Source organism: Gorilla gorilla, chromosome 7 (genome assembly GCF_029281585.2).
Source record: "Gorilla gorilla gorilla isolate KB3781 chromosome 7, NHGRI_mGorGor1-v2.1_pri, whole genome shotgun sequence".
NCBI lineage: Eukaryota > Metazoa > Chordata > Mammalia > Primates > Hominidae > Gorilla > Gorilla gorilla.
In genome coordinates, this window is record NC_073231.2 from 117,821,614 (window position 1) to 117,965,792 (window position 144,179).

The following is a 144,179-nucleotide window of genomic DNA, read 5'->3' on the forward strand; positions in this document are numbered from 1 at the left end:
TGAAGGTTCTCACTCCTCCCCCTCCCCCACCAAAAAAAAAAGATAAGTGGTTAGGCACAGTGTCTCACACCTGTAATCCCAGCACCTTGGGAGGCTGATGCAAGAGGTTATCAGTTGGGCAAGGGAGTTCAAGACCAGCCTGAGAAAGACAGCAAGACCCCATCTGTAGTAGTCTGTTTTCACATTGCTATAAAGAACTACCTGAGACAGGTTGATTTATCAGGAAAAAAGATTTAATTGGCTCACAGTTCCACAAGCTACACAGGAAGCATGACTGGGAGGCCTCAGGAAACTTACAATAATGGTGAAGGGTGAAGGGGAAGCAAGCACATGTCACATGGCCAAAGTAGGAGGAAGAGAGAGAAGGAGGAGTTGCTACACACTTTTAAACAACCAGATCTCATCTCATGAGAACTTACTATCACAGGAACAGCAAGGGAGAAGTCCACCCCGATGATCCAATTACCTCCCACCAGGTCCCCTCCTCCAACACTGGGGATTACAATTCGACATGAGGTTTGGGTGGGGTCACAGAGCCTACCATTACACCATCTCTACAAAAAAAAAAATTGAACTCAAAATGTGTTATGTGTTTACTTATTTAACTCAAAATGTGTACTATTTTCAATTAGCTAGGCATGGGATATGTGCCTGTAGTCCCAGTTACTTGGGAGGCTGAGGGGAGAAGAACCCTTGAGCCCAGAAGTTTGGGGCTGCAGTGAGCTATGATTGCAACACTGCACTCCAGCCTGGGTGACAAAGTAAGACTTCATCTCTAAAAAAAGTAAAAAATAAACTAAAAATAAATAAAAATATATACTTTTAAAATGATAATTATGTGAGGTAATACATATGGTAATTAGGTTGACTTAGTCATTCTACAACATTTACATATATCAAAACACGTTTACACCATAAATATACACAACTTTTATATGTCAATTAAAAATAATTAATCATAGACCACCCCAGCATCTGAGAAAAAAATTAAAATAAAGTTTTATATGATGACATGCTTCTTTCTCTAAGTTTAAATACATTTTTTTTAAAGTAATTAAAATAGGCCAGGCACAGTGGCTCACACCTGTAATCCCAGCACTTTGGGAGGCTGAGATGGGTGGATCACTTGAAGTCAGGAGTTTGAGACTAGCCTGGCCAAAACGGTGAAACCCCGTCTCTACTAAAAATACAATAATTAGCCACGCGTAGTGGCGGGCACCTGTCATCTCAGCTACTCAGGAGGCTGAGGCAGGAGAATTGTTGAAACCTGGGAGGCAGAGGTTGCAGTGAGCTGAGTCTGCGCCATTACACTCCAGCCTGGGTGACAACAGTGGGATTCCGTCTCAAAAAAAAAAAAAAAAAAGTAATTAAAATAGAATTTTTTGTCTCAATTCTAAAATAAAATGCCTTAGTCTTACTCTGTTACAATTTCACTTGTTTTTTTTTTCTTATTTTACCACAATGGTATTAATGCCATTTTGTCAACAGGTTGAGGTTACTTTCATAACTGTTCAAAATCAGCATATGAGATATACTGTTTAACTAATCAGCAAACTCCATTTCCATTTTAGGACCCAGTTTGTGTTTTTCACAATAAAGCATAGATCAGAACATGTTTTAGAAATACTAGCTTCCATATTAAGACTTCTTTTAACTGATATTTTATTATTATATTTGATATTTTTAAACATTTGAATATTAGAGCTTCCATACAAAAAAAGAATCTTACATTAGGTCTTCTTTATCATAACCAATTGACAAATGCTGGTCTGATTTTAAAAGCTCAAGAACTGACTGGTGCCTTTGTACTTCTTTATATGTAATTTGTTTTACTTTATTTCATTGAATGTGCTTTTTGTTTAGCTTAGTCTCTTTTCATACTATTTAGTCTCCTTGCATAACCTATGATTTTTCTCTCTACTCATATAAGCCAGAGAACATCCACTCAGTACCTTTTAGAATAAGCCTTTGAGATACTTTAAATTGTAAACTGTCAGGAAGAAAATGATACAAAGTATGAAGAATTTCGTTTTTCATCAGAACTATGGTGGATGGATTAGCAATCTGGGAACTCTTTGAAAGGTAAAAGAAAAAATAACTTACAATAAAGTATTATAAAATAAATATATATGCAATGAAAACAAGGTGATGGACAAAAATAAATTCTCTTGGTTGGGACTGCTGTCCTTTATTGATATATTGGAAGATAGAAATTTTCACAATATCTCATTCTGAGCTAGTCTACCATCAGCAATATAGAATTTAACATTATCATTTTCAGTGTGTCCTATATTCCACGCTCTGAGCCAGTCTACTGAACAAATGCTGCAGACTTGGTGCTGTTTACATAATCAATTGTGAACAAGTAAAACTTTTTATTTGTATTTAACTCAAAATGTGTACTTCTGAGCACCCATTCTTCTGGACAAGAGGGATCATTTTTTAAATTCATAACAAATAGTTTATACTAAGTACTTTCTGAACAATCCTATCCACTCCCTCGTAGAGTTGTACCCAATTTTAAGCAATACCTGCAAATGGAGGAGTGGGGATGGTGAAGCACTAATACAATCCCTAACCAATCTTTCACTTGAAAAATTTCCTTGAGGCTTTCATTATCCCTATACACACCACCCCTTCAAGTCTTCTGAATGACAGCTAGCTTCTTGCCACTTAGTTGACACGGAGACCTTTTGAGATGCTCTATATGGGCCTGTATAAACTCCTTTTCAAATGTCTCATATATACATCTATTAGTCCTGTCCCTCTAGAGAACCCTGACTAATACACTCTGCATCTGACAAGGCTTTAATACCCAGAATATATAAAAAACACAAACAACTCAATGGTGGAAAAAATAACAATTAAAAATGGACAATAGATCTGAATAGAATTTTCTCAGAAGAAAACATACAAATGAGCAACAGATATACGAAAAAATGTTTAATATTACTAATCATCAGGGGAGTACAAGTCAAAATCACAATGAGATATCACCTCACCCCAGTTAGAATGGTCAGTATCAAAAAGACAAAAAATAACAAATGCTGGTGAAGATGTGGGAAAGAGGAACTCATACATTGTTGATGGGGATGTACATGAGTATGAGCATTGTGGAAAATAGAATGGAGGTTCTTTAAAAACTAAAAATAGCACTACAAATGATCCAATAACCCCGCTATCACACATCTATCCAAAACAAAAATGAAATCAGCATGTTAAAGAGGTATCTGCACTCCTACGTTTACTGCAGCACTATTCACAATAGCCAAGACATGGAATCAACCTAAGATTTTGATTGATAAATAAAATGTGGTATACGTACACAATACAATATTCTTCAGCCATAAAAAGAACAAAGTCCTGTCATTTGCAACAACATGAGTGGACCCAGAGAACATTATGTTAAGTGAAATAAGCCAAACACAGCAGGACAAATACCGCATGATCTCACTTATACCTGGAACCTAAAAAAAATGAGCCTATAGAAAGAGAGGGAAATGTGGGTTACAAGAGGCTGGGGAAAGTAAGGGTAGGGTATGAAGAGAGATTGGTCAAGGACTACAAAGTTAAAGTTAGAAAGGAGGAATAAGTTCTGATGTTCTGTTTGCACAGTAGGGTAACTATAGAGTCAACAATAATTGTCTTCTTCAAAATTTCTACAAAAGTGGATTTTGAATGTTCTCATCACAAAGAAATGATAAGAGGTTGAGGTGAGGAATATGCTAATTACCCCGACTTGATCATAACACACTGTATGTATATATTGAAACATCACACTGTACTCCATAAATATGTACAATTATTATGAGCTAATTACAAATAAAATAAAACAAAAAATAAATCAAGATCTGGTCCAGCAAAGAGTAGCATCATTAATTTGGGATTATTCTAAAGTGGGTTATGAGAATTTCTAATTTGCCAATTTCAAATGTCCTCAAGTGTTTTTGTGTGACAAAACAGCACTCACTATTAAGTGTATTCCCTAAAGACTGTGCTGTATGACATGTTAACAAAATCCAGATGTCTTCCTTTTCTTTTAACATAGGTGAATAGGAAGTTTAAATCTATGCACATTCTTGGAGACATTACATGAGCCAAATGAAAGAACAGTCCTTTTTCAAAAGAGTTTGTAATCATGTAAATTTCAGTGATAGATTTGTACTAGATTAGGACTCAAATATTAACTGCAACTGCTGTTCAAAGACTTTCTCTATTTTTATGCTTATATGTGTAGGTTTCTTGATATCTGGAGGATATACTTGCAAATTCATATAGCCATAAACAAAAACTTTAAAAATGTATTGTAAATAATGTCATTAATTTTTATACTTCTTTAAACTATAGAAGTACTTTTATGAAAATTATTTATAATTCATATTCACAATGACCCTGTGTTCACAATGACTCTGTGAGATAATTAGAGGAAGTATTTTTTCTCCACTTTGAGATGTTAAATAGAGATTCAAGGGTAAGTTTTTATCTGTGGTCACATAATCAATAATGGAACCACTGGCCTCTCAACACAATTTCTGACTCCAAATGTTGTTTACAATAGAGCACTTGCTCTCAAATATTGATGTGCACTAGAATCACCCAGGGAACTTGTTAAAATGGAGATTACCTTGGTCACTCAGAGGTTCTAATTTATAGTCTGGATGGGGGACATAAATATTAATTTTCAGTAAGAATTGGACCGCAGTTTGAGAAGCATATTACACCATGTGACTAACAATAAGCATCCCATGTCATTGATACTTTTGTTACGTGAGAATGCAAATTTCATGAAAACACCGGCTAAAAAAAAATCTTTCTCACTATTTTATCCTAGGCATCTAAGCACCCAACAAACAGTATCACCTTTATAATTTACAGAGTAAATAAACACATCTAGAGTTATTGTGCAGCATAACTTTAAGTGTACATGGTAGATTTTGTTTCATATGAACTAATTCTATTTTTTTCTCTATACCAAGTATATTTAACATAAATTGCTTTCAAACAGTTCAATAGCTTCAAAATTTACAGTCTGTGCTTTCATGCCTATATGCATGCTTCAGCCTTAAGAACTTTCACTTCTGTTCTCTTTATCTAGATGGTTTTGTTTTTTGTGTACAAATAGCCACATGGCATCACTCTCCATTTATTGTCTTTTTTTCTTTACATTATATTCTGAAAATTTTCAAACATACGGAATGATAAATAGTAAATTGAAAATCCATATACACAGTATCTAGAATCTAAATTAATATTTCATTTGTCTTGTTTTAACATATATCTGTCAATATTCTCATTTATCAATCCATTCATCAATTTATCTTATTTTTGATGCATTTAAAATTAAGTTGCAGATATCAATGCACTCCTTTCTGGACATTTTAGCAAGTGTACAGTTAGCTAGAGATTAATATTATTTTAGGTTTTTTTTCTTTTAAGATAAGCTTTTCATACAATGAAACACTCAAATGATAAGTGGATCATGTCAGGAATTTGACAATCACTTATAACCCTTATGTAAAGAAAAAAATTTATTAAAGTACAGAACATTGCCATCACTCCAGAAAGTTCACACAAAAAGCTACCCAGTCAATAATGCCTATGCAACCTTCTTAGAAACAAACAGAACACTGATTTTTTTTAGCCATAGAATTGTTGTGCCTCTTTAGAGCTTTATATAATTTGAATCATAGTATATTTGTGTATTATTTTTCTCTCAGAATATTTTTAAGAATATCTATGTAGTTGCCTATATTAGTAGTTTTTATCTTTTTTATTCTTGAATAGTATTCCATTATATGACTATACCACAATTTTTCTATTTTTCTATTAATGAACACCTGGAATATTTCTAATTTTAGCTACTGTAAATAAAGTGGCTACATTTGTTTTTTGAACAAATATGTTGTGAATATTAATTCTCATCAGTTGAACCATTTTGATTGTACAACTTTACATGCAGATCAGTGACTATGAGCTTCAATTGCTTCATATTCTCAAATATTTGATGATGTCTGTCTTGTTAATTTTAGCCATTTTGTGGGTATAAAATGATCCTCATTGAGATAATGATATCTACTTCCTTAAAGGCTAATGATGTTAGTCTCATTTTCATGCCCTTGTCAGTCACTTGTATATTTTCATTTGTGAAGTGGCTGCCCAAATCTGATAGTACGACAAATACCTGTATTTGTATGTTAAAACTTTTCTTACTGTTGCACAGGTACCTGAGGCTCTTAATTCTTAAAAATCTCTTCCTTAGTTTCTTTCAAATTAGATAATTCTCATTGGTCTGTTCTCATATTCACTCTTTCTTTTACCTTTTGTCACCATTCTGCTCTTAATAAGAACATCTAGGAATTTTGTACGTCAATTACTATGATTTGCAATCTTAGACTTTTAGGTGGTTCATTTTAGTTTTAATTTCTTAGCGGAAAGTTTTCTATTTGCTTATTTATTACAAGTATATTTTTATTTATATATTTGCACATTGTTTTGATTACTATTTTAAAATTCAGGCCTGTTAATCCCAACAACTGGATTATTCATCTCAATTTCTGAATTTTATTTTCTCTTACAAATTTTCCTGTTTCTTTATGTAATGAGTAATTTTACATGGTGTCTTGAACATTGTAAGTGATATGTCTTAGAGACTTTCAGTTTTGTTATTGCTTTTGAGAAGTGCAGATTTTTGTTGATTTTGCTGTTCATTTAGCAGAAATTTAACAAACTAAAACTACATCTTTGTATCTGTTTCAGCTCAATTTCTATTCACTTATTTTAGTTTCAGCTGTTATCCTTGAACTTTTCTCTATGCTTGCATGGTTCAGGGGTCTGTTAGAGATTTAGGTAGAGTATATTCACAGCAATTTTGACTCCTCTTTCTGGCTTTCATTTTTCCAGGATTCCCCATCCCCAAAACCAACTTGTCAGAGGCTGTGGTTGCCCAAAACTCAGTTCTATGGTTCTTAGGCTGAAAAAGCTGCAGATACTCTATTACGGTTTTATCTATCCCGTGGTCCTACCTGGAAAAGTCCTCAAACTAAAAGATATAAAAACAAAAAAACTCATGCAGCACCATTCCCTTGTTCCTAGTATACACTGCCCTCCCATATCTGCATACCTTTTTTTTTTTCTGGCTTTCCAATGTTCTCATGTCATTGTTTCATAAATTATTTACAGTTTTTAGAAAGTTAATCCAACAGAAGCTTCTGGCAATGTCTGAATCAGAAATCAAGATATTTTTAAAATATCAATTATCATTGTAAACCTTTCTTAACCACGATATATAAAATAGCACACCCTAACTTGCCTCATGTATCATCAAGGATTAATATAAAGCTAACTTTATTAAAGCATTATTTCTATCTTAAGTGAGGGTATACTGACCTATGGAATAGAGAACACATAAGTAGCCAGGCATGTGTGGAAATGATTTGTTACAGAGATGGAAATAATTTTCTTCCTAGTGCCATTATCCTAGCACAACAAATTTTGTAAATGAGAGAATTACATGCAAAAATCAAATTCAAGTAGGTATGTACCAACTTGTTCATCTTACGCTATTGTTAATGTTTGTATCATCAATACAAAAATGGAAATTTGTGTAGCTATTTAAATGAATGTGTATGATTTTTTCCAGAAAAATTGTTTGAAAATAGTTTTTAAATGGTACAATTTTATAAACCGATTTGTTTACAAATAAATATTTGAAATTTTTTTCTTATCATCCTGTTTCACACATAAACATGTCCCAGTGTCGATGATAAATTGTAAAAACACTATGCTTTTTCACATATAAAGATGATATTCACCCTGATTTCTAAGCACTTAAATGAAAAACATACCCATTATGAAGTGGTATTTTACAACCAACAGTTTAGTAAACATTTAAAAAGTAAATAATACCAAAATTCTTTAGAAAAGCAAACCAATTAGAGATGTTCCTCTCTATGAGAGGAAGGATAAATTTGTACAACGCCTTTGGAAAACAGCTTAGCATTGTTTAAAGATACTGACATTGTGCATAATGTATAACATTGCACAAATATGTATATTTACATTATCTGTATATTCTTTATATTTTTGAATACAAATAAGTCAAAGGAAATTAACACATAATATTAACACATCTTGTTCACAATGAGGGAAAACACTGAAAACAGTATCAGTTTAATTAGTAAATTATAGAATAATCATGTAATAAAAGACTATACATTGATGAAAGTGAAAGTACCACTGCTACATATATTAACATAACTGAATCTCAAATATGATATTGAACAAAAAAACAGGTTTACAGCCAAACAAATGCAATATTGTTTATTCCAGTTACAAAAATTTTTTAAAAAACAAAGTTTTTCCTCTTTAGGGGAATTTAAAACCATGATTTTCTTTTTAGGAGAAAGAAGAAAATGCATTTAGGAAGAAACACTTTGGGGGCTTCTGGGATACTGTGAATGTTTAATTTTTCATGTGGGTAATGGATATATATATATATGTACATATATGAGCTTATTTTACAATTGTTCTTTAAACTATACATATACATTTTCAAATATGGTGTTAGATGCATGTTATGATTAAAAATGAAGAAAAAAATAGAGGAATTAAAAATAAACTTGCCCAGCTATCCCAGTTATTAGATCTTTTTATATTCCCTTATCACTTCTGGTACTTACAAAAATTTGAGAAAAATGTGCACATCTGAGCCAAGTTTATATAAATTAAACAAATTTTTGTGGGATTTATTTTTGGGGGTTACATTTTTAAAATATCGAACTTCATGAGGGAATATTAATTCAATTTAAAATGTTATTATCTGCAAAAACAAAAGGCTCAATTAAAAATATAAAAGATAGAATTTTTAAAAAGCTTATTGATATATATTCTGTGCACAGTGGCAGGTTACGATCTGACCTGTGTAGGGTCAGAAAGTTTGTTAAGCACTTCCTCTGGATATCTGCTTGATGTATTTCATCACATATGTAGTTAATAAATATTTATGTTAGAGAACCACGAACATAAATAAGAGCACTTGTTACAGCTCCTCAGTGAATCTGTTCTTATTTTGAAAATGGATATTGTTCAGCTACCTGTCATATCAATTTCCTGCCTTCTTTACTGATGAAAATAACACTAAAACATTTCAAATATTGCTACATCATTGTTGTGATATCTGAGGAAATTTTGAGGAACATAATGGGAAAGTTCTATTTGTGGATATAGTTTGTGTGAAAGTTAAGAATAGCATTTCAGGTATTTTCCTCTTCATATAAGTAAAAATTTATATTCTTAAAATAACTATTAGAGATATAATTATTTCTAGTTCATCAATGTAAATGAAAAAATATAATTTTATGTACAAAAAACATTTATTAGGTTCTTGGATGACAGGAACACTTCAAAGATAATGAAGTCATTGTAATCAACTATAGCTTATTTGCCAATGACAATGGCATGCACTTAACTTATAGAATCTCAAAACAAAAATATTAAAATTGCTTCTATATATACTTTTAAATTAATGCTGAAGTTATGTTACAAGCGGTTATTATCAGCCTTTACTCTGCTATGGCATTATTGGTTGCACACCCAACAAACATCTCCCTGTAGTCTTTCTAAGAGAATCCCAATTTTGAGTGCATGGTAAAGTTTCCATATGTTACTGAAACAGCAAGAGTTCAGTCTTGTACCTACTGCTTGCTGCACAGAAAGCCAATGACTGAGACGAAGAGTACTGCCAAGAAAGAAGGCTTTAATCAGATGCTGCAGGTAAGGAGATGGGAGATCAGTCTCAAATCCATATCCCTGACTGACTAAAATTAGGGGTTTATATAGTATGGAAAAAAATGTAAAAATGTGTTGGAAAACAAGAACTAAGAAGGGGTAAGAGAAAAAGGAGTGGTCTGGCATCTGATTGTCTGGATGCCTGATGTGGTGAATTAGTTCTTTGATACTTTTTGAGAGGCCTGGAGGTCCTTTCCTGAGGAGGAAACTCAGATAAAACAGATGCAAGTTTCTAGCCTTAAGACCAGAAGAGTCAATTTCCACGTTTATTCAAAAGAACTATCTATGGAACTATTGGATCAGTTTTACATATAGCAACTCAATCAAGACTAAGTTAATCATTGTAAGGAAGTTCCCCTCCCCATCAAGATAATTGTCCTAATGTAAAGAAAAGCTTGCTTGGGGCTTCTGAGAAAAAACAAATTCCAGTTGTAAACAGAGTGGCCTTTGGTTCCCACCTCTTCCTTTTTGCTTGGGACATTTCTAAGGAAGGAATTAGTGCTTGAATCCCTAGTAACTGTCTTTAGAGATGGTATTGACAACACTGCAGATATTGGAGCAGAAAGAAAGCAAAAAACCTACTGAGCTACTCCCCTTATATCAGCACTTGTTATGCAAAATATATCAATATATTTATTGGTAAAGCTACATTTATGGATAATCCTTATAATTCAACTCAATGAATTATTGCTGATTCATTTTTAAGGCAACTGATGTTTATTTTAGATTCTATGCATATCTTCATAGATAACTTATGATTATTGGTTTCACAATCAATATTAAGAGCCTAATACTTTTGTATTCTAGTATTTATTCTATTCCATTCTGTTCTGTTCTATTCTATTCTTCGATTCTTCAAATAAATAATTCTTGAATTCTTTACCATTCTCTGCCCAAGAGCCTGCCTTGTGCCATATGACTTGCAATTTCTTCCAGCTATAAAGGCAGTTGAATACAGGCTCAGCCGTTTCATTTGCTTTGGTCAGTAGAATGAGATGGAAGTGACAGAGTAACACTTCAGAGCCTAGGCCTAGGTATCTTTCATGCTTTTACTTGCTTGTTTGTCCTCTGCCATTGCAATGAGAGGGATTTGTCTAAATCAGTCCACTGATACCAGGGAGAAGAGGAAAAACAGCAGAAATAGTAAACAGACAAATGAGTTAGCCCAGCCAGTATCAACAAAACACTGTCTATATCAGTTGAATCCTGCAGATGAAACGGGACAAGCTCCCTTGTCCCCCTCGCAGGGTGTGGGACAGAGGAGTGTCTCACTCCTTCAGTGTCCTGCTGCTCAAGCCTCTAGAGGAGCACACAGATGGGCAGGTTGTGGGGCTCTAAGCCCACAGCAGCATCTGGGGGTGGATTTTTACAGCTCCTGAAGCCCCAGTGGGTGGGTGCTACCATGTGCTCTTTTAGTTTTACTGTCTATAGCCAGCTTGTGTTAACCAGCTCAGTCAGACCCTCTACCTTGTCGCTAGGACAGAGGGCTTTCTGTATTCCAGGTTCTTGGTGTACCAGAAGAATCAGATCACACACGGGCTTGGAGAATGAGTGCAAGGTTTTATTGAGTGAAAGTAGCTCTACAGCAGATGGGGAGCCAGAAGGGACATGGTTTCCCCTGGAGTTGGGCTCTCCTCTGACTGCTGTCCTGGCCAAACTCTGCCAGATTCTGCTGGTGAATGGCCTGCCGGCGTGCTGGTGCCTATCGTGTGTTCTTCCACACATGCTCCCTTCAGTGTCCTCTCGATGTCCAGCCACTTGTATCTTCTTACCTCGATCCCTCCTCTCGATGTCCAACCACCTGTATGTTCCTCCACCGATGTGCTCCTCTGGACGTCTGTCCAGATGCCTGTGTGACTGCCTGCTAGGATCTTGGGGTTTTTATAGGCACAGGATTGGGGCGTGGCGGGCCAGGGTGGTCTTGGAAAATGCAACATTTGTGCGTGAAGGCAAGAGTGCCTGTCCTCACGGGCCCTAGGTTGGAGCCCTGGCCAGAGACCTGCCTTCCTCTACCCGGCACTTCCCTGACCCCTCCCATATTACAGACACATGAGAAACGTATGCTTTTATGATATGCCATTGACTTCTGGTAAGGAAACAGTAAAACCTAAATGACAGAATGTTTATTATTTAAATATTTCAGTGTACCAGTAGAAACTCAGTAATTCTCTCTCCCAATGAATGAAGCATACTATAAAGCAGTTGAGTACAATTGATACAATTATAGATACATGTTCACAAATTTCCCTTATTGATTAAAATTAAGTCATTTTTACATTTTTATACTTAATAATTATTAATGGTGGATTGTGACATACCTCAAAACTTTATCACTATTTTAATCTCAATAATTGTAAAACTGTCTCTTTTACACTCATGATTTGAATTTTTTTTCTCTTGGAAATATTTGCCCAACTTTCAAAGATGTTACCCAGTTTGGGTTTTGCTTTTCATTTTATTGTCCTGAGAGTCTATATTTAGGTTTATCTTTTTAGGGATATCTTCCAATTCAATTTTCTTCAGCTCTACATCTTCTATACAGTTTCATGTAAATAATATGCAAAACATAGCATGTTGGAAAGAGTGTATCCTGTTATTTATGAAAAGCTACCTTAATTGCATAAAAGTGACTAATATTGTAATACTATTAACAGGAATTAAAACTAATTATGGATATTCTAATCATCTCTTACTCGTGTCAATCTCCCTTACACTGAAATACTATAAAAAGGTTTGTATGACTTTTTTATTTCTCACCTAAGTGGCAAAAGTCATGTCCCATTTCAGAATTTAATATGGCACTTGGAACCTCTAAGATCTCCATATCTAACCACCTAAGCTCATTACACACTATTGCTTAGTTGAAATGGGATTTCAGATTTTACAAAGTAATTCTTTAACAACTACTTTTGTAACCAATACAGAAGAAGTACATGCATTCCTTTGGATTGCAAGACCCTAAATAATAAGATCAGTGATAAATGGAGCAGTCTGCATTTATTGAGGTATTGGGAACTGAAGTGTTGAATTGATGCACTGCTAGGAGGTGTTTTTCTCTATTAATGATATTTCAATTTCCTCTGATATAAGAAACTCTCAATTCAAGCTACTGAGTAGGATATGTGTTATCTCTGGAGACTTCTTTTAAATTTAAGATTTTGTCACTCTCAATATGTGAGATATAGAGGCTAGTTTTAAAATTACTGACTCATTACTTTTCGACCTGTCCTACCATGCCACTATTCCACATGAAAATATATGTATTTATTTTCTTCTGAAAGGAGTTAATAGAAAATTTGTAAGAACATTATGTGTCATATTATAGAACATGTAGAGATTTTACATAACTGATAATTCAGGTTAGCTCTCCTATAATGGATACAATTGAACTCATATTAAGAATACCGAGACCGGGCGCAGTGTTTCACGCCTGTAGTCCCAGCACTTTGGGAGGTTGAGGTGGGCAGATAACATGAGGTCAAGAGTCGAGACCAGCCTGGCCAACATGGTGAAACCTAGTCTCTACTAAAAATACAAAAAGAAAAAAAAATTAGCTGGGCATGGTGGCACACACCTGTAGTCCCTGCTACTTGGGGAGGATGAGCCAGGAGAATCACTTGAACCCAGGAGGCAGAAGTTGCAGTGAGCCAAGATTGCGCCAATGCACTCCAGCCTGGGTGACAAAGGGAGACTCCATCTCAAAAAAAAAAAAAAAAAACCCCGAGAATTTTAAAGTTATTAATGGTTTTAAATACTTCACTATTTAATATATGAAAGCCTGCAGTAAGTATATATTTTATTTTTATTTTGGGCATACATTTAATTTTGTATTTTAGAAACAAACCTTCTCTTTCAATGACAACATAGAGACAACATAGAGGCTCTAAGATTAACTTTCAGTTCTTATATCAATTTATATGGTAAATTCTACTATCTCTCCTATGATTGGAAGTGGTCAAGTATGTGACAAATGAAGGCAAGATGGTAGGATGGTGGCAGGGGAAACAGACAGTGAAGCGGGAAGCTCTACATACTTTCAAACAACCATGTATCATGAGAACTCACTATCACAAGAAGAGCAGAGGGGAAATTCGCCCCCATGATCCAATCACCTCCCATCAGGTTCCTCCCCAGTACTGGGGATTACATTCAACATGAGATTTGGGTGAGGAGACAGAGCCTAACCACATCACTGCCCTTCATCCTATTCTTTTTTTTTTTTTCACTGAAACTTATTCTGTCACTGATTCTCCATTGTTCTTTAACTTTTCCTTTCCTGTTTATATTATCTTCTGCTCAGCTTATTAATGTGATCAAACATTCCCCTCAAAGATAGAAACCTAAAGAGAGAGAAAGAATACGTCCTATTGATAGAATATTGCCCTTTCACTATCATGCTTTTACTTTACTTTTTAGTCTAAGCACACACATACTCTTTTTCCACTTCTTCTTTGTCCCCAGCTATCAAGTAAAACTTCTCTGGCAATGAGCTCCATGATACTAAATTATTATCTTTCTTGTTCTTTTTAAACATTTGAAACAGCACATTAATTTCTGCTACATATGAGATTTATACGAATCTAACTATTGTGTTTAAATACTAGTCACTTCTTCCTGAAATTCTTCATGTCTTTGGATCTCATAGGCAAGATGGCCAAATAGGAACAGCTCTGGTCTGCAGCCACCAGCGAGATAAACGCAGAAGGCGGGTGATTTCTGCATTCCCAACTAAGGTACCCAGCGCCTCACTGGGACTGATTAGACAATGGGTGCAGCCCACGGAGGGCAAGTCAAAGAATTACGGGGCTTCATCTCACCTAGGAAGCACAAGGGCTTGGGGAACCCCCTCCCCTAGCCAAGGGAAGCCATGAGGGACCATGCTGTGAGGAACAGTGCACTCCAGTCCAGATATCATGTTTCTCCCACAGTCTTCACAACCCACAGACCAGGAGATTCCCTCTGGTGTCTACGCCACCAGGGCCCTTGGTTGGAAGCACAAAACTGGGTGGCCGTTTGAACCAGCTGCAGGAGATTTTTTTCATATCCCGGTGGCTTCTGGAATGTCAGCGAGACAGAACTGTTCATTTCCCTGGAAAGGGGCTGAAGCCAGGGAGCCAGGTGGTCTAGTGAATCCCACCCCCACGGAGCCCAGCAAGCTAAGATCCACTGGCTTAAAATTCTCGCTGCCAGCACAGCAGTCTGAAGTTGACCTGGGATGCTTGTGCTTGGTAGGCGGAGGGGCATCTGCCATTACTGAGGCTTGATTAGGTGGTTTTCCCCTCACAGTATAATCAAAGCCTCCAGGAATTTTGAACTGTGCAGAGCCTGCTGCAGCACCGCAAAGCCGCTGTAGCCAGGCTACCTCTCTGGATTCCTCCTCTCTGGGCAGGGCATCTCTGAAAGAGGCAGCAGCCACATTGAGGGGCTTATAGATAAAACTCCCATCTTCAAGGGATAGAGCACCTGGGGGAAGGGGCGGCTGTGGGTGTAGCTTCAGCAGACTTGAATGTTCCTGCCTGCCTGCTCTGAAGAGACCAGCAGATCTCCCAGTACAGTGCTCGAGCTCTGCTAAAGGACAGACTGTCTCCTCAAGTGGGTCCCTGACCCCTGTGCCTCCTGAATGGGAGACACCTCCCAGCAGGGGTTGACAGACATCACATACAAGAGAGCTCCGACTTGCTTCTGTCGGGTGTCCCTCTGGGATGAAGCTTCCAGAGGAAGAAATAGGCAGCAAATTTTGCTGTCCTGCAGCCTCTGCTGGTGACACCCAGGCAAACAGGGTCTGGAGTGGACCTCCAGCAAAGTCCAGCAGACCTACAGCAGAGGGCCCTGACTATTAGAAGGAAAACTAACAAACAGAAAGGAATACTCTCAACATCAACAAAAAGGATGTCCACAAAGAAACCCCATCCGAAGGTCACCAATGTCAAAGGCCAAAGGCTGATAAATCTACGAAGATGAAGAAAAACGAGTGCAAAAACGCTGAAAATTGCAAAAACTGGAAGACCTCTTCTTCAAAGGATTTCAACTCCTCACAACCAAGGAAACAAAACTGGATGGAGAATGAGTTTGACGAACTGATAGAGGTAGGCTTCAGAAGGTGGGTAATAACAAACTCCTCTGAGCTAAAGGAGCATGTTCTAACCCAATGCAAGGAAGCTAAGAACCTTGAAGAAAGGTTAAATGAATTGCTAACTAGAATAATCAGTTTAGAGAAGAACATAAATGACCTGATGGAGCTGAAAAACACAGCACAAGAACTTTGTGAAGCACACACAAATATCAATAGTCAAATCGATCAAGCAGAAGAAAGAATATCAGAGATTGAATGTCAACTTAATTAAATAAAGCATGAAGACAAGATTAGAGAAAAATAATGAAAAAGAATGAACGAAAACTCCAAGTAATATGGGAACTATGTGAAAAGACAAAACCTACATTTGATTGGTGTACCTGAAAGTGACAGGGAGAATGGAACCAAGTTGGAAAAAACTCTTCAGGATATTATCCAGGAGAACTTCTCCAACCTAGCAAGACAAGCCAACATTCAAATTCAGGAAATACAGGGAACACCACAAAGATACTCCTCAAGAAGGGCAACCCCAAAACACATAATCATCAGATTCACCAAGGTTGAAATGAAGGAAAAAATGTTAAGGGCAGCCAGAAAGAAAGGTCGGGTTACCCACAAAGGGAAACCCATCAAACTAATAGCAGATCTCTCTGCAGAAACCCTACAAGCTGGAAGAGAGTGGGGGCCAATATTCAATATTCTTAAAGAAAAGAATTTTCAACCCAGAATTCCATATCCAGCTAAGCTTCACAAGCGAAGGAGAAATAAAAATCCTTTACAGACAAGCAAACGCTGAGACATTTTTGTCACCACCAGTCCTGTCTTACAAGAGCTCCTGAAGGAAGCACTAAATGTAGAAAGGAAAAACCAGTACCAGCCACAGCAAAAACATATCAAATTGTAAAGACCATCGACACTAAGAAGAAACTGCATCAACTAATGGGCAAAATAACCAGCTAGCATCATAATGACAGGAACAAATTCACACATAACAATACTAATCTTAAATGTAAAGAGGCTCAATGCCTCAATTAAAAGAAACAGGCTGGCAAATTGGATAAAGAGTTAAGACCCCTCAGTGTACTGTATTCAGGAGACCCACCTCACATGCAAAGACATGCATAGGCTGAAAATAAAGGGATGGAGGAATATTTACCAAGCAAATGCAAAGCAAAAAAAGCAGGGGTTGCAATCCTAGTCTCTGATAATACAGAGTTTAAACCAACAACAATGAAAAAAGACAAGGAAGGACATTACATAATGGTAAAGGGATCAATGCAACGAGAAGAGCTAACCATCCTAAATGTATATGCACCCAATACAGGAGCACCAAGATTCACAGAGCAAAACCTAGAAAGAGATGTCGACTCCCAAACAATAATAGTGGGAAACTTTAACACCCCACTATCAATATTAGACCAATCAAAGACACAAGAAATTAACAAGGATATTCAGGACTTGAACTCAGCTCTGGACCAAGTGGACATAATAGATATCTACAGAACTCTCCACCACAAATCAACAGAATATACATTTTTCTCAGCACCACATCTCACTTATTCTAAAATTGACCACGTAATTGGAAGTAAAACACTCCTCAGCAAATGCAAAAGAATGGAAATCATAACAAACAGTCTCTCATATCACAGTGCAATCAAATTAGAACTCAGGATTAAGAAACTCACTCAAAACCACACAACTCCATGGAAACTGAACAACCTGCTCCAGAATGACTACTGGGTAAATAATAAAATTAACGCAAAAATAAATAAGTTATTTGAAACCAATGAAAACAAAGACACAATGTACCAGAATAACTGGGACATAGCTAAAGCAGTGTTTAGAAGGAAATTTATATAACTAAATGCCTACAGGAGGAAGTTTGAAAGATGTAAAATTGACACCCTAACATCACAATTAAAAGAATTAGAGGAGCAAGAGGAAACTGATTCAAAGAAGCAGAAGACGAGAAATAACTAAGATCAGAGCAGAACTGAAGTAGATAGAGACACAAAAAACCCTTCAAAAAAATCAATGAATCCAGGAGCTGGTGTTTTGAAAAGATTAACAAAATAGACTGCTAGCCACATTAATAAAGAAGAAAAGAGAGAAGAATCAAATAGACACAATAAAAATGATAAAGGGAATATCACCACTGATCCCACAGAAATACAAACTATCATCAGAGAATACTATAAGCACTCTACACCAATAAACTAGAAAATCTAGAAGAAATGGATAAATTCCTGGCCACATACACCCTCCCAACACTAAACCAGGAAGAAGTCCAATCCCTGAATAAACCAGTAACAAGTTCTGAAATTGAGGCAGTGATTAATAACATATCAACCAAAAAAAAAAAAACAAAAACAAAAAACCCAGGACCAGATAGAGTCACAGCCAAATTCTACCAGAGGTACAGAGAGGAGCTGGTACCATTCCTTCTGAAACTATCCCAAATAATAAAAAAGAAAGACTTTTCTCCAACTTATTTTATGAGGCCAGCATCATCCTGATACCAAAATCTGGCAGAGATACACACAAAAAGAAATTTCAGGCCAATATCCCTGATGAACATCGATATGAAAATCCTCAATAAAACACTGGCAAAACAAATCCAGCAGCACATCAAAAAGCTTATCCACCATGATCAAGGAGGCTACATCCTTAGCTTGCAAGGCTGGTTTAATATACACACATCAATAAACATAATCCATCACATAAACAGAACTGATGACAAAAAACACGTTTATCTCAATTGATGCAGAAAAGGCCTTTGACAAAATTCTACAACCCTTCATGCTAAATGCTCTCAGTAAGTTTTGATGGAACATATCTCAAAATAATAAGAGCTATTTATGACAAACCCACAGCCAGTATCATACTGAATGGGCAAAAGCTGGAAGCAATTCCTTTGAAAACTGGCACAAGACAAGGATGCCCTCTCTCACCACTCCTATTCAATATAGTATTGGAAGTTCTGGCCAGGGCAATCAGGCAAGAGAAAGAAATAAAGGGTATTCAAATAGGAAGAGAGGAAGTCAAATTGTCTCTGTTTGCAGATGACATGATTGTATATTTAGAAAACCCCACTGTCTCAGCCCAAAATCTCCTTAAGCTGATAAGCAACTTCAGCAAAGTCTCAGGATACAAAATCAGTGTGCAAAAATCACAAGCATTTCTATAAACCAATAATAGACAAACAGAGAGCCAAATCATGAGTGAACACCCATTCACAATTGCTACAAAGAGAATAAAATACCTAGAAATCCATCTTACAAGGGATGTGAAGGACTTCTTCAAGGAGAACTACAAACCACTGCTCAAGTGGTTTGTAGACAAAAAGAGAGGACACAAACAAATGGAAAAACACTCCATACTCATGGATGGGAAGAATCAATATTGTGAAAATGGCCATACTGCCCAAAGTAATTTATAGATTCAATGCTATCTCCATCAAGCTACCATTGATTTTCTTCACCAAATTAGAAAAAACTGCTTTAAATTTCATATGAAACCAAAAAAGAGCCCATAGAGCCAAGACACTCCTAAGCAAAAAGAACAAAGCTGGAGGCATTATGCTACGTGACTTCAAACTATTCTACAAGACTACAGTAACCAAAATAGCATGGTACTGGTAGCAAAACAGATATATAGACCATGGAACAGAACAAAGGCCTCAGAAATAATGCCACACATCTACAACCATATGATCTTTGACAAACATGACAAAAACAAGCAATAGGAAAAGATTCCTTATTTAATAAATTGTGTTGGGAAAACTGGCTAGCCATATGCAGAACACTGAAACTGAACCCCTTCCCTACAACTTATACAAATATTAACTCAAGAGGATTAAAGACTTAAATATAAGACCTAAAACCATAAAAACCCTAGAAGAAAACCTAGGCAATACCATTCAGGATATAGACATGGGCAAAGTCTTCATGACTAAAACACCAAAAGGAATGGCAACAAAAGCCAAAATTGACAAATGGGATCTAATTAAACTAAAGAGCTCTGCACAACAAAAGAAACTATCATCAGAGCAAACAGGCAACATACATAATGGGAGAAAATGTTTGCAATCTATCCATCTGACAATGGGCTAATATCCAGAATCTACAAGTAACTTAAACAAATTTACAAGAAAAAAACAACCCCATCAAAAAGTGGGGGAAGGATATGAACAGACACTTCTCAAAAGAAGACATTTATACGGCCAACAAACATGAAAAATGCTCATCACTGGTCATTAGAGAAATGCAAATCAAAACCACAATGAGATACCATCTCATGCCAGCTACAATGGAAATCATTAAAAAGTCAGGAAACAATAGATGCTGGAGAGGATGTGGAGAAATAGGAACGCTTTTACACTGTTGAGGGGAGTGTAAATTAGTTCAACCATTGTGGAAGACAGTGTGGCAATTCCTCAAGGAGCTAGAACCAGAAATACCATTTGACCCAGCAATCTCATTACTGGGTATCTACCCAAAGGATTATAAATCATTCTACTATAAAGACACATGCACACGTATGTGTATTGCAGCACTATTCACAATAGCAAAGACTTGGAACCAACCCAAATGCCCATCAATGATAGACTGGATAAAGAAAATTTGGCACATATACACCATGGAATACTATGCAGCCACAAAAAAGGATGAGTTCATGTCCTTTGCAGGCATATGGATGGAGCTGGAAACCATCATTCTCAACAAACCAACAGAGGAACAGAAAACCAAACACCACATGTTCTCACTCGTAAGTGGGATTTGAACAATGAGAACACATGGACACAGGGAGGGGAATATCACACACCAGGACCTGTCCATGGGTACGTGGCTAGGGGAGGGATATCATTGGAAAAAAAAAAGTTTTCTTTGACAGGCACAGTGGCTCACACCTGTAATCTCAAAACTTTGGGAGGCTGAGGAAGGAGACTCACTTGAGGCCAGGAGCTCAAGACTAGTCTGGGCAATACCACAAGACCCAATCTCTACAAAATAAATAAATAAATAAATAAATAAATAAATAAATAAATAAATAAATAAATAAATAAATAATCCAGGCATGGTGGTGCACGCCTGTAGTCCTAGCTACTTGGGAGGATGAAGTGGAAGGATCATTTGAGCCCAGTAGTTTGAGGCTGCACTTCAGCCTGTGTAACAAATTAAGACCTTGCTTCAAAAAAATAAAATTACAAACTTTCTTAAGTTGCCTATCATCTCTCTGAACATCCTCAAACCTTTAATGGAAATTTCTTTCTTCTGTCATCTTTTTAAATTAGCATTTCTCATGCCTCTGTAAAACGTCACTGCTCTTCTGGACATTACAGGCTTTACAATAATTTCATCTACTTTCATAATTTCATTTCTTTATGATGATGTCTCCTTAATCTATCTCTCAAATGAATTCACTTCAAATGTGATTACTGCAAAAACTTAGTGAATGCCTTTATTTCAATAAATAGAAAGATCAGAGGTTGAGTAAAAAATATAGGGAAGAAGAATAGCTGAACTTTATTAATATGTATAACTTTAATATTTAGTCTAACACATAGATCATATTTGAATACCACAAAATCCTTGATTCAGGAAACATTATTATATTAAATGTCATGTATGAGAAAACTAAGGCTTAGAGAAGTTAAATAATATTCTCAAAGTTCTGTAGCCAACAACGAACAGAGAAAAGAATTAGAACATATATGCTATAAAATCTAAGCCCATGTTGTAGCCCCTATGCAACAGTTGGGTCCATAAGTGTGTCAAACTCAACATGTTCAAACCGTTTCTACCTTCTATTCCTGTATTATCTCTTCCTGTATGTGTTAATCTTAAGACATTTGCATCTACTAAACCATAAAATTTGGCATTATTCCAGAACCACAATGACCAGGCTCTGTCAATCTCTCCCATTTTAGCTCTAACTGTTCCCTAACATGTGTTTCAAGCAGCAAAAATATGGAACAGCTTGTATTTCTTCAGTGTTGCCATGGTATTTTATTTCTCTGTGACCTTGCTCATTGTGTGCCCTCTGCTACAATGTACTCCCTCTTTTTTATCTAACTAATTCCTACCTATCCATTATGACTCAGTTCAAGCATTCTACACTCCATCTATGGTTTCCTAAGACTTTAGCTACCATAACTCCAAAAGCTACTATATACTTGTAGTTAGAGTTAGATTTGTTTAGTTATTACAACAAACATAACAGATGGTCATAAAATATAATTAAGAAAGATGACTTTTTTTCCCAATTTGCACAGAGTCTTGCAAACTGCCCTGCCTAAACTTTAGCATTAGAGTAAAGGTCCCTCTTGTACTCCCTCGGATTCCTCTAACTTACATAAATAATTAGTTGCCTACCCAGCTGCAATATCTAGCCTCTTTCTTCTTTTTGGTTACAAAGACCCCACATCAGTTTTTATGTGCTCAAATTCCAAACATGTACATGTGCAGCTTTTTCTGCTGCAGTGAGGTACTGGGCATGTGACCCAGTCTTAGCTATCAGGACCTGAGAGAAAGTCTGCTAAGAGTGAGAAAGATTACACTCAGTTTAAAAAGAGAGAAACATAAGGAAACCCCACTCTCTCTGAATGTTTCCTGCATTCGTTTGCTGGGGCTGCTATAACAACACAGCACAGATGGGGTGCCCTTAAACAACAGAAATTTATTTTCTAACATTTCTGGAGGCTGAGAGTCCAAGATCAAGTTCCCAGCAGGCTTGGTTTCCTATGACACCTTTCTCTTTGGCTTGCAGATGTCTTCCTTCTTGGGGTCTCTTCACATGGTTGTCCTTCCACACAGGTGCCCCAATGTCTCTGTGTGCCTAACACTTATCTCCTAAAGGTACACCAGGCAGATTCATTAGGGCCCATCCTAATGACTTGGTTTTAATTTCCACTTTTTAAAAAAGACCTTATCTCCAAATTCTGAGGTGCTGGGGAGTTACGGCTTCAATATTTCACATTTGATGTGGCGGGGGTGGGGGGCGGGCGGTGGCAGTGAAATTCATCTCATAACATTCCCCAAGCCATTTATTGCCTTGGACATTGCTGTGTAATATGATATTGGATAGCGTAACATGCTCCAGAAGGAGAAGACAAATGAATCCCAGAGAAGTTAACCCAGAGTCCTAATATCACTGACTTGCTATGTTATCCAGCCCTGGAACTCCTGGGCTTCAACATTTTGAGATTTATAAGTGTGCTTACATTTTAAAATAATTTTAGTTTGATACATTGCAACTTTTACCCTAAAGCATATAATTGATACACTAATATAGTATTTATGTGTTATAATAGTCAATGAATTGATTCCAACTCGAGTGATATTGCATTTATCATTATCCCTCTGCTACACATCACAGGGCTTAACACTCAGTATACATTTACGGAACAAACTCTATGCTTCTACTCCCACAGCTATCAAAGAACACACACACTCACAATCTCACATCAGATTCCTTCCCCTGAACCATGGATCACTCTGGGAAGGTCTTTGATGACTCCTTTTCCTTGTAACCACCAGAAAATCCCTCTTTTATATTCTTTTTCAACTACCTGTATCTCTAAGTCTTTCTGCATTTTGATGCTTTTTTGTTCCCTAAGTGTTTGCACCTCCAAGCAGTTATGAGTAAATAATGATTTTATATTTTAGGAAATAACATATATTAGTTGTGTCTTCATTATTCAAAATATATGATCCAGCTGATAGTTGGTATAATTTTTTTGACATTTTGGTCACTGCATGGTTTGAAGTTTAAAATATAATGTCCTAGAATCAGTAAGCACCTCTAATGCATTCATCTCTGTTCTGACACAGGCTCAGTTCTTCTTCATTCAACTAAATTTTACTTGTTCAATAATATTTTATCAAATGAAATGCTAGATTCACTTTAATATTACATTTTATGGCTTTCAAATCATGGAGCTGCATTGACTCTTGAAATATGTAATGCACCATAACTTATGACAATAGTCTCTAATTTGAGCCTTCAATGTTTAAAGATTCTCATTTTTAAAATAAGACACACAGAAACATAAGTAGCTTCATGAAATGAATACTAATACGGCTTATACACTCCTTTATTTAGTTTTATAGGAAAAAGAAACTTTGAGTTTAACATATACTTCATGGTTCCTCTGATACATTACTTTAGGACCTCAAATTCCCTAAGTATCCATAGATGCTCTGAATTGATGCATATTTCTGGTGAAATTATGTTCTTCGCTATTTCCTCTTGACAGGTGTGGTAATGTTTCTTCTCAGTTCTCCATAGCTGAAGAGAAACAGAACTACAGCCATTGCCAGACAATTTAGATAAACAAAACTGCAAGTAATCCCTACTATTCAAAAACTCCAACTTGCCCATTTTATTGAAAAACAATAGAGAGAAAACAAGAGAGATATTAAGACTGTATGAATAATCAAACAAGGAGCAAGGGGAGTTTTGGAAAGAAATGAACATCATTATTTTTCTAATTAGTCATTATATTAACCAGGAAATGTGAAAAATCAATGTGTTAAAATAATACATTGAGAACACAATAATTTTTTAAAGAGAGTTCTTCAAATGCTCTTCTGATAATAGGTAATTTTACTCTAAGGTAATGACAGCTATTTCCAAAAAACTTGTATTCTTTAAGAGTCTCTATAGCAGTATTAGTTTAGATTTTGTATTACAACTTTGTACAAATGGACCTGTTATGTATCATATATATTTATGTTCATATTGCATATTACATATGATTAAGCAGTAAGATCATTGTTTTAATAGCCAAAACAATACAATATTATATTTAAGGTAGAATTCTTCCAACTTAATTCACTGAACTGAGCTCACAGACATAATATGCAGCATGTACTTCATGAAAAAAAATTATATACTTTTAGTTAGGTTCTAAAGGCTATACTTTGTTGGCAGATGTACTAAGCAGATGTAAATATACTCATCTGAAAGGTAACAACTTTCACACAATGAACCTTTACACAACTTTACCCAGACCCCCAGAAAAATAAAAGGGGGTTTTGGCTCTAAACATCAGTAAGTGAGCAAAACTCCCAACACATACACAAGGAGCTGGGATTACTGCCAGTGGGAGCCAGAGGATGATGTGTGGTATTGCCGAAAATGAATGCCTCTATAAAGGAGTTTATGTGGAGTGACACGGTAATTTTATAAAGTCACCAAGCAGTTGTGAGTATCTCACGTCAACCTTAAGATGGTTAAAAAAAGTGAACAATTTGAAGTAAAAATACATTAAAAAACATGTTTTTTAAAAAAATATTTCTCACTCGTGAAAACGCGGGTCAATGTTTGCCCCTGGAAGCCATTCATTTTTCAGTTCCTGGAGCCAAGAGGATTGTAAAGATACCTATTGACCCCACTTATTTGCTTTGACAAAGTATTCCACAGTATAAAGACAAACAGCAGCCTCATAGTATTTTATAAAAGTACAATAAATAAATAATACATAGACTTAATTAAAAGAAGAGAGATGATTCAGGACTGGAAAGATGACTGGCACAATAACACAGTAGTTACATTCTTCATACTGATTGAGCATTTGTAAAGTGGGGGCAAAAATGAAAGGGAGAAAGGAGAAGAAGAAAGTGATTTCTGAACTTCTGTCATTTATTATAGGTTGTAATGAATACATGCAGACAAACAAGCAGATATATAACCATAAAGTCAAAATAAATAGGTCTTTTTTGGAAGGTTTGCTGAATTTTAACCATCTATTTTTGCAACATGCATTATTTCCCCTAAATGGTATGTGTACCCAGCCCCCTGCACCCCCAAAAAATGTTTAGTGAAAGCAACCCAAATATCATGAAATTTGAAAATAGCTGAGATTGGTCTGTGTTGTTTTTCTGTTTTGATTTTGTTGCTTGTTTTTAAGAGAAGCAGAAAATCTGCCCAGTTTTATTCTTAAGAGCCTTTAGGAAATGGTAGAATAATGCTTAAATGTCTGCCAGTTAAGCTATGTTTTTAAATAAAAACTTAGGGTGCAGTTTTTGATCAGACATGTATCTAAAAATCAAATCTGTACACACTGTCACCATTTCCTGTCCTCTCCTCTCTTACTTTCTCTTCTTTCATATCCAATGTCTTTTTTTCTCTAGAATTCAACTCAGGCTGCTCCTATTAAAATCAATAGTTATCTACACTGACTAAAGCTGGATATCAGCTTTCACTCCTCATCTTGTTTGAACTCTCAGCAATATTTCATAATATTACTTACTCCTGCTTCACTGAAATTGTGTTTCCCCCCTGGCTTCCAAGATGCCATATACTTCTCATTCTCTTAACTCTTTGGCTACTCTGTCTCAGTCTCTTTTGCTGGTCATTTCTCATATTTCCAACAAATAAACGTTGGGATTCCCCAGAGCCCAGTCCCTTGCCCTAGTCTGCTCTTTCTTGACACTCATCTCTTGATGTTCTCATCCAGTTTCCTGACTTCAAATAACATCTTTTTATTGACTACTTCCTAATTTTTATTAGCATTCTAGTGTTTAGTCTTTTTTTTTTTTTTTTGAGATGAAGTCTTACTCTGTTGCCCCAAGCTAGAGTGCAGTGGCGCGATCTCGGTTCACTGCAACCTCCACCTCCTGGGTTCAAGTGATTCTCCTACTTCAGCCTCCCAAGTAGCTGGGACTATAGGCACATGCCAACATGCCTGGCTAATTTTTGTATTTTTAGTAGAGACGACGTTTCACTATGTTGGCCAGGCTGTTCTTGAACTCCTGACCTCATGATCCGCCCACCTCAGCCTCCCAAAGTGCTGGGATTACAGGCATGAGCCACTGCACCTGGCCAGCCTTCTAGGCTTCTTATCCCAACTCCAGTCTCATGTATCTAAATGCTCATCCAATATCTCAGTGTCAATAACAAATGCATTTCAAATGTAATACATCAAAAACCAAACACTTAATCTCCTTCCAAAATACGTTTGTTTTTTCTCAAGTTTTCAATTTAGTCAATGGCAACAATATCCTCCCACATGCTCAAACCTCACTCAGTCACTTCTAACATTTTTCTTCCTCATACTCTTTGTCAAATCCATCAGAAAGACTTCATGTGTATACTTATAAAATACATCTGGTATCTCATCATTACTTACCATCTCCAATGCTACCATACTGTACTAAACTACTACCAAACTACTTGCATTACTGCAATAATGCATCTTCTTCTATCTTTGCATCCCAAAATATTTTTCTCATCACAGGAGCCAAAGTGATCCTTTTATACTCTTCAGTTTGATATTCTCCAGTGGCTATCTCTCTCATTCATCGAATGTCCAATGTGTACAATTACATGGAAAGCTACAAAATCTGGACCTGTATCCTCTCTAACTTCTCTTAATAACTCTTTCCATCACTCGCTACATTCTTGTATCACTGGCCTCCTTACATTTTTCTAAATACATAAGTCATGCTTGAGTCCTTTGCACAGCTGTTCTTTCTACATGCAATGCTTTTCCATCAATGGGCCCTTTTGCCCTCAATTATTTGTTTCCACCACTAGAATGTAAGCTCGATCAGCATAGTGACTTGAAACTTTTTTGTTCACTGTGGTATATTCAGCTCCTGGAAAAATATCTGACACACAGTAGGTAGCCAATACAAATGAATGAATGATGTTGCTGAACTTGAAGTATTTTATTTGGATAAAATATTTTTTAATAAAGGTGAAGTTAAGAAAGGAAAAGAGAGGCATATGTAAGAATTAACTTTGAGAAGTCGAATGGGAAGTTTTCATTTTATGTCATTGCATTCCAATTCCAAGGTTGACAGTTATTGTCAGAGTTCTTTTTTACCTGTATAGTGCTATGTTCAAATTCTTAGAACATTTTATCTCACACAGTGGTAATGTCATACTCTGATTTATTGCATTATTATATTAATAATATTTAGTGGTTAATTAATAAAAATGTTTATATTTATATTTATAGCCCTTAACATACTTATCAAGTGTCAAGAATTGCACTGGACATTTCTTATGTACCACTTCAAAATCCTTTCATTCTACACTCATACTCTATCCACAGCTGTAGCAACCTGTTCCAGGCAGGTTTTGCATGCAGTGTCCTCAGGAATCTGTGCAGTCATACATGTTCACCCTTACGATGTGAGGGTGAGAACACTAGAGGATCAGCCCATTATCAGTAGAAAATTAGAACTTATGGATATGGGCTTTATTGCTTTGTCCCCTGGGGAGTCATTTCTTAGATGCATTTAATAAGGAAATTTATAATGGACAGGTGTAATCAAACATCAGTGACAAATGGCAGCGATGAACTCAGAAATGCACTTACATTGGCTGTCTTCCTTGTTTCACATCCACTGACTTGTTTTTCTGCCTTTTGCATACAAGAGTCTCTGTCAGTCTCTGTCTCAGAGAGAGCACAAACACATAACTGTATTTAGACACCTTAAAATATTAGTTTATTCCTTCAAAAACTCTATTAGGTATTATTACAATCTCTTTTAAAAAAAAGAAAATAAGTCTCATCTTACAAAGTACAAAATAACATATCTTACAAAGACAAAAGAGTCAGAACTAAAGTCATTTTTTTCTGATTCAAAATCCGTATTTGTTCTGCAGGGTAGAAAGATCTAAACTAGTGAGCTAATAGGATTTTTGAACTCATTTTGAGCTAATAGGATTTTTGAACTCATTTTATGTTTTCATTTAAAAAGTAAAATGTACAGGATACAGAGTTGATAATGCACAATAATTAAGATTACAAGTCAATTCATCAGAAATAACTTCAAAAGAAAATATATAATGGGGCCATAAATAATTATAATGTGCCACCACAAGAATGTGAGGTCTTTCCCGTGTTATTTTGTTAATATGTGACACATACTTTGTTCATTTTATCTTTGTCTGCCTTGCAAAGTGCCTCTGTGAGGTTTATCTTTATGGATTTGATAAGCAAGCTCCCTTGCCCTCTGGTTACAGTTAGTTTCAGCTGGTGGGAGGCTTTGGCAGTAGAACGTAGGGTGGGCTAGAGTGTGGACAGGGTATCTATTGCCAAGGTTCCTTCACTGCCTCCAGGAAACATCACAATCTCAATACACAGTTCTCTTTGACTTGCAGAAACCCTTCTAACCCATGCTCATTCAAGTTCACTAGCCCTAGGGTACTGTTCCTCTCTGATAGTTCCCTTAACCTCACCCACAACTTTATAATTAGATGCTTTATTAAACTCCTCCAATGACCCCATTTCTGAGTGGGCCATCTATTTCCTCCTGGGATTCTGGCTCATACAGGAGACAACAAAAATCATAAAAATATATATTCTTGAGAAAGAAATGGTTGAAAGTAATTGGAGACACATTGTCCAACAGGGAGAGTGGGGGTAGGAATATAGTAATTATTAATGGGAATCAGTAGTCATATATTATAGAAGGGGGAAGGAAATAAATGTATTATTTATGGACCAGAGGGGGTCTCTACAGTATGATTTGAGAAATGTGAAGGTATATAAACTAATTAACTAACAAACCAACTAAAATTCTTTGCTATGTATATTTTGTAAAATAAATGTATAGTACAATTTTCAATGGTGTTGGTCATCAATTGACAGAATGTTCACTATAGTGAGTATCATATTTAACAAAATGTCAACCGTGACCTGTAGATTATATTGATTATATCCTTGATATAAACTGGCATTGGCATTGACCATAAAGATATTTACTGTGAATTGTGTGGTTTGAAATTTGAAATCATTTTTATATGAAAAGCATTTCTCTTACTACATATAGGTTTACATTAAACAGGTTTTATTATACATAGATTGTCCCATAAAATTGGAATTTAAAGTTAAATTTTATGGATACGAAACCATGAAATCTAATCTTAATAAAAAAAATCAAAAACTCTTTCAGGACTAGAGATTTATATAGCTGTAGAACAGAAGATTAATGGAGTAGAAAGTATGAAGCACAGCTTACTGCATTTTCTTCTCCTTTTAGACATGGTGCTTGGCTTCCTATTACCTGGCAATTTTGTAATATCCTTCTTCACATTTCTTTTCTTATATAACTTTCACTTTGAAAATCATGTTTCAGGTTTATTATTTTTAGCAATAAATAACTCTCCAGATAGCTTTCACAACTGGTGCAAGTTTTATGAGCCTTCCCTGATTGTGTTCTCTCCGATTCCTTTTAAATAGAGTCCTTACTCACAGGAAGATAGGACACTTTCAACTTGCATTTTACATAAGCATTTTTTCCTATTAGGTTACTTTAACATGGGCCCAACATGTGTACACAATCAGACCAGTTTTATAGATCGAACAGCACATCTACAATTCACATTATCTGAACCTTTTAAAGTTTGTCATTGCCTTGAAGAATTATTCCTTGCTGCTCCTTTTGCCCTATGATTGTTTTTTAATTTTATACTTTGGAAAAATAATTTACATGTAAAATTTCCTCTACATATTACAGCTTTGAGTGTTTCTTTATTAAAAATTATAACACACTTAAGGGAAAATATACAGAATAATTTATCGCAAAATGAATACCGATTTTATTTCCACCATGGACAAGAAATAAAACATTGCCAGTAACCCCCACCTCTCTCACTCCAAATAACCCTAATTTCTTCTTTCACTTGCTGTTCCTTCTCTCCCTTCCTAAAATGTTACAGTCATTCTAATTTTTACGCTAATCACTCTTTCCTTTTCTTTTAAACTGTACTCTCTAAACCCTTTTTGGTAATCATTGTGGTTAAGTTTAATCTGTTTTTATTCTCAGTGTGTAACTTTTTTGCTCAATATTATTTTTGTTACAGTCATGCATGGTATTGAACATATTTATTTCCACAGCTGTATGACATTTCAAGTTTGAATATATTCTGTTTATTAGTACATAATGCCAACTTTTTTTCTTCCAAATGGTGGCATAAACATTCACTCTTATTAGCAGTGTAGGAAAGTTCCCTCTTTGTAATATGGCTCTGGGATTGACTTTGCAAATGAGATAAACTTGTGTATGATTTACCAGAAGGAAGTAAGGCAGAAACCACTATTTCTGGAAAATTACAGCAGTTCTTCAGATCACCACGTTATACCCTTTTAGCTGTGCAATATCCCAGCCCATCCCCTACTTAGGTAAGCCATAATTAATAGCCATATTAGCTTCCTAAATAATTTTATAAAGCCTAATTAACATTGATGCCAAAACCAGAATAATGAACTAATATGTTTCATATACTGGCAGGGATGGTAGATGTGAAAAAGAAAAGATAACTTACGAGAGATTGAACAAAGAGAAAACACAGGAGCTGTGGCTGACTAGACATAATGAACTAAAGAAAAAGATTATTACTAATGATTCGGGGCCAAAGGGTCTTAAGTAGCTGAGAATATGGTGATATTATAATCATATACAAAAGTCAGGAGGGAGTATCTGTTGTGAAGTACAACATGTTTAGATTGAACATTTTGAATAATGTTAAGGAATCACAGGAGATCATAAGGAAACAAATAATAAAGACTGAAAATATAGAAGTTGATAGAGATCAGAGATGAAAAAATGGATTTGTGGATCACTTTGAAGGCAGTAATGCTTTTCACAGCAATCAGTATCTTACGGTTTAAAGAAATAGTGAAAACTAATCCTTTATATTCAGAATATCTACACACATTTATAAATGCAATATCTTATAGCTGTTATTATTTTTTGCAATCCTCCTAATCAGACAATTTCATAAGTGGTTTGTAGTACTCATGACACTAATATGTATCACATATTTGTGCTATCTCAAATAGCACAGATTCATAGATTGCCACTTTCTTGAAAAGGGAAGATGATGCCATATATATCGCTGGATTCCTAATGACATATGTAGTTAAAATTTATCAAATATCTATTTAGTTAAAGGGCACAATAAATAAATAGATAAGACATAAACAAATAAATGCAGTGGTACCATTATTCTGTGTGTAACTGCAAGGGCGAGTTCAACTTATATTAGGAATCTATACATATTTTTTCAGTTTTACTTACACCTTATTATATTAATTAGACTGTTACTGTGATTATTCAATAATCCAAATTTCAGTGACTTCAATATGTATCTATTGTAAATCGCTAGCATAAATTATTAACGTACTTTCTTTTTCCATTAACAATTTTTATCTCTTTGAAATCATTAGTGTTTCCCTCTCTGGTGAAGCGCATCTCCTGCCCTAGGGAAAAGCACTAAACCTCTTCCAGAAAAAATAGGAAGAATCCGAGATAAATATTCTAATGAAAATAGCAGTACTTCTGAATGCAATTATGATCAAATTTTCTAAGGACCATGGTTTCCAGTGGAATTAAATTTTAAGTATAAATCTCCCCAATTTATATAGTAATAAAAGCGAATGAAGAGTCCTGGAAGACTGCCTTGCCCTTTAGAGCTTACAGTCAAATAAAAAGTTTCATTTAGGGAATCCGGTCAAGTGAAATGTCCTGAGAATCTAGAGATGAAAGTCTTCAGAGGCTCCTGGTGTGAGACAGAGCAAATATCCTTACACAAAATCAGACTAAGTGTGACATTACTTTTTTTTTCCTTTGAGAAAAGAAAAGCTCTATATTGCCAGTCAACTCACAAGGAAACAGGAGTAAAGGTCAAATCTATCTCTCCATGCTGATTTTAAGGCAATATTTTTATCAGTGATTGGTGGAAGGAAAGGGGAAGTCAGGAAAGTCTTTGGACAAGGGCAATTATGTCTTCATGCTACCTCATGGGGTGTATGTGTGAATTTAGCAGGATCTGATATGAAACATGCAGTAGAATTTCAGTCTGTGATGTCAGCATGCTCATTCTGCACAGACTCCAGGCAGCCATATTGGTTCCAGGTGAATGTGAACCAGTTCTTTCACCTCATAAACTGAGGGAGTTTCAGCATTTCAGCAGGTGGTTTCTTTTTCACTTTTAATTTTGTGGTTACATAGCAGGTGTATATATTTATGGGGTACATGAGATGTTTTGATACAGGCATGCAATGTGAAATAATCACATCATGGAGCATGAGTTATCTATCCCCTCAAGCATTTTTCTTTAGTTACAAAAAAATCCAATTACATTCTTTAGTTATTTTTAAATGTATGATTAAGTTATTATTGACTATAGTCACCCTGCTGTGCTATCAAATAGTAAGTCTTATTCTTGCTTTCTAACTATTTTTCATATCCATTAACCATCCTTATCTCCCCTCAACCTCACCACCCTTCCCGGACTCTGGTAATCATCATTCTACTCTCCATGTTCATGCATTCAATTGTATTAAGTTTTAGACCCCACAAATAAGTGAGAACATGCACAGTTTGTCTGTGCCAGGTTTATTTCACTTAAAATAATGACCACCAGTTCCATTAATGTTGTTGCAAATGTCATGATCTCATTATTTTTTATGGCTAAATAGTACTCCATTATGTATATGTACGTTATTTTCTTTATCCACTCTATTGATGGACACTTAAGTTGCTTCCAAATCTTAGCTTTTGTAAACATTGCTGCAATAACCATAGGAGTATAGATAACTCTTCAATACACTGATTCCCTTTATTTTTGTTATATATTCAGCAGTGGGATTGCTGGATTATATGATATCTGTATTTTTAGATTTTGAGAAACCTTCAAACTGTCCTCCATAGTGGTTATACTAATTTACATTCCCACCAACAGTGTACGAGGGTTCCCTTTTCTCCATATACTCATTAGCATTCATTATTTCCTGTCTTTTTGGTATAAGCCATTTTAACTGGGGTGAGATGAATATCTCATTGTAGTTTTTATTTGCATTTTGCTGAGAATCAATTATGTTGAGCACTTCTTCATATGCCTGTTTGCCATTTGTGTGTCTTCTTTTGAAAAATGTCCTTTCAAATATTTTGCTCATTTTTAAATTGGATTATTAGTTTTTTTTCCCATTAAGAGTTGTTTGAGCTCCTTATACATTCTGGTTATTAATCCCTTGTCAGATGAGCAGTTTGCAAATATTTTCCCCCATTCTGTGGGTTGTGTCTTCATTTTGTTAACTGTATCCTTTGCTGGGCAGAAGCTTTTTAACTTGATGTGACACCATTTGTCCATTTTTGCTTTGGTTGCCTGTGCCTAAGGGGTATTGCTCAATACTTTTGCCCAGATCAATGTCTTGGAGATTTTCCCCAATATTTTATTATAGTACTTTCATAGTTGAGGTCATAGGTTTAAGTCTTTAATCCATTTTGACTTGATTTTTGCAAATGGTGAAACATAGGAGCCTCGTTTCATTCTTCTGCATATACGTTGTTGTTGTTTTTAATCTGCTATCCTGAAAATTTAAGAATTTATGTTACTCATTGATGCCTTTAATTGTTTGGAGCATCATTTCAGTTCTTCCTGTCCTACATACATTCCTCAATTATGAATATTAAGAGCAATGACAACTCTAGCTACTTCTTGCTGACTAGTGTTTCATTTGTGGGTCTAAGAAATGATATTTTAAAATATTTAATTGTAAACATTCATGTTTCCCAGGTTGTGGTCAGAGAGGTGGGTCAGAGAACTCTTTTGTATATTGGGTAATCATTTGATGTACAGAAAATGTTGATTTAAAGAAAAACTGTGAAACAAACAGCAGGTATATAGGACTTGATGAAAAGGAAGAGAAATCCCAACACATACAAAATTTTAATTCCTAGCTTAAGTAATATTTCAAAAATACATCATTTTTCCTGATGGGATCCATGAAAACAAGGGTTTTAATATATTATTTCCAGATTTTTAAGAACAGACATGCAGGAACCAGAAAATGATTTAGGATTTAGTCCAGATTATAGGCAAATAATACAATCTCTAAAACAATAGTCAGAGTTGGAATCTAATAACAGATGTGTTTAAGTTTTCTTTTGAAATATACTTTTTTTCTCCCTCCAATTTCTCATTTTTACCACAGCAAATCACAATAGAAACAATTTGTGTATAAAATAAGTTTTAGTCTTATTATACCTGGCCTAATTATTTACATAAAGTGCAGCAAGAACAGTGCACTATAGGATCTTTGAAAGAAATTGCTTTGCTGGAAATTTTTAATAAGTGATCTTGGACTTTAAATGCTTTCAGGCTAGCTATACCAAAGATTTGTCATGAGACTGTGCCTGTAATACCTGTATGAGTGAGTGCATTCCTCTCTTTTTGAAGTCCTAAATTATCTTGAGGCTCTCAAGACTGTAAGAAAGTGCCATTTTTTAAATTTTTATTTTAAGTTCAGGGATACATGTGTAGGTTTGTTATGCAGGTAATTAGCATAGTACCTGATAGGCAGTTTTTCAATCCTCACTTTCCCCCAACTCTCCAAACTCAAGTAGACCCCAGTGTCTATTGTTGTCTTCTTTGTGTCCATGTGTAATCAATGTTTAGTTCCCACTTGAAAGTGAGAACATGCAGTATGTTTTTTTCTATTCCTGCATTTGTTTGCTAAAGATAACGGCCTCCAGCTCCATCCATGTTCCCATAAAGGATATGATCTCATTCTTTCTTACAGCTGTGTAGTATTCCATGGTGTATTTACACCACATTTTCTTTATCCAGTCTACCATTGATGGGTATTTAGGTTGATTTCATGTCTTTGTTATTGTGAATAGTGCTGCAATGAACATATGAGTGCATGTGTCTTTATGGTAAAACATTTTATATTCCTTTGGGTATATACCCAGTAATGGGATTGCTGGGTCAAATGGTAGTTCTGTTTTTAGCTCTCTGAGGAATTGCCAGACTGCTTTCCACAACAGTTGAACTAATTTACACTCCCACCAACAGTGTTAAAGTGTCCTTGTATCTGCAAATTTGCCAGCATCTGTTATTTTTGGACAAATAATAGCCATTCTGACTAATGTGAGATGGTATATCGTTGTTGTCTTAATTTATGTTTCTCTAATGATTACTGATGTTAAGCATTTCTTTCAGGTACTTGTTGGCTGCGTGCATGTCTTTTGAAAAGTGTCTGTTCATGTACTTTGCTCACTTTTTAATGTGGTTGTTTGTTTTTTTGCTTATTGATTTAAGTTCTTAATGAGGTTATATATTATATTTTTGTTGGCTGCACTGTTTGCAAGTATTTTCTCACATTGTGTAGGTTGTCTGTACTCTGTTGACAGTTTATTTTTCTGTGCAGAAGCTCTTTGGTTTAATTAGCTTCTATTCGTCAATTTTAGTTTTTGTTGTAATTGTTTATTTTTTTTGATAGGGAGTCTCGCTCTGTCACCCAGGCTGGAGTGCAGTGGCGCGATCTCGGCTCACTGCAACCTCTGCCTCCCACGTTCAAGTGATTCTCTTGCCTCAGCCTCCTGAGTAGCTGGGATTACAGGCATTCACCACCATGCCCGGATAATTTTTGTATTTTTAGTAGAGACAGGGTTTCACCATGTTGGTCACGCTGGTTTGAAACTCCTGACCTCGTGATCCACCTGCCTTGGCCTCCCCAAGTGCTAGGATAACAGGAATGAGCCACCACACCCAGCCTGTAATTGGTTTTGATGACTCTGTCATGAAATCTTTGCTGGGGACTATATCCAGAATGTTATTTCCTGGGTTATCTTCCAGGATTTTCATAGTTTTAGGTTTTACATTTAAGTCCATCTTTAGTCCATCTTGAGTTGACTTTTGTATATATAGGTATAATGAAGGGGTCCAGTTTCAATCTTCTGCATATGTCTAGCCAGTTATCTCAGAACCATTCATTAAAAAGGGAGTCCCATTGCATTCTTTTCTTACTCAAGGACAGAAACTTTGTACAGAAACTGTGTAGAGAAGGTAGCAGGTCAATCATTTTAAAGGGCTTTTTATCAGCTCTATAAAGTCAACCAATTCCAGAAAGAGATCTAGTCATATCTGAAAATATGCCATTCCAAAGTCTTGGTAAAACCATCAATGTCTCCACTTGAGTCATGTTAAAAAGAAAATAGATTCTTATTGAATGTATACAAATAATGACATTGTCATAAATTAAGAATATTCATAAATAGCCTCCAAATTCTGGAGCAACCAAGAAGTGAGTAGGATAAATATTTCAAATTTTTGTTCACAAAATTATATTTTATCTAATTTGTTTCAAGTTAGAAATGGCTCAAAAGAAAAGAGGGTTTTTTTGACTCTGGAAAACAAAATGTAAGGAGAATCAGCAATATTTCAAATAAAAACTTCATTAAAAAAATCTTTTTAGTCCTGTATCAGTTCAGAACCATGTAATCAACTCGTGTTCTACTCATTGTCACATAAGTAATCTTCACGCAGCTTTTTAATTAGAGTCCTGGAAGTTCTTTCCTAGTCCAATGGTATGATCTCCAAAGCCATCAGAAACCTGTACTTGTATTTGTCAGAATCCTTTCCATAAAAAGTAATTTGGATTATACTTTATTGGAAGTGATTTTAGAGAAGGATTTAAAACAATAACTGGGGATGACAAATCTTTATTAACTGGAATTCCGGAATACTGCTGAGTCGAGAACTGTATTCCTTCTGTTATTTATTTATTTATTGCTATCTCCTCCATCAGTCTGGATTCCATCAAATAGTGCTTAGCACTATTTTTTTCATAATTTATAATCAGTCTTGCTGTAAACCATTTGAATTCTCAAAGCACTGTCACATTCTGGGGTCAACTCACATTACCATCAAAACAGTTAAAACTCTCCTTTTTATAGTGCATTATAATTCACAAATTCTTAACAGTGAAGGCCGAATCTGGTGGCTCATGCCTATAATCCCAGCACTTTGGGAGGCCTAGGTGGCAGATCATTTGAGCCCAGAAGTTTGACATCAGGCCTGGGCAACATGGCAAAACTCCATCTCCACAAAAAATACAAAAATTAGATGGGTGTGGTGGTGCACACCTGTGGTCCCAGCTACTTGGGAGGCTGAGGTGGGAAGATTGCTTGAACCTGGGAGGTTGACACTGCAGTGAGCTACGATCATGCCACTGCACTCCAACCTGAGAAACAGAGCCAGCCTCTGTCTCAAAAAAAAGTTATATTTTAATTTTAAAAACAACTTTATGCAACAAATATTATTGTCAGGCTTTGAAATGTAGAAAATTGAAGAAGATAAAAATAATAGACAGCAATTTATAGAATGAGGACTCCATTGCAGAATTATTTTTCTCTCACTCATTTATGGTTTTTTTTTGTTTGTTTTGATATCTGCCTTTCTTTGTTCTTTAGAAACATTTTTTTCTGTTCTTTAGTTCAATGACAGAACACAGCCATGATCAGCCTCCTAATTCTCACTTTCATGACAGGTTTCTACTTACTGATCCAATACCTTTTTTTCCCATCACGTATACTATAACCACAATTTATAGATGATTATTATGCCTCACAGAATAAAAACTACATTTCCTAGCCTCCAATTTTTTATAAGTAGTAGCCAAACAAATATAAGCAAAATTCCTTCAGGAATAAGCATTTGAGGTTTTACTTCATTTCTCCTTCCAACTAAGTGAAATGCAGAAATGATGGCTGGAGCACTAGCAGCCACCTTGAGGGATGCCATCAACAAGAAAGTGGAAATCAGTGCTAAGGATGGCAGAGTAGAAAGACAGAAGGAACTCAGTTCCCTGATTACTATGGAATCACCAAACCAACGGTAGAATACATAACTCTAGATGTCTTCAAAATGTGAGGTGACTATAAGCTTCAACTCACCTAAGCCCCCATAGTTGAGTTTCTTCTATTAACAGTCAGCCTTAACACTAATTTACACAGCATGCTATATTCAAATTCTCAAAGACTGATCAATCTTTCAAGTTCTACACCCCATAAACAACTGGTTGACAGAACTTTGACCAGTTTCCTGCCACTTTACCAGTCAACTTTGTATAAAAGGGTAGAATTATATTTTACAAAAGTATTCTTTTCATGATAATCATATGGATGAAGATGGCAATAATTCTCAGAAAATTTGGGGAATAAGCATGGAAATAAAAAAGATGACCAAGACAGCTTTTCCAAAATTTCCCCTTCCTGTGAGAGACTTTTTGTCCCTTCAGTATCTTCAACTCTTGTTTTTAGAAGTCAACTTGGTTAATATAAATAAATGACAATTGTGGGTGAAATATTGGATGCCTTTAAACCATAAAATGTATTATTGGTGGCCCAAATCAAGATACTAAGAATTAAATTGTAACTGTTGTCTGATCTTTTCTGTGTGCAGTGTAAAATGAGAAATAGTACATTGTTTTAATTCTTCTAATAAATATGCCATGTTGGATTTAAAGCCTGTGCATAACATGAATAATAAATATGTTATTGAGAAATGACTAGAACTTGATATTATAGTCTAGACAGAAACATGTGACACATTAACTTTTCTTTATAAGTTTATACAATTGTCTTGACAAAGCACCTATTTCTGAATGCAACGTGCCTTGTTAATGAAACTTTTACAACCATCGTTTTGTCGTAAAGATCAAAGAAAATGTATATTTACTTAGCAGATGTTGCAATCATAACATTTCATTGGTTTGTATCATACCAAAGTTGCTTAATTTAAATTGATAACTTTTTTATCACTTTGTGAAAAACAACATATATTTAGGAGTGAAATTTAAGAATATTCAGTCAAAATAGAAGACTAAGCTAATCTAAAAATATTCAGGACAGTTTTTAGGTTCTACATATAATTCCCTCAAAAGACTGAATATTAAAATAGGCAGAGTAAGATTAAAATTACTTCTTCCCAGTCTTCTTTTTTTCTTTTGTGAAAACATGGGCTCTATCTCTACAAAGTAAAAGAGGTTAGAAAATTGAGGTTAGAAAATATGCAAAATTGTTCATGATAAGGAAATTTTAAAAATCATATTAACATCTTAGGATATAAGATGGCAGGCAGTTTGATATACGGAGAAATTCTCAGGGTGAATGTAGAAAAACAATCGCTAGTACATTTCTTTATTAAGTAGCTATGACTTCGGGCAAGCAACTCAGTCTTAGTACATGTCGGTTTTTTCATGCAAAATAAGAGTTAATTTGACCTCACATGAACTGTGTGAAAATAAAAATTTTCTAACAGGCAATGCATTAAAAAAATTTTGAAGTTTCCAAGAATGGAGTTATTCTATCACATAGAAATTAACCATAATTGGTTATGCTTAGAAAAGTGAAATATTTCAAATATTTTGCCTGCAATTCAGAGAATTTCACACAGGCTGGATTTATGTTACTAAAGTTTGAGGAATCTTTTTTAAATTTATATTTTCCTACCCAATAGATACATAGTATGGCTACTATGAAGTTTCTGTTTTTCTTTTGTTTTGTTTTTTAATTTAGTAACCCTGAGTAGAACACGCTTTATGAAACTCAAAAATTATAAGAAAAATTTTACTGTAATTATAAGAAATCTTTCACTGTAAAAGAAAGCAAATAGTTTCTTATTTTACAATTACAGTTTTAGTTTTCTTCTATATTTTCAGGGATTTAAAAGAAATTCCTAAAAACTTTGAGATGTACAAGACTGGGAATAATACTAATACATAATCTGAATATAGCATGGTGTTATAGAAAATATGAATATGATCTACAGTATAAAATTTAGGAGGAAATTAAATTAGACACCTAATTCAGAATGATAGTTGAAACATACCATTTTAAAGAGACCTGATTCTCCCTATCAAATAAACATAGGAACTATGTATGCTTATTATATATGTGTATGTACACACACACACATACACATATATATGTGTGTGAATATATATATATGTGAATATATATACATATATATATGTAAATATATATATCTACATATCTGCCTTAGTTCTTGGGTGACCAATTTACCTGGTTTGTTTTCAACTTTCCCTGTTTAGCACTAAAATTCCCATGTCTGGAAACTTTTTTAGTCCCAGACTAATTATATAGTTTGCCTGGGGATGTCATGATTTTAAAACTGAGTCCTATTTTCCGAGAAAACCTTCAGTCTCAGTCAAGCCAGGACACTTGGTCACACTACTTAGTTCATTGGTGAAGGTGCGCTACAGCTGAAGGAAGGGAAGAGAAAAATCAGTGGAGGAGGGATATAAATATGTGCTAGGCACAGACCTACTCCTGGGCATGGGGCAGGATAACTGAGGGGGTCCCAACTGGAAGATTCAATGACAGACATTATGCATGCTCAAAACTAAAGATTATTCATAAAGACAGAGATAACATCCTACTCTCACTCACACACTAGACTAACAAAAGTACAAATAACAACTTTAAAATATATATATTTCTGAAAAAGAGGCAAAAGCAGAGTGAAAAAAATTCCAGTGGTGCAGGAAAAGGGGTAAACATTTGTAAAAAGCCAGATCTCAATCTAAACACAGGTGATACTAAAAATCTGTGGCCTGTAGTACAGAAAGAGTATACACGGAAAAGCCAAATTACAAACACAGCTCAACTCCTGAGTGGATTGACTCAACTCCCCAAAATGAAGTTCAGAATAAAGGAAAAGCATGTTAATTTTCAAGTATACAAATTATCTTCCTCCACAAGATGTCTGGGTTTCAATTAAAAATTATAAGGCATATAAAGAAGTAATATTTTTAAAAAACCTTATTGTCAAGAGACTAATAGTAACAGTATTACAAAGTAATTGTAAAAGTATTACAAAGTAATAAACAGAAGCAAATTGAAACATGACACGCATTTTGGCACTCTCAAACAGAAAACTTAAACTAACTATGATCAATACTTAAATCTTCTGTAAAAAAACAGGACAGTGTGCATTATTGAATGGGTAATTTCAACAGAGAGATGGAAAGTATAAGAATGGATCAAATGGAAAATGATGGGGATAAAAATAAACAAATAGTAACAAGTATGAATATCTTTGCCTTTGGTGGCTCATCAGTGGATTTGAAACATGTAAAGCAAAATTAGAGAATTTGGAGACAGCTCAACAGAAATTGTCTAAACTAACACACGTAGTGTACCAAAAAAAAGTGAAAAAAGAAAAATAGAGTAGCGAAGAGTTTGGGAAAGCATCAGATGATTTAATTTTGGAGTACTTGGAATTCCTGAAAGAAAATATAGAGAAAACAGGACAAATAAAACATTTATAGAACTAACAATTTTCCAAAATTAATTACAGATATAAAGGAAGCATATTAGATTCCCTTTCCACTCCCCTGCCCCCCTACATGTACATATCATATTCAAACTGCTAAAATCAAAAATGAAAATAGTATCTTCAAGGCAGCCAGAGACAAAAGACATTATAGAGGACCAAACTTAGAATTACATAGCAAGGCCAGGCACAGTGGCTCATGCCTGTAATTTCAGCACTTGGGATGTCATGGCGGGCAGATCACTTGAAGCCAGTAGTTCGAGACCAGCCTGAGCAACATGGCTAAACCCCGTCTCTACTAAAAATACAAAAATTAACCAGGCATGGTGGTGCAGGCCTGTAATCCCAGATACTCGGGAGGCTGAGTCACAAGAACTGCTTGAACCGCAGAGGCAGAGGTTGCAGTGAGTTGAGATCGTGCCACTGCACTGCAGCCAGAGCAACACAGCAAGACTCTGTCTCATAGGAAAAAAAAAACTTTGCATAGCAGATTTCCCTTCAGAAACTGTAAAAGCTAGAAAACAATGTAGTAGCATCTAAAACTGCTAAAAGAAAATTAGTCAACCAAGAATTGTATAACCAACATAAAGATTGTTCATAGAGGAAAGCAAAATGATAAATTTTCAGCAAAAAATAAAAGAGTGAGATAAAATTTATTGCCAGCAGATCTGCTCTGAAAGAACTTTTTAAAAAAATGTTTACAGAGAAGGAAAAAGATACAAGACAAAAGCCTGTACTCATACAAAAAACTTAAAATTGCTGCAAATCAAATAAATAAAGGTAAATATAAAATTAATTTTGTTTTGTTTTAACTATTCTAAGTAGTTTACTTTTTAAAGCAAAAATAATAGCAATGTATTGCATGTTTATAACATGTGTAAAAGTAAAATGTTTTAAAATAATAGTAAAATGAATAAGAAGAAAGATGTAGGAGTATACTATTGTAACTTTCACTATAGTGGAGCAGTGTATTTTTTCAAGACTAATTGATCATTTACTTGTCAATATTAAGACAACCACTAAATTTTTTTAAAAGAAGTAAACATATAAAATATTATATGAAAACAATAAATGAAAACAGTGGATTTAATATGGAATCATAAGAATACTCAAAATAAGTCAGAAATACAGAAAAGATATAAACTTTTATCAACACAGTATATTTTAATCCAGCCATATTAACAATCACTTTAAATGTGGATGTTTTAGAAACTCCAGTGAAAACATACATATTGTGAAATGTATAAAAGGCAAGATCCAACCACATGATATCTTCAGGAAAATCACATTAAATACCAGTTGCAGAGGTTAAAACTAAAAGAATAAAAGTAACTCATATAAACATTAACTAAAGAAAAGCTGGAGTAAATATGTTAACTTCAGGCAATGTAAATTTCAGAACAAGAAAGATTATCAAGGACAAAAGTGGACATTGATTAATGATACGAGGTCATCTCCAAAATGATGTAATTATTTTAAATGTGCATGAATTTAACAGAGTCCACCAATGCAGTACCTCTCAAACAGACATGTAACATTCATTAAAATGGACCATATTCTCACTCTTAAAATAAGTCTTAACATATTTATAAGAATAGAAGTCATACAAAGTACAGGTTCAAATAATATTGGAGTTAAACCAGAAATAAATAATACGAAAATACCCAGAAAACTTCCAAATATATAAAAAATTAAACAATACACATCTAAATAATCCAAAAGTCAAGGAGGAAGTGAGAAACAAAATTTAAAAGTATTTGTAAATGAATTAACATAAGAATACAACATATTAAAATTTACAAGATACTGCTAAAGCAATTCTTAGATGAACATTTTTACCATTAAATGCTTGTATTAGAAAATGAGAAAGGTTTTATAAGAGTAAGCTAAGTTTCTATCATAAAACTCTAGAGAAATATTAAAATAAAATGAAAAATTCAGGGGAAATAGTGAAGGTGATATCAGAATTCAAGAAAATTGAGAATAGAGAAAATCAATTTTAAAAATCTGCCTCTTCTAAAAAAATCAATAAAGTTTATATTTTTCTATGAACATTTATCAAAAAATAGAAAAGTCAAAACTACAAATATTAAGAATAAAAAAGGAAACATTACTACTTATGTCATTATCATTAGAAGTACAGAAAAGACATTCAAAGAATAGCTCTATGCCTTTAATTTTTTTAACTTAGATGAAAAGCACAAACTGTTTGAAATCATAACTGACATGGCTCACCTAAGAAGAAATAATCTTTATCTCTTGTAAATAAATAAAATTTTTACTTAATAACCTTTCCTTGAATTAAATCTAAGATTCAAATGGTTTCACCAGAAAATGCTACCAAAGACTTAAAGAAAAAATAAAACTAATCCTCCACAAATTATTTAGAATATAAAAGAGATGACACCTCCCAACACATTTTATGTGTCCAAAATTATGTTGATATTAAAATAAGACAGACATAACAAGAAAAAGAACTAAAATCTATTATAGCTGATGATTATAAATTCAAAAATTCTCAAAAACAGCAAACAAATCAAATATCATATCATATAAAATAGATAATACAATAAGACCGAGTGATATATAGTTTAGGAATGCAAGGCTGGTTCAACATCTAAAAATCAATTTTATTCATCATATCAACAGACTACAGGAAAAAAATAATTTTCATAGATAAAGTGAAAAATGTAACTTTGGGAAATTCAACATACATTCATGATCAAACACCCACAAACAAGGAACAGCAGGAATATTCCTCAATCTGATAAAGAATTTCTGCAAAAATCTACAGCTACATCATATTTAATGATCAAATATTAAACACTTCCTACTTAAGATCAATAAAAAGGCACACGTCTACTCTCAAAGCTCATTATTAATCACTGCCATAAAGTCCTAACAAGTGTAAGAGAACAAGAAAAATAAAAGTATCAGGATCAGAAACAACAAGAACAAAAACAAATTCCCTATTTGCCAACAATACAACATTTTTCTGTAAAAATCCCAAGCAATCTACCAAAAACACTTTAAAATAAGGGATTTTAGCATTGTCACAGAACACATTATCAATATTAATCTTAATAGTATTTATAATTCAAGCAAAGAAAAATTATAACCAGATATAAATAAAACAGACTATGTATAATAGCATTAGAAAACACAAAATACAGATGCTCCTGTACTTATCATGGGATTATGTCCCAATAAACACATTGTAAGTTGAAAATATCCTAAGTGGGAAACACATTTAATCACATTTTTTGTAGTTTTGTGATTATTTTGCCAAGATGGTGAATTAGAGGCTTTTAGCATGCCTCAGCCACTTGGATATAGCAAGATAGTGGATAAAGATAGCTTTAAGTCAAATTAGAAAATGAGACCATCAGAATTGTGAAGGACACTTCAGATACCAGAAATGATAACATGAACAAACAGCCTCCATGACAGCAGCGGGCTGATAAAAGTTAGTGAAAGTCCAATACACAAGAGGGGAAGAGAGCTTTCCTCTGTGACTCACCTTTCCACTAGGGATCCAAACAACCTAGGCCAAGGGAGAGCGCTTTGTTTCTCCCAAGCCCTGAAGCTAACTTGGGGAAAGAATATTGTGAAGAAAAGACACTGAGCAAAGCTGCAGGCATTTTCCATTTTCCTAGATCTAAGATGAATAGTAAGATGCTATTTTAAATTCAGAAACTTACAAACACAGCCATTCTTCCTTAACCAACAGCAGGGCCACCAGGCATTTTAGTCACAGGAGAAGAGATTGGAGTACCTGCTCTAGAGCAGAGTAGAAGCCTCAACAGCCAGAACTGTTGAAAGTACCACCACAGTAGGCACTGGAATTCTGCTCTTTCCTTTTGCAGGTCAGGGCACAAGGAGAGATTCCACAGGTGGATCTCTTCTGGATGATAAGCATTGCACCCAAGGCCAGCTTAGTAACATAGAGGCAGCTAGAGAGAAAGGTCAGATTCTGTACAAAGGGAACCTCATTAGGCTAACAGCGACTTCTCAGTAGAAGCCTTACAAATCAGGAGCGATCGGAGAGAAGCCTTAAAAATCAGGAGAGAATATTTTTCAGCATTTTTAAAGAAAATTAATTCCAACTGAAACTTTTATAGCTTTCCAAAATGAACTTAATAAAACATCAAAGAAAATCTTTTCGAGACAAGCAAACACTAAGGGAATTAGTTACCACTAGACCAACCTTACGAGAGAGCCTTAAAGAAGTTCTAAACATGAAAATGAAAGAACAATACCTACTACCACAAAAACATACTTAAGTACAGAGCTCACAGACACTATAAAGCAAATACACAATAGAAACTACAAGGCAAACTGCTGACAACTTCAGGATAGGATCAAAACCTCACACATCAATATTAACTTTGAATGTAAGTGGTCTTAATACCCAACTTAAGAGGTACAGAGTGAAAAGATAGATTAAAAAAACAAGACCCATTCATCTGCTATCTTTCAGATAACTATCTCACACATAACAACATCCACAGACTTAAAGGGTTTGAGAAAGATCTATCATGCAAACAGAACACCAAAAAAGAGATGAAGTTGCTATTCTTATGTCAGATAAAATGGACTTTAAACTAACAATGGTAAAAATGGACAATGAAAGCCATTACATAATAACAAAGGGTAGAATCCAATCAGAGGACTTGATATACATATTCTAAATATATATGCATCTGATTAACTATTCTAAATATATATGGATCCAACATTGGAGCACCCAGATTCTTAAAACAAGTACTTCTAGTCCCATGAAAAGACTTAGCCCCCAAATGACAGTGGCAGACATCAAGACCCTACTGAGAGTGTTTGATCATTGAAGCAGAAAACTAATAAAGAAATTCTGGACTTAAATTTGACACTTGACAAATTGGACCAAATAAACATCTGCTGAATACTCCATCCATCAACCGCAGAGTATATATTCTTCTTCTCATGTGCACACAGAACAACTCCAAAATCAACCAAATGCTTGGCTATAAACCAAATCTCAGTAAGTTAAAAAAAATCATACCAAACATACTCTCAAACGACAGTGAAATAAAAGCAGATATCAATACCAAGATCTCTCAAAATCACACAATTACATGTAAAACTAAACAACTTGCTTCTGAATGACTTTTGGGTAAATAATGAAATTAAAGTGGAAAAAAATTCTTTGAAATAATTGAAAACAGAGACACAAGATACCAATATCTCTGGGATTCAGCAATAGCAGTGTTATGAGACAAGTTTATATGACTAATTGCCTAACTCACAAAGTTAGAAAGACCTCAAATTAATGATCTAACATCACACCTAAGAGAACTACAAAAACAAGAACAAACTAAACCTGAATACAGCAGAAGAAAATAAGTAAAATTAGAGCAAAACCGAACAAAATTGAGACACAAAAATACATACAAAGAATTAAGGAAACCAACAGTTGGTTATTTGAAAGGATAAATAAGATTGACTTACTTCTAGCATTCCCCTAAATAATTAGAAAAAGGCAAGCATGTCCACTCTCACAACTCATGTTAAACATAGTTCTGGAAGTCCTAGCCAGAGCAATCAGGCAAAAAGAAGAAATAAAAGGCATCCAAATAGGAAAAGAAAAAGTCAAACAATCTCTCCTTGCTTACAATACTACAATATTATTCCATAGCTAAAAAATTCTAAAAACTCTGCCAAAAGGTTATCAGAACTGATCAACGAATTTAGTACAGTTTCAAAATACAAAATCAATGAACAAGAATTAGTAGCATTTCTATACATCAATAATGTTCAATCTGAGAGCCAAATCAAGAATACAATCCCATTTACAATAGCCACAATAAAATAATATAGAATCCCTAGGAATACATCTAAACAGGGTGATAAAAAATCTGTACAAGGGGAACTGTAAAATACTGCTAAAAGAAATTATAGATGAAATGAAGAAATGAAAAAATATCTCATGTTCGTGGATATAAATAATCAATATAATTAAAATAACCATACTGCCCAAAGCAATCTACACATTCAATTCAATTTCTATGAAGTTACCAATGTCATTTTTCACAGAATTAGAAAAAAAAAGACCATGTTAAAATTTATATAGAACCAAAAAAGAACCTGAATTGCCAAAGCAATCCTAAGCAAAATGAACAAAACCAGAGGAATCACATTACCTAACTTCAAACTATACTATTATGCTATCATAACCAAAACAGCATGGTACTGGTACAAAAGCAGACACATAGATAATGGAACAGAATAGAAAACCCAGAAAAAAAGCCACACACTTACATTCACTAATTTCAACAAAGATGACAAAAATAAGCAATGGGGAAAGGACTCCCTATCCAATAAATGGTGCTGGGATAGCAGGTAGCTATATGCAGAAGAATGAAACTGGACACCTACATTTCATCATATGAAAATTAACTCAAGAGAGATTAAATAATTAAGTGTTAGACTTCAAACAATAAGAATCCTAGAAGAAAATCTAGGAAACACTATTTTTTGTTTTTTGCCTTGGCAAAGAATTTAGGACTATGTCTTCAAGAGCAATTACAGCAAAAGCTAAAATTGACAAGCGAGACCTAAATAAATTAAAGAGCTTCTGCACAGCAAAAGAAACTATCAACAGAGTAAACAGCCTACAGAATGGAAGAAAATATTAACAAGTCATGCAACTGATAAAAGTCATAAACAATTTAACAAGCAAAAAACAATAAAGACCATTAAGAAGTTGGCAAAAAATATAACCAGACACTGTTCTTAAGAAGACATATAATCAGCCAACAAACATGAAAAAAATCCTCAATATCAATACTCATTAGACAAATAAAAATTGAAGCCACAATCAGACAACATCTCACACCAGTTAGAATGGCTATTATTAAAAAATCAATAAACAACAAATGCTGGAGAGGCTGCAGAGAAAAGGGAATGCTTATATGTAAATTGGTTCAGCCACTATGGAAAGCAGTTTGAAGATTTCTCAAAGAACTTAGAACTACAAGCTGGGTGCAGTGGCTCACACCTGTAATCCCAACACATTGAGAGGCTGAGGTGGGTGAATCACTTGAGGCCAGGAGTTCAAGACCAGCCTGGTCAACTTGGTACAACCCTTTCGCTATCTGGGTGTGGTGGTGCACAACTGTAATTCCAGCAACTCAGGAGACTGAGGCATGAGGATCACATGAACCCAAAAGGAAGAGATTGCAGTGTGCCAAGATTGTTCTACTGCACTCCAGCCTGAGTAGCAGAGCTAGACTCTATTTCAAAACAAACAAAATCAGAACTACTTTTTGACCCAGCAATCCTACTATTGAGTATATATTCCAAAGAATTAAATTGTTCTACCAAAAAGGCACATGGACTCATATATTCATTGCAGCACTATTCAGAATAGCAAAGACATGGAGTCAACCTAGGTGCCATCAATGATGGACTGCATAAAGAAAATATGGTACATATACATGATTGAGTATGTATGCAGCCATAAAAATGAACAAAATTCTGTCCTTTGCAGCAACATGGATTCACCTGGAGGCCATTATCTTAAGCAAATTAACACAAGAACAGAAAATCAAATACCACCTTCTTACTTATAAGTAGCAGCTAAACAATGGATTCTCATGGCCGTAAAGATGGTAGCAATAGACACTGGATTACTAGAGGGAGGACAGAGGAAGGGGGTAAGTGTTGAAAACATAACTACTGGGTACTGTGCTCACTACCTGGGTGATGGAACCATTTGTACCTTCAGTGTCACCATCACACAATATACCTAGGTAACAAACTGACCATGTGCCCTCTCAATCTGAAATAAAGTTTGAAATCATAAAATTAAAAAATGTTTAAGCCCAGTACTTTGGAAGGCTGAGGCAGGCGGATCACCTGAGGTCAGGAGTTCAAAACCAGCCTGGCCAACATGGCGAAACCCCATCTCTACTAAAAAATACAAAAATTATTTGAGTGTGGTGGCAGGTGCCTGTAATCCCAGCTACTAGAGAGGCTAAGGCAGGAGAACCACTTGAACCTGGAAGGTGGAGGTTGCAGTGAGCCATGGTTGTACCACTGTACTCTAGCCGGGGCTACAGAGAGAGATTCCATTAAAAAATAAATAAATAAATAAATAATAAATCTAATACCTGTCAGGTTTATTGCATTTGTGCAGACTGAATTAATATGGTATTAATTAATATGTTATGAATAAGCTTGACAGACTTGAAAACAAAAGAAAATGCATTTAGTTCACTAACCTACCAAACATCATAGCTTAGCCTAACCTATTTTAAACATGGTTAGAACATACACATCAGCATTAGGTTGGGCAAAATCACCTAACAAAAATCCTATTTTATAATAAAGTGTTGAGTATCTCATGTAATTTATTGAATGTTGTACTGAAAATAAAAAATAAAATAGTTGTATGGGTATTTGACCTACAGTTTCTACCAAATGTCTGTTGCTTTCACATCATTCTAAAATCAAAAGAAATCTTAAGTTGAAATGTTATTAAGTCAGGTAATATTTGTACTTATGTATAAATCTTCCAAAACATGTGCAAGTACTATATGCTGAAAAAGGCAAAGTGCTGATGAAATGTAATTTTAAAATACTTAAATAAATGAAGAAATATGCTGAATTTATGGATCAAAACTAAATATTCTGCTTTCAATTCTCCACAAAGTGATCTAAACATTTAATACAATTACAATCAAAGTCCTAGCAGAACTTTTTTTATATAGAAATAAACAAGATAGTTCAAGAATTGTATGGAAAGACTAACAAACTAGTGTACCCAAAACAATATTGAAAAATAAAAATAAAGTTGAAAGACTGACATTACAAAATATCCAGAAAAGATAAAGCTGCAATGGTCAGAACAGTATACTATTGGAAAAAGGATACGAATGCACATCAGTGGAACAGAACTGAGAGTGCAGAAACACCCACATATGTCATCAGTTGATGTAAAACAATAGTGCAAGGGAAGTTCAAAAGGAAAGTTTGTTCTTTTCAACAAATTGTGCTGACACACACACATATGTAGAAGAGTTAATTTCAAGATATACTTCACAACTAGTACAAATTTAACGAAATTTGATCATAGGCATAGATATAAAATTTAAAACTCTAAGATATTTAGAAGAAAATATAGAATAATATCTTCAAGCCATGGTTAGCTACAGAGTCCCCTGACAGGAAAAAACATGTGACACCCCCACCCCCCACCAAAAAAAAACTTGCTAATTTTCATGTTATCAAAATCAGAACATTTTGCTCTTCAGAATACATTATTAAGAAAATGATGGCTGGGCCCCCCAGGCATGGTGGCTCACACCTGTAATCCCAGCACTTTGGGAGGCCAAGGTGGGCAGATCGCCAAAGCCCAGGAGTTCAAGACCAGCATAGGAAACATAGGAAAACCACATCTCTGCAAAAAAATACAAAAATAGTGGGGCATGGTCATGCATGCCTATAGTTCCAGCTACTGGAGGGGCCTGAGAGGGGAGGATTCCTTGTGTCCAGGAGGTGGAGGTTGCAGTGAGCCATGATACCATGAACATACTGCTTCAATCCAGCCTCGGTGACTAAGCAAGACACTGTCTCAAACAAACAAAGAAAATAAAAAGACAAGCCATAGACTGAGAGAAAATATTTTGCAAACCCATTTGACAACATCCCTCCATGGGAAGAAGATTTGAGTAAATATTTACCAAAGAAGATAAATGGATGTCAAATAAGCACATAAAAATATGCTCAACCTCATTATTAAGTAAATGCAAATTGAACCATAATTAGAATTTCTAAATTAAAAATGTCTGACAATACTAGGTGCTGATTAGGGTGCAGAACTACTTAAGCTTTCACACATTCCTGATGATCATTTAAAATGATAGAGATGTTTTGGAAAATAGTTTGGCAGTCCTTGTAACAGTAATCATACATTTACCATATGACCCAGCAATCCCACTTGTAGGTATTTTTCATACAAAAACCTGTGCATGAATTTTTTTTAGAGATATTTTATTTATAATACCCCAAACTGGAAACAACTAAGACGTCTTTCACATGTATGGATTAACAAACTATGAAACATCCATGTAATCAGATAGTATTCCACAAAAATGGAATTTAATTTACTGAATCTCACAGAAACATGGATGAATCTCCATGCATTATTGTTAGTGAAAGAAGCCTATTTCAAAAGTATATATTGTCTATCATTGTATTATTATGACATCCTTTTAAAGCTGAGCTATAACTTTAGGAAGCAGGTTTGTTTTTACTGGATATTTTGTGTGAACGGAGGTATTGTCCACAACAGGGAAAAAGATAATTGTGATAGAAATGTTCTATATGTTGACTGCAACTGTAGTTATATAATTGTAACTCCTTTCAAAACTTATGGAAGTGTACACTTAAAATGATTAATTTTACTGTATGTAAATTATACCTTAATTAACAAAATGGCAATAAACAACATTTTTTTTGAAAATTTTTGGTCCAAATGTTTTTTTTCACCTACGTGTTGTAGTTGTAATTTTTAAAAGTTTTCAGCATCTAATTACTATTTCAAATGATAGCATTTTAGCTACCTCCAAATTCTATAATGTTCCTTTTGTGTTATCTTTTGAAGTCTCTGCTCCTTCATGTTTTGCTGTCCTCTTATCTCATGTTGTTTGTTTGTTTGTTGTCCTTTCTCCTTCTTGTTTGTTCTGCCTGGGTAATGCCCTTGTTTCTCTTGTTTCCTAACATAGATAAAATCTTATCATTAGAGTCACTGATGGCATGTCTTTTCCATTTTTCTGATATTTCTGCAAATTGGAGGCATTCCAAGATCATACCTTTTTTTTAGCAAATAAACTCCCCAAGTCAATGTCTATTATCACATACAATTATTAATAAGTGAATTTCTCTACCCTTCCTTTCTGCAATGTGTTCAATGTATTTTTTAAACTCTCTCTCACTCCCTCTTTCTCTCTCCTTTGCCCTCTGTGTGTGAAATAAAATATTCATTAAATTTTCATTTGATAATTTTCACTGTGCTGAGATCTTTTAATAACAATTTTTTCAATAGAAACCTTAGCTCTCTCTTAAGGTTAATGTGTCCTAAACATTTCTGAAGTATGTATCTATCTTCTTATCCAAACTCACTGATAAATAGATCAGAGAGCAAGACAAGCAGAGTTCTATCCTACTCCACTCCAGGCCTCCTAGTGTGTTTGATTGTTTTGATTTACTTATTCAACTCACCAGAGGTAAAAAATACTGTGTCATTTTCTTCTCTCTGCACAAGGATATGGTTGGTTTGGGAAATAAATAATAACAAGTTTAGGAAAACTCATAAAATTTATCTGCATATCACATCAGAATATCCTTCTGCAAATAAAAAATATTTTGAAAAGCTTTGATAGATACACCATATCTACATTACACTTCAGATCTATCATTCCTGTCTATGGAGAAATGGGGAAAAAAGAATCATTCTGGTTATTCTCCATTTGTCTCTCCAGGCCTATTCTCAACTCTTCTTCTACATCCTTCTGTATGCATCAGGAGGCTACCCTGGATGAACTGCATCACCTCCACAGATCTTACCCTTCACAACTTGGCTACATTGTCTTTAACAAGTAGGGAGCAAGACAAGAATAAATTTATGAGAACTGGAGTACAAATTCAGAAGAAAGCAGAAAGTTTGACTTAATGGTTGATTAAATTTCCTAAAATTCTCCCGAAGGAGAGAAGATACTTCACTATCCACAATAGGGCTGGACCCATAACTAGAAGCAAAGCGACCCACTACTGAAAAGGTGAGAAGGTCAGATCAAGAAGCAAAGGCTGTAATTACAAAACCACTTAAAGGTAATAACCTCAATGATTTCAAATATCCAGGTACTTAAAAATGTTATTAACATTTCAGTATGTCCCTATATTTTAGCATAAGAATAATAGGAGCTATCATTTATTTAACCTTTGTATTGTGTCATGTTTTTAATATAAGTATCACCTGTAAGCCTATCACAGTCATAGAAGTTCTGTATTACTATACACATTTTTCAGAGAATGACACAAAAATGCAGAATACACAATAAACTGTCCACGATCACATGGTTAATAAGTACTATAGCCAATCCTCAAATCCCACTATGATTCCAAAACCAGTTTTCTATTTTCTCACTCTGCAATTTCAGCTAGGGTCCTTTCTTTTAAAATTGGGTCACAAACTGTGGACACTTTGGACACAAACCTAGTGGGATATGCATTTAATAAAAATCTAAATTAGGACTATGATTTATTAATGTTATTTAATGTAATAATTGCATCCTTTATAGATCTTCATAATTTGTCAAGAATCTATTTCAACAAGAGACTAAACTTGCTACACAGAAATTTTCTGAGTTCCTTTCAGGGATCTACAAGTCTTTTTCACTTGACTATAGCCTGCCTTCCAACTATCTTATGAACTTCAGGAAAAAGAAGAAAAATGCCACTTTCTTCCTTTGGACACTCCCGAATATGTCTAACCACAGTATTATTCATACAGTGGGTAACCAACTTATTTTGCTAACTGACTGAAAGATTATATTATTGTATAATAAAGTTTCCTTTTCTTCAAAGGGAGTAAAGTGAAAGAATGCATAAAATTTGTCACAAAGTTTTCAAATAAAACCTGTTTAGTAATGACAATTAGTAACAGAAATCATTAGTTATAGCATGATGCAGGGAATACTAATGAAGGCAAAGCGTATTTTGACTAATCTGCTTTCTGAAACGTTCTTGGTAATAAGCGTTAGAATGAGGTCAAAGTCATTTTTCTTTTTTGAAGTAGAAAGGTAATTCTGATGCTTATAAAAGAAAGCTTTGTGGTCTGCCAGGAATTTTAATTTCTAAGCTGTCAACATTTTAGCACTTATATCTGATAACGGCTGTGATAATGCACGTTCCAGTCTTGTATCAGTTGCTTGCTCTTCCATAAGTCAAAAGTGAAATATGGGTAACAATAATGTGAAAGACACAATGCAACTTTGAACTTTGATGCAATTTCAATGTTACCAAGTTATGTAAAATTGACATATGGATGAAAATGTTACATATTTCCACATCTGACAGTGTTTTGCTGAAATGTGATTTTTGTATGAAAAGGAAATAGAAAGTGAAGTAGTTTCACTTAATTGAATAACTGATAAAATAATCAGTGGTGCTCCAGTTTTTGACATGGAAGAAAAGTGGAAATGTTTTTCTACCTCTAGAGACACTGACAAAATAGAGAATGGGAATGAAATACAGAATACAGTTTGTAGATCCTTGAGAAGAATTAAGCCACCAAAACTCATCTCACTAACAAAATCAGGCAAAAGTAATGGATAAAAGGGCAGACAGAGGAAACAACAACATACATATTTGAAAGCTATTTGGCATATTTGGTTATGTTCAATTTGGTTTACGATCATGGAAACTTTGGTTTGTTTTGATAATTCCGACATAGGGAACAACAAAAAAAGGGAATTAGTAAATCTTATAGTAAGTGAGAAACTCTTTAAAATGATCTGGGTTAGGATAAAGAGGGTAGGGGCTCAAACAGAAATACTATCAGAAAGCAACCTTGGTTAAGTATAGGATCCTCATGTTATGTGATATTTTACAATCATTTAACAGCACTGGCTACTCTGCTTCAAGGCAGAAGAACTTTTAAACAGATGTCCTGGAAATAAAGGAGAGGAAAACTAATAAGTAATAAAACTAATAAAACTAATAAAAATAAGGGAGAGGAAAACTAATGAGTTAGCATCCCTATTTTCATGAAGTGCAGAAAGAGTCTGCAGGAGCACCAGTCTCATTAACAAAGATGAGACTTGGGATATCTTACTTAGATAACCTGGAATGTTGCTCACTCTAAGGTCGCAGGTCAGAAATGACTTTCAATTCTAGAATAAGATAAAGAGAACAAACGTTTAAAATTCAGAGGTGAATCTAGGTTTGCATTATTGCAACAAAGTGAAATAGTCAAAATACAACCTCTTCCATAGTCCATAAATAAGTCTATGTAAATAAGTCTGTAAATCGTCTATAAATATTTGACCAAATACTATCCTTCATGTACTCCTGAATGTTTACTGTGCAAATACAGTACCACTCATCAAACAAATGAACACACTTCAACATTTCACTCCTTATGCCTTCAACATGTTTTTACCCTTCCGACTGGAATTCATTTCCCCTAGTCATTTGCTTAGAGGATTTATAATTTTCTGTTTACACTTAGATCCAAAAAGGCCGCCAAAGAATCTAATTTCTTTCTCTTACAAAAAACATTAAAACTCAAGAATTGACAAGTCTGTCAATTGTACCAATACTACAACTTAAACATACTTTTACATATAATTTTGTATATATTCTATTTTAGTCATCTGTATCTCCCATTAGTCTGTGAGATATCTGTGAAAAATATTCATGACTTACTCATGTTTTTAAATCCAGTGCTTTGCACGCTGACATAGTTAATAACTATTCATTAAATAACTAAAATTTACTGTCTTGAAATCTTGTTCTGAGTATATGGTCTTTAAACTTTATTATTATACACAGGAAATTCACAATTAAATTTTATTTTGCATTATAATTTAAATAGGAGTCAAATTGTGTTAGTGGAAGCATATAGCTTTAATTTTTTGATTTTGGATTTAAAGTCACTGTGTTGTGGTTTAATATGTTACTTATACTTCTGTATTTACTATAAATTGGTGATTGAACCTAGGCAAAATACAAGTTAGATATTTTGGTAAGACTACCTTGTGATCTTCCATCAGCAGACTAAAAATGTCAGGCTGTCTCTCTTTTTTACACTGGTTAAAGCTATTAACGCCATTAATATCTTTTTGCCTTTGAGGAGGTTTGGCTGATTTGGGAATGCTTTAATTTTACTATGATATGTCAAAATGTGTTTTTGTGTGTGTCACTTATGCTGGGGTTTATTGGTCTTAAGAATGTGAGATTTGAATTTCTTATCAATTCTTCAATATTCTTAATCACTACCACCTATAACTTGGTCTTTCTTGTTTCACTCTTATCTCCTTCTGGTAATTAATTAGAGTATTTTGATTTTCTAAAAAATTCTGTTCTCTGTATCTCTTAACCTCTTAATATCCTATTTCTTTATCTTTATGTGCTCCATTCTCTCTTTTGTCAGTGTAATTGGCTGACCCATTTATTAAATTTTTACAGTCCTCTTTTTATTATTTGTATACATTTTCAAATCAGTCCACTTGTTTTATTGTCTTGCCTCTTAAATTTTCAATTTTTTCTTTTATTAGTAGTAATTTATTAAACACATGTATATTATATTCTCAGTGTGATGTATACAAATTCAGCATTCTTTGCTGTTGCTTTTTAAAAATATCTTTTATGTTGATCTGTTTCTCTGTTGCTTTTTTGTAAGTGAGGTTATATTCCTTATAACTATATTATAGGAAATATTTGATGCCATATTTTATAGCTTTACCCAAAAGCTTTTCCTTGTTTTTGTTTTTTGTTTTTTTCCAGGTGCTAGAAAATTGCTAAAAACCCTGGAACATTTTAACCTAAATTTTTAAATGGCGTTTTTGAACCACACAGATGCTAATATTTCAGCCTTTCCTCTGTGGGAGGCAGTATTCTGGCAAGATTTCTCAAGGAGAGTCATAATACCATCTTCTAGCCCCATTTCTTCATGCTTCAAATCTATAGCAGGCAAGAGTCTGAATAATGTCTCACTCTAACTGTGCTTTATTCTAGATTTTTCACAGCAAATGTGTTGCCTGTTACAGCTTCCAGCTTCAGGAAGTGGCTTCTTGCAAAGTGCATACAAAATTACAAATTCCAAGCCACCAGAGGGTTGACAGATGCCCTGTGGCCACATTTAGAGGTGCCCCAGCTCTCTGGATTCATATTTTATACTTGTTTCTGGTTTGCGAAGATTTGTCTTAGTTTCCTGTTAGTTTACTCATGCATTTTAAATGTGGGAATTAGCTCATGTTTTGTATTTTTTTTTTTAACTTTTTGGTGTTCTCCCTATACCAAATATGCAATTTTGTGAGAAACAATGTACACATTTTAACTAATTTACCTGAAAAAAAAAGACTCCAAAAAGTCAAATATGTATCATCTTTTAATATGTAATATAATCAAAGAGTATATTATTTGGTATAATTTTGAGCTACTCACTGTAGAACTGAAATTGTTCTGTGTCTCCCAGATAACAGCTTGTATTCAAATTGATTGGTTCTATCCAGTCAACCGTTTACTTACATTTATTTGTCATCACCACAAACTCCTAATTTTGTAGACTAATCAATTCACAGTACTAATTCAATCTGATTATGCACTTCCAATAAGCAAACGAGGATATTTATCATTAATTTTAATGAATGAGATTTACTTTCATCTGCTGTAAATGTAAACATGCCTCCTGATAAGAAACAATTTCCCAAAAAGATGCTTCTATGTAAAATTATAAGAAAAACAATCATATCACTGAATAGATGATTTCTCCAAAACTTGTGTAATTAATGACAGATAACAAATATTTGTTTGTTTTTATTAAATAAGTCTTTTGTTTCTTTATGTTTTATTGATGGTAAGAATCTTTATATTTAAATTTTAGTGACTTTTTTTCTTATTAGCAATACAAAAATCAACATTGATTTTTTTTTTCGTTTTAAGTAAACATGTCATTTGGAAATAATAACATGCTTAATGTTCCAGGATAATTGGTTCTGATGTTCTCTTTATTCTATTCCTGAGGCAAAGAACACTTTTAATGGGTCAATAATGGAGGTAAAATGCAGAGTGAGTATAAAACCATGAAATAGTTAAGCTGAGATTAAAATATTCCTTTGTATTTTAAAAATATATATTGATTCAGCTTTTCCTTTGTTAAATACCTTTTTTGCCCATCATCATTATAAAGCATGACTATCAATATCACTTACACAAAAAAATGAAATAATACTAACCTACTTGATTATGGTTTTAATAAAACAAATTATATTTAATAAAACATGAGGCTTAGCAAGCTTATCTCTAAAAAGTGTGAAACTTACTTTAAAAAATATAGAACTTTTTTTGTCCCATAAGGTACCTCTCATATTTCTGCTGAATTATTGTTCTTCAAGCTCACCATGAAGAAAAAAAAGGTATGTTCCTAGTAAGTTTTGGTATCAGTAATACATAACATGACAGAATTTTAGTTAATAAATTTGCTGATGGTGCTTCAATTTATGTGTCTATATAAAGGCAAGTTTTGGGCCCAGCTATGTCTGGCTTATATAGATACTTCCTGAAATGAACGAGTAAGAAAAAAATGCATTAATTTTAAATTACAAAATTTAGCATAAATGAGTAAGAGAAAAATGCATTAATTTTAAATTACAAAATTTGGCATGAATTAGATACATGAAAGAAATGGATTAAGGCTCATGACCCCTTTTCTTTAGTTTTTAGAACATTTACAATGCATAAGACAATCGTGATGGAGATCGGCAAGGGAGAAGAGACACAAAGGCTACAAGAGGAAGAAAATTGAGTATCTGAGCAAATTGAGTATCTGAGCTCACTATCAGGTACTAAATCATTGTGGGGCTATATACTTTGGGGTTCAACATGAAACTAAGTCAAAAACCATCGAGTCTCCCTATCACATTGGCTAGATTTTCAAAAAACAACCTTTATGAGTAAACTTCATGAAGTATAACAGTGAAATCCCTGGCTATATATATTTTTTCAAACACACACACACACACATATACATATTTTCACACACATACATCTATATGTGTATATATACATATATATTTTTTCACAAGCATACATATGTATATATATCTGGAATTTAAAAATACATTTCTTTTTTGATCTTTGCCTATTATTTACAATGTTGTGGCAATAAAATTTGAATGCATGTCTTTGCACACACACATTCATATATCTGTATAATTGCTTTCCAGAAATGAAACTATGAAACTGCCTAATACTGAAGACAGTTTAATACAATGTAGTTTTCCTTTCTAACATGTGTGCTTCTTTAATATTTTTCTTTACCTTACTTAGAAATGGACACATTAAAATAATTTTTTGTTTTGAAATATGAGCTCTAACAAAATCTTTTGATTTATTTCCACTACTTAGAATATGAAATTTCTACATAGTGAAATTTAAAAAATTTTAAACCACATTTTAAATGAAAACAGTTTGGGTTTTTGTTTCCAGGAAACACATACTGAACATGACTTGTTTAGCACTCAAATGAGTGACTCACGCATTATGGCACTATTTCTACATATAACTACAGAAAGACACAGGTGGCTCATGAGAAGCAAAAAAACATCCTAGAGCTTATAATGCAAATGTCAAAAAAAAAGTTTTCACAAAAGGAATGGTCACTTTTTGTTGGTTTTGCAATAAATAAATAAGAGAAAAAGCAAACAACCTTAAATCAAATTTATAACTCATGTCTTGTTGAAACTGTCCTAGCCTTGAATGAGTGTGTTTATTTATACTTTAAGTTCTAGGGTACATGTGCACAATGTGCAGGTTTGTTACATATGTATACATGTGCCATGTTGATGTGCTGCACCCACTAACTCGTCATTTACATTAGGTATATCTTCTAATGTTATCCCTCCAGACACAGGAAGGGGAACATCACACACCGAGTGTGTTTATTTCAAGTATGTGTATATCTCAATCATCCTCTGTTCCAGCTCTCCTGCCTAGGATGTTGATAAGTTTTACATGAATTGACCTATCTGGGACCCTCATTCCACACACTTAATCCATATATGTGTCTCCTTGACAATTCCATATATCTCTTGTACGCTTGTTTTTCTTGTTTTAGGTGACTTTCCTAAACTTGACAATTAACATACCTCATTTTCAGAATCAAATGTCCTTCTGTCTGGTCAGTTATCATGTCTAAAACATTGTCTATCCCATTCCTCAATAACTACTGATTCTCGGCTGAGAGTGATGGCTCATGCTTGTAATCCTAGCACTTTGGGAGGCCTAGGCGGGCTGATCACCTGAGGTCAGGATTTCGAGACCAGCCTGGCCAACATGGTGAAACCTCGTTTCTACTGAAAATACAAAAAAATTAGCCAGGAGTGGTAGTGCATGCCTGTAATCCCAGCTACTTGGGAGGCTGATGTGGGAGAATCACTTGAACCTGGGAGACGGAAGTTGCAGTGAGCTGAGATTGCACCACTGCACTCCAGCCTGGAAGACAGAGCAAGACTCCATCTCAAAAACAAAAACGAAAACAAAACAAAACAAAAAACAAACAACAAAAGAACAAAAACAAAGAATTACTGATTCTAACATAATATATATTAATATTAATAGAATTTGCTTTTTTAAAAAATGGTTTTACATAAATGAAAAAGTTAATGAAAATGCAAATAAAGGAAAGATAACTTATGTTCATGAGATTGAAAGAATTAATATTGCTAAAATTTCCATTCTCCCTCAAATGATCTACAGGTTTACAATTCCTATAAAAATTCCAATGACAATTTTTATAGAAATAAGGAAAACAATCATAAATTCATATGGAACCACAAAAGACCCTGAATCCCTGAATAGCCAAAAAATTCTTGAGGGGAAAATAAAGCTGAAGACATCACACCACCTGATTTTAAACTATATTACAAAGATATATTAATTAAAACATCATGATACTGGCATAAAAATAGACAAATAGGCCAATGGAGTAGAATAGAGAAACCCAAAATAAATCCACACATTTACAGCAAACTGACTTTTGAAAAAAATACAAAGAACACACAATGGGAATGGGCAATGTCTTCAATAAATGGTGTTGAGGAAACTGGATATCAACATGCAGATGAATAAAATGAGTGCCTTATCATATATCATACAAAAATCAACTCAAATTGAATTAACGACTTAAACAGAAGAAAGAAATCTTAAGGGAGAAAAAAAGCTGGAACACCACACCACCCGATTTTAAAATATATTATTAAGATATACTAATGAAAACAGTATGATACTGACATAAAAGCAGAAATACAGACAAATGGAATGACATAGAGAGCCCAAAAATAAATTCACATATTTACAGTCAATTGACTTTTTTATTTTATTTTTTTGAGACAGGATCTTGCTCTGTCACCCAGACTGGAGTGCAGTGGTGCAATCTCGGCTCACTGTAGCCTCTACCTCTTGTGTTCAAGTGATTCTCCCACGTCAGCTTCCCAGGTAGCTGGGACTATAGGCACACGCTCCACTCCTTGCTAATTTTTTTGTATTGTTAGTAGAGATGGGCCAGGCTGGTCTTGAACTCCTGAATTCAGGTGATACGCCCACCTCAGCCTTCCAAAGTGCTGGAATTACATGTGTCAGCCACCATGCTCAGACACAGTCAATTGACACTTGAAAAGGATACTAAGAACACGCAATGTGAATGTGGACTGTGAAACTGCTAGAAGATAACATAGGTGAGAAGTTCTATTACATCGGTCTGGACAATGATTTTTTTGGATATGACACCAAAAATATGGGGGAAATTTTTTCATCAAAATAAAAAGCTTTTGCATAACTAAGGAAACAGTCAGTCAAGTGGAAAGGTAACCTATGGAATGAAAGAAAATATTTACAAACCATATATCTGATAAGGGGTTAATATCCAAAATATATAAAGAACTGAAACAACTCAGCCAGAAAACAAATAACCTAATTAAAAAATGGACAAATGACCTAAAAGACGTTTCTCAAAAGAAGACATGAATGGCCAACAGGCATGTGAAAAAATGCTCAACATCACTAATCATTAAGGAAAGGCAAATTAAAATCAAAATAATATATCACCTCACACCTGTTAGAATGGCTGTCATCAAAAAGACAAAATATAACCAGTATTGGCAAGAATGTAAAGGAAAGGGAACTTGTGTACACTACTGACGGGAATGTAAGTTAGTATAGCTATTACGAAAAACAGTATGTAAGTGTCTCAAAAAATTAAAAGTAAGGCTACCATATGATCCAGCAATCCCACCACTAGGTATATATTCAAAGGACATGAAATAAGTATGTCAAAGAGAAATCTGCATTCCCATGTGCATTGCAGCATTATTCATAATGGCCAATATATGGAATCAACCTAAGTGTCCATCAACAGATAAACAGATAAATAAAACATGGTATATGAGAGTCTTCAAAAAGTTCAAGGGAAATGCATAGTATGACCAAAACTATGCATGAATTTCCATTTTTACACCAAAATACACTAGTACTAACTTGTTATAACATGTCTGAATAGGATCTAGTTTGAGGCACTAAGAAGAATAAAACATCAGTTTGAAAGAGCCCTCATCAGAGTGACAGAAATTTTGCTAAAATTAAAGCAAGAACAAACATCAAATTTATGATGAATCTTGGGTGAAAGAATGTGAAGTCACTGATGCTTTACAAAAAATTTATGAGGTCAATGCCCCCAAAGAAATCAGCAGTTTATAAATGGATAACTTATATTAAAAGGGGTAAAACAATTTTGACAATGAAGCCTGCAGTAGCAGACCATCCACTTCAATTTGTGAGGAAAAAATCAAAGAATACCCTGCTCCTCTTCAATTCATGCCCTAACTGAAAAAGACCAATCATTAACAGTAGAAACAATAGCCAACACAAAGATGTGTCAATTGGTTCAGCTTACTGAATTTTGACTGAAAAATTAAAGTTAAGCAAAGTTTTTACTCCATGAGTGCCAAACCATTGTGCCCAGATCAGCTGCAAACAAGAGAACTTTCAATGGAAATTTTAAACAATTGGGATCAAGACTCTGAAGTATTTCTTCAAAAAATTGGAACAGGAGATAAAACATGGCTTTACCATTACAATCCTGAAGACAAAACACAATCAAAGCAATGGCTACCAAGAGGTAGAAGCAGTCCAGTCAAAGCAAAAGCTGACTTGTCAAGAGAAAAGGTCATGGAAACAATTTTCTGGGATGCTCAAGGCACATCCCTCTGTAAGTTTCTGAAGGGTCAAAGAATGAAAACACCTGCTTAAGTTAGCCAAAGCTTTGGCAGAAAAAAATGCTTGTGAAAACTTCACTTGAAAGTCCTTTTACACCACAACAAAGCTCCTGCTCATTTCTCATCAAACAATGGCAATTTTGCAAATTTTGATAGGAAATCATTAGATGTCCACTTTACAGTCCTCATTTGGCTTTTTCCAACTTCTCATTGTTTCCTAATCTTAAAAAATCCTTACAGGGCACTCATTTTTCTTTAGTTAGTAATCTAAAAATGACTGCATTCCATTATGTTTAAATTCAAAGGACCATCATTTCTTTAAAGATGAAGTACATGGCTGTTATCACTGCTTACAAAAGTGTCTTGACTTTACAGAGCTTATGTTGAATAATAAAGTTTATTTTTTTAGCTTTTAGCATATAATTCCATTTTTCTACTAACTTTCTGAAGTCTCCTTGCAAATACACAATGGAATACTATACAGAATTATAAAGACAAGAAATCCTATTGTGTGTGACAATAGCAGGGAACCTGAAAGACGTTATGTTAACTGAAATAAATCATGGACAGAAAGACAAATACCACATGATCTCACTTATATATGAAATATTAAAAAGTTGAATTCATAAAAGTAGAGAGGAGAATGGTGGTTACCAGGAGCATGATGGGAAGGGTGGGGAATGAAGAGATGTTGGTTAAAAAATACAAAACTTTCAGTTAGGAGAAATAAGTTCAAGAGATCTATTGTATAACATGATGATTACAGTTAATGACAATGTATTGTATCATTACAAATTGTTAAGGGAGTAGATTTTAAGTGTGCTTTCATCACAAATAAATGATAAATATGGCAGGTAATACATATGTCAATTAGCTTGATTTTTTTTTTTTTTCTGAGACAGAGTCTTGCTCTGTCACCCAGGCTGGAGTGCAGTGGTGTTATCTCGGCTCACTGCATCTCTGTTTTCTGGGTTCAAGCAATTCTCCTGCCTTAGTCTCCCAAGTAGCTGGGATTACAGGCACCAGCCACCAAGCCCGGCTAATTTTTGTATTTTTAGTAGAGACAGGGTTTCACCGTGTTGGCCAGGCTGGTCTCGAACTCCTGACCTCGTGATCCTCCTGCCTCGGCCTCCCAGAGTGCTGGGATTACAGGTGTGAGCCACCACACCCGGCAAATAATTTTTAATAATGAACAATTGCAAGGTGAAGAGACAAGATCCTGCTTATCAGATATTAAGTATACAATATAGTATTGTTAACTAAGATACATTAATATTAGTCATTTGTTAATCATTTCAGAGTGTATTATGTATATCAAATCATTACATTGTACACCTTCAATATATACAACTTTTATTCATTAATTATACCTCAATAAAGCTGAAGTTTAAAAAAGGTTTAGTAGAATTGGCACAGCATATTGATAGTTTGGATAATTAATAATCATGATATCTTCTACCATCTAGCAATTTCTAATTTTATGGAGACACCACTGAACTAAAATTGATGAATCCTGGGTTCTAGTCTGTCCTCTACTTTAGAAAAACTGTGTAATAAAAAGCAAGACAGATAAGCTTTCTAGACATTTAGGCCTGCGAAATGCTGAGTACATTTTAATCTACCTACATCCTAAGCTAATTGGAGAAGTTAAATATGAATTATCTTTGTATTAGGTAATGTAAGCACTTTCCTTAGCACCTGATGGATATTTGTTGAGTGGGAAGAAAACATAATTTTTTATCTCTTTTTTTTTAAAACTTAAGACTCAAAGTTTGAATAATTAATACAACATACTGAATTTATATAACAAACTGAATTTATATAACATACTGAATCAAAGTTTGAACGATTTATATAACATACTGAAACCCATATTTCTGACTTCTACACTATTTTGGACTTCCTTTAACCAACGAACCAAACAAATTACCATTAGGTTATATTTAATTGTGACAATGATAATAGCTAAACTTTACACTTTGTGGAGATTTGCTTTAGAGTTATATGAAAGTGTTTAAACTTCTCATTACCTTATGGATATATATATATATATGTGTGTGTGTATATATATACACTATTGAGTAAAACAGACAGCGAAGGTTTTTAAAAGTATCTCTAAGAAGTGAAAACATTTTCATTCATTTTGAGTTTTGTCTATAGAAAGATTCTGAAGCACTGGCATGATTCTATCAGTGCCTTTCCTCATAGAGGTGACAAACAGGCTTTTAAAAATCATCTTTTAAAGGCAGCTGTACAGTGAAGGAAAGGTATCATTTGTCCTTCCACGTTAAAATCCTGTCCCTTTCCTCTTCATATGGCAAACACTGACCCAGATGCTGAGCTGTGAGCCTCAGTTCCCCACAGCAGCAGCTGGTGCCTTGGCAGCCTCATTAAGTAGCTGAACTGGCCCCCTTTAATATCGTCTACTAGTCTAGAGCATCATTATGCTGCTAATAGCTGTTCTGGGATCTTATGCCCTTCTGCTTAACTTGTCCTCTTAACTGATATACTTCCACAGATTTTGTTAGTTTTATTAATGTATTAATTAGGCAATTATCATTTGGTTCTTGCCCACGTGAAAGAGTATCCACAGAAAAATAAAATATGTAATTACTTTCCATCTTAGGTCATTGTGAGGTAAGGGTGCTTTTAAAAATCTGCATATGAAAAAGGTGTTTTCCAACCACCAATTCCCAAACCAAAAAGGAATGCAATTACATATAGCAATAATCATTGGATCAATCTCCTTCTAAAGAAAGTCACAACCTTTAGCCTCAGGAAAAGAGGATCTACCACATTAATCTACTGGCATTTTCCTTCCTGTTTCATTGATTCATGTGTCTGTGAATTCACAATACTTAGGACAAAAATGAGAAACATATAAACCAATCAATACATTGTTTATTCATGTGGCTGTAAACAATAAACTAAATAAATTAACAAATGTACCCGTCCAATGGCTAAAGGTACATATTGAAAAAAATAAAAACAGAAACTGAGCAAGAGAATATTTCATTTACTTAATAAAAGAGATATTTAAATAGCTCCTTTGTAAAGCATAAGCCAACTCTCTTTGCTCTTTTTCTCAGAGCTTCAATGTATGCTTTTTTATATCACAAGTATGTGCTTTAACATTTCTTTAGTGAGATTCTGCTTGTGGAAAGTGATTTAATACTGAAAATATTTTTGTTTAACCCTAATCTTTGAAAAATTATTTCAAAAGGGGTAGAATTATTGACTTTTTGTTATTTTCTTTTAGCACATTGAAAATAGCATCCTACTGTTTCTGGTTTCCACTGTCAATATTAAAAAGCGTGTCAGTCTACCATTTTTGCTCCTCTTAAAGAAAATAACTATGACAATCTGCCAGTAAATACAATTCACCAAAATATACTTTTGTTTGGGTTATACTCCTGGAGCAGCCTAAGAAAGTTATGCTGATATATTACTTTATAGCACATTACATAGATATAAAAGAGTCATCTAAGGCAAGAGATTTAAAAAGTAGCACAACTTTTATTTGGAAGGTAGTCTAATATATAGTCCTACCCACTGGGCTTTTGAACTGCTGTACCAGTCACATAAAATATGAACCAATATGAGAGCTGTTATTGTACACTAAAACTAATTTATTTCTCCCTTGAATATTTTTATATATTTTATGAGCTTATTCATATAAATACAGAATGAGAATAATGCTATAATTTGTTGAGAAAACAGCCATACTATAGAGTAAGCTTTTCATTTTTCCAAACTTCAGTTAAAGATTTTCTCCTTTTCAATTCTATTCGTCTTAATAAGTCATTTTTACCAAAATAGAAAAAGATAAGATCTATAAAAATATATATATCATAGCTATAATATTTTAGAACTTGTTTCTACACCAGCTCATTTTTATTTACATCATGATTGTTTTCAGCAGAATACAGACTGAAAAAAATACTAATGTAAACATCCTAAAATATATTGTGTTCAAAAAAGTAATATTTACATAGACTATGACAGCGTATTTCCAAATTTAATCATTTGGAACATATGTCCAGGGACATTAATCACAAAAATAAAACAATAAGGTATGTCTTTAGATTTACCACACAGGTAGATAAGACTTACATTTTTGTCACCCATGTTAGAATTCTGTGTCTAATGGAATTTTAGGCAGGAATTAATTTTTTCATGTGAACTGAACGACACAAATATTCATAAATATGCACAGCAGTGATGAATTATGAAGAACGCAAGCTAAAAGATCTTTATCCTAAATATCTAATAAATATTTCTTAATTATTTTATCCTAGTAACTCTGGGTAAGAAACTTAACATAGCAGGGCGTAATGCCATCTAATTTTATATGCAATTTATCATAAAGTGTTTTAAGACAAAAGTTCACAAAACTACACAGTAAATTACATTAGTTTTCTAGTCACTAGTATGTGAAATACTGTGCAAAAGAGATGTCAAAAACGTTTCTTTTTGCCTCCTACTCTGAAAAATTTTTGCTGACAAGAATTTCAGATAGGAAAGGAATGTGAAGTAAAATGGTAGCAAGTCAGTTCAAAAGAACATCAATCATTTAATTTTTTATCTGCTATAAAAATTGCTAATGAATCATTCATTTCCTGATGCAGTTCTCCTATGTGACTGTAATTTTAATAAAAGCTACAATTTGTTGTGTATTTTATTTTCTTATTGCAAGAATTGCTAATCAATGAAATAACCAATTTTTAGAAATGATTTTGTTAACTCAATATCCAAACCAACATGGTAATTAATTTAAAATTATCATGACAATTTCATTCATTTCACCAGAGATCAACTTAGCAAATTTTTTTTTTTTTTTTTGAGATGGAGTCTCGCTCTGTTGCCCAGGCTGGAGGCAGTGGCGAGATCTCGGCACACTGCAAGCTCCGCTTCCTGGGCTCACGCCATTCTCCTGCCTCAACCTCCCGAGTAGCTGGGACTACAGGCACCCGCCACTACGCCTGGCTAATTTTTTTATTTTTTATTTTTTGTATTTTTTGTAGAGATGGGGTTTCACTGTGTTAGCCAGGATGGTCTCGATCTCCTGACCTCGTGATCCGCCCGCCTCGGCCTCCCAAAGTGCTGGGATTACAGGCATGAGTCACCCACTGTGCCGGGCCTTCAGCTTAGCAAAATTTATGTTATCAAATTCTGGGCAATAAGACTTAAAGCTAGGTCTGGAAGTATGCTTTTTGAAATGGGAGAGAGAAGGAGAAAAAAAGAGAGAGAGAGAATTTAAAAGTGGATAGTTTCTTTTAGCCTCTTTTTCCTATGGATATTTTCTGGTCATATAATCTGAAATGGCTATAGCCATCTTGAACCAAGAATGGCTTTAAAACAAAATCAAAGCTTCAGAGATAGCAAAGAATAAAGATGTAAAGAATGCGAGTAATAGACCATGTCTTTAAATCACTGAATTTTACCAATCCTGGTGCCACCACCATTCCTTGGGATTTTTTTAAGGTGAGATTATAAATCTTATTGCTTAAATCACTTTGAGTTGGATTTTCCACTAATGGGAAATGAAATATATGCTAATTTGCTCACCTTACTGGAGAAATGAAGAAGCTATGGACCATAGGAAATAAGGAACTAAGTAAAATCCCCCTAGTTACTGAAGAGGATATTTAGGATGAAAACCTAATATGCCTACATCTAAAACCTAACCTCATTCTATTACAGCGTGGGAACTAACCTATGGCCACAGTGGAAGTTATTAGGTACACTGAAAACTTCAGCTCCTTTCTGTTACCCTTTATCCCCCATAATATCACTGTTCACTATTGTCACTTTTTGGAAAGCTTAATTCAAAGAAAACTAGCATACATTAAACTATGTCCTTTTCAGACAATTTTAAAGTGAATGATAAAAACTGGTATGTTAATTTGTAGGGAATGATTCTTAATGAAAATACAATTTTGACCCTTAAACAACACAAAGATTAGGGGTACTGACCCCCACACAGTCAAAAATCTGCATATATTTTTTGAGTTCCCAAAAACTTAATTACCAGTATCCTACTGTTGACCAGAAGTGTTACTGATAACATAAATAATATTAGTATTAATACATAATCTATTTGTGAAAGAATACTATATATATATATTGTATTCATACAATAATCTAGAAAAATGAAAATGTTATTAAGAAAATCATAAGAAACAGACAACATATTTACTACTCATGAAGTGAAAGTGGATCACCATAAAGGTCGTCATCTTTGTCATCTTCACATTCAGTAGGCTAAGGATGAGGGTGAAGAGGATAGGTTGGTCTTGCTGTTTCAAGGTTGGAGAAGTAGAAGAAATGGAGGATGTAAAAGATGAGGCAGGAGAGGCAGGCACACACAGTGTAACTTTTATTGAAAAAAATCTATGTGCAAGTGGACCCTAACAATTCAAACCCATGATGTTAATTCTAACTGACACAAAACAGTAAAAGTTTTCTTCTGTATATTTTTGGTTTGCTGCAAAAAATACACAGTGCCTCAAATACCAAATGGTTATACTATTAGCTTTAAATATTAAAACAAATTAGTTGCCTTCTTTTAGGTATATATTTTCTCAAAAAGTGATGTGTATTTGTTTAAAAAAACTCAGAAACCTTACTTTTGTTTTAGAGATTCACAAGTATTCAATGAAACACTGATTTTAAATTTTTAAAATGCTCTTCATGGCAAAACAATCATCTCTTCATAATATTCTTTCTATTGTTTCTTTTCTCATCATTCTTAAATAAAGCCTTTGAATATTAAAAGTTATAGGCTTTTGCAGATAGTCATATAATAACATGGGTTTTCTTTTTTTTTTTTCATTTCTTTTTAGCCAGTTGGGAGTAACATGTAGAGCATGTTGACAAAATTATTTAAAGAAGGATTTTCATTGAATTAACTGCTTTTACATTTTTTTCTGTTGCACATTAAACAATTGCCTGCAGCACATTGCAAAAAAAAAAAGTCCTTTTACATTTAAATGTTACTAAGAAAATCTCAAGATTAGGATTCAATTATTTTTTAATAATACAGTCATGTGCTGCATAATGATGTTTCAGTCAACAGTAGAATGGATATACAACAGTGGTTTTACTGTACCTTTTTTGTTTAGATATGTGTAGAGACACAAATACTTATCACTGCATTACAACTGCCTATAGTATTCCATACAGTAACATGCCCTACAGGAGCTTATGTGGAAGGAATAGGCTATACCATACACCTCGGGTGTGTAAAAGACTATACCATCAAGGTTTGCACTTAGGTACACTATGTGATGCTCTCACAATACCAAAATTGCCTAATTGTACAACTCTCAGAACACATTCCCAACGATAAGTGATGCACATATATTTACTGGCTCGGTCTAATAATTTTCCCTTTGTTTTGGTGATATTTTATCCTTTGTTTCCCATCAAAAATTTGTCACATAAAGTAAACAAAATTACTCTATTTCCTTAATAAGGAAGGTAGAAACTTTCGAAAAAGCATGTTAGCAGGGAAGCAAAAGGATGTGGCTTGTAAATTAAAAAACAGTCTTGGGTCTGCAGGCTGGGATCTTTGAGCACTATATTTATCTCAGTGGCTTTTCCTGAAGTTCATATAAATGAGCTTTGTGCTTCACAGACTTTGTTCTCCCCTCCTCTGCTAGTGGATATTACCACTTGGAAGTGTGTGTGTGTATGTGTTTTTTTTCTTTTCTTCTTTTTGGTTGTGTTTTCTGTGAGCCAGTCAGGATAGTCAGGGATCATATATACCTGGGCAGCCTTCTCCTTATCTATATCTTCCCTCTTTGATAATGGCAAAGATGTCCAGGCCTCCTCAAGAAGTAGAAAGATTAACAATTTTTTAATATAAAATGCCTTCTCTAGTTCTTGGATAGTAAGACCTCAAGAAGTATTAGTGAATATTGATGATGATAATTATTATCAGTAGCCTTTAATATTTTTTATTATACTTTAAGTTCTGGGATACATATGCAGAACATGCAGGTTTGTTACACGGGTATACATGTGTCATGGTGGTTTGCTGCACCCATCAACCTGTCATCTACATTAGGTATTTTTCCTAATACTATCCCTCCCCTAGCCCTCCATCCCCTAACAGGCCCTGGTGTGTGATGTTCCCCTCCCTGTGTCCATGTGTTCTCATTGTTCAATTCCCACTTATGAGTGAGAACATGCGGTGTTTGGTTTTCTGTTCCAGTGTTAGTTTGCTGAGAAAGACGGTTTCCAGCGTCATCCATGTCCCTGCAAAGGACATGAACTCATCCTTCTTTATGGTTGCATAGTATTCCGTGGTATACATGTGTCGCATTTTCTTTATCCAGTCTATCATTGATGGGCATTTGGGTTGGTTCCAAGTCTTTGCTATTGTGAACAGTGTCACAATTAACATATGTGTGCATGTGTCTTTATAGTAGAATGATTTATAATCCTTCAGGTATATACCCACTAATCGGATTGCTGGGTCAAATGCTATTTCTGATTCCAGATCCTCGAGGAATCGCCACACTGTCTTCCACAATGGCTGAACTAATTTACACTCCTACCAACAGTGTAAAAGCGTTCCTATTTCTCCACATCCTCTCCACCATCTGTTCTTTCCTGACTTTTTAATGATCACTATTCTAACTGGCATAAGATGGTATCTCATTGTGGTTTTGATTTGTGTTTCTCTAATGATCAGTGATGGTGAGCTTTTTTTCCTATGTTCATTGGCTTCACAAATGTCTTCTTTTGAGAAGTATCTGTTCATACCATTTGCCCACTTTTTGATGGGGTTGTTTTTTTCTTGTAAATTTGTTTAAGTTCCTTGTAGATTCTAGATATTAGCTATTTGTCAGATGGACAGATTGCAATATTTTTCTCCTATTCTGTAGGTTGCCTGTTCACTCTGATGATGACAAACCCACAGCCAATATCATACTGAATGGTCAAAAATTGAAAGCATTCTCCTTGAAAACTGGCAGAAAACAAGCGTGCCCTCTCACCACTCCTATTCAACATAGTATTGGAAATTCCGGCCAGGGCAATCAGGCAAGAAAAAGAAATAAAGAGTATTCGAATAGGAAGACAGGAAGTCAAACTGTCTCTGTTTACAAATAACATAACTGTATGTTTAGAAAAACCCATCATCTCAGCCCAAAATCTCCTTAAGCTGATAAGCAATTTCAGCAAAATCTCAGGATACAAAATCAATGTGCAAAAATTACAAGCATTCCTATACACCAATAATAGACAAGCAGAGAGCCAAATCTTGAGTGAACGCCCATTCACAATTGCTACAACAAAAATAAAATGCCTAAGAATACAACTTATAAGGGGTGTGAAAGACCTCTTCCAGGAGAACTACAAACCACTGCTCAAGGAAATAAGAGAGCACACAAACAAATGGAAAAGCATTCAATGCTCATGGGTAGGAAGAATCAATATCGTGAAAATAGCCATACTGTCCAAAGTAATTTATAGATTCAATGCTATCCCCATCAAGCTACTACTGACTTTCTTCACAGAATTAGAAAAAACTACTTTAGGCCAGGCACAGTGGCTCATGCCTGTAATCCCAGCACTTTAGGAGGCCGAGGCGGGTGGATCACGAGGTCAGGAGATCGAGACCATCCTGGCTAACATGATGAAACCCTGTCTCTACTAAAAATACAAAAAAATTAGCCGGGCGTGGTGGCGAGCGCCTGTAGTCCCAGCTACTCGGGAGGCTGAGGCAGGAGAATGGCATGAACCCGGGAGGCAGAGCTTGCAGTGAGCCGAGATCGCACCACTGCACTCCAGCCTGGGTGACAGAGCAAGACTCCGTCTAAAAAAAAAAAAAAAGGCAAAAAAAAAAAAAAAGAAAAAAACTACTTTAAATTTCATATGGAACCAAAAGACAGCCCATATAGCCAAGATAATCCTAAGCAAAAGAACAAAGCTGGAGGCATCATGCTACCTGACTTCAAACTATACTACAAGACTACAGTAACCAAAACAGCATGGCACTGGTATCAAAATAGATATATAGACCAGTGAAACAGAACACAGGCCTCAAAAATAACATCACACATCTACAACCATCTGATCTTTGACAAACCTGACAAAAACAAGCAATAGGAAAAGATTCCTCATTTAAAAAATGGTGTTGGGGAAACTGGCTAGCCATATGCAGAAAACTGAAACTGAGCTCCTTCGTTACACTTGTACAAAAATCAACTCGAGATGGATTAAAGACTTAAATGTGAGACCTAAAACCATAAAAACCCTAGAAAAAAACCTAGGCAATAGCATTCAGGACATAAGAATGGACAAAGACTTCATGACTAAAACACCAAAAGCAATGGCAACAAAAGCCAAAATTGACAAAGGGGATCTAATTAAACTAAAGAACTACTGCACAGCAAAAGATTAACCACTTGCACATATTAGTGTCCATGAAAAAATAATGCAATGATCATTTTTAAATATCCTAAGACTCTTTTTATTATTCATGACTATATTGGGCTAAATAATGGCTACTGAAGGAGATCAGTTCCCAATCACTAGAATCTGTAAACATTACTTTAAAAGAAAAAAAAAAAAGGCCTTTGTAGATATGATTAAATTAAGGATTTTGAGATTGGAAGTTTATTCTGGATTAGCAGGATGGATCCTGATAATAAGGGTATCTTTACAAGAGGGATGCAGAAGGAGATTTGATATAGACAGAAGAGGAAAAGTTCATGTAATTACAGAGGGAGAGATAGGAGTGATGTGGCCACAAACCAAGGAATGCCTGCAGGCACCATCAGAGCTGGACAAGACAAGGATGCATTCTCTCCCAGAACCTCCAGAGGGAGCACAGCCATGCTGAAATCTTAATTATGGTCCAGTGATACCAATTTTGGACTTCCGGCTGCAGAACTATGAGAGAATAAATTTCTGTGATTTTAAGCCACCAACTTTGTGATAATTCATTACAACAGCCAAAGGAATGAATACAATGATGTAACCACAAAAAGAAATACACTCTGAGTTATTTTAAATGGTCATACACACCATCTGTATACCTCTTTTCAAAAATAGGCAGTTCTTTGTGTCAGTCATTCTTCAGATACCCTAAATTAGGAAACCATAGGAGTTGTCCATATAGAGTGATGGTGGGTACTTTATTCCCATTTCATGTACTTACATACATCAAGTACCTTGCCTATTAAGTTATGAATTTGGTCCTGTATAATTATCTTATACTTCCTATTATATGTAGGTAAATATATTCTATTAGGGATTCATAAGACTACTGTTTATTGTAATTTTTGTGCCCCCCAAACTCTCTCTTTCCTTAAAAACTATAAACTGTATATGGGGAAGTTCGTAAATAAGCATACACCATCCAAATGGAAATAGGTTTATATTGACTATGACCTAGTTATTTGCAGCCTTTGTTTCAATTCTGATTGACAGCCAGGGTAAAAAATACTTCAATTTAGGGGGCATGAGCCTATAAGTCTTCACAGAGAGAAACTTCTGTTCATGGTGAAGAGAAAGTTTTATCTGTGTAAAGATTACGGTGAGATTTTTGGCTTGCATATGACCTTCTTAGTTCCACTTGTGAAATATTTCAAATGATTTTCAATCATTTTTGTGATTCAACATTATTTCCATACTATATCAAAATATTCTCTTAATTTTATATATTTTTCTTTTTATGATTATGAATGATTCTTGACAGAATAACTACTTCAGAAAGTTGGCCTTCCAAAGGACAATCTCCTTTAAATGATTTGGATGCAAAGTTTGCCATTGCACTGTAATTTACATTTGCTGAATGATTACCAGAAAAAAAAGCTCTATAAAAATCAAAATGGAATGAAGTATCTTTTAAACAGGAGACAATACAACTACATTCCTGAATAGAAACCACTTCAGAAAACAAATGACAAGGCTTCAACCTAAATTAAGTAAAATCAAAACTGTAGAAAAATTATAGGATGCTGTCAGACAGCATGTGAAAACCACACACCTGAAAATTCCAAATAAGTGCAAATTACTGTGTACCAAGTTTGTTTTCCTAGTCATTTCATCACATTAAGACTTGAAAAACAATGAAAATTGCTATGGTTTTTGCTTTTGTCTTTTTGCCTCTTAATGTGCCTCTAAAGGAGTCTTCAGAGTCTAGTAATATATATTGTTTAACATAAAATTAAAACCCATTTTTGGCTGATATAATTAGCATGGTCAAGTACTAATTTACTAAGGACTGAAAGTGTTATTATGAAAGATTTTCAAACTAGAATTTATGTTTGTTGCATCAGATGATCACTAGCTTAGGAATAGGAACTTGCACATGCATCCAATAGAAATTACTCTTGAAAGTCCAAGTAAAACGAGAATTACAGAATGCTGCCAGGATTATGTGCTGGAAGATTAAAGAATGTGGTCACAAATTCCAGGCGATCTAATTCTGTTTGACACTTAAGAAAAAAAAATATATAAGTTGTAAAAAATGTAAATGTATTCTTTATTGGCTCATTCAGATGTCTTGCAAAGAGAATTCACTCAGAAAACAGATAAACCTAAATTCTATCACATTAATACTAGATATTCCTAGAGCATAAATTCATTTCTGGCATATAATGATTAATTAAATGGAGAGTTTCCAAACACACCATGACATTTTACTTCAAGAATAATTTATGAGAGCTAATGCCATTTTTGCAAGCCCTGTGAGTTCAACAGTCTATAAATTTAGATAATAACCATTATGTTTCCACTTTTTATCAGATTTTTATAAACTTTGTAGATCTGACTAAAAGATAACGTTATATATTCCTAACATATGAATTCTAAACAAATGTTAACCTACTTCAAATCTAGCGATGTGACTGACAAAATGTTTTTAAGCTGCAGTTGCTGGAGAAGTTCTGAGCATCTGAATAAAAATTTCTTTTGATAATTCAAGTACTACTCAGGGAAAATTGTCATAAAAATCTCTAATGGAAGAAAGAAACTATAAATAGCTCAATGTATAGTAAAAACTGGGGTATACCAAGACATAATAGGAGAATTTTACCTTTTTGTTTTTTTGAGACGGAGTTTCGCTTTTGTCGCCCCGGCTGGAGTGCAATGGCGGGATCTCGGCTCACTGCAACTTCCGCCTCCCAGGTTCAAGCAATTCTCCTGCCTCAGCCTCCAGAGTAGCTGGGATTACAGGCGCCCGCCATCACGCCAAGCTAATTTTTGTATTTTTAGTAGAGATGGGGTTTCACCATTTTGGCCAGGCTGGTCTCAAATTCCTGACCTCAGGTGTTCCACCCACCTAGGCATCTCAAGTTCTAGGATTACAGGTATGAGCCACCGCACCCAGACGAGAATATTACTTTTGAAAACTAAGCTTAAACTAGTAAAATACTTTAGAAAAAAAATGAAGGCAATAACATTATTTTGTTCAATGTTCTAGACCCATTCTGTTGTCTTTAGGTGCTTGGACAAATTCTCCAAGAACTTCATACACTGATATTTTGCTTGAGTCACTGTTCCCCTTAATCTCTACCTGATTAAGTCCTATTCTTCCTTCTGATTTCAGTTTGCATGTGACTTCAAGGTAAATTTCTCTTCAAAGTCATGCCTGACTACCACCCTGTCATCAGAGATGTAATTAGTGGGTAATCTGTGTTTTCGCTCTGCCCTTAACTTACATTATCAAAATACAGCAATTGCCACATATAAATGCTATTTATGCCGCATTCCTACAGGGCCATTAACCCTCTAACTTAAGGAACCCTGTCTGTCCTTATCACCTAGGCTTAAACAAGTTATTCAAAATAAAAGCTGTTCAAAAACTATTGTCAACTTATTGAATGAATACATTAAGGAGAAAGTGGGTGAATAGAAAGAACGCTGGGTTTAAATGTTTGTGTTCCTGGTTTTTTGAAGAAGAGGTGAAAGATTCTCTCATTTCCATACCCTGCCAGCAGACGCAATGGCCCCCAATTAGTGAAAATTCAGAATTAGTTTTCCCATTTACTGAATCACCATTAGGCAAAATAAACTTCACACTGAGTAATACAGAAGACTTCAATTGTTTTCTTGAAAGATTGTCTCAACTTTTTGACCAAGACCATATTTTATAAATCTAAGTTTAATGTAACCCCTAATTCTTTCATACCATTTGATAGAATATAAATTGCTTCAACCTTTTGAAGTAGAACTTCTAAATGACACAAAATGCAAAACACATATACATTTGGACCTAGCAATTCTAACACCATGCAAAAACACAGGTACAAAATTATTCAAGTGTGCATATTATGGAATAATTAAAGACAACCCAAACTTCATCTTTCAGAAACTGGCTAAATATTAATAAATTATGGTACAATTAGATACTATGTAGCTATTTAAATCAATGAAGATGAATTGACTATATTGATATGAAAGAATATTTCAAACTTGTTAGATGAAAGAAAGCACATTACAGAACATATAGACTGTGATTGTGTTGTATTTTTTCTGTACACATATGCATATATATTCACTTGTAATTCATTAAATAAATATTTCTTGAGGAATTACTATAGGTTAAGAAGTGCTCTGTGCAGAGGATATAAAGTGATAAATTAGTTATGATGGGTAATAGTACATCCATGTTTGCATGCTCATTGGGATGATGCAACTAGGTGAGGGTGGGGCTCGAGGCTGGAATAAACAGTGTTCTTGAGTAAATGAAGATGGATTAGTCGCATCCACAGTGACAGGGTTGGACTTAGATATGAGTAGAGAGAGTCCATCCATCATAACAGGAAGGCAGAGTCTGAGTACATCACAAATAAGATTGAAAATGTTGTGGTAGGAAGATGATATGGTATCCTTATCGTGCTTCTGGTTTCTCAGAGAAACAAAAAGCAAGGTAATAAAATGAGAGAAAAATAGACAAATTTGGGTGTTTGTGGAGAAAGAGACATGAAATAGTTTTCTGAGAGAGTTGGAGAGGAAACTCCCTACTCAAATGGAGTAGGTTTGATATAAGAGTGAGTTGATTGCTACTACATATAGGAAAGTCAGAGTAGGCTTCTCTGTGGGGGGGTTGAGGGTATATTTAACCAAAGAGCTAAACAAAAATGAGTCATCCATGAAAATATCAAGAAAAAGATCATTTCAGGAAGAAGGAAAAGCAAACAACACATCTTAAGGCAAGAACAAACTTTTGTTTAAGGCTGTAAAATCAGACCAGTGCTTTTTGGTCATGTGTGTGAGAGAGAAGGTGTTGTAAGATATGGTAGAAGAATTAGGCAAGAGCCAAATCCTGTTAGCCTCTGTAAACTAAGTCAAGAATACTAGATTTATAGCATATGCAGTTACGTGTTAAATAGACATTCCAGTTTGGTTTAGTACAGTACCTAATAACTGGGCACAATAGGAGGCAAGTGCCATGAGATCCCAAATGATGCACTTGACCAACCATAAGCTTTTTCATGGGGTAGATCAAAGCCTACTTTATAAACCTTACTTGATAACCATCCTCTAGGTCATATCAAAATAGTGGAAGACTGTTTTCTTTCATTGAGAGGCTGATAAAAGACTGAGAGTTTGTATCAGAGTGCCTGATTCCCTGTATCCATTCACTCATTTCCCCTACCATGTCTTTTGGCTCAACAAAGTTGGGAGCTGGGTGACATGATCTCACCAAAGAAGTGTGCCTGTCAGAATGATGTGACCCAATCATAAGGAATCCACATGGGATGAAGAATTGCACGGAAGAACTGAGAGGTGAGTTATAAATGGTCAGTTGGTAGGATATAATTTGGCCAATAAAAAATATATTTCTGTAAATCTCAATTGATGGATTTCAAAAAACAAACAAACAAACAAAAAACACACAAACATCTGTTCCACAGGAGGCTACAACAGCAGATACAATAGAATGAGTCACGTAAGACTTTTCCATTTCTTCTAAACCCTTCCTTTCTTTACACCAGATTCTGGGGAAGTCAGGAATAGCAGCTATCAAGTCAGGGAGGAGAGAAAGGAAAAGACAAAACAAAACATATTCTTCTTCTCGGCAAAAGCCTTAAAAAAATATGATTCATGCCTGAGCTGTAGAGGGAGAAGCTTTAAATTACATGACAGATTGAAGTGTTTTTATATTTCATTTTTCTGGCCTTTTTTAATACCAGAAAACAAGACTCTTCATCAATACATGACTGCAAATAGAAAAATCTATAGAATTAGCTAAAAAAAAAAAATTCCTGAGATGGAGAGGAAAATTCCAAAAGAGTAATTTTGAATGGCAGCTGTGAGACAGTATGGAGATGTTTCCTTCTTTACTCATTCTAAGTCCAACTCATTTAATGACTGAGTCATATGTATGTTATGACAGGAGGCTTTTGAAGGGTTTTAGTCAGGGAATGACATTTTTTGATCAACAGATTGAACATATCACTTTACTGGCTGTGTTGGAAACAGGTTGCTGTAGAGGAGGAGACAAAGTAAGGGGGCAAATTATGGAGCAATGACAATAGTCCAGACAAAAGATGGTGGTAGCTTGGTCTAAAATGGTTATTGATAGAGATTGAGATAAAGAGACAGTTCTGTGATATACTTTGAAGGTAGAATCAATATGACCAGATGATCTGGGAGTGAGGCATAATAAGAAATGAAGAGCAGCTGCTATATTTTTGGCTCAAACAATAAAGCACTGAAATTTAATGAGACAAAGAAAATTGGGCAAGGAGCAGAGTGCCGTTCGAGAGATAAATCAATAGTTCTGTTTTGGTCATATTAAATTTGAGATGTCATGTAGACATCCATTTGGAGATGTGACATTTGGAATGGGTTGTAAGAGTCTGCAGTTGTGGAGGGAAGGCAGGAATAAATTTGTAGATTTTGGAGTCTTCAGCACACAGTATTTAAAGCCCTTACTTTAAAACAAGTTATCCAGGAAGAATGAACATAAAGAAAAGAGTAAGGGAGCCAAGACAGAAAAATATGGCAATACAATATCTGGAGTTCAAGAAAACAAGAGAAACAAGAAGGAAACTGAGGAGGCACAGTGGTCAAGCAGGTAGAGAGTAAAACAAGAAAATATTTTTCCTCAAAGCCATGAGAAGAAAATATTTCAATAACTGAGTGAACAGTCTTGTTAGATGCTGATGAAAACAAAATCAAAATAAAATTGAATTTAGTACAAAGTAAGTCATTAATGATCTTCACAATTATTCTCAGTTAACTGAAGAGGAATCCAGGGTTTAGGGAGATAAGGAGAAAATGGATGATGGTCAAATCCACACCCAAAATACAGATAAATCATTCTATCAAGAAGTGAGTGGAAAACAAAAAGTTAAATAAGCCAGAAGAGGATGTATGTTCAAGAGCTGGAAGAGGAGGAGGAAGAGGACAAGGAGGAGAAAGATGAAGAAAGAAGTTAGTAAGCACTCAAAAACATGTTTGAGTACTGCTAAGAATGATCAATGGAGATGGATGATTCAATTATGCAGGGTGGAGAGTGAGATTAAAAGAATGACATTGTTGAAAGTTTAAAAGGTATTCAAAACTAGCATGAAATTTCAGGCTGTGGCCCCGATAGAAGTACAGTTTGTTTTTGTTTTTTTTTTTCAGCTATAAGAACAAAAGCAGGGAGTTAGGGCAGAGGTAGATTATTTTTATGATAGTGAGATGATGACATCCCCATGCAATAGCTTTTATTTATTTTCAAATGAACTGCTTTAGACACTGAACTTTTCATCTCTAATTTCAAGAAACTAATTCTCAAAAGTATAGATTATTTTTGCCAATTCAGCTGGCAAAGTCCTTATGATGAGCATTCTTCTCTTTTCTGAGCAATAATAGCAGATCTAATCTATCATTGCTTTTTTTCACTTTTCTTGAGTGCTCAGGAAACTACTAGTGAACTTGTACACAGGATTAATTTGGAAAACCATATCTGAAATTACATCTGCTATTTCTGTTTTCAGTCCACAGATTTCTTGGCAGTTTTTCTTTTATGCTATGAATTTGATGTTTCTTTTTTCTTTCTTTTATTTTAGATTCAGGGGATACATGTGCAGGTTTGTTATATGGTAAAATGTATGTTTATCGGGGGAACCTGCCCCCAATATTTCAAAGTAGGTTCTATTTTCCATAAGTGTTGGCTGGCATAGAAATAAAGAGAAAGAGTACAAAGAGAGGAATTTTACAGCTGGGCTGCCAGGGGTGACATCACATATCAGTAGGCCCGTGATGCCCACCTAAGCCTCAAACCATCAAGTTTTTTATTAAGCGTTTCAGAAGGGGAGCTGGTGTAAGAACAGGGAGTAGATCACATCCTTTAAAGGGCAAAAAGGAGAACTACTGATAAGGGTCCAACAAAGATCACAAGGCAGAGGGCAAAAACAGAACTATTGATAAGGGTCTATGTTAAGCGGTGCACATATTGTCTTGATAAACATCTTAAAAAACAGAAAACAGGGTTCCAGAGCAGATAACCAGTCTGACCACAAATTTAGCAGAGTTTTTCCCCACCCTAATAAGCCTGAGGGTACTGCAGGAGACCAGGGTGTATCTCAGTCCTTATCTCAACCGCATAAGAGAGACACTCCCAGAGCAGCCATTTGTAGACCTCCCCCCAGGAATGCATTCCTTTCCCAGGGTATTAATATTAATATTCTTTGCTAGGAAAAGAATTTAGCAATATCTTCCCTACTTGCACGTCCATTTATAGGCTCTCTGCTAGAAGAAAAATATAGGTCTTTTTGCCCAACCCCGCAGGCAGTCAGACCTTATGGTTGCCTTCCCTTATTCCCTAAAAATCGCTGTTATTCTGTTCTTTTTCAAGGTGCACTGATTTCATATTGTTCAAACACACATGTTTTACATCAATTTGTACAGTTAACACAATTATCACAGTGGTCCTGAGGTGACGTACATCCTCAGCTTAGGAAGATAACAGGATTAAGAGATTAAAGTAAAGACAGGCATAAGAAATTATAAAAGTATTATTTGGGAACAGATAAATGTCCATGAAATCTTCACAATTTATGTTCCACTGCTGCGGCTCCAGCCAGTCCCTCCATTCAGGGTCCCTGACTTCCAACATATGTTTCCTATAGAGATTATTTCATCACCCAGGTAATAAGCATAGTACCCAATAGGCAGCTTTTCAATTCTCACCCTCCTCCCACTCTCTACTCTCAAGTAGGCTCTGGGGTCTATTGTTCCCTTCTTTGTGTTCCTGTGTACCCAAGGTTTAGTTTCCATTTGTAAGTAAGAACATGCAGTCTTTGGTTTTCTTTTCCTGCAATAATTCACTTAGGATCATGGCCTCTACCTTCATCCATGTTGTTGCAAAGGATATGATCTCATTCTTTTTATGGCTGTGTAGTATTCCATGCTATGTATGTACCACATTTTCTTTATCCAGTCCACCCTTAATGAGCATTTCGGTTGATTCCATGTCTTTGTTATTGTGAATAGTGCTGCAATGAACACACATGTGCATTATGTTTTAATTGCAGAATGATTTCTATTTCTTTGGGTATGTACTCAGTAATGGAACTGCAGAATGGCAGTTCTAAGTTCTTTGAGAAAATCTCTAAACTGCATTCCATGGTGGCTGCACTAATTTGCATCCCTGCCAGCAGTGAAAAGTATTCCCTTTTCTCCACAACCTTACCACCATCTGTTGTTTTTTGACTTTTTAATAATAGTCATTCTGACTGGTGCGAGATGCTACCTCATTGTGGTTTTGATTTGCAGTTCTCTAATGATGAGTGATATTGAGCATTTTTTTTCATATGATTTTGGTCATGTGTATGTGTTCTTTTGAGAAGAATCTGTTCATATCCTTTGCCCATTTTTTAATGGGGTTCCTTGTTTTTTTGTTGTTGTTGTTGATTTATGATTTATTTAAGGTCCTTATAGATTCTGGATATTGGGCCTTCATTTGATGCAGTTTGCCAATATCTTCTCCCATTCTGTAGATTGTCTGTTTGCTCTAGTGATAGTTTCTTTTACTGTGCAGAAGCTCTTTAGTTTAATTAGGTCCCACTTGTCTAGTTTTGGTTTTGTTGCAATTGCTTTTGGATTCTTAACCGAATATTCTTTGGCAAGGTTAATGTCGAAAAGAGTATTTCCTATGTTGTTTTTCAGGATTATTATAGTTTGAGGTCTTACATTTAAATTTTTAATCCGTTTTGAGTTAATGTTTTGTATATGGTAAAAGGTAGGGATCCAGCTTCATTTTTCTGAATAGGCCTAGCCAGTTAGCCCAGCATCATTTACTTAACGAGGAGTCCTTTCCCTATTGCTTGTTTTAGTCACCCTTGTTAAAGATGAGATGGTTTTAGTTGTGCAGCTTATTTCTGAGTTTTCTGTTCTCCTCCATTGGTGTATGTGTCTGTTTTTGTACCAATATTATGCTATTTGGTTACTGTGACTTTATAGTGTAGTCTGAAGTCAGGTAGTGTGCTGTCTCCTACCTTGTCCTTTTTGCTTAGCATTGTTTTAACTATTCAGGTTTGTTTTGGTTCCATATGAATTTTAGAATAGCTTTCTTTTTCTAAGTCTGTGAGGAATGACATTGGTAGCTTGATAAGAGTAGCACTAAATCTATAAATTGCTTTGGGCAGTATGGCCATTTTTAATAATATTGATTCTTCCAATCCATTAGCATGAAATGTTTTTTCCATTTATTTGTACCATCCCTGATTTATTTCAGTGTTTTGTAGTTCTCCTTGTAGAGAACTTAAACTTCTGTGGTTGGCTGTATTCCTAGGCATATTATATTTTTGTGTGGCTATTGTGGATAGGATTGCATTCTTGATTTGGCTCTCAGCTTGGATGTTGTTGGTGAATAGAAATGATACATATTTGTTTACGTAATTTTTATATCTTGTAACTGCTGAAGTTGGTTATCAGATCTAGAAGTCTTTGGGCAAAGGTTATGGGGTTGAATCATATTGTCTACAAAGAGAGATAGTTTGACTTCCTCTCTTCCTAGTTGGATGCCTTTCATTTCCTTCTCTTGCCTGATTACTCTGGATAGGACCTTCAGTACTATTTAGAGTAGGATTGGTGAGAGTGATCATCCTTCTCTTGTTTCAGTTCTCAAGAGAAATGCTCCAGTTTTTGTTCATTGAATATAACATTGGCTGTGGTGGGCTTTGTTATAGATGGCTCTCATTATTTAGTTATGCTCCTTTAATGCCTAGTTGAAGGTTTTTAACATAAAGTGATGCTGAATTTTATCAAAAGCCTTTGCTGCATCTATTGAGATGATTGTGTGGTTATTGTTTGTAGTTCTGTTTATGTGATGAATCACATTTTTTGATTTGTGTAAACCCTGCTTGACCACGGTGGATTAGATTTTTGGTGTGCTACTGGATTGTTTGATAGTATTTGTTGAGAATTTTTGTACTTATGATTACCAAAGATACTGAGCTGCAGTTTCCTTTTTTTAGTTGTGTCTCTGCCAGGTTTTGATTTCAGAATGATTCTAGCCTCATAGAATAAGGGAGGGAGGCATCCCCCCTCCTCAACTTTTTGGAATATTTTCAGTAGAATTGGTACCAGCTCTTCTTTATAGGTCTAGTAGAATTCAGCTGTGAATCCATCAGGTCCGAGGCATTTTCTGGTTTGAAAGCTTCCTATTACTGATGAATTTTGGAACATTTGTTGGTCTGTTCAGGGTTTCCATTTCTTCCAGGTTCAATCTTAGGAGGTTGTATGTTTCCAGAAGTTTATCAATTTCTTCTCGATTTTCCAGTTTGTGTACACAGAGGTGTTCATAGTATCTCTGAGTATTTTTTGTATTTCTGTAGGATCAGTGGTAATGCCCGCTTTGTCATTTCTAATTGTGTTTATTTGGGTGTTTTCTCTCTTTCTCTCTCTTTCATTAGTATAGCTAGTGATCTGCCAATTTCATTTAATCTTTTAAGGAACCAACTCCTGGATTCATTCTTTTGATCTTTTGTATGTTTTTTTCTTTTTTGCATCTCAGTTTCCCTAAGTTCAGCTCTGACTTTAGTTATTTCTTGTCTTCTGCTAGTTTTGGGGTTGGTTTGTTTTTGTTTCTCTAGTTTCTCTAAGTGGGGTATTAGGTTGTTAGTTGGAGATCTTTCTAACTTTATGATGTGTGTGTCCAGTGCTATAAAATTTCCTCTTAACACTGCTTTAGCTGTGTCCCAGAGATTCTGGTATGTTGTGTCTATTTTTTCAATAGTTTCAAGGAATTTCTTGACTTCTGCTTAATTTCATTGTTTACCCAAAAGTTATAATTCAGGAACAGGTTGTTTAATTTCCATGTAATGTCATGGTTTTGAGAGATCTTCTCAGTATTGATTTCTATTTTTATTGTGCTGTTGTCTGAGAGTGTGGTTAGTATGACTTTGTGTTTTTTAAATTTGTTGAGTATGGTTTTATGGCAGATCATGTGGTTGATTTTAGAGTATGTGGCAAGTGCAAATAAGAATAATATATATTCTGTTTTTGTTGAGGGTAGTGTTCTATAGATATCTATTAGGTCAATTTGACCAAGTGTCAAGTTCATGTCCTACACACCCTTGTTCATTTCGTGCCTCAATAATCTAATACTGCCAGTCAGGTATTTAAGTCTCCTCCTATTTTGTGTGGTTATCTAAGTCTCTTCATAGGTCTTTAAGAACCTGTTTTAAAAATCTGGGTGTTCTGTTGTTGGGTGCATATGTATGTAGAATAGTTAATTGAATTGAACTCTTTATGATTACATAACGTCGTTTTTCTATCATTGATGGTTTAAAATTTATTTTTTCTGAAATTAGAATACTAACCCCTCCTCTTTTATGTTTTCCATTTGCTTGGTAGATTTTTCCTCATCCCTTAACTTTTAGTCTCTGAGTGTCATTGTATGTGAGATGGGTCTCTTGAAGACATCATACTTTTTGCTTTTTTTAATCCAACTTAGCATTCTATGTCTTTTAAGTGGGGACATTTAACTTGTTTATGTTCAAGGCTAATATTGATATGTGTGGATTTTATCCTGTCATTATGTTTTTAGCTGGTTGTTAAGTAGACTTGATTGATTGTGTAGTTGCTTTCTAATGTCAATGTTGTATGTGCTTAAGCGCATTTTGTGGTGGCTAGTAATGGCCTTTTGTTTCTACTTTTAGCACTCCCTTAAGGACGTTTTGTAAGGCAAATCTAGTGGCAATGAATTCCGTTCACATTTACTTATCTGAAAAAGATGTTATTTATCCTTCACTTAGGAAGCTTAGTTTGGCTGAATATAAAATTCCTGGTTGGAATTTATTTTCTTTAAGAATGCTGAATATAGATCCCCTGGTCTCTTCTGGCTTGTAGGGTTTCTGCTTAAATATATACTGTTAGCCTGATGGGGTTACCTTTGTAGGTGACCTGCCCCTTCTCTCTAGCTTCCTTTAACAATTTTTTCTTTCACGTTGACCTTGTAGAATCAAATGACTATATATCTTGAGGGTGGTTGTCTTGTCTGTTACCTAATAGTGATTTTCTGAATTTCCTGAAATTGAATGTCAACCTCTCTACAAGGCTGGGGAGATTTTCATGGATAGTATTATAAAATACGTTTTCCAAGTTGCTTTCTCTCTCTCCCTCTCTTTCAGTGGTGCCAATGTGTCATAGGTTTGGTCTCTTCACATAATCCCGCATTTCCTGGAGGTTTTATTCATTCCTTCTTATTTTCACTTTAAATCTTTGTCTGAGTTGATTTGAATAATTGATCTTTGGGGTCCGAGATTATTTTCTCAGCTTGGTCTATTCTGCTGCTAATACTTCCAGTTGTATTATGAAATCCTTATAGTAAGTTTTTAGCTCTATCAAATCAGTTTTGCTTTTTCTTAGAATGGCTGTTTTATCTTTCAGCTCTTGTATCATTTTGTTGAATTCCTTAGATTCTTAAGATTGGGGTGTCAACTTTCTTCTGAATCTCAATAATCTTTTTTTCCTATCCATATTTTGAATTCTATGTCTGTCATTTCAGCCATTCAACCTAGAAGGCTGAAAAAACCATAGCTGAAAAACTAGTGCAGTTGTTTGGATACAACAAGACACTCTGGCTTTCTGAGTTGCCAGAGTTCTTGTGCTGACTCTGTCTTATATGTGTGGACTGATATTCCTTTCATATTTGAAGTTGTTGTCCTTTGGATGTGTTTTTTTTTTTTTAATTTTATGTTATTTGATGCCCTTGGAGTTTGACTGTGGTGTAAGATGGCTTCATTCAAAAAGCTTCATCTGAAAGATTTCATGGGGGTGGAGTATGGCTCAGCTCAACACTCAGGCTGTTCACTCTAACCCTTGGGGGCTGGTATCAAGCCCATGGCTTTGTTCTCTGGACCCTCAAGGTTAAGCACCTGCTGCACTGGAGGGGCCGAGATATTACAAGTGCACTGGCATCAACATTCTGATGGGGGGTACCAGCTAAAGCACTGTATTGAGGCAGTGGCAGTGGGGTTCACACTTGCATGTTCATGGCAATAGATGCATGGTGGGGTGTGCATGTGTTGGTAGGGATGTGGCACCAGTAGGGATGGTACAGCGGTGCCTGCGTACATGTGCATGTGCCATGGCAGTTTTTTATAGAAGTAATTATCTACCCGTGGAATGAGAAGAAAGTCATTCCACGGGTAGATATTGTGAAAGATAATGGGATTTTGCATCGTTATTCTGTTTAACTTTAAACATTCCACTCCCTTAAATAAGCTTGCACTTCAAAGCCTAGCTATTTCTTTTGTTAAATTTTGCCATGCTTGTGGTGGATTAAAATGAGCTTTCCAACTGATGGAAGAATTAAGTCAATGAGAGCCATGGTTAATGCCATTAAGAGGCTAGAGATGTAGAAACTGAAGTCTAGCTGAAAGAAAGCCAGTAGCTAATAGGTCAAGGTTGCAATGTACATAACCCTTCATTCATTTGGATCAACTACAATATGAACAGCATGTCCTGGGACACTTGACTAAAGTGGCCCTGCAAGGGGTAGGCTTAGTGTTTCACAGTTAAGGCAAGAGCTTGGCACAAGGGCTATTCCTTAGCTGAATGGCCTCAAGAAAATCTAATTGAATGTATTATTGGCTTGATTACAGTCACTCAGAAAATGGCTTATTCCACAATAACCCATAATTACACCTCATTCACTCTGAGACAGAAACTTCTTTTATTCCTTGCTCCTGACCTTTTTAGATACTAATAAAATGTGTCATACTTGATAAATGAGAGAGGGCTATTTACTTGTCCTAATGGAAGAAACTTTAGATATCCAAACTACTAACTTGACATATGCATATGCACAGATTCAGGGGCAGATTTTAGTATTTCTATTTTATAGCTCCATTGTAAAGAAGCCAAAGTGAACATTATGTAAATAGGCATCCTCATGGGATAGTCTGCTTTAAAAGGTCATGGTTCGGCAGAAAAAATGAGTATATATATATACTTTTTGCATCTAAAAGACTTAGAAGCAAAACAGGTTTTTACAACTAAGAAATGGAACTGAATGTCTCCTACATAATATACAAATATTTACTTGACTTACATTGAAATAAGTAACTCAATCAGCTTCTATTTTTTCTATGCACCAGGAAATTTTTCCTTCTGAATGTCATTTATTGTTCATAATACTGAGAATATGCTGGTGCATGAGTAACTAGCTTCATAACACTGTATGTATCGTGTATATGGTATAAGGTATCTGCTATAATATCTCCATTTCTGTTGTTGACTTTAAGGCCTAAGTTAAAAATAATAGTTTCTTTCTTTCATTATTATTCCATATTTAGCTTCTTATTCACCTCTATTAGACTCAGTCAGCTGAGAGTTTTTAATTGGTGAAGGGATCCCAAATATAATGCTCACAAGATCCAAATTACCTTATTTTATTGGGTTCTCATAGTTTCCCACTGACTTATGTTATTGGACAGGGGATACTAAAAGATACCTCAGTTAATTCTCAAATTTTGCATGTAGACTTATTAGGTTCCTGTTGCTGCTATAACAAATTATCACAAACTTGGTTGACAGTAAGTCCAAACAACACACATTTATTATATTATAATTCTGGATATCAGAGCTCTAAAATGGACTCACAGGTCTGTGCTCCTCCTGAAAGCTCCAGGAGATCATGTTTTCTTGTCCTTTCCAGCTTCCAAAAATCACCCACACCCTTTGGCTGATAATCTCTTATTTCCCTTTCAAAGCAAACAGTGTAGCATCCTCAAATCTCTTTCCCTTTGCCCCTCTGTTTCTGCCTTCTGTCTGCCAAAAGATCTTTGTGGTTACACCACTGGGCCCACCTAGATATTCCAAGAAAATCTCCCCATCTCAGTATCCTTAATTTACTCAAATCTGCAAAGTTGATTTTGCCATATAAGGTAACATTTTCACACATTCCACAGATGAAGGTGTGGACATCTTTTAAGGACTATTATTCAAGCTACCACAACCTTTATTTTTCCTCATTATGTAGCAGCAATCCAAGATTTTCTTGGTAATCTCAATCAACCATCCCAAACAACAGAGCAAACTCCTTTTCTCCTTGTTGAGTCATTAGTATGGGTAGTATCAAACTCATTATGTTGGTCAAAATAGTTTTAACTCCTAGTCTGATGGAACCATGACTGTTGCCTTGGGCACTACAATCTGCAAATCTGTTAAGTCCAAAGCTACAGTCAAAAGAAGCAATATTTCCACAAGTAGATTATTAAGTGTAACAGAGAAAGAGATCTCTTTCTCTTATATCCTTTAGTTTCTAGGTTCATATTTTGTCAGTGGGGAAAGCAACACTATATATTGCCTCTGCTTTAAGAAATAAATTGTGTCCTATAGAACAATAACCCATAAGGTGTCATACTCAGATGGAGTTCTGCTTGGGTCAACTGGAAGCCATTTTATTGTGAATAGGCTTTTGATAATATAAAGGAATTCTAGGGGTGGGAGCTTATTGGTACACATCTTTTTTTTTCTTAAAACTAGTTGTTTGTCTAGGGGTGATATCATGTGGACAATATGTTAACAAAAAGTCCAGTGGTGTGCTCTACTGATGACACTAGCTAATGAGAAACAATTGTTAAAATTTTAAGCATTTTGCTAATTGGTTACTAAACACAGCTATTATTAAATTTAAAGTTTAAAGTTGACAATAGGAAAATAATAAAACTTTACTGAGTTTCTTATCACTTCTGTTAAAAGGTTTAGTTTCCTAAGTCCATCCTTATACCTTGATAATTAGATTTGTAGCCATCTGTTTAGTTAATTTCTCTGATCAAAAAGGGTAACAAAACTTCTTTTATCATCCTAAGAGAGGTATGTAATTGTAGTGCAGAATAGGCCTGTAGGTTAAGCTCCCGAGGTGGTAGGAATACTGAGATGCTATGTCTCTAGGTATGAAGCCAAGACTTTGGAGAAATCTTTAGGTCATTGCTATACGTTACACATTTTTTCCTTCCAAAACTTACATTTCATTGCCAATGTAACAGTATTGGGAGGTGGGGCCTATAAGAGGTAGTTAGGCCATGAGGGCTCCACCCTTGTTGATGGGTTTAATGCCTTTTTTAAAAGGGCTTTTGGGAATAGTTTCTCTCCCTTTGCTCTTCTGCTTTTCTGTCATGTAGGGAAAAGTGTTTTTCCCCAGCATTCAGGGCATCTTGGAAATGGAGACTGGATATTCTGCAGGCACCAAGCTTGCCAGCGCCTTGATTGTGGACTTCCCAGCTTCCAAAACTATTAGAAATACATTTATGTTCTTTATAAACTACCCAGTCTCTGATATTTGGTTATAGCAACACAAAACGAACTAAGCCAGTCACAGGAGACAGTCACCTGAGATTTATCTGATGCTTGGAAAGATGTATTTGCATTCCAAAAGGTTAGACGAATGGCATTACTGTCTGTCTCCTCTTTGTCTGTCACCTATGGAGCAACTAGATATTTGAGTAGGACATTTGACCTGGCTTCCATCATTTCACTCCAGGAGTAAAATCTGGGGCAAGGGTAGGGGGAGGATATCCAATTAGCTTTAGTTTTATTTACTATATCATAATTGATAAGATATTTGTCTTTGATCTAGGACATCTGGTGTGTAAGCAGTCAAAATAAAATTAATAATGTTGAATATCAAAAATTAAACACATACAGTAAAGTAAAATATATTAAAAAGAAAGACAATACTCAAATCTCATCACTTCCTAATTGTTTTACTAAATTTACTATTTCCTATGGTCTTGAATTTATGTTCACCTATTATATCTGTATGGTGAAAATACTATAACAGTGTGCCACAATGTGTATGTTTTCTCAAGTCCAAGTGTAGTGGATGACATACTGGCCATAATAAGAGTAAAGTATGGAAATTGACAAACAGTAAAAATCATAACTATTTTTTGTTTGTTGGTTGTCTAAAATTGATGTAGAAAATGTTGATAATTCTGATTAAACTCAAAAGAATATTATGTCTGCAGCTATTACATTGTGAATAGAGGGGGGAACAAAATAAAATATTCCTCCCAAATTCAAACTCTGTTTTTTAAATTTAAGAAAGTAATCACTTAAAACAGAACATATATTTTTGTTACTTCACTTTCATCTTATCAATGTAAAATACCAACCAACATTCATGTCTGAATGACATTCATTGGTTAGTTGCAATCATAGATGGGTTATGGATAAAAGAGCTTAGCATAAATTAGCAAACTCATTTTATATGAAACAATTGGTTCTGTAAAATTTACCATAAAGAGTTTCATACATTATATTACTGTTTGTAAAATTTGTTCTATACATTCTTTCTATCAGTATTACATATAATAAGTATGTGTATGAACAGATAAACAAACTTTTATTGGCAAACTGGTTGTTAAGTATTTACCAGGATAACACTGATAAGAAAGTATTCTCAAAGCTCACTAACAACAATAATGGAAGAAAAGTTGTGAACATGAAGGCAAACCCATATGCAAAATACCAGTGTATTTCAGTGTGTTCTTCTTGATGAAGAAGTTTAATTAAGTCAATCTGGACCCTCAGGAAACTGGGCTGCATGGGGATCTCAGTGTTGGACTCTGCTATTGTCAGGAAGTTCAGCATAGCAGTAACTGGTGAGAGGTAGTTCATACGGTTGAGTTCATGCACAAATTCTATCCCTGCCACCTAAGTAGTCCATCTGACTGAATTAGGACTACAGAAAACTAGATCAGCTCTTTAAAAGGTAGCCTATCTTCTCAGGGGGTTAAAAAAATATTCAAAACCAAGGAATCATATACCTAGCAACATTAACCAACACTGTAATTAAGACATTAATCCAGGGATTTTCTTGCATATTTCACACTGAGTAGGATTAGACATTATAAGAAAAATGAATACAATTAAAAAGATTTCAGTGGGAAATTGACTGTCATTATCTTAGCTTATCATCTTATATAAAGAATTGAAAGGATAATTTGCTGAGTGACTGTTGAAAATGTGTCGAAATGTTTTAAGAAAAAAATTATTTTTATCTGGAATGACGATTTTCCGAGCTGATATGAAGATGCACAATGCATTGATGAACTCCCTCAATGCCTCTATTTATGGACCTGCAAATTGTTCAGGTTTGTCAGAATTACATTTTAATTTTAAATTTTCTGTTAATGCTGTGGCTGTTGAGGAGGAATGCTAAGCATAGTAATAAAGATTATCTTTATTTCATAAAAGTTGTTTTAAAATCCATTAACATCTAATGTTCTTCAAGAAGAAGCATCCAAATAAACTTAAATTGTAGAAACTAGTTGCTAATCAGAATTTAGCTCTTAATGCTAACAGAATATAATCTCCCCCTTTTTACATTTTGTTTACACAACACTTTTCTGTGGCATTCAGTTTCTCTTAGGAATTCCTGATCATCTAAAATCTCCAGTTTTTCTCATACATATTTGCATGTCAAACATATGAATAAGTGATTGATGGAAATCGGTACTTATGAATCCTTTCCAAATATTATTTTGGGAATTATTAGTTTGAACTATAAAAAGTTGTGATGTTGTAGATCAAATGCAGTCTAATATTGACAATTTCTTATAGTTCAATTCAGTAGTCCATGTTCACGTTAGCATAAGAATTACGTTGTGTAATTATTAAGAAGCAATTGCTTTTATACACATAAAATACAGTGGTGAGCTAAATTAATGCTCCCTATAATTTAAGTATCAAACTGAGGTGAAAAGTGACAATGGGGAGGTCTTGGACTTGGATTAGGTTCAAGAAACGCATAAATTTTATTATTATATCCAATGAGGTATAATCTCACTCACATTAAACAAACTTGATTAGTTAAAAAAGAACTAACAAGTCACTAAAGATGGTGCAGCTTAGTACAAATTACTTGGGATATGTGCTGAAATGTTGAAATGGTTCCTTTCTTCAAGAAAGAGAAATAAATTATAGAATGCCTCTTAATTAGACACTGTGCTAGACACTTTGTACAAAGATTTTCATTTAAATGTCAATAATCCCATGATATCTTGTTCTATCTCAGAAAAGAAAAATGAAGCAAAATAAATTGCCTAAAATGGCACCGCTTTTTAAGTAGCAGACTTGAGATTTGAATCCACATCCCACTGAGTTCAGAGCCCCTGTTCCTTTTGTCATTTGCAGACTGAATTCAAATAAAATCACTAACAATAAAATATAATCACTTAGAGAAATCCAGCAAATAGTGATATAGAGAAAAAAAACCCCACAAACTTATTTAAGAGAATTCTTAGCAAAGCAGAGAAAATGGATTGTATCACTGAAAGTTTGTCAGAACAGAGAGAATATTTGCCTGAATGCTGTAAGCATGTTTCCCCCAATAATCAGAAGCTTACAATTTGCCCAACTGTAAGATTACTATAAATGAGAGCTTAATGACCTGCCAAATATCATTTGAAAATGAAAGTTAGCTGTAAGTTGAAAAGCAAAAGCAGGAAGTACCTTTATAATCCTCCTCCTGTATTCATTTGGAATGCAATCAGCTCAAATACTCAAGTGGCATCTTCACAAATTTCTCACACACCTGAATGTAGTCTTTGAAAGGCAAGCTTCATCTTGAGAATTACCGTTACAGCTTGACTTACAATCTTCCCAAGAGGACACAAAAGAAAATCAAAATACTGTTAAGAATAACACATTTCTAACTTTATGAAATAATTCCAAAATCTCCAATTGCTCAGTAACATAATTATTTGTACAGTGGTATTAAACAAAATTGATTTAATAAAAATAAAACACTAATAGAAATTAAAATATCTTCTGCAGATATGCACTAGGACAACTATATTTACATGTAATATTTACATTTTCTAATAAAATAAGCTTAAGAAAATAATTTTGTCTTCTAAATAAAATTACAACTGTATGACTAAAGTTATAATTTGCAGTTTTTTAATTGTAGAATCCTATACAAGTACAATCAATATAAAAATGTACTTATGATTATATTGATTATGTCAGTTCAGCTACTATTAACATGACAAATATATGAAGAGGTGAATCTTATAAATTCTTTTTTATTCAGAAGATAAAAAAGTAAGTAAATATCAGAAGCCATAAAAGTAAATCAGAGTTACATGTTTGACCCTGCCTCTTTCAGCTATTTCTTCTTCTTTTTTTTTATTATACTTTAAGTTTTAGGGTATATGTGCACAATGTGCAGGTTAGTTACATATGTATACATGTGCCATGCTGGTGTGCTGCGGCCAGTAACTCGTCATTTAACATTAGGTATATCTCCAAGTGCTATCCCTGCCCCCTCCCCCCATCCCATAACAGGCCCCAGTGTGTAATGTTGCCCTTCCTGTGTCCATGCGCTCTCACTGTTCAGTTCCCACCTATGAGTGAGAACATGTGGCGTTTGGTTTTCTGTCCTTGCAATAGTTTGCTGAGAATGATGGTTTCCAGTTTCATCCATGTCCCTACAAAGGACATGAATTCATCATTTTTTATGGCTGCATAGTATTCCATGGTGTATATGTGCCACATTTTCTTAATCCAGTCTATCATTGTTGGACATTTGGGTTGGTTCCAAGTCTTTCCTATTATGAATAGTGCTGCAATAAACATATGTGTGCATGTGTCTTTACAGCAGCATGATTTATAATCCTTTGGGTATATACCCAGTAATGGGATGGCCGGGTCAAATGGTATTTCTAGTTCTAGATCCCTGAGAAATCGCCACACTGACTTCCACAATGGTTGAACCTGTTTATGGTCCCACCAACAGTGTAAAAGTGTTCCTATTTCTCCACATCCTCTCCAGCATCTGTTGTTTCCTGACTTTTTAATGATCACTATTCTAACTGGTGTGAGCTATTTCAAGCTGTCAAAATATTCTCCATAATTTGGAAACACTGTGAATCTTTGCAAACTCTTTGTATTCTGAAGTGAATGTCTGTACTTCATATATACAAACCTCAAATATACAAACCTTAATCTGGGGTTCTCAACATTTTACTCATTCACCAAGGTTCAAACCATGAAAACTTTCAGCCAGAAGTAATAACCCAATTATCAAATACCAATATGCCACTTTATTATGGTCCTTATCACCTTTTTCCTTCTATAACTATTTGTGAAAAAGTCTTTTATTATTTCACATTTGTTAAATCTTTGAATCTAGGAATATTTCCTCTTGCATATTTATGCTTACACATAGAAAATATACATTTTCTATAAATGAATGTTTTAATACATTAAATGCTTTAAATATGTTGTTTTAATTGGCATACCACCCTGAACCTTATTTGCAATAATGAGTTCAAGTTGAGCAATTTATCTGTATTTTTCATTAAAATTATTCTTTATAAAAACAGTTACATTGCTTTTTAGTAATATGAAGAGTCCAGCTTCCCTCACCCTAGGAGTGATGGTAAAATGAAAGTGAGTGTCACTTTTTACTTAATACATAGGAAATTACACCTCAATAGGCAGTATAGCACTCTGCACTTGACAATACTCAAATAAAAGTATGTAAAAAGTATTATCAGTAGTAAATAGCACCAACACACATTAGGTCTGCAGTACCAATGGACCCAGATAGATTGATGATGCATATGACCTGAGCATTCCCCAAACTATCCACTATCATAAGATACCCCTGTTCCTAGGCAACAACATTTCTCATATTTGTCCCTAACATGTGGTTCTCTGCATTACTGATGAAGCTGAAATGTTATATGCATATTAGTCATTTCCGTTTCCCCTCTGATTAATTGACTAGAATAAAGACATTCTCAGATATGCCAGCATTACTAAAAACTGAACTTAATGCATACTTTCTTAGTATGATATTGGGGGACTCATTAACCAAAAACCGAATGAATGAATCAATGAAAACAGAAATACAGGGGACCCAGGGATCATGGGATCTTACTCAGGAGAATGGAAAAGGAGGTGCTCAGCATGTTGCTAAAGGTAAGGACCAGGCCTGTAAATGGGCAGCAGAGTTAGCAATCAATCCAAACAAGGAGACCAAGGGTGCAAGGCAGGTCTCTCCCAAATACACAGGTGGATATATGCCCTGAGGTACTTTAGCATTAAAGGAAATTTTGCATACTCCTGGGGGTAAATTAATGATAGATTCATAGAAAAAAAGCTAATGAATAAATGAGATATACATTTATTTCAATTGGTTAAAAAAAAGCTATGCTCTGATTACAAATATAATCTATGCAGCTCAAAAGTAGATAGCCTACACAATCACAATAATCAATCAAGACTAAAGTTGAATTAGTAAGTCACCATAGGGTCTGATGAAAAATAAAGAACAAAAAAAATTAAAATTTTTATTTGTACTATAGTGTGAAATTGTGGCTATATATATGTGTTTGTTTTTGTTTGCATTTATTGTTACCTTTTATTTTTGTTTTTACTTTATTAATATCTTAAATTTTAAGTGTATGATATAGTATTGTTAACTATGATCAAGAATGTGGTGTGCTTGTTTATAATGTGTGTGAACAAATGGTTAGGTATATGGAGGAAGACAAGAAAACAAACACTCCTCTTGCATTGTAAAAAGACAATAAAACCTAATCTACAAAAAAGCTATGAAATAAATATATTATTTATTTATACTTTCATAAATTTGGAAGTAAATGTCAGAAGAAACAACTAAAGATTTGAAGGTGACTGCCTTTGAGCATAGGGAAGGTAGGCTGCTATTTTAGTTTAGTATTTTGGGATTATTTTTAAAATGTTGTAAGCACCTGTGCAGTGATTCATCTGAGATAATTCTATGAGCCTTGGTATAAAGGTCCAATTCTCCAGAGGAGATTTGCGTTTGTTCAAAGTGTTTGAAACCTAAGACCTCATTAAGTTACTTTCCTAGGTTGGATGTTTTTTGATACCACCTATGTAGAGGGAATTTAAACTCCAGTTTCACACGAGCGCAGCTTATACTCATGAATTCTCAGGAGTGACTTTCATTCTACAAACAAGTGACAAAGCTGTGGCAAATTTGCTAAACATCTCTTTTTGCAGAATAGATTATTTTTAGTTTCTTTGACACTGAGATTGCAGACCTTCAAAGGTCTTTCAGTGGGGTTATTATTCTGTTTTTCTCTCTTGCACAAACACTAGATTTTAGTTGTTTTCATTGTTGCAACCATTAAAACTCCAGTTTTTTAAGGCAGATGCCCTTAGGGCAGCTACAGATTCAACACACTCTTACTAAACTGAACTGATGCTTCTGGCTTATTCTTCTCCTCTGAGGTGTGTGCTTACTTTCTCCACTTAGCTATGTATTTTAAAAAGATATTTTTAAACATTTTATTAGCATTTAAAGTATTTTTATAACAAATTTATTAAGATATGATGCACATATTATCTAGTATTTTAATTGGTTTATTACAGGAATATTTACAGAATATTTAATTTCATTAATTGTTGGAAATAGGAGACTTTAGTGTTGGATTATTTTCTTCTATGTATTTTCTCTCCTCTTCATTTTTTCTAGATTTGTCTGAAATACAACTGCCAACATTGATCCTCTAAATTCCTATCTCTTCCCTATTTTTTTTCTTCTCCTTTTCTTTTTAAACCTATCTCTTGGATTTCTTCAGCTTTTTTCTACACTCTTTCTACTCTTTTTTTTTTCTGCTCCCATAATTTTGATTCCAAGAATGCTTTCTTGTTTCTGAATGTTCCTTTTTATATCATTCTATTTGTACTTCACATATGCAATATCATCTCTTATATTTCTAAGAATGTTATAACCTCTGGAAGTTTTAAAAAATGTTAGCTTGCTTTGTTTGCTATCTTTCTTTGATATAAGAAGCTGTTTGAAAGATCTATGGGTATATGGTTATTCATTCATGTTTAAGTGTGAAAACCTTGAGTGAAAGAATGTGGTTTTGCTAACTTGGAAGTGGTAGTGTTAGTGCTTTAGAAAAGTATGGCAGAGCAATGTGTCTTGCCATTTTCTATTAAAAATAAGTAATTCCATTACCTGAATATTAAACTGTTTAGTTTCTCCATAGAAGAATCTTCCACTTTCTTACCTAAATGCATAGGTCTGGTTGACAGCTTGTAGATGATGAGTAGGAGAAGTGATCCACAGTCTTGTTATATACTATGAATGTAGACATGTACTTAACTTGTCTGCTTTCAATAAGGAGACTCAATCATTGCCCTTTATTGTGACTGACATTTTAAACGAAGAATCTTCTTTTCAATTTCTCCATAGTATAAACCTTTCTTGTATTTTCAGGGTAGGATAATAGTAGTCACTTGGCTATTCAAAATGGAAAAGGCAATCTAAAATTGTCAACATATCATTCTATTTTCAGCCCTACTTTTTCCCAGTGCCCACTACACAGAAGTAACCAGGGCCTAGACTGTTGGATATTGTAGATAGGACAAGCAAATATTCGTGTCAGTTTCCCCCTTTGCCACACACGTGTTTTAGCATTCCTAGCTTAAAGTCAGCGACCACTTTCTCAATTACTGTCATCCTCCAAAATTATGTTAACATGGCTCATCTAGCGGTGTGTTTTCTCCCATTCTCTTTGTTGCTGTGCACTTATACCACTGCTATTCATTCAATATTATTTTAGTATAATTTTGCAAAAGATTAGAAGGCAAACATTTAATCAATCCACAATGTTTAACTGGGAGTATACAAACTAATTTTCATTTCTCTAGTGGTCACATGTAGCTATTTAAGACCCATATTTGTGGTGTTTCGGTTTCTGGATTATTTCACTTAGCATGTTCTCATTCATATGTGGAGGATAAAAGAAGTTGATCTCATAGAAGTATAACAAAAAGTAAAACAGAAGATACTAGGGTTTGGGTAGGGTAAGGGTAAGGGGGCTAGGAATAGGGTTAGATTTGTTAAAGGATACAAAGTTACAGCTAAATTGGAGGAAAAATTTCTAGTGTTCTATAGCACTGTAGGATGACTATAGTTAAAAATAACTTATTAAATAGTTTCAAATAGGTAGGAGAAGGATATTGTGTTCCCAACACAAATAAATGATACATGTTCAAGATGAGGGATATGCTAATTACCCTAATCTGTGCATCATACATTATACGTATCAAAACATCACTATGTACTGCTAAATATGTAAAACTACTGTATGCCAATTACAAAATACCCATATTTATGGTTATTTATCCTTGCCAAATTTTTAAGCTTATTACTATCCGTATTGTCTATGAGACCACAAGAATCCCAACAAACTCCCACCTCCCTCTGGTCCTCTACTATCCTCTTCACCTCCTGCTGCCACCTCCCACACACACGTATTGATATCACTCATGAGTTTTAATCCTGGATCATTACCATTTATGTGGTTGGAGAGTGAATCAGAGGTAGAGAGATGGCAAATCCTTAGCAGAAATTTGCTTTTGCTTAGTTATTAACTCACTCTTCCTTCAATTAGCTAGTAATGTCCTCCTGGATTTATGGCTCTTTTTGAGTATTTCTTTAATGAGTATTCCAAAGAAGAATTTTGTGTGATAAAACATCTAATTTTTTAAAAAAATAAACGAGTGTCTTTATTTCAGGCTTGAATTTGAATAATATTCCAGAAATATATGTAAAATTCCAAGTTTGAATTTTTTATCAAAATTCTTTCAAATCTTACTTTGTTTTCTTCTTCCATTCTGTTCCCCTCACACTGTTCTTATGACAGTGATGCTGCTGAAAAATCTAAGTCAATGTACAGCTTGTTCCCTCATGATTTTTTTCTTTCATGGGATCTTCATGATAATTTTTGGCTTTGAAGTTTATAAGACATTGAATTTAGATATGAATGTTTTGATGTATTTGGAATAATTTTTTTTAATTCTCTCATTGTTTATATATTCCATGAGCTTGGGAAAGTTTAAAATAATGACTTCATCTAATATTTCTACTTTTTGTATTTTTTTTTCCTACTTGTTTCGTTTGTTGACACTTGTATTTCAAATCTCCACTTTTTTTTAACTTTTATTTTGCATTTTTTTACTTGGTGACCTCCTCCTAATGCCCTCTTTCAAGAGTTCCTCAGTCTGATCTTTTAACTCCTGAATTCACTTTTTTGTTGAACTATACTGTTAATCAACTCTTCTGCTGACTTATTTACTTTTGTATGCAATAGCTCAAGTTGATTATTTTAATGACTTCCTGGTCCTGCTTTGTTTTTCTGTTATCTTTTTTAGTCATTGAGGGCATTTATTATGCATATTTAAAAATCTTACTCTCTGAGATCCATTAATTTTGTGTAATGTCATATAATTTTAAGGAGAGAAAAGTAAGCCTCAGGGCAGTTTCTGGTGTTAACTACAGGCAAACCTCACCCCATTTCTACCCTCTTCTACTAGGTAATATTCTCTCAGGTAACTGCCCTTGATCTCCAATTCTTTGTTTGTTCTCTTCCAATAGTTGCTCTTCTGGATTTTAAAAATGTAATCTTTATAATGAGTAGAGAGAAGGAGGGAACACTTCCTCTTGGCCCCTCTGCCAGGCACTAAGTTGCCAAGGTTTTCCTACAAAACTGGGAACTGTCACAAGGCTTGCAATGTGGACACAAGCGCAAGAACAAGAGCAAACTCTTCCCCACTAGCCTTTTGCTTTTCCTAGGAATCCAGCTCTCTTCATTCCCTCTTCACACTCTTAGCAGCTACCTTTGGCTTCTACAAATTTATCTCCATTCAATTCTCATGTTAGCTTCCAGGATATGTCAAATTCACCAACATTTCTTTAATATCCTCAGCATTATATTCAGAGAAGTGACTCAGCAAAAGCCTATGCTATTTGGCCATTTGTCTATGATTAAAAATGTAAATTTACATCACAGTCACTCTATATGCCAAATGATTATTTCAGACAAAGAGTGCTATAGAATTAAAAACCTAAAAGAAGTAGGATTAGCATACAATCTACATAATGCCCAATATGTCAAACTCATATCCAAAAGAGCTACAAAATAAATACATAAATAAAGAAACAGACAAACAAATGCAGGATAGGAGACTCCCTAATACTTAAAAATAACTGAGAGGCCCCCAGCCATCCACATTCCTACCATGGGCTCATAATTCTAGCCACGGGGTAGCCCCTCAACCTTCATGGGCCCTGAGACTAACATAGAGAGCCCCCTTGAAAACACACTAAGGCATTGCTGCAGAGAAGAAGCTGACACTGGGTCCCCAAAATCCTTGAGTCCTAAGTAGTAACAGCACAATGCCCCAGTGGTGGGACAGGAGCCCAGCCCCCACCATTCTGTGTCCTGCCCTGCAACCAGGGCTGAGACAGGAGCCATGGACAGCCATCCCACACACTAACACCCACTATTGCAGAAGGGCAGCCATGCATTTTTATGCATGCGGAGGACAAATTCCACTCTACACAACCAGTGCAGACTGCACAAGTGAAGCCCATCTCCCTCACCCGCCCCTCCAGCTTCCTGCCTACAGCTGATCCCAGGAAAAGCAACTCTGCCCTTCATAGGAGCAGGGCCACAGCACAGCCACTGCCATCTCCACCTGAGCATTCCACCAGGGACCTAGGGCTCACCCTGCTTCTGCATACCAAGGCCAGCCTCTATATACACCACCAGGGGACCTGAGGGCGTAGTCTGGCCTAGTTCTACGCTTCCAATAGTAGCCAAGTACACCATCAACAGGCCTAGGGATATTTACCTGTGACACCTGAGCATTCCCCCTGGAGTCTAAGATCAGACCCACTAAACCTGCTACTACCATTGCAGCTGGTATTCACCCATGTGCACCATGTGTGCACCTGGGGATAGGCCAGCCCAACCCATTGTAGTCACCACTAACACCAGCATGGACCACTTGGGTTTCAGGAGGCTTTCTCACCACTGCTACTGCCATCACTCACATTATGCCCACTGTCCAGGGGCTCAAGCCCAGCCCACTAATGTCATTCCAGGCACCTGCAAAAGCTACTTGGAAGCTCAGAAATTGGATGACATGGACCTATTAATACCAGGGCCAGCATATGCTGCCATGTGACCCAAGAACAGGTACACTGAGCTCAATGCTGCCACCACTGAGGCCCAAAGGCTGGCCAACCTGGTGACCTAGTTCCAAGAAAAACCTCACCACTGCCTCCTCTAACAACTGCACCCCAAGCCACCAGTTAAGTCACAGACACCACTGACACTCTTTATAGCCAAAAAAGTAATACAGAGACTAGACTACTGTACCCAATATCAAAGCCAAAGTGTCCTATCTAACCAGCATAATAGATGCATCTTCAGGAAAAACTTTTCCCCTATGACAGCAAATTCAAAAAACTGAACGAAGTGACTGTTATGCCAAATGTGCAGATATCAAAGTAAGAACACAGGAAACATGAAAAAGCAAGAAAATATGACATTTCCAAAGGAACACAATGATCCTCCAGCAACAGATCCCAATCAAAAAGAAACCCTGGAAAAAGACTGAAACTTTGATACTAAAGATGCTCAGTGAAATAAAAAGCATTTGGGAAAACAACACAAAAATTCAGAAAAACAATTTGGGATATTAATGAATTTACTAAAGAAATAAATATAAAAAAGAACCATGAAACCAAGAACCACAAAAAGTTCCACCAAAAAGTGAGAATATGCAATGTTTGTCTTTTTGTGCCTGGCCTATTTCACTTAACATAATGACCTCTAGTTTTATCCATGTTGTTGCAGAAGAATTTTCTTCTTTTTTATGGCTGTGTAGTATTCCATGATGTATATATACCACAATTAATTTATCCATTCATTAGTCAATAGGCACTTAGGCTGGTTCCATATCTTTGGAATTGTGAATTGTACTGCAATAACATACCATGTGCAGGTGTCTTTTTGATGCAATGACTTCTAATCCTTTGGGTGTATCTCAGTATTGAAATTGCTGGATCAAATGATAGATCTACATTCAGTTCTTTAAGAAATCTCCCTACTGCTTTCCATAGTGATTGTACTAATTTACATTCCCATCAGCAATATATAAACATTCCCTTTTCACCACAACCATGCCACCATATATTGCTTTTTGACTTTTTAATGCCATTCTGGCTGGGGAAAGGTGGTATGTCATTGTGGTTTAAAATTGCATTTCCCTGATGATTAGTGATGTTGAACATTTTTTCTGTTTTTTGGCCGTTTCTACTTCTTCTTTTGAGAAATGTCTATTCATGTCATTTTCCCACATTATGATGGAATTATTTGTTGTTTTTTTTATTGCTGGTTTGAGTTTCTTATAGATTCTGGATATTAGTCTTTTGTTGGATGCATAGTTTACAAATATATTCTCCCATTTTGTGGGTTGTTTGTTTACTCTAATAATTATTACTCTTGCTGTACAGAAGCTTTTTAGTTTAATTAGGCACCATTTATTTATTTTTGGCTTTGTTGCATTTGCTTTTGGGATCTTGGTTATAAACTCTCTGCCTAGGCCAATTGCCAGAAGAGTTTCTCCTAGGTTTTCTTCTAGAATTTTTGTGGTTTCAGAACTAAGATTTACGTTTTTGATCCATCTTGAATTGATTTTTGTATAAGGTGAGAGACAGTAATTCAGTTTCATTCTTCCACAAGTGGCTATCCAGTTTTCCCAGCGCCATTTATTAAATAGGGTATTCTTTTTCCAATTTATGTTTTCATATGCTTTGTCAAAAATCAGTTGGTTGTTAGTATTTGGCTTTATTTTTGGATTTTCTATTCTGTTCCATTGGTCTATTTGTCTACATTTATATCAGTACCATGCTGTTTTGGTAACTATAGCCTTGTAGTTTAATTTAAAGTCAGGTAATGTGGCCAGGTGTGGTGGCTCATTCCTGTAATCCCAGCATTTTGGGAGGCCAAGGTGGGTGAATTATTTGAGGTCAGAAGTTCCAGACCAGCCTGACCAACATGGCAAAACCCCATCTCTACTAAAAATACAAAAATTAGCCAGGCATGGTGGCAAGCGCCTGTAGTCCCAGCTACTCAGGAGGCAGAGACAGGAGAATCGCTCAAACTCAGGAGGCAGAGGTTGCAGTGAGCCAAAATCGCGCCACTGCACTCCAGCCTGGGTGAAAGAGAGACTCCGTCTCAAAGAAAAAAATAATTAATTAATTAAAAAACAAAGTCAGGTAATGTGATGCCTCTAGATTTGTTCTTTTTGCTTAGGATTTCCTTGGCTATTTGGGCTCCTTTTTGCTTCCATGTGAATCTTAGTATTATTTTTTTCTAATTATGTAAAAAGTTATGTTGGTATTTTGGTAGGAATTACATAGAATCTGTATATTGTTTTGAGCAATACGGTCATTTTCATGCTATTGATTCTTCCACTCCATGAACATGGAATGTGTTTCTATTTGTTTTTGTCATCTATGATTTCTTTCAGTAGTGTTTCATAGTTCTCCTTACAGAGATCTTTCACCTCCTTAGCTAAGAATATTCTTAGATATTTTAATTTTTTGCAGCGATTTTAAAAGGATTTGAGTTATTGATTTTTCAGGTTGGTTGTTAGTGTGTAACAGTGCTACTTATTTGTGTACATTGATTTTGTAACCTGAGATTTACTGAATTTTGTTTATCAAATCTAGGAGTCTTTCAGAGGGGTCTTTTGGGTTTTCCAGATGTATGATCATATTATTGGTGAACAGTGATAGTTTGACTTCCTGTTTTCCAATTTGAATGCTCTTTATTTCTTTCTCTTGCCTGATTGCTCTGGCTAGGTCTTTCAGGACTATGTTGAGTATAAATGGTGAAAGTGGGCATCCTTGTCTTTTTTCAGTTCTGAGGGTTCCTTTCGGAGTAGATTTTTAGTTTTATTTCACTGTAGTCTAAGAAGATACTCGATATGATTTTTATTTTAAAAATTTATTGAGACTTGTTTTGTGGCCTATCATATGGTCTATCTTGGAGAATGTTCTATATGTTGATGAAAGTAATGTATATTCTGCAGCTCTTGGGTAGAATGCTCTGTAAATATCTGTTAGGTCCATTTGTTCTACAGTGTAGTTTAAGTCCATTGTTTCTTTGTTGATTGTCTCAATTATCTGTCTAGTGCTGTAAGTGGAGTGTTGAAGTCCTCCACTATTACTGTGTGGCTATCTCATTTCTTAGGTCTAGAAGTAATTGTTTTATGAATCTGAGAGATCCACAGTTAAGTGCATATAGTTTTAGGATTGTAATATCTTCTCGTTGGATGTATCCTTTTATCATTCAATAATGACTTTGTCATTATTATTGCATTAAAATCTGTTTTATCTGATACAAAATAGCTACTCCTGCTTGTTGTGGTTTCCATTTGCATGGAATACCTCTTTCCACTCCTTTACCTTGAGTTTATATGAATCCTTATGTGTTAGGTGAGTCTCTTGAAGACAGCAGATAATTGGTTTGTAATGTTTTAATTCATTCTGACAATGTGTATCTTTTAACCATTTAGGGTATTTACATTCAATGTTAATATTGAGAGATGAAGTACTGTTCCAGTTATCATGCTGATTGTTATTTTATTTATTGTGTTATTGTTTTATAGGCCCTGTGAGTTTTATGCTTTACAGAGGTTCTATTCTTGTTTATATCAACTTTTTATTTCAAGATTCAGAAGTCCTTTTAAGTATTTCTTGCAGGGCTGGTCTAGTAGTGACAAATTCCCTCAGCATTTGTTTGTCTGGAAATAACTTTATTTCATTTATGAAACTTAGTTTTGCTAGGCATTTGACTGGCATTTATTCTGTTTAAATAGTCTAAAGATAGGATCCCAATCTCTTCTGGCCTGCAAGGTTTCTGCTGAGAAATCTGCTGTTACTCTGATAGATTTTCCTTTATTTCCTTCATAGGTTACCTGATACTTTTGTCTCACTGCTCTTATAGTTCTTTCCTTCATATTAACTTTAGATAGCCTGGTGACAAGATACCTTGGTGATATCCTTTTTGTAATGAATCTCCAAAGAGTTCTTTGAGCTTCTTGTATTTGTATATCAAAATCTCTAGCAAGGCCAGGGAAATTGTCCTCAATTATTCTCTCAAATAACTTTTTCAATTTTTTTGCCTTTTCTTCTCCCTCAGGAAACCAATTATTTTTAAGTTTGGCCATTTTACGTAATGCTATATCTCTTGGAGACTTTGTTCATTTCTTTTGATTCCTTTTTCTTTATTTTTGTCTGACTGTGTTAATTCAAAACCCTTGTCTTTGAGCCCTGAAAGTCTTTCTTCCACCTGGTCTAGTCTATTGTTAAAACTTTGCACTGCATTCTGTAATTGCCTAAATGTGTCCTTCATTTCTAGAAGTTCTGATTGTTTTTTCTTTAAAATATCTATCTTTTTAGAAAAGTTTTCATTCATATCCTGAATTATTTTTTAATTTCTTTATGTTGGTTTTCACCTTTCTCTTGTATCTCCTTGAGTAGCTAAATAATCAACCTTTTGAATATTTTGTATTTCAATTATTTCATCTTGGTTTGGATTCATTGCTGGAGAGACAGTGTGATCTTTTGGGTGTGTTATAGAACCCCGTTTTGTCATTTTGCCAGAATTCTTTTTCTGGTTTCTTCTCATTTGGGTAGACTATTTATTCTAATTAGTCTTGAATTTATTTTTTATTTGACTGTGTTATTTTAATTTCAATTTTTAACCCCTTAATGATGTGACTTTAATGTTTATAGTTTATTGTAGCCTAATTTTGTGCTTGGTGCTTTCTGAGGTGAAGACTCTGTATGAGTTCTTTGGTTACAGAGAGTATTTGTATGATGTCTTTCTCACATGCTGGCTGTAATAGCAATGTGCTCAACGTGTGAGCAAGTTCACTATCTTCTATGAAGTTGGAGTGACAGAAGTCTCTTAAAGTTTATCTCGTTTCCCTGTGGTGTGCACTTTTTTATATTTATTTTTCCCCAGTATTTTATTTACTGAGTTGAATAGTTCAAGCTTTAGGCCATTAGGGGAGGTGTCTGTGGGTAGAAACAAGTTATGGCTAAAGCAGGAGGGAAAATGCAATACCAATGGTGGGCAGAGGTCCCAGCCTTGACAGAAGGGGCTTGGGGAATTCTCAGTGAATGCACTGAGGTATTATCATGGGAAAGTGTGGGAGCCACCTCAGCTCCCTTGCCCAACCAGCAGGAAAGTGATCCACTTCTTAGTCACACTCCTGAATCAGTATTCCAGCTATTCAGAGCAGATAGGCACCTCTATTATCTGCAGGAATGTTGATGTTCCAAGTAGAAGGGAATTGTGACTCTACCCCTCATGCACGCCCGAACCTGAAGGGCACTCCAGTGGGAATGGAGTCACCCTTAAATGTTACAGAAAGGCTCTCTATAGATGCACCCATGCCAACTTCCCATGAAAAAAGCCCCAGCTGTGTCTGCAGTGGTGGATGAGAGGGAAAAGAAGTCTCCTTCTCCAAGACCCTTCAGGACTGCCTGATTATTGAGGAAGAGCTGTAGATTTTCCCACTGAACCCAGCACTGCACCTATGCCTCTGCTAAAAGCAACTTCCCACCAGCAGAAAGATCTGGGACTCAAGGCCTCCCATCCAAACTCTTTTGTCCCACAGGGTGTTCCCTTGATGTGGTACATTCCTCCTTCCCTTAGGATTAGGAGTCCCTGAGAGCTAGACTACTGATTACTATAAATGCCGCTGCTCATGTGGCTCTAGCTGCCCAGTGGGGCTACCACACTCCAGGCTGGTGCTGGGGAATGTCTCAGTTAGGCAGATTTTTTTCCTCCAAAATGATTATATTAAAATATTTTACATACTCTCACAATGCAAAATCTAGACACATTAGTATTTACTACCAATTAAAATGAGTATAGTCTAAAACACATCTGAAGAGGAAGTTACCACTTGGACAGTTTCCCTCGTAACAGGTAAAGTACATTCAGATTAGTAGATGTTTACTTAGAATGGCCAGAAAATGTCCTGCACTTTAAGCAGAGTCTAAAAATGTACACCATTTAATAAGTAAAAAAAAATGTGGGAAGAGATGCAGTCTACAAACAGAGGCATCTGTATGGGTTGAAAGTTTATGGAAACATTCACAGATATCAGTGCCCACGTCAAGGTTTGGGATTTTAAACATGGACAGACAGCCTGAATTACAGATTATGATGACAAAATCCTAAATTTTGTAATAAATTGTGTCATATCTGTAGGTGATTAGAAATCAGTTGAAATAACATCATAGTTTTTCTCCCTTTATTCAATTTGCAATGAAAAAATATTCTATACACACATACTTTAATTGTTCTGGCATTGTCACAATAAAAATATTGTGAGTTTTAATCTGCACAAGTGAATAAGAACATTTTATATTTGGGGAAAAAGAAAAAGAAAATTGTTTTTAAAAGAGTAAAACTGCTTTTGCTGTCATTGAAAGGCTATTGATAGTTTCATTAATGGCACTTAGAAATATCTGTTGTTAGACTCTTTGTAAATCTTGTTAGCAAAAGAGGTGTTATCTTTTCTCCTCATCTCTGACTTCCCTGTATAAAATAATATTCCATCACTCTTTATCCCCTCTTGCCCTTTATTTTCTTTATTGCATTCATCACCAGCTCCCAAACTGTCTGCTGTCTTCTTTCCTACCCCTACCACTCCTCTGCCAAAAGTATAATCTTCCAGATGATAAGAGAGGTGGTCTGCTTTGCTCAACGTCAAATCTCAGCACCTTAGAACAGTGTGGTTCCAGTAGGTGCTTAATAAATAGTAAATGAATGAGTAAAAAAATTAGAACTAGAAAACTTAAAGGGCCTTTTAAAAAAAATTAAAGGTGTAGAGACTTGCAATTGAGTAATCCAAGATATAATAATAATGGAATTGAAATCTGCAATTTTTCACTATGACTTTGCACAAACTATTGAGCATCAGTACCACAATTAACTTCCTGTCCATTCATCATCATACTGTGCTATTTACATGGCTGAAATGTAGTACAAGGCAATATATTTAGGTAACTATTAAGATGATTTTTGTTCCAGAAGGATAGACTGACAGAAATAGTAATATAAGTCAAGCTCTGATCTGTATAGCATGAGCATAAATCCAGTAACTGGATTAGTTTACTAAGGTAGAAATGGTTCAGATCAAGGTAAAAAATGATTACATTCTCACGGACCTTACACTTTAAGCAGTGTTAAGAAAAACATTTAAGCTCCTAAAGCCTCTCTGATTTACTTTGAATTATGTGTCTAACTTTGTTTCCACCATTATTTTTCCTCTGGTGGATCATTGTGGGATTAAATCCAACAAGTTCGAGTGATAAGTAATTTTCCCAAAAAGAGCATAGCCTCATAGCTGCTTGCTTTAAAAGACTTATCTTGACATTTGTGGAGAATTCTCTTAAAAGGGAAATCATAAAGTACAATACAGTTTTTAATAAACAGTGAGCAAAAAAATGCTCCAGACAGTATCAGTTCTGTAAATGTGATGAATATCATAGTTATTCTGAACAGGAGGCATCTCACAAGAGCTATCTAGAAACTAAGGCTCCCTTCATTTAGGACTACATCTCTTATCTGAGGTCTCAGAGGGAGTTTTTAGGGCAGATGGAATTAATCAATCAAGGAACCAAAAACTATTAAGCCAGCAAAAGACAAATATAATTATGGTAATTAAAGTGTCAAAAATAAGATTTCTTCAACTCTCTTTCATTCTATTCCACATAGTAGATATTTGAATTGTATCATGGCACAGTTTTTCAGGTTTCGTGATCAATTCCTTACTCAGTTGGAAGTATAAACCTCAAGAACTACTGTGTCTGGAATTGGTGGGTTCTTGGTCTCACTGACTTTAAGAATGAAGCCGCGAACCCTCACGGTGAGTGTTACAGTTCTTAAAGGCAGCGTGTCCGGAGTTTGTTCCTTCTAATGTTCAGATGTGTTCGGAGTTTCTTCCTTCTGGTGGGTTCGTGGTCTTGCTGGCTCAGGAATGAAGCTGCAGACCTTCACCGTGAGTGTTACAGCTCTTAAGGCGGCGCCTCTGGAGTTGCTCGTTCCTCCCGGTGGCCTCGTGGTCTCGCTGGTTTCAGGAGTGAAGCTGCAGACCTTCACAGTGAGTGTTACAGCTCATAAAGGCAGTGTGGACCCAAAGAGTTAGCAGTAGCAAGATTTATTGCAAAGAGCGAAAGAACAAAGCTTCCACAGTGTGAAAGAGGACCCAAGCGGGTTGCCACTGCTGGCTGAGGCAGCCTGCTTTTATTCTCTTATCTGGCCCCACCCACATCCTGCTGATTGGTAGAGCCGGGTTTTGACAGTGCGCTGATTGGTGTGTTTACAATCCCTGAGCTAGACACAAAGGTTCTCCATGTCCCCACCAGATTTGCTAAATACAGAGTGTCAACTGGTGCATTCACAAACCCCGAGCTAGACACAGGGTGCTGATTGGTGTGTTTACAAACCTTGAGCTAGATACAGAGTGCCAATTGGTGTATTTACAATCCCTGAGCTAGACATAAAGGTTCTCCAAGGCCCCACCAGAGTAGCTAGATAATAAGTGTTGATTGGTGCATTCACAAACCCTGAGCTAGACACAGGGTGCTGACTGGTATGTTTACAAACCTTGAGCTAGATACAGAGTGCCAATTGGTGTATTTACAATCCCTGACCTAGAGGTAAAGGTTCTCCACGTCCCCACCAGACTCAGGAGCCCAGCTGGCTTCACCCAGTGGATCCCGCACGGGGGCTGCAGGTGGAGCTGCCTGCCGGTTCCACGCCCTGTGCCCACACTCCTCAGCCCTTGGGAGGTCGATGGGACTGGGCGCCGTGGAGCAGGAGGTGGCGCTCATCCGGGAGGCTCGGGCCGCACAGGAGCCCATGGAAGGGGTGGGATGCTCAGGCATGGCGGGCTGCAGGTGCCAAGCCCTGCCCCGTGGACCCGGGTGCTAAGGCCCTCATTCCCCGGGCCAGCAGGGCGGGCCAGCTGCTTCCAGTGAGGGGCCCGCTAAGCCCATGCCCACCCAGAACTCCAGCTGGCCCGCAGGCGCCACACGCAGCCCGGGTTCCCGCTCACGCCTCTCCCTCCACACCTCCCTGCAAGCTGAAGGAGCTGGCTCCGGCCTTGGGCAGCCCAGAAAAGGGCTCCCACAGTGCAGCGGTAGGCTGAAGGGCTCCTCAAGTGCCGCCAAAGTGGGAGCCCAGGCAGAGGAAGAGCCGAGAGCGAGCGAGGGCTGTGAGGACTGCCAGCACGCTGTCACCTCTCACTACTTTAGTCTCAAAATATACTTATTGACTACCAGGAGCATAAGTTACAGAGTAATTTTCAAATACTTGCTTTTCCAAGAGAGATGAGATCCACATCTTCACAAGGTGATTTTTATGATGCAGCCTTGAATGCCAGGGTTCGGGGTACAGTAGGAATGCTCTTTGTGCATATGTTTTACTGATGATGCTATCATATGTATTTGATAATAAATAAGAGACGAATTCCACTGAGTAAGGAACTACTGTCCAGTGGGACACAGGTGTCTACGTTCCTCATTACTGGCACATGATGCCTTGTGAACTGTTGCTACCATCTGATATTGTTTAATCCCACAGGGTTTCAATACAATTTTTCAAGGCCAGAATTTAATTAGAAGATAGAAAAATAAGAAGATCAAAGAAGTTAGACCCGACCTTTGTAAACAATTTAGAAGATCCTAATACTATGATGCTATTTATTCACTGGTTATCTACAAGTTGGATAAGATCATATACCCATCCATAGAAGCTTTGCTGAAATAATTTAATCAGGGCCACTTCTAGTTCTGTTTGGCATAGACTTCACAGCCATAAGAGTTTATGGTAAAGATTTAGACTTCTTTTGAGAATATGTCATGATGAATGTTAGCCAATTTGATCTCAAAATCTGTTTACTACTCCTTAAAAGTAAATTAGGAATGCAAGACTTGCTGTCCTTTGAATTTTACTGATCAGTTTATGTATCTCACCTGTGAAGTGAATCTGTCAGTCGCTGGCCGTTAAAACAGGCAATCCACATTCATGAATAAAATCATTTCAATTCTTCATATTGATGTAATTGAATCTGCTTTGCTGACAGACTCGGTTAGTATAAAAATAAGCATATAATTGGTAGACAACATTGATATCAATTATCTTTACCCCAGTACAAAAGAAATTGAATTTCTCATAAGACATAGTCTCTATTTCCATGGGACATAAAATAGGTCATGTGAGCATAACAGGGAAGATAATCTGTAAGACCACTAGGCAACCTCCTAGAGCTTGTTACAGATTTTTACATGTAAAACTGACCACATAATTGGAAGTAAAACATTCCTCAACAAATGCAAAAGAACGGAAATCATAACAAACAGTCTCTCAGACAACAGTGCAATCAAATCAGAACTCAGAATTAAGAAACTCACTCAAAACCACACAACTACATGGAAACTGAACAGCCTGCTCCTGAATGACTACTGGGTAAATGACAAAATGAAGGCAGAAATAAAGATGTTCTTTGAAACCAATGAGAACAAAGACATAACATACCAGAATCTCTGGGACACATTTAAAGCAGTGTGTAGAGGGAAATTTATAGCACTAAATGTCCACAAAAGGAAGCAGGAGAGATCTAAAATTGTCACCATAACATCAAAATTAAAAGAACTAGAGAAGCAAGAGTAAACAAATTAAAAGGCTAGAAGTAGGCAAGAAATAACTAAGATCAGAGCAGAACTGAAGGAGATAGAGACACAAAAATCCATTCAAAAAATCAATGAATCCAGGAGCTGGTTTTTTGAAAAGATCAACAAAATAGACCACTAGCCAGACTAATAAAGAAGAAAAGAGAGAAGAATCAAATAGATGCAATAAAAGGTGATAAAAGGGATATCATCATCAATCCCACAGAAATAGAAACTACCATCACAGAATACTATAAACACCTCTATGCAAATGAACTAGAAAATCTAGAAGAAATGGACAAATTCCTGGACACATACACCCTTCCAAGACTAAATAAGGAAGAAGTCCAATACCTGAATAGACCAATAACAAGTTCTGAAATTGAGGCAGCAATTAATAGCCTACCCATAAAAGAAAAAAGTCCAGGACCAGATGGATTCACAGCCGAATTCTACCAGAGGTACAAAGAGGAGCTGGTACCATTCCTTCTGAAACTATTCCAATCAATAGAAAAAGAGGAAATCCTCCCTAACTCATTTTATGAGGCCAGCATCATCCTGATACCAAAACCTGGCAGAGACAAAAGAAAAAAATAAATTTCCGGCCAATATCCCTGATGAACATCCATGCAAAAATCCTCAGTAAAATACCAGCAAACTGAATCCAGCAGCACATGAAAAACTTATCCACCATGATCAAGTTGGCTTCATTGCTGGGATGCAAGGCTGGTTCAACATACGCAAATCAATAAATGTAATCCATCACATAAACAGAACCAATGACAAAAACCACATGATTATCTCAATAGATGCAGAAAAGGCCTTCAACAAAATACAACAGCCCTTCATGCTAAAAACTCTCAATAAACCTGGCATTGATGGAACCTATCTCAAAATGATAAGACCTATTTATGACAAACCCACAGCCAATATCATACTGAATGGGCAAAAACTGGAAGCATTCCCTTTGAAAACTGGCACAAGACAAGGATGCCCTCTCTCACCATTCCTAAACAACATAGTGTTGGAAATTCTGGCCAGGGCAATCAGGCAAGAGAAAGAAATAAAGGGTATTCAAGTAGGAAAAGAGGAAGTAAAATTGTCCCTGTTTGTAGAAGACATGATTGGATATTTAAAAAACTCCATTGTCTCAGCCCAAAATCTCCTTAAGCTGATAAGCAACTTCAGCAAAGTCTCAGGATACAAAATCAGTGTGCAAAAATCACAAGCATTCCTATACACCAGTAACAGACAAACAGAGAGCCAAATCATGAGTGAACTCCCATTCGCAATTGTTACAAAGAGGATAAGATATCTAGGAATCCAACTTACAAGGGATGTGAAGGGATAGAACTACAAACCACTTCTCAAGGAAATAAGAGAGGACACAAACAAATGGAAAAACATTCATGCTCATACATAGGAAGAATCAACATCATCAAAATGGCCACACTGCCCAAAGTAATTAATAGATTCAATGCTGTCCCCATCATGCTACCATTGACTTTCTTCACAGAATTGGAAAAAAACTACTTTACATTTTATGTGGAACCAAAAAGGAGCCTGCATAGCCGCAAGACAATCCTAAGCAAAAAGAACAAAGCTGGAGGCATCATGCTACTTGACTTCAAACTATACTACAAGGCTACAGTAACCAAAACAGCATGGTATGGGTACCAAAATAGATAGACCAATGAAACAGAACAAAGGCCTCAGAAATAATGCCACACATATACAACCATCTGATCTTTGACAAACCTGACAAAAAAAGCAATGTGGGAAAGGATTCCCTATTTAATAAATGGTATTGGGAAAACTGGCCAGCCATAAGCGGGAAGCTGAAACTGGATCCCTTTCTTATACATTATACAAAAATTAACTCATGGTGGATTAAAGACTTAAACATAAGACCTAAAACCATAAAAACCCTAGAAGAAAACCTAGGCAATACCATTCAGGACATAGGCATGGGCAAAGACTTCATGACTAAAACTCCAAAAGCAATGGCAACAAAAGCCAAAATTGACAAATGGGATGTGATTAAACTAAAGAGCTTCTGCACAGCAAAAGAAACTATCATCAGAGTGAACAGGCAACCTACAGAATGGGAGAAAATTTTTGCAATCTATCCCACTGACAAAGGGATCACATCCAGAATCTATGAAGAACTTAAACAGATTAACAAGAAAAATACAATCCTATCAAAAAGTGGGCAAAGGATATGAACAGACATTTCTCAAAGAAGACATTTATGTAGCCAACAGACATATTAGAAAAAGTTCGTCGTCACTGGTCATTAGAGAAATGCAAATCAAAACCAGAATGAGATACAATCTCATGCCAGTTAGAATGGCGATCATTAAAAAGTCAGGAAACAACAGATGCTGGAGAGGATGTGGAGAAATAGGAACGCTTTTACACTGTTGGTGGGAGTGTAAATTAGTTCAACCATTGTGGAAGACAGTGTGGTGATTCCTCGAGGATCTAGAACCAGAAATACCACTTGACCCAGCAATCTCATTACTGAGTATATACCCAAAGGATTATAAATCATTCTACTATAAAGACACATGTGCACGTATGTTTATTGCGGCACTATTCACAATAGCAAAGACTTGGAACCAACCCAAATGCCCATCAATGATAGACTGGATAAAGAAAATGTGGCACATAAACACCATGGACTGCTATGCAGCCATAAAAAAAGATGAGTTCATGTCCTTTGCAGGGACATGGATGATGCTGGAAACCATCATTCTCAGCAAACTAATGCAAGAACAGAAAACCAAACACTGCATGTTCTCACTCATAAGTGGGAGTTGAACAATGAGAACATATGGACACAGGGAGGGAAACAGCACACACGGGGGACCTATCAGGGAATGGGGGGCTAGGGGAGGGATAGCTTTAGGAGAAATACCTAATGTAGATGATGGCTTGATGGGTACAGCCAACCACCATGGCACATGTATACCTAGGTAACAAACCTGCACATTCTGCATATGTACCCCAGAACTTAAAGAATAATAATAAAAAGTAAAATTAAATTTTATTTTTCATTATTATTTTTGTTTAAATTTTAGACATTTAAATCTTAAAAAATGTCTTATATCTTGTGGGGAAGGTTTTGGAAAGACTCCATTTAGTGCTAATACAAATGTAAGGTCACCTACCAAGGAAGATAAAAGATGAAGATCAATTCTTATTTAAAATGTTTTTTAAAAGCCTTCATCAGTAATTTTCCTGCTTCAAACTTTTTCTTTACTCTTTAATTTTAATTTGGTTTTTAATGTGTTGAATATTGAAAACTTTGAAATGATTTAAGCTAATGCAGTTATTGTTTATTATTGGCTATCTAAAGAAATAGTATGGTTTTTGTCACTTATGTGAGTGTGTCCAGTAATCTATTTTCAGCAGACTGAGTTTTGTAGGGGTGGTCTTTGCACGAGAAATTTTCAAGTATTTAACTAGTTTAAGTTGTTGCTGATAAAGATATTTTAATTGTTTATGTTGTATTCAATCAGAGAAAGGAGGCCTCGCCACTTGAATTTAACTTACAGTACCACCCTTGGACCTTTCTATTTCCATATCCCAGAAAGGTCAGTGGTTTCCTCCAGGGAGGAGGTCAAGATGCTATGCCTTCACCTTCATGGTGCCTCTGGGAAGAGCTACCTGCTCTCAGCGAGTTCCACAGTACATGTGAGAAAAAGGACTCACATGGCCATTAAACTTTAATTTATCTTCTAATTACCTTTCCTTTAGCATGTGTGTATTAAAATTATCATGACTTCTTTTAACATTTTAGTGTAAAAAGACTTTATCTTATTTGATTAATATTTCTTTTTTTTTTTTTTTTTTTTTTTTTTGAGGCGGAGTCTCGCTCTGTCGCCCAGGCTGGAGTGCAGTGGCGCGATCTCGGCTCACTGCAAGCTCCGCCTCCTGGGTTCACGCCATTCTCCTGCCTCAGCCTCCCTAGTAGCTGGGACTACAGGCGCCCGCCACCACGCCCGGCTAATTTTTAGTATTTTTAGTAGAGACGGGGTTTCACCGTGTTAGCCAGGATGGTCTCGATCTCCTGACCTTGTGATCCACCCGCCTCGGCCTCCCAAAGTGCTGGGATTACAGGCGTGAGCCACCGCGCCCGGCCTGATTAATATTTCTTATCAACATTGTTGGTGCATAAGGCTAATTTAGTAGTATTTAAATACATTTTTAAATTAATAAGCTATATTTCCTAGGCCATTTATCTCAACCTTTACTACGACATTATTTGGTCTAATGAAATAGTTATATCGTTTGAGTGTACCACCTAACTGTTCTGTGCCTCAGCTTTACATTTGCAATGATAGTCAGTCACAGGCCAGCCCCAAAGCCTGAAGAAGTTAATGTATGTTGATGACCTTGAACAGTTCCAGATACAATGGAAAAAAACAAGAAAAATATACTACTCTTATAATTGTTAGATATATATCTCGCTCTGTTTTATTTTTATATTTTACCCAAAAATTTAGGAGCATGGAACAATTATTAATAGTTCTTTCATGATCATTATTCTATCACTACTATTAGTTTTGTATCTACTGAGTAAATTTATTAACACCCTAAAAATACTTTTTCTAAATAGGTACAAGAATAGAGCTGATAAATAATACATAGAATTTCCATAAATCAGACTTTTTCAAACATATAAAATTTTTTTACATAATGAATGTTTCAAACTTTTAAAATTTCTAACATATAAGATTAAGTGCTTCAACCATTTTAAAATGTAGGCAATAACCTAAACAATGAGTTATGACCATTTAAAAAGTTTTAATATCACCTTTAAAATTTCCTCTCCTTTACCTTTTTTTATCTATTGATAAAGTCATATTCATTAAATTCTAGAGCAATTTTCACTTTCTTTTTTACTCTATCCTACAGATAAACCTCGGGATTTAATTTCTTCAATTCCTCTTGTCTTACAAGGATTTTTTTTTTTTTTTCTTTTTTTTTTTAGACAGAGTCTTGCTGTCTCCAGGTTGGAGTGCAGTGGCGTAATCTCGGCTCACTGCAACCTCCGCCTCCCAGTTCAAGCAATCCTCCTGCCTCAGCCTCCCGAGTAGCTGGGATTACACATATGTGCCACAACACCCGAATAATTTTTGTATTTTTAGTAGAGATAGGGTTTCACCTTGTTGGCCAGGATGGTCTCGATCTCTTGACTTTGTGATCCGCCCGCCTCGGCCTCCAGAAGAGCTGGGATTACAAGCGTGAGGATTACAAGCGTGAGGCACCACACCCGGCCCATCTTGCTAGGACTTTTTCAATAATTTTCTAAATTATTTTTAAAGCTAAAAGTTTCAGCTTTCCAATTTAAAGCCCTAATGAGAAAACTCTGTCCACTAAACTGTACATCTTAAATTCATCTACTTATGAAACAAACTGACAAATTGTGTTTCCAATGCTGTTAAAAGACTAATGATTTACCTACATTAAATTATCCAGTCAAAATGGTTTTAAATAATAAATATCCTATCCTAAAGAAATGTCACTTATTCAAGTATTTATTACTATTCTGTTTATAATTATGCTGGACTCTCATTCTTGGCACTTTTTAATATAATTCTAGCTCCAACATAAATATTATTCCAGATACTGTCAGGGTTCTTGGAAGAATAATGGTGTAAATAGTGACATAAAATTATTTTCTTACTTCACAGTTATGAACTCCACCTGATCACACCTATCTGAGTGCCTTTCTCATTGCAGCATTTCTTATTGAGGTATGATTTACATTCAATAACATATTAGGTATTCAATTTGCTGAGTTTTGACAAATGTATACATATTTACTTGATTACTACAATCACAATATAAAATCCATCCATTAACCTAAAAATATCTCCTTCCCCAAAACTCCCTTTCATCAGCTTGTAGATCTGAATCACCATCGTGTGAAATATACTTTCTCTAGAAACTCACCTTTTATTCTTCTAAAAATGGCTTTACTTGCCTACATTTTTAAAGGATATCAAATTCTCAGTTACATGTTTTTATTCTTCCTTTATCCTTTTGAAAAAAGTTATTCCAATGTTTTCTAGCTTTTATGGTTACTAAAAAGTTATCTATTAATTTTATTGTTGTTGTGTTTGAATAATTTCATTTTCCTTTGCATGGCTTCAAGAATTTTTCTCTTTGTCTTTCAGGAATTTGACTGTGATGTTCCCTGCAGTGGATCCTTTGTGTTTATCCTGCTTGGGATTTGTTGAGCCTCTTGGATCTGTAAATTAATGTGTTCCACAAAATTAGGTTTTCAGCCATTATTACTTCAAGGATTTTTTTTTCTCTTTCTTTCTCTTCTTGCTTTCTGAAAATCAATTTGAACAACTATGAGTCTGGTGTCTGGTTTATATTGTCCCACAGGTCTCTAAGGTTCTGTTTATTTTCAGTCATTTTTAAACAATCTTTTCTCTCCTTCAGATTTGATTATGTTGTTATTTTACTGAGTTTCCTTATGTATTTTTCAAGAAAAGATTGTTTTTCTTCTGCCTGTTGTTTTAATTTATGTTTTGTTTTTCTTGTGCTCCTAGCAGCCTCCCTCACACATGCATAGTTTAGCTGTCAAAACTGTTTGTGTGCAATTTACATTTGGTGTTTAGAAGTCATTCCTGCTATAGTTTTCAGGATGCCAGTTTTTTATTTTAAATTTGCAGCTGTTTTTCCAGCTCAGTGTTACAATCTCTAAAAGCGCCAGAGATAATCTCTGATAATTATGACACTTTTAGGTGATAAGGCTTCAGTTTTTCTGATCTTTTACTTGTATAGTAATCTCCTTTTATATGCAGGGGATACTTTTCAAGAGTCCCAGTAGATACCTGAAACTGCAGATAGTGCAGAATCCTATATATGCTATGCATAGATTTCTTTTCTTCACAAATTTTGTTCTTTCTTTATTAAGTTAAACATTTTTGCCTTTTCACTTAAAGAAAATACTTTATGGCTTCTCTTTGGCATATCTGAATTGCCAGCATCACAACTCTTGCCCTTTGGGGTCATTATTAAGCAAAATCAGGGTTACTTGAACACAAGCACTGCTATACCCTGACAGTCAGTCTGATAACTGACAGCAGGGAGACCTATCAGGAGATAGCAGGATGACCCTCTCATCAGGTCTGCTACTGGGCCTTGGCAAGTAGCTCTGAGCACTGACACTACATCCACATTTCTCTTATTAGGTGTTCTGGGCCAGGGGGCTCCCTCAGGCAACAGCTGCAGCAAGGAGGTACGCCCACTTTTTCCAGGCGGGTCCTGCAGAGAGGTAGGAATGCCTTGCTCCCAAGGCAGCCCTCATGACTCACCCTCCTCTGTGCTCTGAGAGTGTGGGCTCCAGTTCTGCTCAAATTCCAGCCACAGATCTCAGCCCAGCACTCCTAAGCTGTGCACTGCAGCCCTGGGACAAGCTCAGGCTTTTTGTTCCCTCCCCAACTTGTGGGCAGCAGGGGTGGGGAATGCAGCAGTGGTAATGTCAGGGGGTCTGTCAGCTGATTCTGGGTTTCTACCCCAGAGAAATGTAGAATCATGGCTGACTGGGGTGACCAGCTGGGGGTAAGGCAGCTGTTCTGCAAGCCCAAGCCAGAGGGCCCTCACTGGCGTAGGGCAACAGGGGCCACCAGGGATTGCAAGGAAGACAGGCTGGCATGTTCTTTGCAGGGTGGGTCCACACGCTGTTGATGTGCAAAAGAATCAGAGTCATTGTTTCCTCCCTAGCCTGGGAAGAGTAAGAGCCTTACTGCAGCAGTGGCAATGTCAGAGGGGTTGTCAGTTGTCCCTGAGAGCTGTACCCCAGAGAAATGCAGAGCCACCACCAACTGCAGTGATTAGGTAGGGGTGGTGGCCCAAGCTAGGAGACCCTGCCCAGTGAGGAGCAGCAGGGGCAGGGACCCACATGGAAAGCAATCTGGCCATCTTTCTGACTAGAAGCTGCTGTGTGCAGCTCTCATACAAATCATTCATTCAGGCTCTTTGTTCCCTCCTCAGCCTTAGGGCAGAAGGGGCAGGGACTGTGGCAATGGCAATCACAGTGGGCCTGTTGGTTACCTCTGGGAGCCCTGTCCCAGAGAAATGCAGGCCCACAACCAGCCAGAGTGCTCAGGTAAGGGCAAGGTGGCTATTCTGAGGCCCAGACCAGTGGGCATTGCCTGGCAAGGTGCAGAGGAGGCAGGGCCCAATTCCATCCACTCTCAGCACCATGGATGTGACCCCTATCCTAGGGCATGCAAAAATGCCTGGCCTACCTTGTTGGCGGGGCTATGGCAGCTGGCACCAGGGTGCTCAGGGATCCAAGGCTTGTGGCGCTCATTGTGGGCTTCAGTGGTGGCTCTGACCAAACCCTAGGCAGCCTTCCATATTGGTCTGGAAGTTGAGAGGGGTCAAGGGGATCTCCTGTGCCCAGGATTGCAAAGGTCTATGGCAGAAGTGTGGATCTCCAAGTGCTGTCACTCATTCACCTTTTCCCTGCAGTAGGGAGCCTCCCTAGCTCTGTGACAATCCCAGGTGAGTGGCTGTCCTGCCTCACTCCTCTCTGCTCTCCATGGGTTTCCATGGCTTCCTTGATGAATCGCAACATGACCTCTTGGATAATACACTTAAAGAGACAGTGTTTACTTGCCGCTCTGTCTCCTCTCCATGAGAGCAGCATGCACTAGCTGCTTCTAGTCGGCCATCTTAGCACTTCTTCCTCGTATTTTCTTTTTTCACTATCATACGTTAACATTTCAGCTGAAATATTTTAATAGGCACTATCATTTTGCCTTCATTGAGGGTACTTTTCCTCAAAAAGTATATTTACAAGATAAAATGAGCCAAATAATTTTCTATAATTTTGATCATTTAAAGTTTTATCAGATTTAGATACAGGCCTTTTGTTACATTACATATAATTTATTTTCTACCTTAATTTTAAAGAAATGTAGTCTAATGTTTTCATTTTTTAAGTTTAATGTCAATAATTATAATAAAAATCATCAAAAGATAAGTTTTTCTCAATTTTTGTGAATACTTAAAGATTTATAACATAGTTTGAACAAAATGCCTCCATATTTTTAGAGAAAATATTTACCAAAAAATGTTTAATGTCATTGTAGGAAAGTTAATTTACAAATAACTTTTAAAAGTTTAAATGTTCTGACCCGGTGTGGTGGCTCATGCCTGTAATCCCAGCACTTTCGGAGGCTGAGGCAGGTGGAACACCTGAGGTCAGGAGTTTCAGAGCAGCCTGGCCAACATGGTGAAACCCAGTCTCTACTAAAAATACAAAAACTATCCAGGCATGGTGGTGGCGCCTGTAATCCCAGCTACTCGGGAGGCTGAGGCAGGAGAATCTCTTGAATCCAGGAGGCGGAGGTTGCAGTGAGCCGAGATTGCACCCCTGCACTGCAGCCTGGGCAACAGAGGGAAACTCTGTCTCAAAAAAAAAAAAAAAAAAAAAGTTTAAATGTTCCTTTAATATAAGCAAAAAAGGAGAAATCATGTACTGTAGTATTGATTATGTATGAAGTCTTCTTTAAAATATTCTCTGCTTATATAAGTATACATCTTTCACTACTACAACTTTTGTTTTGATTGGTAAAGGATTGCTGCTTCTTCAGTTGTGATTATATATTTTTTTGCACCAAAATTCCAAGAACATTTTGCTCAGAAGCTTCTAAAGTTGGTAAGAAAAATGTTTAGAGCATTATATTTTTTCCTTCAAATCTGTATTTATTACCATTACGAAAAAAAATCTTTAGATTCAACATTGAACATCTTAAATTGCAAATATCAGTCACAAAAATAGTAGATGTTTCTGACCAAAACAAACTTTCTGTTTGATTCCATAGGTTGGATAAAACAAATTATTTATTAATACAATCAACTGTCTTTCTGTTCCCAGCATCTGATGATATTGACTTACTAGCACCATGTAATTTTTTGCTGAATTCTTCTGGTAATGGATCTAACACATCAGTAGCTATCATCACACTTTCTATAATGCAAACACACACATACACACACACACGGTGTCAAAAATGAACCAATTTAATTACCACTACTCAACGAAATAAAAGAAGATATAAACAAATGGAAGAACATTCCATGCTCATGGATAGGAAGAATCAATATTGTGAAAAAGGCCATACTGCCCAAGGTAATTTATAGATTCAATGCCATCCCCATCAAGCTACCAATGACTTTCTTCACAGAATTGAAAAAAACTACTTTAAACTTCATACGGAACCAAAACAGAGCCTGCATTGCCAAGTCAATCCTAAGCCAAAAGAACAAAGCTGGAGGCATCATGCTACACGACTTCAGACAATACTACAAGGTTACAGTAACCAAAACAGCGTGGTACTGGTACCAAAACAGAGATATAGACCAATGGAACAGAACAGAGCCCTCAGAAATAATACCACACATTTACAACCATCTGATCTTTGACAAACCTGAGAAAAACAAGAAATTGGGAAAGGATTCCCTATTTAGCAAATGGTGCTGGGAAAACTGGCTAGCCATATGTAGAAAGTTGAAACTGGATCCCTTCCTTACACCTTACAGAAAAATTAATTCAAGATGGATTAAAGACTTAAATGTTAGACCTAAAACCATAAAAACCCTAGAAGAAAACCTAGGCAATACTATTCAAGACATAGGCATGGGCAAGGACTTCATGTCTAAAACACTAAAAGCAATGGCAACAAAAGCCAAGATTGACAAATGGGATCTAATTAAACTAAAGAGCTTCTGCACAGCAAAAGAAACTACCATCAGAATGAACAGGCAACCTACAGAATGAGAGAAAAATTTTGCAATCTATTCATCTGACAAAGGGCTAATATCTAGAATCTACAAAGAACTCAAACAAATTTACAAGAAAAAAACAACCCCATCGACAAGTAGGCAAAGGATATGAACAGACACTTCTCAAAAGAAGACATTTATGCAGCCAACAGACACATGAAAAAATGCTCATCATCACTGGCCATCAGAGAAATGCAAATCAAAACCACAATGAGATATCATCTTACACTAGTTAGAATGGTGATCATTAAAAAGTCAGGAAACAACAGGTGCTGGAGAGGATGTGGAGAAATAGGAACACTTTTACACTGTTGGTAGGACTGTAAACTACTTCAACCATTGTGGAAGACAGTGTGGCGATTCCTCAGGGATCTAGAACTAGAAATACCATTTGACCCAGCCATTCCATTACTGGATATATACCCAAAGGATTATAAATCATGCTGCTATAAAGACACATGCACACATATGTTCATTGTGGCACTATTCACAATAGCAAAGACTTGGAACCAACCCAAAGGTCCATCAATGATAGACTGGATTAAGAAAATGTAGCACATATACACCATGGAATACTATGCAGCCATAAAGAATGATGAGTTCATGTCCTTTGTAGGGACATGGATGAAGCTGGAAACCATCATTCTCAGCAAACTATCGCAAGGACAAAAAACCAAACACCGCATTTTCTCACTCATAGGTGGGAATTGAACAATGAGAACACCTGGACACAGGAAGGGGAACATCACACACCGGGGCCTGTCGTGGGGTGGGGGGAGGTGGGAGGGATAGCATTAGGAGATATACCTAATGTAAATGAGGAGTTAGTGGGTGCAGCACACCAGCATGGCACATGTATACATATATAACAAACCTGCACGTTGACCACATGTACCCTAGAACTTAAAGTATAATAAAAAAAAATGAAAAAATAAAAAATAAAAACAAGGGTTCTATAATAAAAATCTTGTTTAATTTTGTTTAAACCAGAGGAAAAAAAAAAGAAAAGGAAAAGCCACACTTTACACAGTACTATGTAATTGAGCTTTCTACAACTGCCTCTGTTAAATTTTTATTTTCAGGAACAGTATCTTAAATGCCTGTTATTTTAAAAAGTACATCTGATGTTTTTGCAATAAATCTGTGTCTTCTGTCTTTCATATAGCCAGTGATATCACCATATTAGTGCCCAGGGGTGCTGGTAAATGTCAACAAATATTTTCAACATTTTACACATTTATCATGTGTTTCTCAAAATATTTAAACTCAGTATATAATTTCTCATTAAATATGCACCTTTATGACCTCATTGTTGCTGAAAAAGCTTATTGAAAATTTTTCAAAAAATGATTTGCCAATAATATCCAGTAAGACAAAGGCATTAATTACAAATTTAAATGGCATAAGAAATGTTTTTGAGGTGAAGATGTTTTTTCTTCTCTCATTCATTTGAGGTTTTTCATTCCTAAACACATACCACCCCCCACAGACAATATGTACATATAAATATATAAATGTATATATTTCTGTATTTATATATAAAAATATACATATATTTCTTTCAATGGGAATCAATTATTCATCCATCCATATACATTTTTTACACTTTTAAAAATTAAAATACACATCAGAAAAAAACCACAAAGTAGTTCTAAGCAATGGAAACTATAGGGAAGTTTAACAGAAAAATGTTAGCACATTGGGAGAAGATATTTTAGCAGCTAAACCTAATAAAATATTTTATATATAATTAACTCCAAAATTAACAAGAAGATAAAAAATTAAACAGAAAATTAGGAAACTAATTTGAATATGCAATTCACAGAATAATTTTAAGTGTATGAAAATAAGTGCAATTTCTTTAGTAATCAGAAAAATGTAAATGTCAATAGCAATGAGATACCATTGTGCACTTATTGACCAAATCAAGTAGGTAAAGATGACTTACCATCTAGGATGTGAAAATAGGAGCTCACGCTTTTTTGGTGGGAGTGTAGGCAGTTGCTACCATTTGGAGGCAATCTGACAGTACTTAGAAAATAAGTAAGCATAAACCCTAGGAACTAGTATTCTGACTCTCAGTTATATACCTGAGATAAATCTCTTACAGAAACATCTAAGTCTAACGCTATTTGGATTGTGGAGTGCAGAATGTAGTTACTGAGTTTTCCTTACAGAAATGATTAAATGTGGCAAGGCCCTCTTTGAGATACAATGTTATAATTTAATTAACTGTGATAGAGATACATACAACTTGTATAGATCATAAAAAATAGTTCTGATATATTTTTCAAGGCAGGACACAAGAAAATATCTACACTACAATATGTACTGTTTAGATAAGACACAGACATTCACTATACCCAATATATTTTTCAAAGACATCTCACATCCAAGGATATAAGCCAAACACCTTTGAGGAGGTTCCTATGAGAAGTGAGAAAAGGGAGAGACGATTGGAAGCAAAGGGAAAAGAGCAGAGTATGATAGACCAAACGAAACCAAGTAAACACATTGTGCCACAACACAGCACAAGTTAACTAAAGCAGGGTTTTATACACATTGATGAGAAGAGTATGCTGAAATCTGAAGAGTAAAATTAATTTACTCTCATGTCTGCTCTTACAGTCCAAAACAAAATTCACACATACACACACACACACACAAAATTTATCAGGAATACAGAAATATCAAAACTGAATTTTGAAATTAAATAATTCAAACAAAGCTGTTGGAACTTGAAACTATTCTGAAGCCTCGAGAGGAATGTGGCTATGTGGCCTGAGTCACATGGCATGCAGCTGCAACTTCTGCTTTATTTTTTCCCTGTAAACAATTAAGACCAAATAGCACCCAGGATAAGACCCCCTCAGATCACTTCTCCTCCTCACAAAAAAATAAAATAATTGTCCTTGGAATGTAGCAATCTGTGACTAATCAAATTATTGTGGGTATTATCTGGTTTCCTATGGAAAATGTTGTAATCCTGATGAAATTTGTCTCCACCTTTATAAGTGAAAACTTAATTTCTCCACTTTTTTTTTAAACAGAGACATTGAGGGCAGGGAAATTACTCTACTTTGGAATGTTGACCCCACTCATTTAGAGTTGGTGTGTCCAGGTGGCCATCCTCAAGCTTTGCACTTGATTAAACTCTATACTTAATCGTATTTTCTGAATCTCATTATTTAAGATTGACAATAAAAAGCAGCAAGAGTAAAAGAGCTATACTTCCGGAAAATTACACATAGCAAAAGAAGTCAAGTATTGAGATTACAGTCTTTGTAAACTTGTAGAATAGAAGCCAGGCAGCCACAAATAATAAAACTGAGAATGATTCTGACAGAGAAAAGACATTTTTTATCTGAGGAATGCCAGCCCCTTTAAATGATCAGGCCCAGAGAGGTACTGAAAAGTGACAGCAGTCACACCTCACTTCCACCTTAAGCTAAGTAATATGACTGTCACCACCAACAGTCATAAATTAACCTAACAATGCCACATGCTAGACACCATAACTCATACCTTACATGGATGTGAGTTCAACAATGTGTAGCCAATTACTAATAAATGGTTTCTGTAAAGCAATGAGAATTCCTGACAACTTTTTTTTTTTTTTTTTTTTTTTGAGACAGAGTCTTGCTCTGGCACCAGGCTGGAGTGCAGTATTGCAATCTCGGCTCACTGCAACCCCTGCCTCCTCGGTTAAAGTGATTCTCCAGCCTCAGCCTCCCCAATAGCTGGGATTATAGGCATGCACCACCACACCCAGCTAATGTTTGTATTTTTAGTAGACACAGGGTTTCACTATGTTGGTCAGGATGGTCTCGATCTCCTGACCTTGTGATCCACCTGCCTCGGCCTCCCAAAGTGCTGGGATTACAGGCATGAGCCACTGTGCCCGGCTGACAACTTTTATAATCACCTCCTCTACCGATTCATCCATTTTTCTTAAAGACTTTAGCCTTCCTTTTGTTTCCCCAGACCACTTCCCAGTGTTTCCCAGGCTGCCATCCTCAACTTTGGCCCAAATATACTCTCTATATTAATGTTGCCTCAGTTTCTATCTTTAGGTGGACAATTCCTACAGACAGCAGAAATCTTTGGGTGCATAATGTGATTTATCCCCCTATATACAGCGCAGTCCTGGATATAATACAGAATATTGTGTGCCATGAAAAAATAAGGTGAGAAATGTGAAGGAGTCACCTGGGTTTGATGAGGTGGATTGGGGATATTAGCTTGAACAATTTAAGAAAGTAAAGAAGTGAAGAGCAGAAATCATAGAGATGCCTTTGAACAGCTCCAGGCTACTTGAGTGAGATTCTGTATCAGTTAAGGTAAGTGTTTGAAGAAGAGGACTACCCCAGAGACAATTGTGTTATGTAATGGTAAGAGAAGCCCAAATTCTTTGCCCTTTTAGCATCTGGTTTCTGAAATTCAGACATACAATGATTTATGTAAATAAATGGGAAAAAGTCATATTTTTTAAGTATGTGATGATAAATTGAAAAGCAGAATGGAGATTTTCCTCTGTCTTAACCACTGTAACTCCCTTTAATTACATTTAATTACTCCTTTTCTTAGATTTAATTTTACATCTTTTATGTGCCTTGAATGGATAAATGCCAATTTTAAGTATGCATTTATTTATTATTTGAGGCACCATAATTTTACAGAGCAATTCTTTCCTGAGTTAAAATGAATTGATGTTTCCTAAATTATTTCCATTTTTTGAAACTTAATCCTGTGCTAATAAGGGTGACGAGTCAATACTGCTTTAATTTATTTTCATATTTTCTCATGTTAAAAAAGCTTTTTATGTTCTAATAAAAAAAAGCCTAATGGTAAAATAAAGGTTTGATGGTAGAATCTTATATAAATTTCATTTGCTTTTTTAAAAGAGACTGTGCTAGTAGAAAAGAATAATTATAAATATGTATTTAAAAGTACTATTTTTGTCCACATGTAAGTTATTTGTTAATAGGATACACTAATGATTAAAGTTATAATCATCAACGTACTAAAACATATCAATTGAATGCCAAAATAACATTTAATTTAATCTTAATTATAGAAATTAATCATATGCTCTGTAGCAAACTTGCATTATTTTAGTTGCATATTACTTATTATTTGGAAAGTTTCTTTACTTGTTTTTAAAGGAATAGGATTATGTTCAAGTTTTTAACACAGAAAAAATGGTTGGTCTGTATTGCAGTGCTGAAATATAAATTTTGTCTACCTTAGAGAATAGATTATTTATCTGGAATCCATTGAACCGTAGGAGATTCCAGATCCTGTGTGTTCTATGAACTTCTATGCAAAATCTGTATGCATACAGGGTATTTCTACATATTTTGGAGGGCTAGAAGTCTATAAATTTCAGAATGTATTTAAAGTAATCCATAAATCAAAAAAGAGTGGCTACTGGTCTTGGAAAAGCACTATGTTCAAATTAAGTATGAGAACAAAATGAAAAGAATTATGTCTTGTCTGTCACTAAGTTTAAGCATGGAAATTATAACAACAATAGAAACAAATGTTAAATGCTTCAAGATTTACCAAGTATAGCTAAACACATTATTTTATTTATCTTAACAATAACCAAGGGAAGTAGATATTTTCTATCTACAAACCCTTATAGGACATATTTTACTTGAAAGACACAAAGATTGTTATTTATTTTAAGAAGAATTATCAAAGAGCAAGATGAGACTGTTTGTCCTTAGTTATTCAGGTATAGGTGGCTAAGACGACCATATATCACAAGTGTATTTAAGCCTATAGCCCTGTCCTTCTATCCTGATTATGCCAGTCAAACTAAACCAAGTTGTGGTATGGTATGGGCTGCAGTCCGTTACATGCACAAAGCTCCCAATCAATCAGTGAGGACAATTTAAAAAAAAAATGCAATGAACTCAGGGGCACTGATTCAACATTAAAAGTAGGAGATGCTCATATTTCTTTGTGTCAATTTCTGGGGAAAAATGTGTCAATCTTAAATTTTTGCACTGTCATTGATGATCTAAGATGAGCTAGTTATTCATAGTTTACCTACATAGTCAGTGGGAAAGAGTTATGTTTATAAGTAAGCTATGAATAGCCAGTTTTATAACCCAGAACTGTCTTTTTTCAGGCCCTGGGAGCTATTCCCTTGAAATGTAGTCATCAAGAAAGATAACATCCCTATCTCCCTATCCATATAGTCTCTGTGGAAAGGCAGAAATCTAACTAATGCAGACTCCTTACCTCAAGATGCAATACTACCACCTGTCAGCACAATACAAGAAAGTTTACTTTTTCTTTGAATAAGGTCAACTAGCAAATACAGAGAGCCTACTATTCCCCCAACCCAAGCTCTTAAAACGCGCCTATCCCTTTTTTTCTATGCAGTTGATCTCAGACTGAATTCTGGCCTCTCTCCCCTATTAACAAAGCTTTGAATAAAGCCATCCTTGACTGTTAAAATTTGAATGGTACAATTTTCACTTTGTCACAGGCTGAATTATCTTTTTAGTTCTAATATTCTGTCTAATAATTCTATATCTGAATAGCAATATTATTTTCAAATTAGAAGTTTTTTGTTTCTTCATTTTCCATCAATATACATCTCTTTGCTGTGAAATTTTTCAAAAATGCACAAAAGTATAGAGCAAAACAAATTATGTACCTATAAAAATTATCTACATTTTGACATACTTATTTTTTATCACTCCTCACCTCATTTATATAGTTTTATAGCATACTTGAAGGCATGATATAATTGTGTAATTAAAGACAAAAATACAAGCCCCAAAATGGCATTTCCTTACATAACTGTAACACCATTCTCACACTTAACAAAATTAACAATAGTTCCTTGATATTTAACGTTAATTTAATCTGCTATCCAATCAGACAATGGTCTTCAATGACGAAAAAATCTTTAGGTAAAAAAATTGATGGGTTTGACAAATTTGGAAAATTATTTGGCATATCTACCTAGCATATGACTCAGCAATTTCACTGCTATGTGTATACCAACAGAAATGTATACAAATGGCGACAAAGGATATATGCAAGAATGTTAACAGCAACCCTGGGTAATGACCTCAAGTTCAACACAATACAAATGCCTATAGACAGTGTAAGAAATATAGTGATGCATATGTACTCAATGAAATAGCATGTGGCAATGAGCACAAATGAACACATAACAACGTGGATGCATCTCACTATCTTACTGATGCAATATTTAGTGAAAGAAGCCAGACACAAAATGTTACACTTTGTATTATTTTGTTTATATACAGTTCAAAATGGGCAAAATTAATCCATGGTGTACTACCTTTGTCAGGGTCTCACATATAAATTAAAATATTTCAGTGTAACATGCATGTGTTATATGGATACACTGCAAGGCACATGTTAGAATTAATTTGTGATTTAAATAATAAATAAAATCTAACCTCTGCCCCAAGAAGATAAAAATCTAGCAAGTAAGAAAAATAGGTATACTATTAAAGAAAAATGAATATATTGTTAAAGAAGTACCCTAAATAAAGAGTGGTGGTATGTTATGGAAGGACACTGTTAGTGAACACAGATAATTTTTTAGTGTGATGGGCCCCCCACCAGGTTACTTACAGTGGACATACTTAACGTATGTCTATTGCCTGAACCCTGAAGACTCAGCAGTGAGCCAAGGCCATGATGCCCAAATGAGGAGCAGGTGTCCCTGAGAACTCAAACATCCCAGAGAGTACCTGAGAGCCTATTAAGAAAAACAGTCTCATTGCTCAACCACAGTAGGCAAAGAACCAGAATATTAGCTTAAAAGCAATTTAGAGATGAGAAGCAGCACAGATCTCTAGAACTGTCCTGCTGCCATCCAGGAAAGCCCTGTATGTAAGTCCTAATAAACTCTTCCACTCATCAAGCTGGACTTGTCTGAAGACCATTCTTTGGTCTTTCAGTTCCTTTCCAGTATGGGAGGGGATGTTACAGTCCCAAATATTTCTCATAACAATTTTACTTCTTCTTTTCCAACTTGGATGTCTTTTCTTTTTCTTTCCAATTTTTTTTTGGCTAGAACTTCCACTACTATGTTGAATAGAAGTGGTGAATGTGGGTATTCTTGTCTGCTTTTTAGAAGAAAAGCTTTCAACTTTTCATTGTTGAGTACATTTGCCAAGGTTTTTTTAATATATGACTTTTATTATGTTCAGGTATTTTCCTTTATTCCTAGTTTGTTGAGTGTTTTTATCATGAGATGGTGTGGATTTTGTCAAATTTTTTTTCTGCATCAATTGAGGGTGCTAGATCATTTTTTTCCTACCTTCTGTTAATGATGTGTACTTACATTTATTGACTTTTACATGTTGAATCATCCCGCATTCCATGAATATATCCCACTTGGTCATGGTGTATAATCCTTTTAATATGCTGATGAATTTTGTTTGCTTGTATTTTGTTGAAAATTTTTGCATCAATGTTTATCAAGTAGATTAGTCTGTTATTTTCTTTTCTTATAGTGTCTTCCTCTGGCTTTGATATCAGGGTAAGCTAACCATATACAATGAATTAGGAAGTGGTCTCTCCTCTTAAATTTTTTAGAGAAGTTTGAGAAGGATTGATATTAGTTATTTATTAAATAGGAGAGACACCTAATGTAGATGACGGTTGATGAGTGCAGCAAACCACCATGGCAAGCGTATACCTATGTAACAAACCTGCACATTCTGCACATGTACCCCAGAACTTAAAGTATAATAATGTAAAAAAAAAAAAGTTACTAGTGAAGCCATCAGGTTCAAGGCTTCTCTTTTTTGGCAGATTATTGATTATTTCTTCAAAAAAGAGGAATTATTCAATCTCTTTAGTAGCTATAAAGCTATTCAGATTTTCTATTTCTTTGTGATGTAGTCTTGGTAGTTTATTAAGAGTTTGTTCATTTCATCTAGGTTATCCAATTTATGTACAAAGGTTCATTGTACTCTCTTACATTCCTTTACATTTCTGGAGAATTGATAGTAATATCCCATTTTCACTTCTGATTTTGGTAATTTAAATTTTCTGTTTTTTCTTAGTCCATTTAGGTAAAGGTTTGTCAATTTTGCCAATGTTTTCAAAGAAACGAATTTTGATTTTATTAATTTTCTCTGATTATTTTCTATTATCTCTTCCACTTGTCTCTAATTTTTATAATATCCTTCTTTCCACTAGTGGTCTTTTTCTAGCTCCTTAGGTTGTATGTTGTGGGTTAGATTTTCTTTTGAGTTTTAAAGTGTTTATAGCTATGAATTTCATCTTTTTCTCTTCTTCTTTTTCTTATTATTTTTGAGACAGAGTTTGAGACATTATTACTCTGTATCTCAGGCTGAACTGCAAAAGCAATCATGGCTCACAGCAGCCTTGACCTCCTGAGCTCAAGTTAGCCTCTTGCCTCAGCTTCCCAAGTAGCTTGGATCACAGCACACACTGCATTGCTTGGCTCATTTTTATTTTTATTTTTTTCTGTAGAGATGCAGTCTCCCTATGTTGCCCAGGCTGGTCTCAAACTCCTGGGCTCAAGCGATCCTTCCACCTCAGCTGCCCATACTGTTGGGATTACAGGTGTGAGCACCCATCATGAATTTCTTCTTTATAAAAGCTTTTACCGAGTACCATAAGTTTTGGTATAGAGGTGCTACTTAACTTACAATGGGTTTATGTCCCAGTAAACCCACTATAAGTTTAAACTATCTAAGCAGAAAATGCAATCAATACACATCACCTATTGAACATCATAGGTTAGCCTAGCCTACCTTAAACATGTTCAGAACACTTACATTATCCTGCAGTTAATCAAAACCAATTAATGAAAACTGATTTTATAATAAAATGTTGAATATCTAATGTAATTAAATATTATACTGAATGTGTATCCCTTTTGCATAATCATAAAGTCAAAAAATCATTAAGTTGAGCCATTCTAAGCCAGGAATTATCTGTATTGTGATTTTGTTTTCATCTGTCTATATTCTCTATCTTCCCTGTTACTTCTTTGATCCATTAATTAACAGTGTTTTAACTTTCACAAATTTGTAAATTTTCTTGTTTACTTCTGTTTCGATTTCTAACATTATCTTATAATCATAGATGAAGCTTTGTATGCTATCTATCTTTTTATATCTATTGTGACTTAATTTGTGGCCTAATCTATGGTTTATCCTGGAAAATTTTCCATATCCACTTGAGAAAAAATGTTTATGTTTTTGTTGCTGTGTTTCTGTATATGTCTGATAGACCTAGTTCATTGTGTTAAGTCCTCGATTTCCTTCCTTACTTTGTCTGGTTGTTCTATTCATTATCAAGAATGATGTGTTGAAGTCTGCAACTATTATTGTAAAACTGTATCTTTCTCCTTTCAAATGTCAGTCCTTGTTTCAAGATGTGTTTCTGATGGTGTTGCATGAGGTGAGAAAATATTACTCATATCTTCTTCTTGAATAGAACCTTTTATTAATATATAAGGTCGGTGTCTCTTCTAAACTGTTCTGATATAAATGTCCTAATTTATACCTCGCTTTTAAAGGACAGCTTTTCTGGACATAGGATTCTGGGTAGATATTTTTTTCTTTAGTCTTTTGACTTCCGAAGTCTTTTGTGGGCTGATATATTCAAAGTGCTGATGAGAATTTTGCTAATAATCTTACGGAAAATTGCTTGTGTGTAATTAATCCCTTCTCTCTTGTTGAATTTAAGATTCTCTTTTTCGTCTTTGGCTTTTAAAAGTTTGATTATAATGTTTCTTGGTGTGGGTTTCTTTGTATTCATCTTACTTGGAGTTTGTTAAACTTTTGGGATGTTTATGTTAATTTCTTTCATCAAATTTGAGGAGTTTTCAACCATTATTTTTCAAATATTTCTGAGACCCCCCACAATGCATTGTTGATGGTGTCCCACAAGTGTCTTAAGTTCTGTTGCCTTTTCTTCAACCTTTTCTCTTCCTATTGCTCAGGCCCAGTTTTTATTGTCTTCAAGTTTGTAGATTCTTTCTTCTCCCTGCCTTTAAGTCCCTTTAGGGAATTTTTCATTATTGTATTGTAATTTTCAGCTCCAGAATTTATTTTTGGCTACTTTTTTAGGTTTTCTAACCCATTATTTATATTGCCATTTTGTCATACATCGTTTCATTGTCTTCATCCACATGTTCTTTTATTTCTTGGAGCATGTTTTTAAAAATGTCTTTTAAAGTCTTTGTCTAAGAGATCTGTTATGAAGTCTGTTTCAGGGCAGTTTTTGTTTATTTATTTTTCCTTTTGAATAGACCATATGTTACTTTATTATTTTGTTGTAAACGACATTTGAATCTAAAAATGTAGAAATTCTAGAAATCAGATTCACTCTCTTCCACTGAATTTGCTGCTTTTTGTTATTGTTTTTACTTTGGATTGTTGTAGGCTTCCTCTGTGCTGAGCATTAGCCTAAGGTATAAACTTAAGATTTTGTCAGGTTTTTTGTGAGCCTTTTCCTCTGCATATATGATCACTTTCTAGTTTTTCCTTATATGCAATTGTTATTGAATGTCCTATACTTTAATATCTGGCTCCCAAAAGGGAAAAAGAAGAAAAATGAAGAGGAAGGGGTGAAAATAATATTAGCTCTTTAAATTCCCTGTAAATCATCCAGCCAGAAGGGAAGGGGCTTACAACAAGGGAGGAGGAGCAATAACAATGGCCAGTCAACTCTTCTGCACGTCTATGATCAGAAGCAGCAATCAGAGCACAGATCCCTGATATTTGGAAGACTAGATTCTTTTTGCATACCCTGGATCCACCAAACAGTGTGCAGGTTGCTGCAGGAACATAGGCACAGTTACCCCTCCCTGCCATAGAGCAGAAGAAGGAGATTGCTAGCTACTACTGTGCTAAAAGCTTAAATTGACTGAAATTAAGCACAATTTAGCATCTAAGACTTTTCCTGGAACTTGCAAGTTGTCAATAGGCTCCAGAGTTCCAAAACTGTCAGACAGATTCTGCCAGTGTAATTGTCCAGATAGGGAGACAGATTTCTGGTGCTTTCTATTTCATCATCTTTCCAGAATCCTCACTTGCCTGTTTTTGAAAAATATATGTACCTAATATTGCAAAGACCATGAGCACTGTAGTCCTGTTCAATCAAGTTTTCTACACATTTCTTCCATGTCATACATTTTGCAAAGCAGTGGACCTATAAGAATGGACTGCCTTCTGAAGAAACCTTGAAATAAGTGGTAGTATGCTGAAACCTAAAATCATATTCCAGTTTTCAAGTGGTGATATAAAAGAAAGTCCACTAATGTTTCATTAGTAATACTGAAATCAAGTTAAGATTTTAGGGGCCTTTGCTCATTAAAGTCCATGGTATCCTGTTAGAATCTTATTTCATTTCTAAATAAACTAAGCATAGTCTTGCAATATGTTTAGTGTTATTTATTGTCTTTATGAAACCAGGGCAGAGAATATAAAAATAAAAGAACAAAACGTTTTAAAAAATTCATTCAATTTATATTGAATCATTCCCCCAAAAAATCCAGAAAGTGAAAGAAATATTTTTTTAGGAAAGAATATATAACCATTGAGAATTCTCTTACACTATTTTGATGGAGAGGGAGCTGGGAAGCAGAAAATGAGTATAGAACAAACTTTAATTTGCAAGTTAAGGACCTGCAGGGCAAAAATATAAGGTGCTCCTTGAAAAATGTTGGGCTTGGTACTTAAGTAGAATACAATAAAAGCCACAAGATACTGGACCATATTCTAGAAATTCTGTGTTTAAATTTCTAGGCTTTTATTTTTCTTGAGACAGAGTCTCATTCTGTCACCCAGGCTGGAGTGCAGTGGCACAATCTCGGCTCACTGCAACCTCTGCCTCCCGGGTTCAAGCAATTCTCCTGTTTCAGCCTCCTGAGTTGCTGGGATTACAGGTGCCCGTCACTATGCCTGGCTAATTTTTGTATTTTTAGTAGAGATGGGGTTTCACCATGTTGGCCAGGCTGGTCTCGAACACCTGACCTCAGGTGATCCACGCACCTCAGCCTCCTAAATTGCTGAGACTACAGGTGTAAGCCACCATGCCCAGCCAAATTTCTAGGTTTCTAATTTTGTTAATATATCCAAAAGTGATGGAGTTCTCTAAATCTAACTTATACTACCTAACCACAAAAATGTGAGTAAAACACATAAAAAGCCAGCTTATTGATATATAAATATAACTAAGATTGAAAAATGATGAAATTTAACATGCTTTTATAATTAAAAATATAAACTGAACACCTGTATTAAGCCCAGTTCTAGTTGTTGCACTATGGTGTGATTTCAATATACTCAAGGTTTCTGGTCACATATAATAAAAAATGCTTAATATTTATGGCAAAAGAAAACAAATGGTGGCAAATAGTTTTTGAATAATTAAAACAAGTGTTATAAAGGAGAGTGACTGGATGGCTAGTTTAAATTAGATTGTCATGAAAAATTTTCTTGAGGAGGTACTGTTGTAATTTGAGGTACAAATGTCAAAAGACAAATTCTTGAGAGGATGGATAATCCAGTTACCCTGATTTGATTATTATACATTGTATGCCTTTATCAAAACATCACATGTATCCCATAAATGTGTACACCTATTATGTAACCATAATAACTTAAAAAAATAAAGTCATTAAAACAACCATTATAAACATTGAGGATGTTTATGGAAAAATATTAAGGTAGAAACATTTTGAAGTATCCATGAAACCAGAAATATCCACTGTGGCTAATGCAGAGTGAAGAAGGTGAAGTGAAGTAGACCAGGGCAGATTACATAGGATCTGGTTATAATAGGCAGTTTAGATTTTATTCCTAAGTGCAATTGGAAAGGCCTGGAGAGTTTTAAGCAGGAAGGTGACATAATAATGTATGTTTTTAGAAAGACAATTATAACTGTGGTATAGTGATTTGACTGGCAGCAAGAATGGAAGCAGAGGAAACATTCAGGAGACTGCTGTTGTATTCCAAACTACAGATAACAGCAATTTGGCCTAGGGTATTAGAGGAGATGAAGATAAATCAATTCAGAATATCTTTTCACAGGAGATTTGAAAGAACATGGAGATGGTGTGTGTATCATTTAAGATACTTTCAAATTCAACAATAAAATGTCTAATTGAAAGAGGCTTAAACAATCTCTGAAACAAGAAATATGGAACCAGGGCTTTCCAGATTTACAAATAAAACCAAGGATCCAGAATTTTTCTGTCTTTTTACAACTGCAGTTGTCAAAATTATTGACTTGGTTGTTAGGCTTGCTCTCTCCTAATCATAAAAGGCTGATACAGATACACCCCATATATATGGGGCAATTTACAGAAGATGGAAGAAGGGATAATCTTTCTGTTTCTACACCTTTTTTTTTTTTTTAACTTTTTCAGACAGAGTTTCACTCTGTCCCCAGGCTGGAGTATAGTGGCATGATCTTGACTCACTGCCATCTCTGCCTCCTGGGTTCAAGCGAGTCTCCTGCCTCAGCCTCCCGAGTAGCTGGGATTACAGGTGTGTGCCGCCATACCCAACTAATTTTTGTACCTTTAGTAGAGACGGGGTTTCACCATGTTGGCGAGGCTGGTCTCGAACTCCTGACCTCATGATCCGCCCACCTCGGCCTCCCAAAGTGTTGGGATTACAGGAGCGAGCCAGCGTGCCCAGCTTATTTTTTAATGAAAAATATTTTTCTCCAGAAGCTACAGTGCAAACTTCCTTCCAGGACTCATTGGCTGTGACTGAAATTCATGTTTATGCTGTATGATAAAGGGGGCAAAAGCAAGGTTGACTCTGGCATTTTTAGTTTCTCTTATGGGTGATGGACTCTGCAAGACAGGATGCAGAAGAGAGAAGTAGTTATTGGGTAGATAACCAAAATTATCTGTCACAAAATGTAAGGAAAAAGTTAAGGATAACTCATAGACGGTTTATTTAATTGCAACATTGGTGGTGCTACTTGCAGAAATGCAGAAGGCTGAAGAAAGAGCTTATTTCGAAGGGAAAATCTTTTAGGCCTATTAGATATCCATGTGGATATTTCAGTTATGCAGTTATGTATATCAGCTTTGAGTATGAGATATATATGAGAGATAAAATTTACTGAATATTGCAATATTACTTTTGAAACCACTGCTATGAATATGTATTTAAAATCCATACATTTAAGGATAAACCATGCACCATAAACCAAATGTGAAAGGTAGGTTAAAGTTTCTTAATCTATACTTTTAAAAAGTGACCATTCCCTGCCTTGTGTCTCATTGGTGTAGGAGACCAGAGAAACACTGCCTGCCTCATATGAGCATGTGATACAGCAGACTAAGCTTCCTTTCTTAAAAAATTGTCTTTAATCCATGATGCAACATGTGTTAGTCAATTTTTGCATTGCTATACAGGAATACCTGAGTTTGGATAATGTATAAAGAAGAGAGATTTAATTGGCTCATTTCTACAGGCTGTACAGGAAGCGCGTTGCTGGCATCTGATTCTGGTGAGGGCCTCAGGAAGCTTTTATTCATGGTGGAAGGTGAAAGGAGAGGAGGAACATCACAAGGTGAGAGCAGGAGCTAAGTCTGGGAGCTATATCAAGGCTGGAGATAGCATTCAAAACCACAGGACTACGTGAGCCACCACGGGAAAGCTTATAGATTATGAAGATAAGAAGTCCCATGCCAGAGCCTTGCTATATGACAACACATTTACAAGTCAAACAGAAGAAAATGATTCAGAAAACGAGACCAAGGAGTCCTATCATAGCCAGTTACATACCTCAGGGCACCTCAAATAATAGTTAAATTTTGATAATCATTTCTAATAAATTTACTTTAGTGCTTATGAATGGTTATGTTTATTCTTTATTGCTTGCTCAATGACATTTTATTTTAATCTTTCCTTTTAGAGTGACTTTTTAAAAAGTGATTATAAAACATAACCCTAGAAATGATTACTTAGAAAATCATTATCATATGTATTAGTTAGAATGATATTCGGGAAGATGTAACAGAAAAACCCAAAGAAGCTGTGGTTTACAAAGGATTGAAACTATGTCTCTACATATAAATAAACATAGGCAGCTCAGAGCTGATCTGATGGCTACAGGATTATCAAGTCCCAGGTTTCTTCTGCCAATTTTAGTGGGTCACCTCATACTTCAAAAGAAGGAGATTAATGGTAAGAAAAGTAGCATGTTGTAAAAATACTTCCACGCTGGTCAAGCGCGGTGTCTCATTCCTGTAATCCCAGCACTTTGGGAGATGGATGCGGGCGGATCACTCGAAGCCAGGAGTTTGAGACCAGCCTGGCCAACATGGTGAAACCCCATCTTTACTAAAAACACAAAAATTAGCCAGGCATGGTGGTGCATGCCTGTAATCACAGCTACTCAGGAGGCTAAGGCACAAGAATCACTTGAAACCGGGAGGCAGAGGTTGCAGAGAGCCAAGATGACACCACTGCACTCCAGCCTAGGCGACAGACCAAGACTCTGTTTCAACAAAAACAAAAACAAAAACAGAAACAACAACAAAAAAGTCCACTTGTTTCATAACACTGGGCAGAAATTAGAAATCATGCCTTCTCTCACTGTAAGTTGGTAAGTACAGCTCTTTATTTTGAGTGGTCATGTGTACAACTCTAAGTCTCTATTCCTGAAAGAACTGAGAATAGATGGGGGGAGAACAAGTCTTTGCTGCTTCATCTAATGACAGCTCCCTAAATAACCTTAAAGTATTTCTTAGACCACCTTTCACACATGAAAATCTGAAATGTTAAGTTAGTAAAGTGACTACTGTCACAGTAAAGTCAGAGGGGAAGATGCTAATCAAACATTTCAACTTATATGTTCACCTTGAAAATCCTATGATTTTTCTTTCTGTATTATGTAATAGTGAAACTTACCTGCTTACAGAATCTCATTTGGCTATATAATTGGTAAAATATTCAACATCAAATGCTGTCCTGAAACATTTGTATATTACTAGACATTGTCTTTACTCTTGCTTCACATCAGTGCTTCTGTAAGTTAGGGAACTGCACCTGTTTGTCTCAATGCAATCATATAAAGAAAGATGAAAAGTTCCAAATAGTGTTAAACTATTCCCATATCCACTATCCAAAGGTAGAGTAAACAAGCACTTTTTAATATTAGTGAAACATTATATATAAATGTATTCAATATGAATATATGAGGTCTGAATACCTATAACTATTGTATATTGTTATATAAATATATAAAGATGCTTTATATGTATGTATATACATAAAGATATGGTGCTTATTAAATGGCATATAATAGTTGACAATTAAAAATCCAGGAAAATAAAAAAATACACACATGATGGCAAACTTTGGTCAGAAAGTCTGATTTAGGCTTTAACTACATAGAAATAATTTATCAGGCAAAAGCAACTTAAAGAGTGTTTTAGGGTCAAAAATTCTATAGATCATCACATCACTTAACACTTATAAAGTGTACTGTAGCTGAGTCACATCCTTCATGCAATTACAAGAAAGGTTGCTGATATTTCTAGCAAATAGGAATCATCTGCTTACAAAATATCATTAATATAAATATTTAAAGTAAGTGGCAGAATTTTAAAGAATGTTTTTCTTCACAGACATCATTTCCCAAAAGATGACTGCTAAGATATAACTCTGACTTAAATGGTATTCAAATTATGACACGTCTAAATAGAGCTGGTTGATGAGTCAATTAGTAGATGATGACAGAATAAATATTCCCCAGAGTGAGAGGTCTCCTACCTAACCCAGATCAAGTTTGGACAGAGGAAGATGGCTTATTTATAGACTGTAATCAACTTTGTGATTATTCGAATGCTGGATAGAGGAAAAATATAAACTTAAAATCTATTTGCCAGCATTGTACTAGTATACTTTCAATATAGGGGGAAAACCCCATGATACTGGTTCTGGAAGATCCAGCTTTCAATGTGTGTGGGGATATTACCACTAGTTAACTTCTGTAGATACCTGTGAAAGATGGAGGTCCTTTTTTATTTTTTTTCTTGTACTGCTCTGGAACTAAGAATATGGATGCAATAGTAGTCAAAGAATAGTTAACTCTTTAAAAAAATCAAGAAAAACAAAAAGACGAAGAGGAAACTTTTAAACTGCTCAGGAGGTCTGATTCTGATGCCAGAAGAAGAAAACAAGATTGAGGTATAAACTGAATTTCCATGTTCACTGTTACCCATGTATTTACTGCCATAGACTGTATTTTTAAAATTATTTTCCCCCAAAATAATAATAGTAATAATGAAAACACACTAAACACACACATTTGCACTCATACCTCTAAAAGTAAAAAAAATTAAAAATAAGCAAAAAAGCTAGCTCCTGCCTTTTAAACTATGCTTGTCTTTTAAAACCGTGTATTTAAAAGATAACATTTTTCCGACTGTGAACAGACATGCATCTCCGTACGGTTTCAGTTGGTTATCCTCAATTGCTTTTACATTCAAACATTATAAAACATACCTTTACTGGTAAAATAATAAATAATATTTCCCATATATTTAATGATAAATGTTTTCTTGATATGCTGTGCTAAATGAGCCAGTAGAATTGATGACAGAAGTATTTATTTTCTTGAATCTGAAAGTACCCTGCTGTTCAGAGATCAAATGCAAAATGGGGACCTGGGGACTCTGGACAGTGGAGTTACTTGTTTAGTCCTTTTTTTTTTTTTTTTAAACGTGAGTTCTATTATTGCTGCCACACTCTCACACACCTGAACAAGATCATCACAGTTCTTAAATTCTCACCCGCAGAGTAATTTCTTGAAATATTTCTAGGCAAAGGTACTTCGTTGCAAATTCAGTGTTATTGTTTCTGAATATTTCCTCTGTAAAGTTTTAACTTCTATAAATTAGACTTAGAAGACACACACTTTGAAAAAGAATCTTTACATTTTTTATATTAAATTAGCACAAGAAATCAGCATTGCCAGTGGGTAACGACCTCCTTCTCTTCATCTGTGGATTATGTTTTCTGGTTTATTTTCTCTCTCTTCAATATCTTCTAGCTAAATTGACCTTCCCTCACCTCAAACTTATTTTTCGTTGAATAAGTGACCTTGCTATTATTTCTTGTGGGCATGGGGACTTTTTTCATCTCTGTGGATTAAAATAATATATATATATATACACACACACATATATATACACACACATATATATATACGCATATATATATGTGTGTGTGTGTATATATATATATATATATATATGCATGTGTGATGTGTGTAGGAAAAACAGCACTTCCAAGTGTTTTTG